General features: G+C 43.0%; 1 protein-coding gene and 1 pseudogene across 1 annotated transcript; both read right to left on the reverse strand.

The window, feature by feature from the left end:
* Window positions 1-707: 707 nt before the first annotated feature.
* GPC4 (glypican 4) lies at window positions 708-101,479 on the reverse strand. The gene is made up of 9 exons (XM_074358839.1): window positions 100,771-101,479; window positions 33,644-33,802; window positions 20,487-20,878; window positions 9,807-9,972; window positions 4,920-5,050; window positions 4,690-4,836; window positions 3,977-4,113; window positions 3,235-3,410; window positions 708-3,142 (listed from the first exon to the last, which is right to left on the reverse strand). Exons 1-9 carry the CDS (start codon window positions 100,928-100,930, stop codon window positions 2,940-2,942), a joined length of 1,671 nt encoding a protein of 556 aa, XP_074214940.1. The 5' UTR covers window positions 100,931-101,479; the 3' UTR covers window positions 708-2,939.
* A 19,555-nt stretch (window positions 101,480-121,034) lies between these two features.
* On the reverse strand, window positions 121,035-126,577 carry LOC123612322 (small ribosomal subunit protein eS12-like; annotated as a pseudogene).
* Between the last annotated feature and the right edge of the window lie 17,602 nt (window positions 126,578-144,179).

Consider the following 144,179-nt stretch of genomic DNA (forward strand, 5'->3'; position numbering starts at 1 on the left):
TACATTTTAGCCCTGAAAATAGATATATTTTGTCAACTCAAAAGGGGAAGAATTTTGTGTAGCACCATCTATATCTATTTTTATAGTGGTTCTGTAATCACATGTGATAAATTTTACTTAAAATTGTTAAGTGTTAATTTTTGTTAAAAAAAAATTAAATCTAAACTGTTAGGTTTCTAACACTCAGGAACCAAAGTTCAAAAATGTTAAGTCAATTCTTTGTACTTTTTCTTTTATCAAAATAGCAGGTGCCAATTACTGACTCTTTTTGAAATAAAATATAAATCTAAGAGTCGTAAAATGTTGTCCCTTAAGGTACAGAGTGGGTGAAGTGTTTGAAAGAAAAATAATTCATGAATGACTCTGTAAAGCCTAAACCCTTCACATGCAATTAATTGAGACTTTGGAAAAGTCAGGTTTCCTCACCCAGCTTTTCTTCTACCTCCCTCATATTCTGAACTCTTAAGGTTTTAAAATATTCAACTTGCCTTTATTCTTATTTGAGGGAGGATGGAGCGGGGGTGGGGGATGGGGTGAGCCTGCCAGCTGGTCAGAAGCCAAGAGTTATCCAGTCAGACCTGAATGGAAAAATCTATGATTTGTTTATTTCTTAGTTCGAGTTCAAAAGCAAGAGACAATTTAAATAATAAAAGGGTAACAGGGAAAAAAATGCAAAGAAAGAAAACAAATCAGTTAGACTCCAGAAGAACCTTCAAGAATATTTAATTCGGAAAATATTATTGGTTTCAAGAACTTGACTGAAAGAAAACAGCTGGGCAGAGTTCAAGGTTTTAAATTAAAAACAATCTAACAAGGTCTATGGGGATAACTCTTTGAGCCACATTTTGGAGACCAGATTCATTTCTACCAAGTAAAAGTAATAGCAGTCTAAGCTAAAAAGGAAATTCCTCACAACTGAGGTAGTTACTAAGTATCAGCACATTTTCCAAGTTTTCACAAGGCAGTTTAGCTATTTACAATCAATTTTTCCTCATACATAAATGGAGCGCCTTTTCAATTTTATGCCTTCTGTGATTTGTTTAAAAAAACAAAACAAAACACTTACACACACCAGCCAGAATATGCCTATTTTATTAACATCATGCTTTAATAAATAACTGGCTACTTCTAATAAAATTAAGCCTCTGTTTACAACAGCCCCCAATATTCAATTTTGACCATTCTGCAGAATTTGGTGTAAAAAGTTGAATGAAATGTAGACCCTGAGCTATCAAGTAATTATGTTTCAATATAAAAATAGAGAATTACTTTTACAACTGAAGATCGAACAATAACACAAACAACCTCTCCCGTGGGTTTCAGCTTCTGTAGCGTTGGTTGGGATGGTAATGGCTGTCTAAAGCAAGAAGAGACTTGCAGAAATTTTCTTCTTTCTGAAGACTTCTGGGAACTCCATTTAAAGTGATTTGTTACATTCTCATGGTTTTATGAGCCGTCATTTGGAAAGGATACAAGGAAAGGGCTCCTACGGGACCAAGGCAGTGGTTCGTCTTTGGCCTGGGGCAAGAGATGCCTACGCTAGTTCACCGACATGGCTGAGGGCCACCACTAAGATGGAGGCTTCTCAGTGTTATCCTACTCCCACTCCTCCCCCCCACAAAGAAACCCCAACAACACATTAAAAAAACCTGGACACTCAGCTCTCCCCAGGTGGGCTGCTTGACTGCTGGGTAGCACACAGCTGTGAGCCACGCATGGCAGGTCCTTTGCCTTCCTTATCAGAGGGGGCTGGGCAAGAAAAAGACTCAAATAAGACATCTTAGCATCCTTTTAAAAACCTGGGATCCAAAACCAAATGCAAATACACACACAGACAAAACCTTTGCTATTTTTGACAGCTATTTTCTGAGCCCAGGCTGTACTCTAATTCTGGCTAGGCCACGGACAGCCAGCATGACCGGGTTTGAAATCTGGAACAAGAGGGACCAAAGGAGATTGCTGGTCACTTATTTCTGTCGTGGGGATATTAATCCAAAGAGGGTCAAGTGTGGACGCGAAGACCAGCACACAGCGGCTTGCTAATGTGCCTGGATTGAAAAAAACCAAACCCAACCCACCCAACCCACCTCAAACTAACCGGGATATGCTGAATGCCTTATGTCTTTCTAGGGAGAATGCATTAAGAATCTTCTAGATGGGTTACACTTTAAGTATAAGTGGCTTTAAGAAATGGACCTATCGCTATGTGATCTTAGTTTATGCAATTCGACTCAACCAAGATGAGTAGTCTGCAGTCTCAGTCTCTTCCAGTCACCAGCTATAAATGAAGTATAACCTTCTTCTGTACTGATGCTCAAATACAACCTGACAAAGGGCTCAGAAGTCCCCCTGTGCCTTCACATTCTGTTCTAACAGTAAAAATAAAAAAACACAAAATCAGCTCCTCTTCTCTCCAGATAAGGCAACTAAAACAACAGGGATCAATGGCAATTTTACTGCTTGTTGGGCTTTCTTTTAATAAGATAACGTGATAAATAAAGCCTGCTTCTGTACAGCTATTTAATATTTCAGAAATACGTACATGTTACATGCCAAGAAAGGACCCTGGTTTGCTTGTAAGAAACAAGGTGAGATCATATGGAAGGAAAAAAACCCACAAACAAAAAGAAAAAAAAAACAAACAGAGTGATAAAAATCACAAATGCACAACTAACTACAGTTTCTGTACCTACACTGTTAGCCACAGTTAACATGATTCTGGGGGAGGAGGAACTGACTTTATGTGCAAGTCCCTTCCCCCACCGCAAAACTGAATGAAAAAAACAAAGTCAGCATCTTTTAAACCAGTGGCCACATAGTAAAAACTGTACATTGTTGTCCATTCATTTAAAAAGCAAAGTCACTAGGATGGTATAAAAGTGATAATCGGTGCCTTTTTAACTTTTTGATGATGAACACTTTTTCTCTAAGGTTGAGAATTATCTCCACTCTCTCTGCATTACCAGGAACAAGATGCAGAAGACAGTGAGGAGGTAGGGCTGTGCCCCAGGGGGGGCACCAGCGCTGCTGGCTTTATCGTTGGCATTCTTCCCAGAGTGGTCAGTTGCGTTGTACTCAAACTCCGAAGGGCACTGCTGATACTCACATCCACTACCACTTCCTTCTCCACTGCTTTCATCACCTATTTTGGAAAAAGAGTGAAACAGATTTCATTCTCGTTCTCATCACAAGTTGTACAAGAACAATTCGTACTTTCGAAGCACAGATGCTTACTGATGTCAAAGAAGTCCACATCATTCCCATTGTAAGCATTCTTCATTTTACTGGTCATAACTCGAAGAGCCATGATTTGACGAAGGATCAGGATGTCTGGTTTGCTGGTGTCAACCTGGACCTCTGGATTATTGCCCTGGTTGGCTAATCCGTTTCCTGTCACCGCAAACAGGTACCTGAAATGTGAGAAAGGGCCCCATTAAGATGATCAGGAAAACGGAAAGTTACAGAAGCTCAAAGATCTCTGCCTAGATTCTAGAATCTCCACTGAGCACAATTAATGGCAAGTGCTTCCATTTCGAAGAATCCGAATTTCTCCTCTTCCCGGGTACACATTTTGTGTCTCTAATCTAATTGTGACCTTTTTGAAAGCTATCCATTTTGCAGAGGTTGGTGGGTCAGAGTACTGATCTAAGGTACTAGGAGGGGAGGGCCACAGAGCATCATCAAGTCAGAGAATGAGACAGCTTTGAGAACTGGTACTTGATGAGGCCAAGCCATCAGGCAAAAGACCACAGGTATTAAACCATAAAACTAAGGACACTATTAGAACAAACTTCTGCCCCAGTACTCTTTGCAAATAGCTGGATGTCTTCCCAATACTTCTCTGGCCAACCCTTCCATGTTGTTGCTACTGTGAAATGCTTCATGACACCTCAACTGAGAATTGAGAAAACCCTGTCTGAAAGGTCCCCAGGCATTTAAAAGGGAGAGAATGCTAATCCTTTCAATGGAGTCTAACCTGCTTTTGCCTTTTCCATTCCAGCAGTCATCCTCATTGCCATTTCCTGCAGCCATCCTCTCGTCATTGCATACGTTGCTAGGAAGAGAGGACCAGAACTTCTTGGCCTGTTTCAGTTTCTCCTTGACATCAGTAACCTGATTAAGAGAGAAAGAGGAAAAAAAAGAGACCTCTATAAAAACACAAAACTACCTACAGATGTGCCCTTTGATCATTTCTGAAGCATCCCCAGAGTACCTCTTTAGTCACAAGAGAAAAATGCAGATCAAATTTATCCACAAATGTATCAAATCACCCAAGTGAATTAGTAGTTGAAATGCAAGCTCTGAAGAAGTTGCCTAGATCCACTCTGCCTCCTCATTAGAACCACCATCTGAGGCCCATGAGGTCCCAGGCCCCAGGGATACAATGATAAGATGCAGTCTCTCCTCTCAGGGCTTTTATAACTCAGGGTCTAATTTACAGGTTACCCAGCCTGTGAAACAAAAGGCAGGCGTCCTGATAAGCCTCAGTGCACCTCATTTCCTCGACTACGGATGGACTTTCTGAGCCAGGAAATCAGAGAGGCAAACTCACTGACATTCCCGTGCAATTTGCTGGAAAAACTTCACCTGAAAGACCCACCCTGAGAAGCCTTCCAAATAAAAACGCATTCGAGCAAATGTTTTCAGTTCTTTGTCATGAAACACGGTCATTCCTGCCAAAGGGCTCACCAGTCGGTCCAAACTAGTGCCAGCGGCTGTGGTCGGGCGCTCCTCGGGGTGATAGGGTCTGAAGCGAGCGCTGAAGGCACTTTCAGAGATGGAACGGGAAATCCGTCCGGCTGGGAGGGGCTTTGGGGGTCCACATCCCTGGAACACCTGCATCGGAACGAGTGTGGTCACATGAGATAACCAGCTGGAGGGGGCCCCCGCCTCGCCTTCCCAGTCCCGGACTTCGTTACCTTCTGAGACACCTGCACGCTATTATCCTGCATGTTCATAATGGCATCAGAAATCTTCACATCGATGGGATCCATGACCGACTCGATGTTGAAAGGACCCTCTAGCCTCTCGGCCACCATCAGCATAGCATCTAACATGAGGTTTGCGGAAGAACAACACAGCATGAAAAATAAATTGTTAGTTTGGCCTTGGGTAATCAGTCTGGTTATTTTACTCTTTGTTTCCCGTGGAGGGCACTCGGGGGAAGGCATGATCGTCATTAACTCATGCTTTTATATCTATTTCTATTACACAAAACCGCATCCAGTCAGTATATACCACTAGCTCTCTGGTGTGCAGTGGCCAGATGAAGGCTTTAATCCACAGCAAGGAAACCCAATCAGGAATCTCGGAACACACTGATCACCCATCCCCCCGTGTGTCAGTGGCTGTCACTATCTGGCTCGGAGCTAGCTCCCAGCTGACAAACCCAAGGCTGGAAATGAAAGAAGTCTCCAGAGACTTCCACGGACCTTTCATTTCATGTTCCATTTACAAGAGTCAAAAACATAAATCAGTGAGAAATCCTGGCATACCAATTCTTTTCCTTCATTTTTTAATGAAATCCTTTCAGATCCTTGAGTGCACAGTTAGAAAATACAAATGAAAGTGTTCCAAGGAATTAAATGACTCCAAATAATGAAAATTTGCAGAAATTTTTGTATTAAGATAAAGTTCCCATTTCAGATACAAGGGCCTTGAGTTATTTTAAAGTAAAATATGTCCCTCTTTTTGTTCAAGTGAAGACAGCCCAAGACAGTATGCAAAAACCATGTGCTCACAGTGTGTGTCTTCACTAATTACTCTGCAAATGACTTTCACATTTTGGAGGAGTCTAGAGGTTTCTGGTAGACACTGAATCTCTCAAACAGGATGCACCGTACTGGTTTCCTTGCCATCCATGGTTGTTGGGATTATTTTTAATTATTTCATTAAAATATTATTTAATTATTTTAAAGTATTTTTTGCTTGATACCTATGGTGAAAGATTAGAAGAAATCATCAGTGTCATGTCCAAATGAGAAAAAGGATGCTTCATTCCCGACAAACAAGAAACTTTCACCTTGTTCTCCGCCCTTCAAGGATAGTTAGGCCCACATTATCCCCAGCCTTCAGGTCGTGTCCAAGGACAGCTGCCAGAAAGAAGGGCTAGTTTCTAGAAGACTGTGTGTCCTTCTCAAAGACCAGTGCGGGCCACACCTAAGCTCTCTTGTGGAAAGGGGTTCCATCATCTGCGTATCAATGAACCCAAATTACATCATCAAACTTTCACCTTCAACCTAGAGCCAATGCAACCCACCATTTTAAAGCATGGGGTCATTTTTCTCAACTATCATTCCTGATGTCACAAACTACAAATAGATTTCTGTGAAATGCAATTTTTGAAAAAAAAAAGTAATAACAAATGAAGTTTCACATGGCATTGTGAGAAGGGCCAATAAAGTGATGCTTCCAATCTCTAAGGGAAGGCTGCCAGCATGAATATACACCATTGTGCTAGAGGAGAGAAAAAACGCTTTTGATGTGCTAGCAAAAGGAGGCTGGTAAACAAGGGAGCATAACTCAAACGTGTTCATCATTGTCAAAGCATCAGGGCTGCTGCGGACAGAAAGCACATTCCTTCGGAGCCGAGAAGAAGTCGCTGGCTCCAAGTAAACATATTACGAAGAGACAGATCATAAACAGCCCGAACGCTGAAGTTTAAGCCAGAAAAAACCCTGCACATTTTGTCACTACTTATTCCCCTAGTGGCAAGAAAGGCCGGATCACTAACATGTTTGTGAAAGACTGAAAGGGAACATAAACCCCCATTCTTTTGGCTGCTTGGTGTCTTTGTAAACTCAGAGCTGGCCGGCCGTACACAAGGGCCTGGGAATGGAGAGGGAAGCCGGGCCTTTGTCGGGGCGGGTGCCATGGCGTTGCGTGTGGCACGGCTGAAGAATGCGAATCAGGGTGTGTTCTGCCGGGAGCCTGCAGCCAGGGAGAGGGGCCGCAGCTCAGCCCTGATTAGAAGCCCCAAGAGAAATCCAGCGATGGCTGGTTTGGTGTTTTTCCTTCAGATGGATCTAGGCTGCAGGTCTCTCTTCAAGGGATAGCTGACTGGCTCCTACCTCCTGCCAGGAACTGGCTGGCGTCCTGGCCAGCAATCCCCATCCCCTAATACTGAATTCCTGCTGGCAGCGCCACGTGACATTAACAAGGTTGGCTGGGAGTCAAACAAACACAACTCCAGCATGCGATGGAGAATCAGTTGCACCTACGCATAATTTATTATTCTCCAGAAACTGAGTTTTGGGGTGGTGGTGGTAGAAGGGAGTGTTTGGTTTATCGTTTCAAACTCAAGCATTCATATATATATTATATATACAAAAAACCCAACCTTACAAAACCAGGTCCAGAGTGTTTTTGGCTATTTGGATCCACCTTGATAAAGGTTGGTAAAAATTTAATAGGTGCAGTTAAACACAGGGCATGGCATCAAGAAGGCAGATTTGGAAAACTGATCCTTAGTCTCCTAAAGGGTATGTTCTGACTTCAGGATTTTAGTGCTTAGGATACACCCGCCCCCCACCCGGAACCTCAACAACAAAGCAGCCTCTTCTCACTAGGGAAAGTGATTCCTTTTGCACTGTGCCGCCGATAATCAGAAACCCACATTTTCAGCCTCAAGACCCAACTGGAAGAACAAAAGGCAGTTTCCCGACTTAACCCCAAGATCTGATTTAAAGAAGTGGGGAAAAAAAGCCCTTGACCATTCATTAACTGCAGTCATTTAAGGGTCAGAGAAAAATTCCTTGCAAAGGAAAAAAAAAAAAAAAAAAGAACTTACAGCAGAGGCATGTAAATTGGAACTGAATTCTACAACCACAGAGCAAATTAATTAAACCCTTGTGAAAATCCATGACACAGCACTGGAGATTAACAATGTCTATTACTCTTGGCCTTTTATATCAGCTTATTAGAAATAAAGAATAAAATACCCATTAAAAATCAGGTTTAGATATAATTATATTCCTCTTCCCTCCAAAAAGTATCACTTAAAATAACTGAGGAAAATTGATTCAGAAATCCTACCAATTTCCACTCGGTTTTAATTTTGTTTCTTGAGTGATAACAAATGTAATTTGTAAAACACAGCAAGAACAGCAGCAACAACAGAAGTCCTCCTGGTTTAAGAGCACCTGGTTGAAGACATTAATTAAGCAAGCCAGAGGACAGGTTTGATATGAACCGGCAAACTCTCAGAAAAAAATACATAGAAGATTTGTATTTTAAGATGAGGATATGAATTATAGTTTCTGCCAGAGACATTAGAATAGAAAAGTGCACTTTATTCCTGATGTGCCTGGAGAAAACTTAGCAAAACTAGATCACTGTCACCAGACATCTTGGGTACTGAATGGCAAAGGCTACTGGTCTGCACAGAGAACTCGTACAAGGAAAGTGAAAAGGCAAACCAACTTGTTGTTTAAATATGAATTTAGCAAAAATGGATTGCAAGCTTGACATTTGGGTGTGGGGGTGAGAGTGGGATTAAAAAAGAGAAAGAAAAAACATTAACTTGAGATCTGGAAATGCCATGGGATTTGTTTTCATGGGAAGTGAGCTTCAAGCAACAATTTCTCCCATGGCTCCTTTCTGGGCATGATGTGCTGTTTGTGTGCGTGTGTCTTTGCTGCTCTCATGCCTTCCCTTTCATGGGATTCTGCTTTTCTGTGTGTAAAAGATTTTTTCAGGTCTTCTAGCTTTGAGCTATTTAGCCTACAATTGTGCTGAAGTGCTTAATATTCACATCTTTTTTCTCCCCCTTGTGTCAGTGTTCGCAAGAATCTGTTGGAGCCAATTTAGTGATGCACTTTCAAACAGAGTTAATATGGTAATTAGCTCTCATGCAGACTAAAAAGCATTCCCCAACTCCACCCCCCCGCCCTCCCCCTTCCAAACCCTTAGCAAATTGCATACATGTTCCCATGATGTGGACAAATAAGGGAAAAATAGGTGCTTACAAAGACACTCAATTTCTGCAATTATGCAAATGTGACTTGGGTCGGGGTGGAGGAAAATCCGAGAGTCTGTTTTGGGGAGCTGTTACGTCTGTGCGCATGGCCCCGCTAGCACTCAGCACCAAGAGCTTCAACACCGGCCACTGATGCTTCAGGACTAACATATGCATTAAGCAGGCATTGAGGGAGTTGATGACTGGATATTTAAATTAGCCCTAATGTGTCCTTTCCCACAAATCATAATTAACCCTCTAGGGACCTGGCCACTTCACTTACACTGCTGTCTGGGTTCCAGTAATGGTTTTCACGGTCTTAGGTGTATGTGAGAACATTTACCTCTAAAATTATTAGGGCAGAAAAAGTCCTTCCATTCTCACCAGAGTAATCTGTTAGTGTTAAATCCTCTATAGAAACATCACCCCAAAATTTCCCCAGATTTCACCTGATCCAAATATCCAAGGGGGTATCTGGCTAGGGTGCAGAAGATTCGGTTACAGAGGAACAGATATGACACTTTAAAAGCTGCTCTCACAACTCAGTGGTGGCTGTATTTCAGCATTTATGTGGATACAAGTCTATGATGTGTAACTAAAACTTACCTTTAGGGGGAAAATGTCAAAAAGTCACTTTCTGGTTATTAGAACTTGGTATTCACTGGACCTAATGTCTTCAGAAATGCCACCATTAGTTCAAGGTAACATTTCCTTGGAGAGTGGCATGAACTATGAACTTTGGCAAACACTCCATAAGGAACAGAAGTTTCACAGCTGACAATTAAAATACTCCTTGTGGCTGGAAGCTGAGCTATTGCTAGTGACAGAAATACATTCATCGTCTGCTCACCTATGAAATTGTTCCACTCAAAATCAAGGTCCCCTTGGTTGGCCAAACAGCCTCTCATGATGTTCGAGCAGTAGTTGTAACACGGTTTCACGGTCACGAGACCCTGGCAGTGGGAGCAGTAGATCATCTTCAACAGGGCATGGGTACACTGGGCCGTGGGATTGACCTAATTTGGGAGAAGAAAAAAGACAACAGTGGGGCACAGATAGACACAGAGATCACAAGTCTATCAAGCTGAAGGCTTGGCCAGGAATTTAAGAATGAGTTGTGATGGATCACATTTAGCAGGCCTGGCTTGCTTCCTGGAGAGGTGAAGGAGAGCAAGATTAGATAAAGGGGTATGCTGGGAAGAGGGGCGGGGAGGCAGGGATGAACACTCCACTTCCTTAAATAAGCAAGTTGCATATCACATGTACACATACTACTCTCACTCACTTTAGGTTTTACTTTTCTTATTATTTAAAACATTTTGTTTGTTTTACCTTTTGTTTTGGGGGGGTAATTTGGTTTTCTTTATCTATTTATTTTATCGGAAGTCCTGGGGCTTGAACCCATACTCTATCACCGAGCCATACCCTCCCCCCAGAATTGTGATAGTGTTTTACTCTCACTCATTTCAAACAGCTCAATTATTTCAAAGTCCTTTTACCAACAAATTTCCAGGATCAGCCATAAGAGGCAGCAGAGGTGACCCTGACCTGCCGCCACGTGTGGCCAGCTATGGGTCTCCCATCACTGTGTTTGCCTCGCTGTACTGAACACAAGCGCATTTTCTTTTCCAGCACAATGACTGCAAGACTGCCTTTTCCAAAGTAAGCCCCCAGTGATGGTTTAGAAGGGCGCCTAGTGTGGATGCCCTTCTGTGGCAACAGCTGTACAGAAGGCAAAAATGAATGCATTGTACAGGGAAGAACAAGAATACATTTGAACTCGGGATTTTGTGAAGACCTTCCAAGGCTTGGGAGCAGTAAAGCAGAGGGCTCAGGGGACACTGGTTGGAAGAAGTGGGAAGTAAATTCTGAAAGAGGAGTTAGATTTAAATGATCAATGAAAGGAGAAGACCCCAAGTCAGGGAAAATAAAATGAACAAAAGCTTCAAGGGAATGTGGCGAGCATGCCGGGGCATCTTAGAATGGGGTGGAGGAATGATAGGAAATGAGGTTGGCTGTGCAGAGGAAGGACTGTGGATGTGGTCAAAATGTACAGGGGCCTGAACACCTGGCAGAAACCAAGACCCCAAATGGCAGGACAAAGGAGGCCACTAACAGCCCATGGGGAAGGCGAACAGCCAGAAGAAGGCCAGCCATCCTCTGCAGAGCCACAAGGCACAGGTTCATCTTTCTGCTTCTACCAGGTGAAACTGTCTTGGGTATAAAAGAGCTGATTCCATTCTGTCACTCATTTCCATCAATGCTTAGAAAGGATCATGGCCAGGATCACAGGCTGGCAGCTAACCAAGAGTTCCTGTCTTCTCACTCTCTCTGCCCCACCCTTCTCCTCTGGAGTCAGTGTCAGAGGATTAGTGCATTCCTCTCCAGCAGTATCCACCGGCTCTGCACATACAGACTTTTGAAAGCAGATAGCACTGCAGGGAACAGATGCAGGGATGCTGGGCAGCCCAGCAGTGCACTTCACCTGCTCTGGAGGGTAACTTTGGATACCACGTATCAACAGTAGCCTTAGGAACAGGAATGCGGGATTAGCACCGTCAGGAGAAAAACTTAACACTGTTAGGCTCCTATCTGATATACACACACACCCTCTTATCTCAAACAGAACTCTAGCCTAAAAGGGGGAGGAACAGCCACCAAGACGGTAATTGTGGCCACTGAAGCCAACATTCCCCATAAAGGAGGAGGGCTTTTGCACAGTTTTAACCCGTCCCAAATATCTTCCTAGGCATTAAATTAGTCCTTTTAACTATGTATTAATGTACAGTAAAATCTTGGTGAACCAACACCCTGGAGGAATAGCCATTCAGGACAGGTTTCCTGGACAGCTCAAAGAACACGCCTTTAAAGTCACAGAGAGTTAGGACTTTGATACTTTCCACCTCCTCATTTCACAGATGAGCAAACAAGCCTGCAGAGGGGAGGTGGCCAGAAAAGGGGCCCTAGAGATCACTCTCACATTTAAGACCTAAACCAAAGCCAAAGGGATTAATTGACTTGGAGGCAGTCACCTTGCTGCATCCGATTTGAAGGTCCACATTGGTGAGACTGCTAAAATGGTTAGATTTTTAGAGAGGTGAAGAGTTACTGAAAGCCAGGCTAGCACATGGCATTTTTTGATTACTATGCCTATTAGAAACATGCAGAAAGCTCAAATGTCAACAAATAGTTATGGAGCACCTACTACGTGCCAGGGATTACTCTGGCCATGTATTTGTAATTATGTAGCTAGGCAAGAAGGAATTGCTAGGTTAGAATATGAACCCGTTCTAGAAAAAAAAGAGGTTTCAAAATGGTATAGACCTTAAGGAAACAAGCCAACATTTTAAACCCCACAATTCTATTTGAGAAACATTTTCTCCCCAAATTAGTCCTTTCTCCTTCTTTCTCCTTTTTAACTCTAGGATGGGGTTCACTGTATTCTTGGTTTGACTATAAGTCAAATCATTTATGCAGTAGACCTGGTAATAGCACCTTCTCCTAAAATAGGTTGATGGAGATTCAAGTTTTACAAACAGAGACCAAATCAAATGACACAAGAGGGTTTTATTAAAGGAAGATTAGGAAGCTGGGTTTGGCAGAGATTTTCCCATTTCATTCTTTGGCTAAGTACTGGCTCATGTTCTGCACATGATTGGCTGTGTAACTACCAAAAATAATCATAAAGAACTCAGCTATAACACGCTATAGAAACACTAAATAATACCAGAACTGAGGAGGGAGACGGGGAAGTTATAAGAAAACTGGGATGAGAAAGGACACACGAAATACCAAAGTTAGAGAAAAATCTGTCTTTCGTCTCAACCACGAATCAGACCACCACGCAGTATTTTATATGAAGGGAATTCCGAACCTGGGAAATAAACCCCTTGTGTGGGATGAGGCCCTGGTATTAAGAGGAGGGTTTTAAAAACAGTCATGAGAACTAAAGATATAGGGGTTCCCTGTGTTGCTCATTCCCCAGAAAAAATGCCAATAATGAGACTGCTCCCCAAGCCTTGGGTGACCACTCTCAGGGGACAGCGGTCAGGATGGGGAACCCAGAGTGCCAAGGACCAGCTCTACCTGCTGACTCTGGACGCCCCAGTGGACAAACAAAATGGCTGCCTCTCTTTTGGCATCTTCCAGGGCTTCTCCACAAGAAGCAAGGTAGGTTGGTAAAAGAGCCAAAGGAATACCACTGCCACAGGGAAGAAAAAGAACAACAGTATACAGGACTTTGATTCAAATTCTCTTGTGGAGTTTCTGGTGAAATCTAGCATCTCCTCAATCCAGTGGTGGATCTTGCTGTCACATCGTGATATACCAGGCCCTGTGGGAGCTCCGTTCCATGCTCTCAGTGGTCTTTCTACCTTACCAGGGGCAAACCTTTCACCCATCAACGAATGTTACAGTGGCCTAAGTCATATGTTGTTCTGGAGACTTACTAATTTTGAATATAAATTCAAGTTTATTCATATTCTACTCTCTTGTAACACTCAAAATCAATTCCTTCTCTCGAGTCCCGAAATAACTTTATCTACTGAAGTGATTTACTCCAGAAGACCCAAGACTGAGTGGTAGATCATGCCACATGGGGATCAATGAAAGGGGTAACCATACTCTAAAGTCTTCCTTTAATCCGCAGTTACGTATTGATTCTCAGTGGCATGGCATGACACTTAAAAGGATCAATCTGATTATTCCTTTGGGTCACAGCTGTTGACCAATGTTTGATATGTTTTCCTTTTATTTAGAAGGGTCTCTGTTGAGCCCAGATGCCAGTAACTTCCAGAAACCTTGGGGCTGGGCTACGAGTCAGGGTGGGGGTTAGTTATGATGGCTTTTACAAAATTCAGAATTTCCAGACTTCTCTTAGAGATTAAATCATTATTTCTCAAAATGATATTTAGAAAGAACAGGGGAAGGACAGCTGTATACTCCTCCCTTCCTCCTTTGAACCACTAACATAAAGAATAGATTAATGGCCTCAGAGAGAAAATGCTTATTTAGTTTCTATGGTTTCATGATCATGAAGGTCTTGAATGTCAACTCAACATTCAAGAGAAAAGCATTCTGCCCACATCAGAATTAACTTTCTACTGAGAGCTTTTACTGGATTTTATTGATTTATATGATATAGAGTACTTACTATGTGCCAGGCTCTGTTCTAAGTACTTTACATGTATTAACTCATTAAGCTTCAAACTAATTATTGGAGAGGAATGTCCTTTCATTTCACAGATGAGGAAGCAGAGGCCCAAAGAAATTAACGGACTCACACCAGATCTTACAATAAATGGCCAAGACTTGAACTCAGGCAGTTTGGTCCTAGAGCAGATAGATTCAATTTCCTTAACATGTACCCGGTTTCCTTTGAGTAACAGTCTGCCAAGAACCTTGAGGGCAGCACATGGGGCTGGTCCCTCTTCATAGCTCCGAGACCTAGCGCTGGGTGTCCTCACACAGTGAACCCTCAGCTATGAGGCTGAGTATTTTCTAGTGAGAATTTGCAGTTTTCAAATTTGTGGACCACATGAACGAGTTTTTATGCTGGAGGGCAAGTCAGGATGCAACTATTCTACATGGAACAATATTTGCCTGGACAGCTTGGATGAGATGACATATTGTTTAGTAAACAACAACTTCAGTAACTTAGGCAGTCAATGCTATGTCCTTAGAATGGCTCAAGATGCTATAGGGGTGAGAAAAAAATACATAAATCACTATCACTCACCAGCCCTAGTCACAAAGAATTCAAAAGCTCAACTAAACACTAGACCTGGAGAGAAGAGTTTACTTGAATGAAGCAGAAAATGATACATATTTTACAGAAGTTTTCACATTTTGAAAAAAAAAATGCAGGCCCTAAGTGTAGGAGAGATTATCTATTTCTACTAGAAAGTGGGATATTATTTATATAAGAAAACGGTTTTGACATTATTTATGAAGGACTAGAGATGGCTTGATTTGTTTACTTTGGGGGGCCAGTATGATAGAAAGGGAAGATCATGTGGACTCAATATTTCTGCAAAGTCCTTTTTCTGCAAAGACTCTCTTAATATAGATCGAGACTTTCTACCAAATAACCTGCATTTTCCAAACACCACATTAAAAACTACCGCACACAGCCTGAAAAAAAGGGCAACGCTGGAGAACTCTTCACGCAGCCTGGGTTTCATTTCAGTAATTCAGAACGAGCCTTAAGCCACATCACACAGTGATGGCAGGCAACAGGCGGCACTGAAGTTAAAAACACATTTCCTTTTAGTTTATTCCAGTTCCTAACATACATTCGCTGCAACCCTTTTTTCCCCCTTGCGCTGCCAATAGGACCTAACAAACAGAAAACGTCTAGATTTTATCTGTTGCTTGGTAACATAAGCACCCAATAAAAATAACAGGAAATCGTTCCCAAAATTATGGTAAAAGAGAGAGATAGGGCACTCAAACATCCCGGGGGATGTGAAGCATTTATTCAACAACTTCTGAACTAGGGCTGACTTTATCATGCACGCGCACAAGGAAAGAAGGCGGAGATTCCCTAATTCCCCAATAATAGAATTTTAAAGATATAAGGGAATATATAAAACAAGCTAGGATTTATTCAGGAATATTTGGAGCTACGTTGTAGATAAAACTGAAGCTGCATAAATGCTTGAAAATGTCTTGTTTTGTTTTAAATTAGACTCAGGTATGACCTAGAAGTCAAAGTATCACTGTATTGACCCCCTTGTAGAGGGCTCTATTATTGTTTTGAGAGTATGTAGTCTCCAGTTATTATGTCTTTGACACTTCCCACATTCCTTCCATCCCCATCTCCACCCTCACAACACATATATATGCATACGTACATATACATACATACACCCCACACCTCCCACCTTCCTGTTTGCAATTCTAGTCCTTAAGGTTCTGAGTCAAAAAGAATATTAAGGGTAGAATAGATATCTACACTTAAAAGCTTTTTGTATTGACCATTTAATAGACATTTACAATGATTTAGGGAAATGGCGAAATAATCTGTGTAGTACTCTTGTGGGTGTCAGGGCATTACGAATTAGACAGAAATGAAGGGGGAGCAATGGAAATCATTCTCAAGGCAGGACAGTCATTTAGACATCACAGTGCTAAGGCACCGATTTCTAATTATAGTCCCTGCAGTCTGGGGTGGGGTGTAGACATAGCCCCATTATGTCAGTGTTAATTGAAACCAAGAGAATGCAACTCTCTCTGGCAGAGGAGCTATTAATTTTCACGGTGCATGTAACCACTTGTGCATTTCTGAAAGACCACAACAGACTTCACCCTTCCAGGCAAAACTGCTGCCACACGCAGGTAAATAAGAAATGTATCATGAACCATGACAAGTAAAGATGGAATAAGTAATAGAAAGATGTGCAGCACCAGGGTATTCTGAAACCATCTGTTCCTAATTAAACGGACTTTTCTAAAGTTTGAACTGCAAGGCTCAGTGGGGTAAGCTGAAATCACTGGATGTCTGTGCCCAGAAAAACTGAAGCAAGGCAAGTATACTTCAACTAAGAAGTGACTTTCTCTTGAAGTTAAGCTTGCTGGTGCTAATGGCCTTTAAAAAGCTTAGTGATAATCAAACCATTACTCAACATATAACCGCAACCCTTTTGCTGCAAAAGTAAACTGGGAAAGCAGGGCATCCACTCACCAAGAGAAAGTGGGAACGTCTCTGAGTTAAGTAGGCAATAACTCACCCCAAGACCACAATGGTTTTCATATTTGACTTTAAAGACCTCTTTGTAGATGAAGAGGGTGAGGTGGTTCTCTTTAATTAGGAACTACAGTCTCCATCCTGAAAGGTCTTTTTCAGGCCCAGGGTAATTACTTAACCCTACTGGACACTGAAATAAGGAACATTTATTTCTTGTCCTGCTCTAGTTCCACCTGCAAACGACACGTGGACAACAGTTGGCAGGGGTGGGAATCCATATGAAAAAAAACACTGCTTGGGTCCCCAAACTGCTAGTTTATTTTATTAATCAAATGTAAATCTCTCAACAAGTTCAATTTGAAATATGTGATCCATAGTCAGGTCATTCATTGTCTTCCTCACACCACTGTCCCTTTTGTGCCCTAAATCAAAACCTCTGTTTAACTGGTAGTCATACTCCAACAACTACTGCAATGAGTATTTTTTCAAATGTGCAAGTATTCTTTTGCATGCTGCTAAAAAGAGACATTACGTAGATGACCGATTGTTACATAATTGGTGTTCTGGCACCTTTAGAAACTGATTTGATGTTTGAGTGTCTTATTATTATGTCATTTAGATATAACTCAACTTAGTCGAAGGGTTTGATTGCAAGTCAGTCCTGAAGTTGAGAAGAATCTCAGTAGTGAAGCAAAACATTATTTTTCGTAGTTTCCAATTACAAACACGACATTTAAAATACTCATACACTAACACTCTCCACTAAGCAACCACCAAGTAAAGGGAGCCCTATAGCTTGTATTCATTGTATTCTCATTTAATGATGCAAATATCTCTTAGGCGGATATGAGCATACAGGGAATATAGAATAGGGATCAACTGTCAAAAAATGTAGGGTCATATTTAGAGAGCAGCTTTCTCAAACAACTTGACAAAACTAAGGTACACAGAAATTTCTTGCTTGCTTTATAAAAATTCATACCAAAAGCAACATTGGAAATTGTGATGATTTCATTTTGGGTCACATACCCTTTACTGCATAGTAAGGAAGTACTGTCAATCTTCTTCATTTCTCGCAGTTGAATTCTGAGAACCATGTCAGGCAGAATGCAACATACAACTGCTTATTTCTCCCTATCTTGGGAGGGGGGTATTCTTGACATGGACTATGGCAAGCCTTCTATCCCTCTTAGACCCTGCAATGAATCTTCCAACCTGGAAGGAAGTCTCTAAAGGGCTTCCTTGTTTCAACCACCGCCTTCCCCCTCCCGTTAGGGGTTCTGGAATCTCAGTTCTCTAAAGGGGCCCCAACCTTGCCAAGTGAGGCTAACAGAAGGCAGGCTTGAGTCAGCCTGGTCTTTCTCAAAGGGAGGAGGGGATGCTTAAGTAAAGAAACTACCTTCAAACACTTGCAAAGAAAGGGATTTCGAGTCCTTGCCTTTCTTTTTGGCACCAGTGTGCATACATGTACACAAACACACAGATGTTCAAACCACACAGCAGAGCCTTTCTGCCTATTCAGCTAAGGATAAATGCGAGGAATTGTTGAAAGAGGGCAGATGTGTTAGGGGAACTATGTATGATGTAGTTAACTTTGATCTGGATTAACTGTGCACTGTTTAGGGACTCTGACATGAGCATCTCCAAGGTTAATCATGGTTGATGAGGCTGGCATCAGATTCAGGCATCAGATCCCTTAATTATTACTCCTTTAATTATAACCACCATCTCCCCACTTGCTCCCACCTGCCCCTCATACGCCAATAATTTTTTTTTTTTTTGCAGATTACAATGGAAATATCAGGAGGAAAAGGAGTGAACAAAACATGCTGTAAAGAATTGTTTCCTGATAGTTTATGGCCAGGAGCTGAATGAGAACAAACAAAACTGTAACAGTGAGTGCCACCAATCAGCTAATACTTCTATCAGCCAATTCTAACAGGAAACATCGAGAAGCACCTAATTTTCATAACACACACTTCTTTGGAATCTTTATCTTCATGCTGGTAAATATATGTTTCCTCTCTAACTAGGGTGACCATGAATCCTGGTCTGCCCAAGATAGTCCTGGTTGCTTATTAAAAAATAGTGGCACATATTGTGGGGATGATTGTTATTAAGCACTTCCTGGTTTGAGCAATAAATTACATGGTGACCCTAACTCTACATGAACTCTCTAACAGGCAATAAGATGGATACTTCAGTGTTGGCATCGCTGTCCAGATTTCCTCCAGGCCTGAAAACAACCTAAGCAGAAGGTGCTGTACTTATGTGTCTGGACTTTTTAGCAATGGACTCAAATTTGGCTTTTCCTTTGAGGACCTGATGGAACAGCACTAAGATCAGTCAGGCAAAGTTAACTTTGCTCCAGAATATTCTATTTCTTCACTGGTACTGAGTCACAGAAGGGTAGGCCTTTTCAAGAAGTTTACAAATTTCGTCTTTGGTGGGGTGGGGAGTGAAGGAGCCACAGAAACTTTTCCCCCTTGAAATCTTGCTCAAAACCCTACTAAAATACTGACTACTACATAAAAAATAAAGAAGTTTCTTCTATATAGCACAGGGAACTAACTATATTCAATATCTTGTAGTAACCTATAATGAAAAAGAATATGAAAATGAGTATATATTTGTATATATATGACTGAAACATTATGCTGCACACCAGAAATTGACACAACATTGTAAACTGACTATACTTCAATTAAAAAAATGGAAAAAAAGTAATAAAAAAATTCGGTAAACAAGGACCTACTGGGACCTCCTATAGCAGAGGGAACTATATTCAATTACTTATAATAAGCTATAATGGAAAAGAATCTGAAAATATATCTATATGTGTACAACTGAATTGCTTTGCTGTACACCTGAAACCAACACTGTAAATCAACTACACTTCAATAAAAAACAAAGTTAAAAAAAGCCCCTACTACATAAAAGTGAGAAAAGCCAAGCTTCTCCGGTGCAGCCAGGAGGTCAAGGCACAGATGAATGTCTCATCCACTAGAAGAACCTGTATCTCCCTTGCCCATCCTCAAGGAGGGCCCTGAAACACCTCCTTAGCTGGCTCAGAGAACTGAAGTCGGAAAACTACTGGTTTAGTCCAATTCCTTTCATTTACAAATGGGGAGAATGTGGTTCATTTCATCTGCTCTTTCCCACGTATTACAATTTGATTCTCTCTCCTGGTAATTCTGCAAGCAAAGCCCTTAGTCGAGAGCAGGTGGTCCACATTAATTGTCATAGAAAGCTCTGTCTTCTAAAGGGCCCTGAGCACACCTTATAACAAGGAAACAAATAGTTTTCTAGACTGTAACTAGCAGACTCAAACAGAGTCACTCAAAACAACCAAATGTGGAGCCTATCTGTATCTGTTTCTTTCTCCGGAGGAAAAGTAGAATAGGAGATGAAAAAAATATGGAGGTTTTTTTAAATTGAAGTATAGTCAGTTACAATGTGTCAATCTCTGGTGTACAGCATAATGTCCCAGTTGTGCATATACATATAATCATTGTCACATTAAAACATGGAGTTTTAAATCTATTTTTAAAATTCAGGTTCCAAAGTGAACATATATCCTGCTTCTAATAACTACCAAGGAAATCACTGAAAAGAATGATGGTGACATATGAAGATGTCCGTCACAGTTCTGTTTATAACCATATAATGTACACGCATCAAGACAAAGTGTAGGAGAGAAGAGAGGGGAAAGATAGAACAGAAAAGAAAGAGGACTGTTACTGAGGCAATGGAATTCTAATGATTTATCTCTCTCTGCCTCCCCGACTTTCTTTTAATATGAAACCAAACCAAACCAAAACACAGAATGCAAAGAGCGCTTACCACCGAGACTTTGCTCACTACATCTCTTGCCACTGCTAAGCCCTGAGCAAAAGTACGGGCTGCCACAAAAGCACGAGTAACCTGGAGCTTCAGCTTCCGAGGGACGTCTCCAAAGGGCTTCAGCTGCTCCGTGTACTTGCTCACGCATTCCAGATACTCATCTGTAAAGTGGTACTGGGAGTTCACCAGGCGGAACATCCGCTCCAGAAGGCGAGCCCAGAAGTCATTGAGCATTTCCTCCAGGTTCACATTTCCCACCACGTAGTAGCGCTTCAACTCTTCGAAGAGATCTTTAAATAGCTCAGAATTCTGCATGTATAAGCGGCCGTAAGTCTTCACAAACATGTCATTCAGGGATTTCTCCGCATTTTCAAGTAGTTCTTTGAAGAATTCTAAAAACAACCCCCCCAAAAAAGACAGAAAAAAGAAAGCGTTCTCAGTCATTAAATAATGGAGTGATTTTCACATACATTTGAAAACTGGGGAAAAAATCATGAAATTAAATTGGAAAACATGCTTGTTTCTGGGTAATTTGGCAGCTCTGATGGTTTGACAATGAAAGGAAACCTATGTCACAGAGTCACTTACATATGTGTCTATGTCTAAGAGAGGGGGGAAAAATGAAATTTTTAACCAGTGACTTCTCAGGAACCAATATAAAACTGTCTCCCCGTCCCTTCCCTGTTCCCTCTGTCCCTCTCTCCTTCAGTCACAAGGTAAAGAACTGGATAAAAACGAATGCCGAAAACACGAGGTTTCCCAGAACTTTTCACTACAAGAATCTGAACCGAAGTTATTAATGCCTTCTAATTGTAACCTGATCCCAGCACAGGTGTTCTCGGTGTTCTCCAAAGGTGCTGTTTTACTTAGACATGATTGTTTTTTCTTTTCTCCTCCTTACATCTACATGACATATCAGAAAACTGCTTGGGAAATGCTTGAGGCCAAGAAACGTGACGAAACACTCCCCACAATCAAGAAAATAAGTTCTCAGATGTTCCCTGTGACATTTGTACAAATTGGGGTGTCCAGAGTGACCTCGAGTTCCTAGAGGATTCATACGGTCACATCATGAGATTCTTTCCAGTCTCCCTTGAGAGAGAGAAATGAAATGAATAACAGATTCAACTATAGATTTGATGTATTTATCAGACAGCAAGGAAAAATAACTGGAAAAAAAAAAAAAAACAACACCTGTTTTTTCTTTCAGGTTTACTCTCCGGTCACCACATACTCACACAGACTAAATGTTTAAGACTTTAATCTCTTAAATACAAATGAGTTCGTCCTGAAGCTTTCCTCAGAAAGTTCAATGAAGAGAGGGGGGCTAACGGTATATCTGTAACATTAACCACTGTTCAAAAATCTATGTCTGATATAAAAATAAACACCTCAGGATACCGAGTTTGTAAGCAGGAAATGTAATAAATACCAAAGCAAAATATAAGGACCACAGCAGGAAAGCAACCACCTCGAAGTGAACAGGGAGCACAACAGAAACACGACCCCCCCCCCCCCGAAAGCCAGGACATCGGCCAGCCTGCTGAAATGCCGCAGCTCCACAGAACCATTCTCCTCTCACGCGGGGTGGGCAGATCAGAGGCTGGTAAGTCATTCCAAATAGTTTCTCAAAACCTGGACTGAATCCCCGAAGCTTGGGGCCGAAGTCCACGCGTAGTCCTCTGGGGTCCAGCTTTTGAAACGATGTGTTTTGTGTGCGTGTCTGTGTGTGTCTGAGGGAAGGCGCCCTCTCCTTTTCCTTTTGTTTACTTTTTCTTTTTCCTACCGTTTGCCTTTTATTTCCTGGCCTTTCTTCAGAGAAAGGGAAATTCCCATTACAACTGCACAGCCTGGCATTTGTACCCAAGTTCTCTCCCTGGAAGAAGACCAGAAAGTACACAAGGAGGCGAGGGGAACCACATGAAAAGAGTTGCGCAAATCAGGTACCTGGGAAGGCCTCGTAGTCTCTCCCAAATCCCAAGTGGTCCTAAGTGTGGTCCCACGTGACAGGCATGTACCAACATCAATCACCAGAACCCAAGCTCTTGGATCCCACCCTAAAATCTACTGGATCAGAAACCCTGGGGGTGGGGTCTAGCCATCTGGGACTCTGCTCTACCTGAAAGATTGAGAACCAAGACTCTAGCCAATGAAGCATCTCCCAGTTTACCTCTCACTAGCAACCAGCTAGTGAGATGGGCTGAATGTGAAGCATTCAGGGTAAGCGTTAATGTTTTAATTAAGGGAAAACAGATTTCCAACAAATCGGGTTTTTAAAAACCTGTGTTGCATTCTTTGGTGTCATTTCTTGAAGATATTTTGGGCATGAATTTCCTTGTGTAGAAGAGTGTCTGAACTAAGAGTCAAGATGCAGGTAGCACTTTTCTGGAATTCAAAGTTGGGGAGTCTCAGGGTGAGAAAAGACCTTAAATGTCACCTGGTCCACTTGCCACACCGCACTTGAATCACTGGCATCCTTGCCAGGCGGTGCTGGCTCCTCGAGGACATGAAAGAAGGAACACCAGGTTGTGTTATGACATGCCCAGTGTGTGGCCCAAATCGCTCACCCGTATTGGAAAAAGAAAGCCTGGTCACAGAGATGAACACGGAAGCCTTGCATCAATCCAGTGCTACTAATACTTTACCATCCAAAAGAGCAGATTCCGAAGGCAAACTTAGGTCCTTCCTATCTTGGATTTTTATTATATCACTCATAAAATTGGCACACATCATTGAGTATAGAAACGGGATGTTGAGAATTATTTGACTTGTGCTTTCATGACTCATTAAATAAGTAATTCTGAATACTCACTTGCATTTCTAATGAATGGCACCTACAGTTGTGCCGTTTTTAAGGATGGAGCCAGAGTGGCATGTCAAGCTTAGTTTTAATTGAAAATGTCTATGAAATGTCAGAGTTCATCCTTTAGGCTCGAAAGTCCTCCAGGTCAAAGAAACATAAAAAATTTTAAAAAAGAAAAGAAAAGAAAACATTCTTAGAGTTCTTCATTCAGGTCAAAAGCCTATGGGTTGGGTTTGGGTCTAGGTATATAAAATACAGCTACTTTGGAGTATAGGAGGAATGACCCAATGATCCAATGAAGAACAGGATGGATTTCAACTCCACATGCCCTCTATCCAATATTTCCATGGACCTTAGTTTATTTCCTGGGAATCAAGTTCTGTATAGGGAGGTTTTGTGTGTCTGTGTGTGTGTGTGATGTTAGCTTATATTTAAAGAGCTTAGCTTGGAGCTATATACGTACTAAATTCTAATTCATTTAATCATTCAGAAAATTAATTTCCTTTCCTTTATGTTTTAAAAGATTCTTTAACATGGCCATGTAAGTGGCAAATATAAAGATTCTTTGAGAGGATTATATATAGAAATTCTATAAAACTGATATAAGGAGTTTAAAATCTGATAATTCAATCTCTCCAAATGGCAATGCGATTTGACGAGTATGTACTGAGTGGGTGTTATGGGCTCAAATCAAAGCACACAGTTTTACCATATGTCTTACCTTTCTCCTATCCAATCCGAATGAAATGAAACTTTCTAGAAAGACCAATTTTCTCCATCTAATTCACCTTTACTATACCGCCACTTTCCACACACTTTGACAGTTTTATGAGTGAACCAGAGATTTTTAAAGCATCTATAAAACCCTTAATCCTTCATTTCCGAAAGCAAGTTTTTAAATATTCATCTATTTCACCTACAGAAGTCAACAGAACAAAAGTCAAGGGATCTAAAAAACTCCAACTCATTTCTCCTTAGACTTGTCCTTGCTGGCCCTGTTAAATGGGACTATTCTACCTCTGCTTCTTGCCTCAGAGGCCTTTTAAGGATGGCAGACATAATTTAAATTCTAAAATCCATATCACTGAGATACAGTATCAACCGAAGCATAGTAATTGGCTGTAAGGGAAAAAAAAAAAAAGGTTGGGGGGGGGGGAGGACCTTTTGCATCTGTTCCTCTTATCAAAGGCACAGCTCTGATATGTTTTTGTGTAATTCCTTCACATCCCCATGCCCCTTTTTCCTCCCATGACATTCCCCTCTACAATGGAGAACAGAACACAAATGAGACATTCAAGACCTGGTCTCCAGCCACCAATCGCAACTTCATTAATCAATGCTCATCTCCACTTTTTGCCCCATTATTCAGAACTCAGATTCAGACCATAACTGCTGAAGAAAAACTGTGTAGGCCTGACACATCTAGCAATCATCCCTAAATAAACATTACGCCTGAAGCCAATGATAAGACACTTGATGGCTAAGAGAGAAGCGGCCAGCTGCGGTGTAAACCAGAGCTCCCCAACGATCAGAAGCTGAGTTAATTGGAAATTAGATCTCCCTTGCAGCAACTGCCTGTATTCATGAAAACTGCTGCTCAGGGAGTCTGTTTTAAGTTGACGCTATTGGTGTCTTGAAAGAAGAGTCAGAGAGGAGACAGTTGATGAGCATTTGAAATATGGTGTCTGTGATCAGGATTTACTTCTTCAATTTTCAGTTTGGGGGCTTAAGGATTTATGTTTAATAGGATCGAGCAACCCGGTGCTACTGCTAGGGCTCATGAACAATCACTGAACATAGGAATGGAAATAGACACCGTAACACACCAGGATCTAAGTGACACAGCATGACACAGTGGGAAAAGCATGGGATGTCTCATTTATGAGCTGGGTGACCTTGACTGGCCAGAAGATGTGAGACTCTGTTGCTCCATCCATTAAATGGGGCTACTACTGCTCACCTCATATGAATAATGCCTGGCACTCAACAAATGCCCAATAAATGGACACTATTCATAATATGTGAGATGTTATTGCCACCTTCAGAGCTTCTTTAGGTCTACAGTCATTAAAAAAAAAAAATCTTCCAAGGCTGGTTTTTATCTTTCCTGGCAGAGTCATATATTATCCATCTGGGGGAACATAAATTAGGCCCAAGCTGCTGGAGATTGGGTAAGAAGACCCGAGACCCGAGGCCTTATAAACCTGGGAGCAGTTTATCCAAAGGAAATAGTCCATGGAGCTAACTTCCAAGGCCGTGAAATGTCCCAGACATCTACGAGGGTGGAGCGACCCCTGAGTGAAAACCATGAAATAGAGAAACCTCAAGCCAGGGAAGAGATTTTACATGATATTAAAGGAGAGTATCATACACAGCACATGTATTTAAAAAGATCAAGGCAAAGAATTAGGGAAAGGAAAATTAAGAATTAAGCCGCAGGGCACTGCCCTGCCCTCGCCCTGTGTTTCATGGACATACTACCTTCTTCGCCAGAAGTCAGCTCAGTGCAAGGTTTGAGCTAAGAGACAGGGAGACAGCGAGTATTTTCCAGCGCTAAAATGTGATCATTCTTAATGTCAGTAGTACCAATTTAACATGGGAAAAAACTAGAGTGAAAAGGCAAAACTTTTCCATATAAAAGTTTTCTATGTAAATATCCTGTCTTTTAAAAAAAGAACACCATGTACTTCTGGACCTTCTTTTCCCAGCCACTTGTCTTGCATCAAATAAACATTCAAAATTCTTGAAACAGGTCAAAAAGGCCCTCAGTTCTGCTATTAAATGCCATTAGTTACTGCTTTATAAACAATCGACCGGCTATTGATTAATGAGCTAGAATGCATTCTAGAATTGACCTGTGACCTGAAGAGATTGGGAGCCCTTTCTATTCAGTCCATTTGCTTGGTGCTATAAATTACCACCTTGTATTTATATTATTAGGAAGCTGCCTTTTACATATAAAGATTCATTTCCTCTTTACTGTAAAGGCTGTATTTCACAGCCCTGGGGTGGCGTGCAAATGTTCAATTACCACATCAACAAAATTCCTAACAAAGAAGCCTCCTTGCAAATGCTACAAATCATACTTCTCACACTGTTAAAACTCTGTTAAGAGTTATACCCATCCATTCTCTCACCCCAGATCAAGAATTTGATGAAGAACAGCTCACAGAAACATCTACAGATGTAAGGAGAAAAGGAAATTTAAGCAAGCCTCTAACTGACCGAAACCAAACCGCAACTTTGGTTTATGACTACCTCCTCCTCGGGTCTCAGATTTTGGGTAAAGTCTGTGTAAGTTTTGAACAGGCACTTTCCTCTAGCTTGGCAAAATCTCACTCCTCGGGAGTGCCTGCTGGGGCACCATGTTTTAAAAGGGCATGTACTTGACTGATGTTCGTCAAATGTAGCACAACAATAGACCTCTCCTAGGACGACAGGCGTGGCACTTACTAGGGGCTGTTAACATATGAAAAAGGGCTCGGGACCCGGCCAAAGTAGGAGCAGCCCTTTCTTCCCAAGGTTACTTTTATTAGTTAATTCATTTTCAATGCAAAAGCTCCTCATGTTTCTCCCTGCGAACATGGCCAGGGACACTGGCTCAGGACTGGAAGGTCCCTTCCACTGGACCTCATTCCATTTCTACTAACTCCCAACACCAGCTAGCTAAGTCACTTGAAGCACATCTGCACCCCTTCTCATTGGAAAGTGCCCAGACGGATGGGGGCTTGGGTGAGTAAGCAATGGGGGGTGGGGAGGGCCATCCCAAGTGTTCCACAAACTAACCCCTCAGTGGATCTATGATATAGCCTCATATACCAACCTTACAGTGCAGCCTCTCTGCTCATGATCTAATAGCAAGAGAAAAATCAGGACACAAAACAGCATCATCAGTTATGATTCCAATTTGTACGTATGGAGTATGTGTTATCTACCTGAACCAAAAAAAGGTGAGGTAAATACAATGGTGATGGTTGGGTGTTGGAGACCCGGCATGATTATTTTTTCAATATGCTTCTCAATTTTTGTTCATGCCAATTTTTCAGTGATATTTTATAATCAGAAAAATAATATACCTCATGTTTTCAAAATTGACTTATTTCCCTTTTATTCTATTCATTCAACTGAAATGCTGGAGGCTTTGATGCACTTTTCTACCTCTTCCAAATTGTCTGCAGTGAGCACTGTGATACTTACAAAAAATCAAAAAAACAAAAACACCAAACGTAAACCACCACCAAAGCAGTTCTTACATTTTTCATAAAGATACATTTTTTTCCTATTAAGTCTTCCTTTCAAATTGTAGTAACTTGAAAAATATGGAAAGGTATGAATCCAAACTACCCAGAATCCCATGATTAAGAGAGAACAACGAAGCTTTACTGAATTTCTTTCCAGTCTTTTTCTATTAAGATAGATATTGTCACATGGTTGAGATCATACTGTATTTATACTCTGTTTTCATGTACCACTGTACGGTTAGCTTTTCCTATATGACTAAGGTGTTTGGAAACATTTTTAACAATCGCCTACTATATCACCATATGGACCGATCATAAGGTAATCAATCATGAGGCATTTAGGCTGATTTCCTATTGTAGATTCTTATACATAATGCTGAGATGAACATCCCAGTACATAAATCTGTATGCAGATCTCTTTCCTTGAGAAAGAAAGGTACCTAGGACTAGAACTATTGAATCAAAGGGTATGAACCTATTCCAAACTTCAGATACATTGCCAAACGGACCTCCAGAAAAGGTGTGCTGAGGCAGCACCCTCCCCCTGCTGAAGTCATAGTTATTACAAGAGTTTTGACTGCTCTGCCAACCCTTTCAAGAGAGGGGGTGATGGAGATGGGCCAGGATGATGACCAAGGAAGGCCTGAACGGCTTGGGAATTCTCTCAGTCTATCAGTTGGAGTCCCGGCTAGATCAAGTAAGCCCTTTTGTTTGCCTGGACAGGCAGGAGCACGGAAAAGGGTGAGCAGAAGTGATGAACAAGGCTCTAAACCGCCAGGCTCAAAGCGCAACACGCCAACACAGTAGATAAAGGCAGTTCAGCTGAAGCTCTTCCATGTGTTTACTCGCCTCCAAGCAGATCGCCTGCTTCCTGCTGACACCTGGCCTTCTTCTGAAGTCCAAGTGAAGAGCAGGGGCCAACAGTGAACGTGCTCCGGGCTCCCTGGGGCCCTCACAAGCATCTTCAGTCCGATGAGCTAGCCCGCGCCAGAGCCACAACCGGTCACACTTGAGGTAACAACTTAAACGGCAGAAAACCATCAATACAGCCATGCATGTGTGTAGTCTGAGCTCTCGATTTGATTCCAGTAAGCTGGCGGGGGCTCACTCTCATCGTTTCATAGAGAGATTATCAAAGAATTACCCAAAATATCCAGCATTTTCATCTCCTTTTCATGGAAAAAAAAAGCAGGAAATGAAACTGTAAAACACAGACTAGCCACACTTTCCAACCAAATCGAAGACCCGTGGTATGATCTGGAAGGAACACTGCATTTGCGGGAAGGCCAGAGGCCTCGTGGCTTTCTCTGTACTGTCGTGGCTACTCATTCTGCCTACTTGCTGAGCTATAGAAGGTTTTTTTTTTTTAAAAGCAACAAATTTTACAAAGATGTCTTAATGAATGAAATCTGAGGTAAGGGTCAAAATCAATCCTCTGTTATATGTATTTTATACATTTCTATGACACATTTATTTTGAGGATGTTTAAGACTTTTTTTTTTAATGTTAAAAAACCTCCCAGGAGTTCATTAGTAAGTCAGTCTAGCCATGCAAAGGACAATAATAAAAGCATGTAGTTGAAAAATACTTACGGGCAGGGGTCAGGAAAATTCCAGAAATTTCAGCTTAGCTAATGGCCATGAAGCTTAGTTGGCTCTATTTGTCTTTCATAGGCACGTGAATTCTAATGCTTTCAATTCACTGAGCATCCACACTGGTTTCCCTACTGGCCTAATAAAGTAATGGTCAGGATGAACCGTGGAAAAGTTTTAGTCAGTGATTAAAACACAGATTTGGCTACATCTGAAGAGTGGCCACCCTTCCCTTAAGCTCTCAAACCCCCTTGTTTTCTATCATTTCACAAAGGCAGGGCATGAAGCACTCTTCAGAAAGATGGGACAGACAATTATTTCTTTTATGTGCGTTTTAAGCTAATTCAGAACATTTCTACTATTATTCGAGTTAACAAGCTTCGGGCTCATGGGAGGGTTTTCAAAGACCTGGGGAAAGTAGCGGAGAGTTAAGAAATGATAGAAGGGAAATAGAGGGTACCATGCAGACGGCTAATTAACATCTTGTAAGACCTTTCACTGAAGCAGCTGGTCTAGTCACATGTTTAGAAGATTCACAGAATTTGTAGAATTGAAAGGGTCTTTACAGAGCATCAAGCTCAACCCCTTCATTTTATGGATGGGAAAACTGAGACCAGTTAATTGCCCCAGGTCACACTGGGTTCACAGCAGAACCAGGCTGACAATTCCGTGGACTCTGCCTCCTGCCCAAAGTTGCTACATTTGCTCCCTAAACCGCAAATTAAAAGTTTTCCCAACGGACAGGCATCAGACAACATCTTTATCCTTAAATTTTCTTTTAAAATGCAAAATATCTGGCAAATAATTTGATTCGGGGAGTCTGTAGGCAATAATACACCTTTGTAGTTGTTAACATCATTTTCACTGTGTAATTCAGAACTATAACTCGGCACCTCTAATCTTCTTAATCTATTTGCGTTGTTTGATTTAGCTATGCTTCTTTCAAAAACAACTAGCCTCTCACAAAATGCGACATTTTGGGGTGGGTCTTTATGTTGTGGTCCCCAAACACGGATTATGCCCCACTTCCATTATTTCTATTCCCTTTGCCAAGCAAGTCTTTCAAAGCCCCCTGAAGTAAGTATCTGATTAGCACATTCATGAGACAACGGATTCAGCTATGTTAATTAGCAGCTCTACTTCAAAAAAAAAAAAAAAAAAAAAAAAAAAGAAAAAAGAAAAAGAAAAAGAAAAGAAAAGAAAGAAAAGAAAAAAGAAAAATTCCCAAAACTGGCCAAGAGGGGGAGCAGCTAGCACTGTCACTACCATTTTCTGGCTGTCTGTCTCTAGCCTAGAATGGGAGATTTCTGGTATTGAATATTCTAAGGTAAAGAGTAGATAAAGATTATAGTGTAGGAAAATAAAGAGGTGAGTCCTTAAACTCAGGGGTACAGGTTTAAAATATGGGACTTCTGAGATTGGGGGAGCAGGGGAGGGACGTGCTGCTTAAAGTTCTTCTGTAGGTCAGCCAGGTCTGAAAACATACGCACGCATGCAGCTTACAACTTAAAAACCGCCTTATACACTGTATATTCTCTTTGTATGTGCAAGCAGTAAAAAGTCAAACATGCAGAACAAAAATGGACTTAGAAACAAGGGGACTACGGAGCAGAGCTGGTGTTCAAACTCTGACCACAGCTCAGTGCGGCCGCATAATAGGATGATTTCTACTTAAAGGAAAGCTAATCCCCTAAAAGCCTCTAAACCTTACTTTTATCTGCAAGTTTATAAAAAAAAAAAAGTGTTCCTGCCTTAGAAAGAAGGGGTATCTCATAAACATGACTGAAGTTTTGATGACCGAGGAAGTTGCTTGAGGTCAGCAGCACCACTTCACGTGTATACGGTTAAGCCTGGGGACAGCCGAAGATGTTCCTCTGAGGTTGTCTGATCGCCTATGTCCCCACGTGTCCCTTGCTATCTCCTCAGTCCTCATCCCCAGCCTTCTTTGGGCCACCTTGCTGCCCCTATTTTGGGTCTTCAGGTGCCATCTTGGTACTCTGCCAACCAACTTCCTCTCTTCCATTCACATCAGTAACCCAGGGTTTGGCTTTTACAAAGGCTTGGACAATTCTTCGATCAAAGCATCCCCACTCTGGATTTCTGAGAACCACCACAGCCCCTATACCATTTCACTTAACATCCTCTCTAGGCCTTGTGCAGTATTGGCAGGTCATAGTTGCCAACCTTAAAAAAAAAAAAATCAATAAATTCAGCACCCACTGGAGAACTATGGTTTGTTGGACACCAGTCAACTTAAGTTTTACCATATAAAGCAGTTCATTGTCTCTGAAAACCTGACTTGGAGGAAATACACAAAGTATCCCAGTTCTGTTCTGAGCTCCAGACCAAAGACATCTCAGCTACTACTCCTTCAAAAAAAATTTCAGTCTATGCTCACTACCTGTCTTGTCAATGCCATATTTTAATTTGAAGTCAGAAGAAACAAACTGGAGTTTCGTAACCCTTTTTCATGACCAGTTTTCAAACTGATAAAGAAACAGTGTTAAACAGATTTATTGAATGTGAAGCCTGGTAGGGGAGGGCAAAGGAAATTTTTTCAGTCCTTTTCAAAAAAAACATATGTTAACACTTACTGATAAACTTTCTCTGTATGGTTTTTTAAAAACTACACATTGCAGTCATACAAGAAGGACTATAAAACCATGGGGAAAGAGAAGGAGAAAGAACAGAAAGTCACTCACGTCTATGGACTCCACACCAGGAGGAGACACGTCTAACAAGAAATGGGGTGGCTTGGAGGTGGTGACCTTGGAACTAGCCTTATCTTCACTCCATCATGCTACCAATAGGCTAGCCATTTCCAAAGAGCTGCAGCAAATTTTTCCTTCTAAATGCCATTACCAAACCCCCAAGTGGTAATTTTTCAGTACCTGCTTCTGAAGTTTTCAAAGATGACCATCTGATTATCTTTCTAAGTTTTCTCCTCAAAGAAAAGAAACTGCTTCAGCTACCATCTTGGATGAGAAAGGCCATAGTCCAAAGAACAATACCATTCTTTCCAGTAATCATCCTGATAATTTAGTGGCCACGAGACAGAGGTGGTCTGATGGTGTCTTTTGCCAATAACACTCATCTTCACGTGGTGTTAACATATTGTTAAATATTCTTCACTGTTACAGCCTGTGCGTTGGGGAAGTATGGGATAATAAACAGGACTTCTAGATACATAAGTTACTTCCATCCATCCAGGGAAAGGAGATAAAATTAAGACTAACACAACTTTGCATACACAGTGTTGGGGGAAAATAGCACAATAAATGGCACAGGACACAAACATTTTAGTTTGACTACATTACAAATGAAATTATGCTTTCGTCGTCTGGCCTAGGAACCTACCCATGCTTATTAAATCAGTTATAAGTTTCAAATAACAAATCTCAAAGCTAACATTGGAAATACAACCTGTTCTTTAGCTAGGGACTGCCTTATCAGCTCTATCAAATCTAATTTAGTCCAACTTTTCACCATGGTAATGAGCCCTTTGCAGAAAGACTCAAAGACATTTCACATCTCGCGAATTTGCCTTGTACGTCTTCCCCACACAGAATGTCAAGAAAAGCACGCTTCAAAGGTACTATGTAATTAGAATGGCCTTTAAGACAGGCACAAAGGAAATCATTCCTATTAAAATTAAATCTACTTCATAACAATCTTCAAACTGAGTGAACAGCACCAGGAAAAAAAAAAAAAAGACTCAGAGGTGTTTTGGACCACAGATTCCAGTTTTTAAAGTCTGTTATCTGTTACTTGGCTTCAGGGATGCCTGAAGTGCCTCTCACTTGGCTCACGCTGGCTATGTCATCACTCTGAAAAGAGAGTGTGCGTGAAAAGAGAGAATCCGTGTTTGGCACCGGGGATTGAATTGGATTTGGTCGTGGCCTTCCAAGGATGGACTCAAATGAGGCTGGGGCTGGGGCCCAGCTTCAGGAAGACTCCACAGGGTAGGTGCTACTTCTGGGTCCATGCTGCATGGAAACTCAAGAACTGAGCTTTAATCCTGCCTGTGTTCTACAGAGCTTCAAGAAATTTGGATTGTCTTTGGGGGATCCATTTTGAAACTGCATTTGAAGTCCAGCATGTGCCGAATCTCTATGATGAGTCTAAGTTTTTAGAGGCCTGCTTTTTATTAGGGAGATTTTTTCTTAAGTGACTTGCGTCAACAACACTATTCTGTGTTCACCCAAGAAAATAAATGAAAGCATTTAAATTAAACTTCTTTAATCTATTTTTTGGCTCCTGGTGACCATATTTCCATAATGGCTACCATACCATACAGATCCTCGTGGATCTGGAAGGATTCTAGCAATAAAGCTGGAAGGCTAACTTGCCCCTGGGATCCAACAAGGAGAAGATCTTGGGAGAAAACTTAAGCGCAGAGAGAAGAAAGGAGCGATCATCAGTGACTTCACTGTCAGCTAATAAATGTGACTTGACTCAAAGGTATAAAACAAATTCAAGAGCAAAGCAAATATGTAAGCTGACCAGGGTTCCAATACATACCATCAAACTTCTTATAACGGGAAGCAAAGACAGCTTGCAAATGATTGCACTGTTCGCTGACCACACTTTTGAAATCATCTTTACTTTGCAGGCTGTACTTCTCCTCCATCTCTTGAGAGCAGCAGGTATAATCCTGGGGACAGATCTTCAGATGATCACCTGGAAGATAAAATGTAGGCCAATCAGTCTCCATCATCACTCATCAAGTCCAAGAGGGATGAGTTTGATTTAGGTGCACATGCTTGGCTTTATTTCTGTCCATGAGATTCCTGCGAAGGCCCAGGCCTCGTGTGTACCAGAATAGTTTCATTAAGCTAAAACTATTGAGGCCCTTCTTGGAAAAATAAAATAAAGCCACCTCCATGAGATAAAAGAACCTTCCAATGAGGAAGATTACAGCAGAGGAAAATCCGTGTGGCCAGTAAAGGGAGTATCATTCAATATCAACCCAAGACTCTCATAAATTCTTTGACAGTGGATGCTAACTGCTATGCATGTCGCGTAAATGAGGCATTGTTCGGCTAGCGTGGGGGGCTCACACTCAGAGGGGGCATCCTTAATGAAGAAGAGTTTATAAAATATGTGGCAACAACCAAAAACTGAGCAAATACATGAGGAGCAGATGTGGGAAAGCAAAGGGATACGTGCATTTTAAGGGGTTGTCAGCCAAGAGGAAACAATGACGTTCACACTGGGTCACAAAGGGTGATGTTCAATGATTCTCAGTTTTAAGATTTTTCTCAGGGGTGGGGTACATATAGCACAGAAGCAGAGTGCGAGCTTAGCATGCGCACGAGATTATGGGTTCAATCCCCAGTACCTCCATTAAAAATACAAACAAACCTAATTACCTCTCCTCCACCAAAATTTTTCTAATTAAATTAAAAACAAAAAGACTCTCTTGTCCAGTGTCTTATGTACAGATGTTAGACACTATAGTATTGACCCTATGATTGTGTGTGGCGTCGCCACTCATCCCAGTATAGACTAATGGCTTCCAGTAGATGTAATCTTTATGTAGTGATGGAGCCTTAAGGGTCAAGACAAATGTCAAAGACACATTCACCCCGCAGCAGTTCAAAGCACAAACTATTTCCCTCCCCTACACCAACTATATACAGTCTGGATGTGTGAGTTTGGACAGCTTCTTTTTATAAATCCTGAACTTCACCCATGCCCTGTTCCTCCCGTCACAGAACAAAAATTGTGCTTGGAACAGACCATATCTCTCCCTTACAGTGACCAAGAGACATGATGCCCTCAAAAAATCAGCCCCACTGGGTAACATCACTTCAGCCACTCCAACAGTGATAGGTGCAGTACAGGTGCCCTTGGATAATTTTGTACAGATGTTCACAAGGATTCAGCTTCACTGTTCCTTCTGCTATTGCTGTGCATGCTCCATGTGAGACAAAGGGGGTCTACAAAGAACCAAGACCTCAGGAACTCAGGATGGAGTATACTGAAGACATAGGAGCCTCAGTGGTAAACGTGTACAGTAGGTCAAGGGAAGAAGAACGAAGAGCAAATCCTTTTTAACAACACTAGTCATGGGAATGAAATGGGTCGTGAGCTGGCCACTGCTGTTTCTTGGCTGTGTGTGCTTATAGGAAATAAGTCTCCCCCTCAGCTAGATACCAAAGTAGCTTTGGGGAGGGGGCATATTTCAGATGACATTGTATTGACGCTGTATTTGACTAACACTAGGGTTGTCAACAGCACATATGCGAATAATTATATAACATATATATTCCTGATCACTCTTCCTTCTTGGCCTATTAAAAAGTAGGGAAGAGTGTTACTGCCAGACAAAAACCGGGTATGCAGCATTAAAGGACTATTTCAAGAAGAGAAGGGAAACAATCTTCAAATAACTTCCTCACCCAGAAACCGCTAAAAGCTTCTTTTGGCATTTCTGAAACCCTTGGTCAACAGATAATTCTAACAAAAAAAGGTGGGGGGGGGGGGGCGCAGCACGCCTTGTATGAAAAAGTTTAGAGCTGTGAGCTTGCAGACTATCTTAGATCTCATTAGTGAAAGAAGAAGGTTTGCTTGCTAAGGCTCCGTTTTCTGGAAACACCTTTGTTACAACCAAAAACAAAACCGCCTCTTCACTGGCTTAACAAGTTCACAGCAGCTGCTGGTATTGGGACAGATAATTAATGGAGACATAGCCAGTCGTCGGCTGGTTTCAGGGCTGAGTGTCTCCCCCAACACAATCTTACTTAACACAAAATCATACAAAGGACCCCACTAGTACAGTCTTTGCTGTCGCTGTATAAATCGTCCGTATCACACACACCCCCCACACAGAAAATTAACTGAAATGCTCCAAATGACAACTTAGGACATACAGAACCATGTAAGTGAATTACAGAAAAGCTGCAGCTGCTTTTTAAAACTGTCACAGGCTAAAATTCATCACAGGCCGGTGAATTCCAAGTCCCTCCAAAGACCTAGCTGCAGTATGTATTGAATTCCCATGGCAGAACAGTTCACGAATCTGGGGGGAAAAATCTATGTTCACCTGGTCTTAACAAGATTTACACATATAATAAACTAAAGGGTCACTTATTGGATCCTATCAAAATAGGCTTCTAGGACCAAGGAAAAGCACCCCTTTTTCCCACCTCTAATGTACACACACACACACATCCACAGCCTAAAGCCAGAAAATTCAAAGACAGCAGGAGAGGATAATTTTCTACATTTAAGAAGACGCCACAAGGGGCCCTCTGCACAACCTTAAGGGGATCTGCTTATATCTGAACATTGGAGTACATTTTTGTTTTGGCAATACCTAATAAAAAAGAGTCTACTTTCATTTTAGAGAGATCTTTCCAGGAAGACTTTGTCTAATGACAAAAGGCTTGCCTGTGTAAAAGATGACAAGAGGGTAGCTCCTTGGCTAATGTTTCTGCTGGCAGAGCCATCCTCCCCTCAGGACAGACAAGCCCACTTCAGTGGGCCACTTTTACCCATATAGGCCTTGAATGTACCACAAAATTTCTGCATTTCTAAAAAGCGTTACTTGCAAACGTAATATGACATTCTTGCCAAAAGCCCTACCTGACACACATGTCCAAGACACATTTGTGAATTCAATCCCCAGCCACACTTAGGCTACTGGGGATTCAGTGCCATAACCAGTTTCTGCAGATGAGAAGGACAAAAAGGGAAAGGGGGACAGGTCTCGGAACATTTGAAAATGAAACTAGAGCTCTGCACTCTGGGAAGAACTCAAGCTACTCAAATTCACTTGATTTTAAAACCTTTAATATTTCTACTTTAACCCCAGAAGCCGTTTCTATTAGGAGCCAGGGCTACGTAGCTATGGAAAGACATTCTGTCTTGTCTGTTGGAGACTGCTTCTAAAATGCTACGTGTCAATGGGAAGTGCTTTTTCTTTCTGGAGATCTCCGTTCTGTACCTGGTGTTCCCATATACTTCTCATCTAAGAAGGATATCTCAAGTTTTTCTTTAGGCTGAAAGAACTGAGCTCAGGGACAACAGAATCCAATGTGGGACAGGTAGACGAAAGCCACTGCGGGGGGTGGAGAGCAGGGGGCACATTTTTTTTAAGGGTCCTAGGTGATTCCAATACACACCATTCCTGAAGATTTATAACATGAAAGGCTTAAGCATTAGAGCCACAGAAGAGCTGAGAATCATAGTTAATCCGACAGCTCAAGTCAACAGTAGCTTATGATCTAGGACTATCATCTGTCTCCTCTCCTTCCTTAAGTCAACCTCCTGCTTCCATGACCCTTGCTCTGGAATGCCTCCTCTCCATGTACCTCTTCTAGTCCCTGAGCTCTCCCATCTGCTTTCCACTCTCTTTACTCTACTCATACCGTCCTCTCTCACCCCACTCCACCTCTTTTAACTGCACATAACATGAAACCAAAGGACTCTTTATTTGTTACACTGGTTGAGAGCTCCCTGTTCTTAATTTTAAAAGCAGGTGAATTGACGGCTTTATGGATTTCTAAGGAAGCACCTAAATTAAGTTGCTTTTTGTACATGGCCCTTGATTAGGTTTTTGCTTTGTGGGTCAGTGGCCCTCAAAAGAATAAAGGTCCTTTAGCCTTGTCCTCGGAGGCTTGGAGGAGACTCAACGAAGCGTGCTTTTAAAGCTTAACTCTATGGCATTAAAAACAAACAACAACAACAAAAAAATCACTCGAAAGAGCCAAACTTTGTTCAATCACACCAGCTCTATGTAATTTCTTTAGTCTTAATATCAATGCCTTACTTTTCAAAGTGAACAAAGACAATCACAATAAATTACTGCTCAATCCTGCCGGGTGTGTACTGGCCTTTTTTTTTTCTCTTAAGCACTTCAAATTAATGGTTAAAGCAGCAAGCATTGAATATGAGGAAACTCTTCCATCCTTTAACAGGGCTCTGAGAACTGGGCGTTCTCATTTTATTTCATTTACTCCTCTCACCAAAGGCTGGCTCTGATGTACAAACACTGTGCAGCCAATGCCCATTTATTTTCAGCTACTCAGAACCTACCTTCCCATAGAAAAGGTTCTAAATGGTGATTAGGTTCTCAGGTCAGATCTCAGCTTATTTACTATCCACTTGACTACTTCTAACTGTATTTTACACCATTTGCTAACGTCTCTTTCAGACAATTTATTTTGAAGTCCATCTAGAAGCCAAGATGTCCCCTGGATTCTCGCAAGTTTTGGGGGAGATGGTGATGCAGGAATACTTGTAGTTACCACTAGGGGGTTAGCTCCCTACCTGTAGGAGATAAAGTAAATCTCTAGAGATTACTCCACCAGCGTCCTAAAGGGAGGAAACAACACCCAGAAACTTTATGGGACACAGAGCAGGGAACCCAGCTTGCTGGCACCAGCATGATTTGTAAGACAGACATTCTCTGTACCCCACCTCATTTTACCAATAAAGCAACCAAATGCCTTTGGTAAATAACAGGGACACAAATGGCACCCTAAGGGTGAGGGCTGCAGTGAGGGACATTTAAGAAGAGACTGGAAAGCACTAAGGAAAACTGCCAGTGTAGGAGGCTATGATTTTGCAATGGCCTTTCACGCAGAAACTGAGTACCTCACTTGGGTTTTAGACAAAACTTAGTTCTTTAGGACAGGTTTTTAAGAAGTGAATTTAAAAGCTTCCAAATACTTGACAACCATTTGAGTCTTTCGCTCTGCACGGCTAATGGCAGTCTAGGGGTAAGACTGATCTGGGGAGTCAGGAGTCCAAGTCTGAGTCCCAGCTCTACCTGATGCACTGGAGGCTCTTGGGCAAGTCACTTACCCACTGGAGCCTAGAGAAGCCCTCTGTAAAGAAGGAAGCATTATGAATAGAGTGCAATTACAAAACCAAGACCAGAACGAAGGGCATCTGTTATACTCGGATAAGCTACTGAAGTTCTCCATAAAGAGACTTTTGTGATGACTTGTAGTAAGTGAGGGAGAGGAGCCAGAAGAGCACACCCTTTTTTCTCCTAGCTAAGTCAGGAAAATTTCTCATTGGCAATGGAATTTAGGGGAGTAAAGATTGCCAGAAGGGAGAGCTTTATCAATTAGGAGTTGAGTGGCACGCACAAGTGATAGGGAATTCTTGACAAGTAAGCACAGACTTTATCTAAAGCACCTTCAAAAGCAAAGCCTTGGGAGCCTAAGGAGACATGATGATGAGATATTATAATGTGGTACCCTAGCTGGGATCCTGGAACTGAAAAAGACATTAGGGGAAAACAAAGGAAATCACACAAAAACGTATACGTAAATATTCACAGCAGCCTTATTCCTATAACGAAGTCCATCAATGGATGGATAAACAAAATGCAGTGTGTCCGTACAATGAAATATCAGTCAGCCATAGGAAGGGAGTTCTGAAATGTGTTCCAATATGGCTAAATCTTGAAAATCTATGTTAAGTGAAAGTCACTCACAGAAGTCCACATATGGTATGATGCCATTGATACGAAACATCCAGCATAGGTCAATTTAGAGACAGAAAGTGGATTTGTAGTTGCCCAGGGCTGAGAGGGGAGGGTGGGGGGATGAGAAGTAAGGGAGGGGTTACAGCTAAAGGATATTCTTTCTGTGATGATGAAAATGTTCTAAAATTGTATTGGTGATAAATGCACACATCTGTGAGTATATTAAAAGCCTCTGTACACTTTAAATGGGTGAATTGTTTGGGATATGAATCATATCTCAATGAAACTGTTAGTTTAAAAAAACACTAAGGAAATCAGAGTAAGATACGGTCCTTATAACAGCAGTGCACCAGTATTGGTTTATCAATTGTGACATTGCACCACACAAATGAATGATGTTAATAATAGGGATAGATAAAGTTTTTTTTAAAGCAAGCTTCAATTTTCAAAGTAAAAAAGGGTAAATATGTGGGGGGGGGCTGTCATCAACATTACATCAAATACTTAATGTAATTCAAATATTGGGGAGCTACATTAAGCTATTATTTGCTGGGGTAATTTTCCTAATCCCTCAATTGCTACTTTACTCTTTTCCTAATTTTTATTTGTTCTGAAAGTAAAACAATTCCTTGCCATTGGTCTAAAGAGTTACTGAAATAGTTTCTGTTCACTTTTTAGATCTAAATTCAGGCAGCCACAAAGTGAGTGAAAACGCAGGTTGCTGAGTAACTCCAGCCCCTCCAAGCTACCTAAGAACCCCAGGAGGAATACACAATGCTCTGCTTCATGGGAACAAAGAAAGCAAATCTCTAAAGGTTTTTAATAATCCCAGGGGGATGGGGGAATGTATACATTAATCCACCCTCCCCTCCCCTTGCGAAAAGGAGTGAAATTACTGCCTGTAATGTGCTATGCACATCCAAAGCCTGAAGTCATTTGACCTAAAGCTTAATAATAAAGCACATAAATTAAGTCATTATGCAGATGTATGATTTGAGATCACCTACCAATCAGTGGGAGAAATGCAGCTAGTTAGCATTTTGCAAAACCTTGCCAAAATACAGCTCTAGAGGGCTTAACTGCCAATTATTTTTAGGTCCACTAATCCTGCAAGGTAGGAGAGAAGACCAATCAGAAACACATACATTTTGAAAATCAGTTTTATTATATTTTCCTAAGAATACTTTGTGTAGCTGGAAGAGTTAGGGTTGCTACTTTAAAACTCTATACTTCATTTCAGTGAGCTTGCAACAGCTTTAAAATCCACTGCAGATTGAAATCAAGCAGGGCTTTTTATTGCTTTATAATGATAAGCAAATTATGAACCAAAGTTTTTATCTTACAATCTTAGAATCCCAGTTTAACTGTACCAAAGGTTTCCTAAAGTAAGGTCCGTCAACCTACTGAGTAGATGGCCTAAAATGCAAACTGTGATCATATGTTACCATCACTTTAGAGCAGCTAGAGCAACTGCATCTATTTTGCACATTCACAACCACTCAAAGGTCCAGGACTCAACAGGAATAATAATACTGGCAATTAACCCAAATCTCTTCAAGAATTCTGAGGCTCCAATAAGTACTACCTAAGCAGTCAGTGCTAATAAAAGGCTCACAGAAATGTGTTGGGGACCTTGGTGCAGGGGGGGAGGGGTAGCATAGCTAGGGGCAGGCAGGAAAAGATGGAGCTCTCTTACTCTCTTTATAACTAACAAAGATCTTTCCTGTCACACGCACACCTCAAGTAGCATCATTTGAGAGTTTCTGTCAAATACCAATTGTGATTTTCACTAGTCTCATAACTTAATAGAATGCCTGAGTCCAAATGCCTGCTACATATTCAGTCACAAATAAAATTAGCCTAGAGAGGAAACACCATTGGCTAGGACATTTTTTTTTCCCTTTGGTGCCCAACAGTACTTCTGGAACCAATGTATCCAAGCCACGTGTTCTAATTCCTGGTAGATCAAGGCTTTGGGAGGGTCATATCTAAGATAGCAAATAGACCAGGCTCAGAGGGAAACAGGGATTCCCGGGATGGGGTGGGGGTGGGGATGCTGGCCATTGGCACTGTGTCCTTTCTCTGCATCCCTAGTGTGCAGAAGTCTCATGATGGCCCCTGTGAGCAGTCTCCTGCAGGCAATCACATCAGACCTCAGGAAAGCAGAGGAGGGCATCCTCAGAAAGATACTGGAGACACTCCTTTCCTCCTCCTCCCAGGGGGCTGACCCAACACCAGACTTCTGACAGGGAGCGATTTTCCTTATTCTTTCCTAATAATCTCTAAAGAAACCCCCAGGGACTCCATTCTCAGATAACCTGCCCCACTTAAGCTTCACAGCAAGATGGGAAAGGGTCAACAGCTGGGTACCAAGTTTACTCCAAGTGTAGAAGAAAATACAGCTGGTGGGTCGGGAGGCTGCCAGACACCAGACACTTGCTCTAATACAAATATTAACACCTTTCATTTTACACACATTTCACGGGTCATGTGGGACATGAACATTTTCAACATTATTTTCTCCTTTTTCATACTTCTTTTCAGCTTGAGTAGCAAGAAAAAGACTAGCCCTCCTGACTTTCACTTTACTCTCCCTTTCATGACGTACGTAAAATTCCTCCCTCCATACAGTGTGAGAATAGGTTTTCCGAAAACATACTTTCTAGGAAAAGTATACCGAAGAACAACAGCCAGTCATTCATCAGGAATTCACCCAAAGACGTTTCTCCAAATGGCTATGCAGACAGCTTTTTTCACATGAAGTGATAGCAAAGCCTCACATAAAGAAAAATGATTCTCTAACATCAGATTTCAAGCGACACGAACCATTATTTTAAAACTCTACCCAGGCATCAATGAGACGCCGAGGGGGAAAGAAACATTTACATTTTTAATATTTGCACTTAATTACATCCCTTAAAATCCACTTCCACAAAATTCTTGTTAAAGATCACAGTTTAAGTTACAGCTTACTACAGATCTAAAACAGATCTGCATTTGAGGACTCTGAATTAAGCTCCATTCCTATGGACACACACCCGGGCCACAGTTGAACAGGGGTTAATTTTTATAACATGAAAGAAAAATTCTCAACCTCAGCACAGGCGGATGGAGAAAGGGCAGAGTCCTCGCTTCACAAGGCTGAGTCTCTCCAACCTTCAAAAAAGCTCCTCCTCACCACTATCTAGTACCCTAATGCCTGGGCCTGCCACCCTGCAGGCATGGACCCTAGAATTGATTCCCCTTTAGGAAACCTTTTATTGATAAGAGTCAAGTTTTCAATGTACATTTCCTCTTCTAGGTCATTTACTGTAGTTTTTAAGTAAAATTTGTCTCCAGCCTAATTTTGGAGAGAATACCACTGTTGATGTCGCTCTCTAGAGACTTGACTTCATCCCTATCCTTTGCTTCGCATCTCGAAGTCAATCATTATATCTGATGGAATAGTCCCACAATTCTGGGGCGATGCCAGTTATTGTATTTTTCCTTGGCTTGCTGTGAAATCCCATGAAGAGCTTTTTGAAAGCCTAAGTAGGTCACATTCACTGGATTCCATTTGTCTACATCTGCTTTAGTCCCTTGAAAACCACAAGCTCATTAGCCAAGTACAGATTCTCCTTATAGAAATGATGCTGCCCTTCCTAGAAGGGTCTGCTTAAGTTTTCAGTGTTCCCACTCTTCACTGTAGATTCTACCAGTTTGCCTTTTTAAGTGAGGCATCCCAGGTCTGATCAGGATTTATTCCAAATGGCCACTGACTAGCTCCTTGGCACCATTCAATTCCCCAATCTCACTTTTCAGAATCTTTCCTTTAGGAGCAGACCTGGTGATTAATTGCATTTGATTTGTCCATTAGGATTCAAAAAGCCAGTGTATTTACTACTTCAACCAGTCAACTTCAACAGGTTACTTCAACCAGTTACTTTAGCCAGTCTACTGCAAGAGATTATCTGGGAATGTAACCCTACCCTAAAACTTTCCCCAAGTCTAAATCAAAGAATTGATTCACTTCCAAACTAACCTTTGACCCAATTTGGCAACACAAAAAATTGCTGGTGCTCAATGCAGTATATATCCAGTGCCTATTACATGCTAGATGTCATCCATCAGTGCAGAAAATGAAAACGTCTTGGTCACAACCCTCTTGAAAGTTACAAAATGAACAGGCGTGGATTTTATTGTTCTCTATAGGCTGTTCCCTCTCCCTCTTACTGTATATTCTGAATTTCTCCAATCCCCAACCTTCTGCCCTAAGATCTCTGAGGCCCTCTGATCTTGAAACAACTCAAGTTCAAAAGACAGGAGAGGTGACACTATCCCAGGCAGACCCACCCAACCCATGCTTCTTACATTGGGACTTCAACAGATGTGCCTTAGGAGGTACCTTCGCATGAACTGGGAGAGTTTCACATAAATATAATCTAGCGGTGGCCATTTTTTGAGTCATTCCAAACTAAAGGTATCAGCCTGGGCTCAAAGCAGAATCCCGCAATGAGCAAAGTCCTTGGGGATCTAGTTCTGCTGCCTTTCTTGGTCAATAAAGCACAATCCTCAAAGCAGAAACATGTCACATAAATGCTTTAGCTATTTGGCTTAACAAATCAGCAAAACAAAAAGACAACCTATGGAATGGGAGGAAATATTTGCAAAAGATGAGACTGACAAGGGCTTAATTTCCAGAATATATAAACAGCTCATGCAACTTAATGATAAAAAAAACAAACAACCCAATCCAAAAATGGGCAAAAGACCCAAACAAGCAATTCTCCAATGAAGATATACAAATGGCCAATGGGCACATGAAAAAATTGCTCACTATCGCTAATTATCAGAGAAATGCCAATCAAAACTACAATGAGGGATCACCTCACACCAGTCAGAATGGTCATCATTAAAAAGTCCACAAATGATAAATGCTGGAGAGGCTGTGGAGAAAAGGGAACCCTCCTACACTGCTGGTGGGAATGCAGTTTGGTGCAGCCATTGTGGAAAACAGTATGGAGATTCCTCAAAAGACTGGGAAGAGATTTACCATATGACCCAGGAATCCCGCTCCTGGGCATATATCCAGAAGGAACCCTACTTCAAAAAGACACCTCCACCCCAATGTTCATAGCAGCAGTATTTACAATAGCCAAGACATGGAAACAACCTAAATGTTCATAAATAGATGACCAGATAAAGAAGCTATGGTATACTTATACAATAGAATACTACTCGGCCATAAAAATAATAAAATAATGCCATTTGCAGCAACATGGATGGACCTGGAGATTGTCATTCTAAGTGAAGTAAGCCAGAAGGAGAAAGAAAAATACCATATGATATCACTTAGATGTGGAATCTTCAAAAAAAAAAAAACTTATTTACAAAACTGAAACAGACTCACAGACACAGAAAACGAACTTATGTTTACCAGATGGGGAATGGGGTGGGAAGGGATAAATTGGAAGTATGAGATTTGCAGATACTAACTAATATATATAAAACTTATAAACAAGTTCATACTGTATAGCACAGAGAACTATATTCAATATCTTGTAGTGGCTTATGGTGAAAAAGAATATGAAAATGAATATATGTATATTCATGTATGACTGAAACATTGTGCTGTACACTCAGAAATTGACACAACACTGTAAACTGACTATACTTCAATAATATATATATATATATAAAATATGTAAAACAAATCAGGTCACTAAACACTTGAATTAATGAAAAAACCCATCTCTCAGGCAATCTTCATGCTTTGATTTTTTAAAGTCTCTAAATCTAACTCTGATCGCTTGATGATGAGTTTCCCTTGATTTTTTAAAGTCTCTAAATCTAACTCTGATCGCATGATGATGAGTTTCCCTAACCTTATATTCCAATAGTCAATAAATCACTGGCATTGCCCCCTTCAATTTTTTGCAGCTGAGCTCTCAGGAGGAGTTTCTATGCCCTCAACTGACTGACACACGAAACAGCAAAGGAGTTGAGATACTACACAATTCCTCTCCACCATGCTAGACATAATCCCTGTTTCGTTCTGGGCTCTGAAACTCCGATTAAAAGGGACTTAAAGTTAAATGTAAGTATTAATTAGGAAATTCTTCAGCTAGGCGGTCCTGCCAGCCATCTACCATTTTCCTCTGGTTTCTTACAAGTATCACAGAGAGGAGAAAAATAAGGGCAGATCTTGGTCACTAAATTAATGGATTAATGTGATTACTTATTTATGACACACAAAAAATTTACTTTCTTACAGAAGAAGATGGAAAAGTGATTGCTCTTGCCAGCGAGTGACAAGGAAAAGAGAAACCAGTCATTTGTTCCGCATTCAAGTCCCTACAGGCCTATTCAATTCTTGACTATCCTCAGATACAGGCCTGCCAGATCAGAGTCCTCTTAGTCACCCCAGGGCCACAGAGATGGAGAGGAATGTTTCATAAAGTAACTAGTGCATTGGAGGCAGCCTGACTCTTTACTGCAGAACTGTCAGATAACCAAGAATAAAGGGGTTGTCTGTTACCATTTTTGCTTTGGGTAGGGATGAAAGGAGAGAGGCCATTCTCATTTGAGCCTCTAAGAAGACAGATAGGGAGGATGTTGGAGTCACTAAAGAATGGTGCTGTCTGTCACGAGACCTAAGAGAGGTACCAGAGCATCAGAATCTGGCCAAGAGATAAGCTGGAGACCTGATGTCCACAAATTAAATGAATCAGACAGTTTTCCCTGACCTGGAGCAACAGGGAAGTAGGTACCTGTTTCATTATTTCAGTATTCAACTTGCCTTTCATAAATCTTTTGGGTCATGGGCCAACTACTCATAAAGCACCGATTTGGTCAAATATCTGAACCCAAGAAAGTTCCGATTACTTCTCCAGTCCCAGAATGTGACCCATCATCAAGAGCCATCCGTTACTTTACAATGAGCATCAACCAAGGGGGCTGGGGAAGTTCAGGACTGCAGCCACTAAGGGATAGCGGGGAGAGAGAGAGAGAACTGAAGAGAAACGGGCCCAGGGAAAGAGAAAGAAAAGGAAGATGGTATATGACCCAGGGCTGAGCAGTAGGAGGGCCACCCAAAGCCGATGCTAGTGGCAACCTGGCACCAGGGCCTCAAGTTCACAGTAACTCCCGTCAAGCAGAGGGACCTGTTTTTCTCTCTAGTTTCCATTACACAAAGCCTGCAGATGGCACACAGCATTACTACTGCAATTATTGACTATAATTATTGTGAAAAGTCTTTGATGTGATAGCAAAAATTACTAAAATGGCCCTTCTTAGAAAAGACGGGCAATAAATACAGCCTCCTTTGGAAGACTCAAGGACCCTATTTCATACCAGGACCTTCTGCCAGAAAAGAATAAGTCACTTTAATATACTTGTTTTCAGCTCCTCTCCTTGAAGCTGTTTTCTCCTATGTGGAAAACGAATAATGGTATGTGGTTCAGAATATATTTTAAGAATATACTTAAAGGTACTTCAAAGGAAAATAAAAATTAAAGGAACCTTCTCCTTGCAGACACACGTATCTGTGCACAAGCTCCTAGTTTTTGCAGATGCCACAGGGACCCACAAGAGGCAATTTTTTAAACTGTTCAGGATGAGAACAAACGGCAATTGACATTACACGTCCATCTTGTTTTAAAGATAACACGTGGCAGTGCTGTGCTCATCTGTCTGAATTAGTAAACATTTTAGTGTACTTAAGTGGGTACTGGTGACTAGACGTATGAAAGAAAGAACAGAATAGCTCACTTTGTTCTTTTTGTCTTTCCTAGGATCATAAACCATGCAAGGTCACATTTAAGAAAAAAGTCTACCTAATCTTGTGTTTTAACACTGGGTCAAGGTGGCATAATCCCAAATTATATCCAACGTTAAAGGAGCACGTGCATTACCACGGTGCAAGATTTTAAATCACACTGTGGAATCAGTTTCAGTGCAGGAGGGGGAAAGCCATTTCAAAAGCTGAAGCAAAATTCAATGTCCAGTCTTATAAGCCCTGGGTTTTGCAAAGGAACTGCTTAAGTTAGAATGAGTTCAACCAGGAGACCGGGGCGGGGGGAGAGGGGGGTACTTGTTTTTGCCCATGGGTGTTTCTATATTTAACATATTACAATGAACACGGCCCAACACGAAAAGACCAATTAATCTAATCCAAGTTTAACTCTACTATGTATAAGTTCAATCATATAGAGCGATGATACTGTAATTAAGTAAGCTTGGAAGAGAATTGTAGCTCAATCTCAAGTTTCATAAACACACACTCTGAGAGGTGCTCAGTGACACAAGTCTGAGTCTCCATTTGGCCTAATGACTGGGTGGGTGTACTCATAAAAAGGCACCATTCCATTATCGTGAGATGAACTGCCCTGCTGCTGTGAATTGTGGCTACAAACATAAACAGAAATTATGTCAGGAATTATTACAAAATGAGCCTATGTTAAGAAAAAAATCGTGATGCATTGAGGTTACTGGTTAAAACCCTTACGTTAACAACTTTGGTGGCCCTGGAATAGCATACAGAACTCAAGCTTCTTTTTATCTCACCAGTAGCTTAGAACAGGAAGGCTCGGGCTCTTTAAAAACCAAGAGCTTTGGCTTATTCAGCATCACCAAGGTTCCTCAGTCAGACCCGTTCAGTATAAAACAAAGGAATAAAGTCACAACAAGCAGGAAAATCAATAAATAAAGAAGACCCAAAAGCTTCCTACACATAGTACCTGTTCTGAGTCTTCGAGCTAAGGAAGTAGGTTATACAGAAAGCATAAAAGCTTTGGAGTTCAGCAGGCCTGAATTTGAGCTGAATTCTGTTGCTAGCCAGCTGTGCAACTTCCGGTCAGTCTCTTTACTTCTGAGTCAAATAAAGACAGAAACAGAATCTGCTTCATAGATTTGTTGCAAACATTAAATGTATATAGTGCCTCACTCAATAGTAGCTATTATTATAACTACTGACATCAGAAGATGCTATTCAGTCAACCCTCCGGATCCACAGGTTCCACATTCGTGGACTTGACCAACTGTGGACAGAAAAAAAATTTTTTTAATTCCAGAAAGGCCCAAAAAGCAAACCTTGAATTTGTTGCATACCAGGCAACGATTCACATGACACTGACATTGTATTAGGTATTATAAGTAATCTAGAGATGATTTAAAGTACACGGGAGGATGTGCTAGGTTCTATAAGGAACTACAACACCTATGGATTTGGGGATCCCAGGGTGGGGGTGGGGGCGGGTGTCTTGGAACCAAACCCTCCCATCCCAAGGGATCACTATATATTCCTCAGAAGGGGGGTCCTTTCTAAGACTCAGGGTTCAGCTATATTTAATCAAAGGAAGAGTGTGCTTTTCCTGTTGTGATTACTACTACCACTACTATCACTATTACTGCTACTACTACTTACTGCTACTACTAGTAGTCATCTTAGGAAGCATCATTTCTAAAAATTACAGAAGTCACCGGCAATTTAGCTTTATTTAGCCAAAACACAAACTGTCCCTTGGTAACAATTCAGGCTATAGCAATATCACTCCAGGATTACAGGCTAGAGAATCTTTTCTTTAGTTTTGAAATGGCTCTGTTATGTGTTGGAGATTAATGAAAAACAAAATAATAAAGGCTGATTCATATGAAGTTGCCGTTATTTCAGGCCAAAAATATGAAACATCATCAATTTCACATAGTCCAGCCTAACATTTTGAGGGATCAATTTTGCATCAACGCCCCCAAATTTCCACATATAAACTACAAAATCATTTGCATTCTAGAACTCCTGCACTCATGAATACCATTCAAAAGATTGAAATAAGACACTCCTGTTTACTTACTTAAATATACATCTTCTTTAAAAATGTGTGCTGAGAGTAGGTACTATGTTCACTGCACTATCCTGGCAAATGATCAGTTCTTTCCTAATAGCCAATCCTTTTGTTCAAAGAACATTCTATAAAATAAAGGTGGATGATTCAGAAATTTAGAATATCTAAGGATAAATGTGTGTCAAAACCAGGGGGGAAAAAAACACACCCTGAGATGAAGGGAGTTTGTTCCCTATCACATCAAAGGAAGGGAGAACAAAGATGGAAATGACAGCTCCCTGCACAATTGTGATGCATTTAAGTGCTGATGTTTTGATGTTGCTGATGAGAGTCTATCGACCTCAGAGCGTCTGTCAGTTTATCACCTGATCGCCTCCTTATACTCTCTTTATTTCTCTAATATTTCTGTCAAATAGGTCTTCCTCTACTAGGTTTTAGACTGGTGCCACAGATTTCCCTCCATTGCCTCCTTACAATTTTGTGTAAGATTTACGGACATGAATGAGAAAAGGAAAATACATCAACATAATACTTACCTGTCAAGATGGAGAGATAACGAATGCTTCCTGAACAAATGTTTCTATGGGGGTGGGGGGTGGTGCAGGGAGGGAGGGGAGAAGAGGGGCCTCGGATGCCCTGGCCTTGGTCCTGAGTAGTATATAGAACTTAGGACCGAGGTACCGGATAAACAAGTCTGTAATGGGGATCAAAGCACTATGAAATTCAGCAACGCGATGGGAGAGGAAAAGAGAACTCAGAACACATTACACGTGCTTTTCCCATTTTAGAGTAAGAAGCTATGACAAAACCAGACATTATTGAGGAAGAAAAAGTTCAAAAAGTAAACAACCTGCAAGATGTCTGGAGACTGGTTTGAAAATAGAGGGCGGGGACCTTTACCTACTGTTACTTCAGATTAAGTGCTCCCAAGTGCTTAGATTTTGAGCAGAGGGCTGGGGAGAGAGGAAAGAACCTTCAGCATGGCTAAAAGGCCAGAGTAAAAAGAAGTGCAAGTAACTTTGATGAGTCACAGACTGGGCAGAGAGAAAAGCCCCCAGAGGCACAGTAGATTAGACAACAAATAAAAATTAGGCAGGAGCAACTTGCAAGAGATTGCAAAGCCAACAGAGTAAGAGGCTCTTTCTATCAAAGGGAGGAAGCCATTGAGAGCATCCGAGGACCCACTTAATCACAGTCACAGAGCTAAAAAGGAGAAGGTGGATAGACTGAATGAATTCTTTGTTTTGTAAGGAGATTCACATTCCCAAATCAGAACACTGAACTCACCAGGTCAGAGGTACTAGATCAAATAGTGGTAAACACGATGCTCTGCATCTAATCACAAACCAGGAGTAGATAAATCACTGGGACCAGATGGTATCCACCAGCCAGTTTTGAAGTAAGTCAAGGGTGAAATTGTTTTGGCCAACATGTGTAGGCCGTCTTTACAGACAGCCACAGTGCTTGTTCATGTGATTCCTATTCATAAAAAGGGTTCCAGAAGGGACCCTGGGAAGTAGAGACCAGTGAGACTCATTTCCATATCAAGTAGGCTGGCCAACTTCACAATAAAGGTGAAACCACTGCATATTTACAAAAAATAAAGCCTTTGGAGCAGTCATAAAACCAAATGTTTTCGCAAAGGAGAAAAATCCTGTTCATCTAATAAACCAGAGCCTGCCGGGTCAGGGAGGCAAGGAGAATATGCATTTGAAAAAAAAGGGAACCCTGACTATACAATTTAAGGAGGGTGCTAAAAACAGCGGGGAGGTATAGCTCAGTGGTAGAACGTGTGCTTAGCATGCACGAGGTCCCGGGTTCAATCCCCAGTACCTCCATATAAATAAATAAACAAATGAGTAAATAACCTAATTACTTCCTCCCCCCACAAAATTTAAAAAAATAGCAGAAAGCATTATCATGTATCAATACTACTGTATACTGGGCCCTGAATCTTAAGATACAAAAGAGCTAAGCAAAATTTCAAAGTTAGAGAAAAAGTTAGATTTAAAAAAAAAAAGTTAGGGGAGGTGGAGGAGACAAAGGAAAATAAATTAAGGTTCAGTGTGGACAGATGGGAATATTATTTCTTTTAATCATACATAAGGATAGACTTTGAATGTATTCTCTTTATAGATCTCTGCTATACTGAACTTATTCCATAAATAACCCTAGAAGCAATGGTTCACTTACACAGTGCTTCAACTTTTGAGGCAACCCAGTAAGAAAGGGAAGACTAGGTTTAACAAAAAAAGGGGGGAAAAAAGGAACATTCAAAGTCTGTGAAATTTACTGTAGAATATTGGAGCCACCCCCTGGGACCTAGCCTTTATTTTGCACACAAATACTCTGGTCGCATATTTAACTGACTCTGATGTCTGATTTCTAGACGTTCAGTCCTGCCCTGGGTTAAAAAGGACAAAGAGTGAACCCAAATCAATGACAGCACAAGTGACAGCTGAAAAGGGAGGCAGAAGCAACAGAGGCAAAACAGTCTGGGGCCATTTAGCTCAGGGGCAAATAGTTCTTCTTACTTCAAGTTCTTCTTACTTCAAAGAGCCCTAAGGACATTACTGCATTAGAGCATCATTTATTGAGTGATTTTTGTGATGACCCTGAGTCTTCTTTAACTAATTAATTATGGTTTTTATTCTTCTGTTCAATTAGGCAGGGGAATAAATATTACAGAAATACTTTCAGTGAAATGTTTAGAGCACTTTTAAAAGTTTGCTTGCTATGTAAAAGAACAATTATCTGAAAAAGTCTGTTACCCAAAATATTTCCTTTTCAGATGAAACCAAACAACTAAGACACATTTTAAGGCCACAAGTGTTAAGGTTAACAGTTGTTAGAGGTTGCAACTCAAGAGCTTCACAGAAGTTCTAGATGTATTCAGAGAGAGCAGATCAATGGGGTGATTTATTAAGGAAAACTGGCTTGTTTTGTATACACTGAGATCCTTAGATCTTGTGTTCAAAAAAAAAAAAAAAGTTCACACCTGAGTGTGGTGTCCTTGGCCAGAGACACAACTGATCAGAGTGGACCCACGCAGTAAGTAATGCTGTTTTTCCTTTCAAAGGATAACAGCTGATTCTTATTACCAAAAATATTAATCCCAGAAGATTTAGAAGAAAAGAGTTAAGTAAACACAAAAAAAAGGTTTATTCCTTAAAATGGGCTTGTTTATTTCTTCAAACACATAAACTTTCCCATTTGGGAAGAGAGACTGAGCTAACTGCACTTCATTCTTCATTCCTCTCAAGACAACTTGGGCTTGGCGAAGGAAATAGATCTGAAACGGCCAAGAAGAAAGCAAACATGAGATGCTTAAGTAGAGCCAATTCGCAAACCACATGCCTTAGAAGAAACCACTGCACACACACCAGAAAAGCACCACTGCTGGTCTTAAGTGCTCCAGGGAAGTGAAATGGATCAAAGCCCAAGCAACCAAGTTTTCTGGAAAACAAAATTGTATACATTCTAGCATTCATTCTCCTGTATTTTAGAGTACCCCACCGCAAAAGTTACTCGGCTCTCACCAAAGAGAGAACAAGTGACAAGGCAGGACAAGACCCCCAAGCAAACAAAATACAATAATGGAAACAGAAACCTTGAAGAAAACCGACAGGTAAGGAAGGCAGCAGGAAAAAACAGCAGCTCACTTATTTGTCATTCTAAAAGTGCCAGTGTACCTAATGTCACACGCCGTCCCTGCACTCTAACACACACAATACAAATGTTCTGTCTGTAAGAACCAATTAAGAACGGTTTTACAATTTTAAATGGCCTTGATTTAGAGACTGAACTTTGATATAAACCCATCTCTGCTCCCAGTCTTGTAGGGCATTTTATTACTGGACATGTATGTGGTCATAGATGACACTTAGCACGGATACTCGGAGATCAGTCCTTTAGAACAATGCCCTCTTAACATCTCCTACTTCTTAGCGGGATCAGACACTAGAAGTGCCAGAGTAATGCCTGGCTAAAGAAGGGATGAAAAGCTTATATGCTGCCAGCATTTCTGAGAGGAACAAACATCCTCTGTGAGGGACGTCCTGAAAACAGCCCTCTGTGATGGCTCACATAATCTTTATTTCATGAAAACCTACACAATGATGACTTTTCAGGGAAAGCTTGTAAACTCCTTGTTCCCTCTCAGAGCGATGAATGGGTGCCGCTGTGAGTCCGGACCTCCCCCACCAAGCTCCTGTCCACTGCACAGCTGTCTCCCACTACAAAGAACAGGTAAGTCAAGTCAGGCTAGCCAGGGTCTGGGGAGAAGGGGAGGCGGGCAGAGACAGTGTTCCTTTTGGTAAAAGCAATGGTGGTGATGGCTTGCTGTTCTGACACAAAGTTGAGGCACGGCCAAGAGCTGGAAATGCCATGGCAAAGGGGCCAAGGGGGAGCTGAGTAAACCATTGTCAATATCCGGGCTGGACTGGTAAGAGGAATTAATCACACGTGCATGCCCTTGTGCAATGGTCTGAGAAATAACGTTTGTGTTTTTACACATATAGCTCTGCTGTAGACTGTATGTCCTTCCCCCCTCCTCCCTCCTCATCTGTTGAAACCTAATCCCCAATGTGATGGTATTTGGAGGTAGGGCCTTGGAAAGATGATTAGGTCATGAGGGTGGTGCCCTGGTGAATGGGATTAGAGTCTCCTTATAAAAGACACTCCAGAGACTCTAGCCAGATATTGAACCTGCTGGCACCTTGATCTTGGACTTCACAGCCTCCAGAGCTGTGAGAAATCAATTTCTGTTAAGTCACCAGCCTATGGTATTTTGCTTAGAGCAGCCTAAGCTAAGACAAACTCCTTTTTCTTCCACCCTTCCCCAGATACCCCACTCCTTTTATTATGAAAAGGATATGCTATTTTTTCCCACTCCTTGCCTCCCAACATCACCCTTCACTCTCTGGGGATGGGAAACAGTGAAATAAGGTTGCGTGTAAATAAAATGCTATCAAAGTTTCCAACCATGAAGAACTGGAACTTTCAATCTTGGGTCTCATTTCCTCAGTCTATCGAAGAGGAAATGAAGTTCCCTGCAAATGTGGATGGACTTGTTCAAGGTGGCACAGTATTAACTTACTTGGTTAGGACTAGAATTTTGGTCTCCTGCTTGGAATTCTTCCATCCCATCAGTCGGGTGAACCCTGACAACCATTTGAAAACTGGACATCGGAAATTATGCTAACATGCTGCTTTCCATTCCCACCCCTCACTCCTAAAGATCTGAATACAATTCACATACCATACACTTCACCCATTTAAAGTGTACAATTCACTGGGTTTTGGTATGTTCATGGAGTTGTTCAACCATCATCACTACTTAATTCCAAAACATTTCCCTCACCCCCTCAAAAAAACTTTTATACCTGTTAGTATGAAATTAATCACCATCACCCCCTCCTCTCCAGCTGCACACACACATCAGCCCCAGGCAACCAGTAATCCATTCTCTGTCTCTATGGATTTGTCCATTCTGGACATTTCACATAAGAAGAATCATACAACATATAGTCTTTCTGTACTGGCTTTTCTCACAAAGCATAACGTTCTCAAGGTTCTTCTATGTTGTAATATGTATCAGTGCCTAATTCCTCTTTATGACTGTATATTTCATCGTACGGATATACCAGAGAGGCATGCCTCAGAGATGTCACAAGTTAGGTTCCAGACCACTGCAATAAAGTGAGTAGCACAAGAAAGCAAGTCACACAAATCTTTTGGTTTCCCAGTGCATACCAAAGTTATGTTTACACTATTCTGTAGTCTCTTAAGTGTGTAGTAGCATTATGCCTTTTAAAAAGTGTGTACACCTTAATTTTAAAATACTTTATTGCTAAAAAATGCCAAAAGCAATTACAATAAATAGAAGCAAACATCACTGATCACAGACCACCATAACAAATATAATGAAAGTTTGAAATACTGTGAGAATTACCAAAACATGACATAGATACACGAAGTGAGTAAATGCTGTTGGGAAAATGGTGCTGACAGATTTGCTCCACATGCAGGATTGCCACAAACCTTCAATTTGTAAAACAAACAAACAAAAACCCCACAATATCTGCAAGTAAAGAAAATCACAATAAAACAAGGTTGGCCTATATTTTGTTTATCCATCCATCAGTTGATGAATGTTTCTACCTTTTGGCAACTATGAATAATGTTGTCAGAAACATACTTAAATTATTTATTACACTATCAGATCTTTATTTTGATACTGGATACAAACATTAATAGGAAACCATCTTTATAACACTAAAATCTCAGTAATCTCCAAATTTACAGTTTTTTCTTCCTTTTTTTTTTTTCTTTGCCCAAAGGGTTTCAATTCTCTTAGGTATATACCTAGGAGTGGAATTACTGGGTCATACAGGCCAAGAAGTATGTTGAACCTTTTGAGACTGCCACCCATAGACATTTTGGAGCTAAGAATTCCATCTGAACTGTCCTCAGATACAAGTTATTGGTCTCCAGAAGCTGTTCCAGCAACCAGAAACAACAATGACATTTAAATTGGGAGTGATGACCAAAAAAAACCAAACTCCAAAACATGGGTTTTAATCCCTCAAATAAGAAAACACTTAAATATAGTCACTGCTTCCTGTTTTCATCCTAAAATTTAGCCAAGGCGTTCTGAACTTCAATATACACACATAGTTGTAAAAGTGGAATGAAATAGTAAATAAGAATCAGATACTCCTCCCCCCCTTTCTTTAATAACTCTCATGTGAATTACATCTTTCAAAAATGGTTAAAAAAAAGTATAATCAAATTTCTGGATCAAAACACAACAAATTATCCCAAAGATATCCAGATATGAATGCTGCCAAAAACCTAAGAATATCCACTGTTCCCAATACAGCTTAAAAAAATGTGCTTTCTAGAGTAACTAAGAAATTTAAGATGGTCTCACTCTCTAACAAGAGCTCCTACTAATGCAAACATTATCGAGTCATTTCAGGAGAATGGCTTGGGTGGGTAAAATGTCATTCTTGTCAAAGGTGCTGGGAGGGAGCAATTGGCCTTCAGTCACAGAGCCTGTTGATTTATTTTCATTCTGAAAATTCTTATTGTTCATTACTCAGAGTGCTGGGCAGAGCATTTTCCCTGATCACAGCTGCAGATCTGTAACCCAAAAGCCAAATAAGTAATTTTTTTTACAATCTCTCCAATTTATTTTTTTCTTAATGTTTTATTCTATTTCAACAGTAGTTTCGGCCTGTATACACACCTGGTGGTTTCCACCTAATTTTTAAAACTTCACCTTTTGATCCCAATTTTATTAGCCTTTCACCACTACCAGGCTTGCTCTACCTGTCTTGTCTTTTTCTAGTCACTCAGTGAACATTTACTGGGTACCTATACATGTCAGGCATGGGGCCAGATGCTGAGGATAAAAAAAGAGCACACTCTGCCCGAAAGGAACTGAGAGTCTAGTATGGATTATTTCACCCACCCACCCCTTCCCATTTCCATCCTACTTATGACAGTATCTTACCAAGCTTCCATGTCAAAACTATCTATTTGAGAGCCTGTTGAATTTAAGATCTGGCACCCTGACCTTCCCTGTTCCCAGGAGACCCTCTGACTTATTGTTCTATCATCAAATGATTCCGTTTTTATTCTGATGCTGAAAATTAACCTTGATAGGGAAATCTCTTCAAAACATGAGTCTTCCGAATTTCCATCCTCACCTAATAAACCAAAGCTAGAATGAGTTTGTTTTTCAAAGGTCTTCCAAATCTATAGGCTGTAATTTTTCCTTTTTTATTTTTGTTAGACAAGGAAATAAGCCTGTTAAAACCTGCAAAAATGCACTATTTTCTGCATTACTCATCTTCCCTAAATAGTTGCAGCTGTTTCGCATGCTTTTTCTCTGCAAAAAGATGCAGCAACATCCCGTACTGAATGTTACGTTAGAGGGCACACTTTTTAGACAGTAAGATCAGTAATGGCAAATGAGTGGATGATGAAATGTTAATAAACAATCCCTCAAGAGCTGGACAAGAAGGATATAATACTACAGCAGGACATTCATCCACCCTCCAAGGGTTTATATGCTATCAGAGCAGCCTTCCCAAGTCCTTATCGGCTTCATGCATTTCAGGTCAAAAGTATGTAATGAAGGCACGAATCAGGTATGCACTGAGATGATTCAAGGCTAAAAGCATTTCAGATCATAATACTGAGTTCCAAGACCAAAGCTCCAAATGTTATCATTACATTAAAGCACACACATGTTTTCAATGGTTCAGTTCAGTGGTTCCCAGCCTCTGGGTCTTAGAGCTATCTCCAAATATCTACAGATTTCTAGGTCTGCCAAGTACTTTCTGCACACTGAAACCTGTCCCACACTTACAGAACACACTACAGTTTTCTCAGACTACAAAAGGTGACCCCTTGCAGCCTACCCTAAGCAGTAGGGCACATGAATCATCAGGGAACAGAACCTAGCCAGTTCATGAGGCTGTGTGGGCAGGAAAAGTGGCAGGTAAACCTCAGTGAGCTGGTGCACTTAAGACAAATGATCCAAGTGACTTTTGAAAGGATAGTGAACCATTCTCACCACGTACTCAGCAAACAGCCACCATGGATGACACCAAACCAATATTCTGTTCTGGCCAAAAAAAAAAGAGTACAGTGTTGCACAGTATCATTTAAAGAGCAATGATGAAGATGATCAGAAGCCTTGGTCCTCAAACTGACTCTGCCACAAGATAGTGTGGTGATTTGGGGCCAAGTATCACCCCGTCTGGATCTCAATGACCTCACCTGTCAAGTGACTTCTGACTTCCCCTCTGGCCCCAAAATTCATGAGTGCTCTAAGATCTTATGTTCCCATGATTCTGTTTCTCAGGGGCACCCAGAGACCTCCTGTGGACCTGAGCATCCTCAGAGCCACGGTACCTGGTTGGGTTGTTCTCCATAAATACTCAGAGGAACATGAGGGCTGGAAGTGCCTTCAGAGCAACAGATGAAGACCAAAACTCCGATTTCATAGTCAACAGAGGAGGTCCTTAGAGGTTCAGAGGAAGATCTCCTGATCATTTTGGATTCCTTCTGCAGTGTACTTTCTGTTCCCTAACTCTGCCTCTCTGAGTTCAATGGGAATTTCTACATTCTGCATTTAGTAGCAGGCCAAATAGAGTAGCTGTATTTTTATGAGGCTGAAGTTATGTCTACCTCTGTGGGGTGGTTCAGTTTGTACATTCCAATCTATGAATGCCAAAAGCTGGGAACCAGCAGACTTTTCAGTCTATTACGTCTGCAAGGCTGGAGGCCTGCCAAGCCTAATGGGGGGACATTTCTAGAGATAATAAACGGGGACCCTCTGCAGACTCTGGCTTTGGAAGCCAATTTTAAACTTATACCACTGACAAATAGAATACGAGTCCCATTCTATCAAAGGGGAAAGGACTGAAAAGCAGTAATGAATTAAACAGTAATAAACTAAAGCAAAACATTCTTCCCATGGCCACTGCCAGACTAACCTACCCTCCGTGCCAGCCTAGCAGGACACAGCTAAGTCCATGGGCCCAACTTCACAGATCATATCCAAGCAAAGCACTTAACCTTTTGGAATCGCGATTTCCCCTAGTCCTGATGTACTGTGGTCTTTCTCTATTTAATTTTTCATTTAAAAGAATCCAAGGGAGGGAGTTTGAGATTTGCAGACACTAATATATATAAAACAGATAAACAACAAGTTCATACTGTATAGCACAAAGAACAATATTCAATATCTTGTAGTAATTTATGGTGAAAATATGAAAACGAATATATGTATGTTCATGTATGACTGAAGCATTATGCTGTATATCGGAAATTGACACATTGTAAACTGACTATACGTCCATAAAAAATACATATACAATAAATAAAAATTAAAAAATAAAAGAATCCAGGGAAAATCACTTGCAATTGATTAAGGTAATAAAGTCCTAAGAAATAAGTGTTTTAGTATACATCTATTATAATATATATTTATATAATATATAAAATAAAGGTCCACACAAGTTCTCTGACCATGAACCACAAGGGCAGAGTGCTCCATGGAAAGCATGCTGAGATGGCCCAAGTCTGGACTTTAGAAGCTGAGGTACTTTCAAAACACGGGGACCTGCGGGTCTATCCCTGCTACTTGCCTCTCTGTCGTGGTCTCTCTGAACCAGACTGCTGAAGAAGCACTTAGAAAGTGCTACAAGGTAATTCAGTTTTCTCAACTGAGACATTCTGCCTGTCAGTAACTGAACTGTCCTACCGACTACTGCCCAAATAACTTAAGTGTTACTATCATCAGTCAGGGCTGGACTGGGACCCCATCCTGGCCCAACTTAAAGCTTCCCCAGAGGTACATACCACTCAAGGCTCCAGCTGAAAACACTGCCCTGGAAAGGGAGCTGACCCACCCTAGTGCCCCAGAACTAAAAATAGTCCTGCTGGCCTGCGGGCTGGCCAGTCCCAGGCCATTTTGCCTCCCACTACACTTAGGTTGCACATTCTTATCCAGGAACTCTCCACATTCTGAATCTCATTCTGCTCGGGGCAACAGTGGAGCAGAAGGCACTTATAAAGCCCTCGGTGACCTCTCCTGTTTTAGCAAGTGAGACACAAGGCTGAGTGAGTGAACACATCTCCCGGAAGCAAGCAATTCACTCCTTTAACCCCAGAAGAGGATTTACATAGCCTTGTTAAGCCTCAGAAGGTAGAAAAGGGACCTCAAGCACAGAAGGATTAAGTGATTTATCCAAGGTCATCCAATATAGCCCAGGAATCAGTCTCCTAGGTCCAAGACCACTAAACCACATGTCATAATAATCAACACATAAATCTGAATTTGAAAACACCTATTCTGCACTATGTGGACGTTTCTGTACAAGTTGGGTATTATGGTATTCCCTAGGCTGACGAGATTCGATCACTGGGCACAAAACCATAATTCATACTTTCGCCCTATAGCCCTGTAACCATTTTTTTAAAAATGCGCACGCACGCGCGCACACACACACTCACACACAACACACAAACCAACAGCAAAGAGCGCTTCTTTGCTGCTCTTTGTTGTTCCCTGGAAAGAGGTTCACAAAGAATAAAAGATTCGCTTTATCGGTCATTTCAAAAACAAAAACACTGGCGGGCCCTGGAGGAATGCAGCTGTGTATTCTGCATTCACCTCTCAGGCAGAGGCTATATGGAGGGATGCAGATACTTAAGAGTCTGTCCACAAAGCTCCTCCCAGGGTGTGAACCCTTACTGTGCGTGTGTCAATTCTCTTCTGAGTGATTCTTCTTAGGAACTGTATATATGGCTTTCTTGCCTATTTGAAAAGTGCTCTTCCAGGGGGAAGCGTATAGCTCAGTGGTAGAGTGCGCATTTAGCATGCACAAGGTCCTGGCTTCAATCCCCAGTACCTCCAGTAAAAATAATAAATAATAAATAAATAAACCAAATTACCTCCTCCTCCCACCCCCACCAAAAAAATAGTGCCCTTCAAACGTTCACAGAACCTGCTTAGCCAGGACGTCCACCTGCTGCTGCTTCATTCCTCAGCCTTAGGCGAAGTCATATTGAGCAAATAATTTAAAGTTCGCTTACTCATTTTTTTTGGAGCAAAGCTATTTCAAATCATTTTAAATTATTGAGCTCTATTCGTGAATACACCGTTTCCTATCCTTAGGGTGACCATAAATTACAGTCCACACCAGGACACGTTTGAGAGTGAAAGGAGGTGCTATTAACAATTATGCTGGGACGACAGGTGTGAACCTGGGCTGCGCTGGGCAAACTGGAACAATGAGCCCCTCCCTTCCCTATAATATTTCAAGTAAAGTATCTATTTGCTGAGATTCTTTCAGATAAAAGGGTAAAAAAAAATGCATAGCTGTTAAACTCTATGACATCTATCTTCCAACTGTGAATCATCTTGAAACAGTACTGGAGATGAATTGGATGTGCTTTTTTTTTTTTTAAATTTAATCTCAGTTACCCGAAAGGCCAATTTAGGTCCTTCGATAAGGATGCAGGCCTCCCTGAACAAGACACCCTGGAGTCGGCAATGCAGGGTATTTTACAGTACTGCCAACATCCAAGCTGACCACACCTCATTGTTTCCATCCTCCACACCAAAGTCGAACGGGAGGTTTTCCATTCACAAAAGCACTGTTAATAAAATTAACCATCTTTCAGTGTGTTTGGTACCCCCACGACTTATCATCTAAAAGATTTTGTTGATTCATCCAGAGCTTCACTCTCAAGATTTTTAAGAGCATGGTAATTGTATCATTTATGAAAGTTTCGAGAACATTATGTCAATATAAAGTAATATAATATTGGGTGACACATTTTTATACTTTGACATGACTTGATTTTGTTCAAATATCCAAGTGTAAATCCTACTTATTCACAGATGTATACATGAAAGATGTCCTAAAATACAGTACAGACGGTCCCTGACTTACAATGGTTCAACTTGTGATTTTTTTTGACTTTAGGATGGTGTGAAAGTGATTCACATTCAATAGACCCTGCCCTTTGAATTTTGATCTTTTCCTGGGCTAGTGGTATGTGGGAAGGTGCCACTGCAACTCACAGTCAGCTACGCGATCACGAGGGTCAACCACCGATAGCACTCACAACCATCTGTCCCCACACAACCAGTCTGTTTTCCACTTCCAGTACGGTATTCAATAAATTACCTGAGCTAGTCAATACTTTATCATAAAATAGGCTTTGTGTTAGATGATCTTGTCCACCTGTAGGTTACTGTAAGTGTTCTGAGCACATTTCAGGTAGGCTAGGCTAAGCTGTGATGTTGGGTAGGTGAGGCGTATTAAATGCATTTTTGACTTAGTGTAAGTTGAGGAAGATCTGGACCGTTTGATACGCAAAACCAGGAAATTTTTATCCTACTTACAATTAAATAATTTTGTATCAAACCACATCCTTTCATCCACCCCCCGAAAAGCAGGACACACAATTAATTTAATCTTTATTAGTGCCAAATGTCTGCTTTCAGTCCTGTTACTACATTCTGTCACGTCATCAAGTGCTCTTTAAAAACTAGTCTATCAGTTAAGTTTGCCTCCGCTGAGAAAGGTTATGACCCTTTTATACCCTGTGGGGCTTTTGACCCTAGTTCCTGTTTTTCCTATGTCCTTAAGTTATAGTTCTCACAGAACCATTGTCACTTACATTAGGTAACTAGTGTCTGTCTTAAATGATATTAAACGTGTACCATTAGGCAGTGTGAGCTAAGCAAAGAAACCTAATACTATTATGATGCATTTGATAAAGAATGACACGAACCCTAGTCAAGAATGTCAAAATATTTTTCAAATGCTTCGTTTTTGCATGCTGAATTATAATGCACTCAATCCATGGTACTACTCTCTTCAAAATGAATTTAAATTGAATTAAACACCCCAGTGTTTACAAAGGATTAATCTTTCTGCATACGATATGAACATTGAAATGAGGATTCTTGAACAGCAAGTAACTAGCTAGAGGTACAGTACTGAGCATTTAATTATCCTAAGGCACTGGGGGAAGACAGAGGTCGAGAATCAGGGTTTAAACAAATCATTTTCGTCAGAAAATTGTTTAGTGACCTATGAAGCATCCAACTAAGGAATCTGGAGTCGAGCACTCCCAGCCCAGCTGTGACTAATATTACTATTAACAACCCACCATTCAGGAGGCAGATCAAAATAATTAACACTCAACTTGATAAAAAAAAAAGGCCAAATTACTCCCATATGATTGCTTTTTAAAATAAGCAAGTTATGTCAACTAGTTGATTACTGAGTTAAAAATGAAGGCTGACAAGGTGGACTGAGTGGAGGTGGGAGGTCAGGGCTCTCAAGCCAGTACATAGGAAAATAAAATTTCAAAGTCAAGTGTCTTCTTACCAAATGCTTTAAAACAAAAACAGAAGAGCTCCTCAAAACCCACCCACATCGCTCCAAAAATAAGTTGGGTTTTTTGGTTGTTTTTTTTTTTTTTTTTTTTTTTGCCCTGAGAATACAGGATACACAATCTGAGGTTTCTGTTCACCTCAGCAGCCAAATCTGTCCCCCAAATTTTCTGGTAAAGTCAACAGTCTGGTCTTTTACTGTTAACCCCCAAACAAAACATGGTTGGAAGGGAGGGAGGGAGGGAGGCGCTATTTTGCAAGAGCTGGTTAAGAGTTCCGGGTTGGTTTATTTGACGGAGAAAAGCAATTTACTAGAGAACCACTTGAAATAAAGAAGCAAACAAGTAGACGTGGGACACTGGGAAATCTCCTTATTTTGACTAATCTGCATCAATTGATGGTTCCTCCACCTATAAAGTTCCGCAGGGTTTTTTTGTAGATTGGAGTTTCTTTCTTCACACTTTCATTGTTCCAGGGGACAGTTCCATCTTCTCTACTTTTCAACCTGGATCACATCTCCAGGCTTACCCTAGAGATGCTTTAAATGCTCCATGTTGTAACAAGCCCTTTTTTTCTCCTTGGATGTTCTTCAGGCTTCAGAAGCCACTTAACAGATTTAACTAATTTCCCTCCCAAGGACTGAATGACCATTAGCTCAATAACTATTTGAGGACCCAGTCCTACATTCAGAAAAATTCCACAGAACTGCTAACCGAAAGAGATGTTCTTTTAAGACTTGTAGCTCTTGGAGGGGAGGAGGGGAGAAAGCTGGAAGCAAAAAGGAAGTTTCAATTACTTTGTGAAGTGAAGCAGAAAAATTAAGTGAGATCCAAGCAAACTTTATTAGCTATGACAAGCAATCCTTAATGCTTTTGTTTCATGAGTGCTCTGAAACCTTTGCTAAAATATTTGAAAAATTCATCAAACTGTGGCATCCCAATTTAGTTGCTGTATGTCTGGATGTGTCTTGTGTGTGCACGCGTGCACGTGTGTGTACACACATATGAAATTAGTCTTTAAGCAAGTTCCCCTTCAGTGTGTTCTATGAGCATCATTAGGAAATTAAAAGGCCTAAGCCTTCTTCCTGTTCAAATAGAAATGTAATTGGAAACTATGGCAAATTTTAAAACTCTTCATTCAAAGCCTACTTTATTCTTGACTTCTAGGCCTAAACTAGCCTCAATTATCTCTTCTCTCAGGGTCTGTCATTACCCCTGGAACCAACGAGACAGAGCGTAACTGGAAATTGCTAAGAAGCCGCTCAGTTTAAGTTATATTAAGGCAAATACGCAGTCCTTTGAATCATGGCGCTCGTTATTTTAAATTACTTTCAGTTTCAGGACAAAAAACTCACACACACATTTCTTCAAACTCTTTTGCTTTAACTTAAATCACTACTGTCTTTTGGGGGAAGTCAGCAGCCTCCCTGCCCCCAGTGCTGAAACAAGCTCAGGTCTTGTAATCTAAACAAAGTCATCAAAGAAAAGCCTGCAGCCATCATTTCTAAATACAAATAAAACCATCTTTATACCCGAAGCTTGTCCTTAACGGGCACACCATTTCTTTGGCAGAAAAAAAATCTGCTTGAGCTGATTTCTCTTTTTCCAAATTGGTTAATATAAGAAACCTTAGGCTACTATGCGAGGTACAAGGTTTCTCACAGGGAGAGGCAATCCAACTTACCCAACAGACACTGAGGCCCCCAAGATAAGTAACTTACTTTCCAGAACATTCTAGAAATCATTCTAAAACTGAGCCAAGGGCATTCATTCCTTCAACACCAAGCGGCTCCACCAGGGCTCTGGCTTAACAGCTCCAAGGAGGTTACATATAACCCAAATTCTGGTTTTAAATTTCAGAAAGTCTCTTTGTTTTGTAAGGTGGCCCCAAGGGTATAAATTAAGGGTAATCATAACATGCTGGTGTTCATTTTCTAGAAAGAAATCTCCTGACCCACTCTAAAGCTTAACACTTACAGCCCTCTCTCCAGAGTCATCTACACCTACCTGTGACTGAGGACTCCCCTCCCCGGCCAATCAGCTTCAGGATTCCTCCTGGCAACTACAGCCCTGGGATGTTCACACAGAAAACCCCAGCAAATGCAGTTTCTGGTTCAACAAGAACATCTACTTACTGGTTCCTTCCGATTTCTTCCCATTTCTTACATTTTCAGGAAATGATTAAAAATCGAGACACATGATATAATAAAGAGGAATGTGTTCACATACCTCCAAAAAAAAGCAAATTATAACATTTTCCTAAATGCCAAAAGATAGTAAAAGATTTTTTCCTCCACTGCCACATGTCAAAGAAAAACAACTGCGGTCTTCATTTACTGACAAACATCATCTTTCCAGAGGAAGATCGCATTATTTCAAAATTCTGGTTGCTGACAACTTTATTTACAAAGTTAGATACTTTGCATCTCTGAAATTATTCCTCTGATCCACTCTTTTACAATCTACTTAAAAGCTTTTTCTCAAGAACCACAAATCCTAATTCTAGGAAAACGAGTCATTACTTCAAGGTCACAGATACCCAGATATGCATCACTTATTTTCTTAACACGGAATTTGTTTCCTGGACTGTTACGAATTCTTTAACCAAGAATTAACAATGAAAGCAATTTCTTTAGAAAGGCTGCATTCCTAGTTGTATCACAGTGAAATGGGGCCCGAGGGTGGGAGCAGCAAAGTTGAACAAAGTTGAACAGTAAGCCACGTTCTCACTGATGGGGTCCCCATTTTTATGATGCACTCCCAGGTCTACGGTGCACGGTAGGGAAAGTTGTGCCAGCTCGGAAAAGAGGATCCTCTCGAATTCCCTCCCCTTTTCTTATCAATTCCTTTCCCACCAGTCCACTGTCCGTTTGGAGGGTCCACCACCTGCCTTCATAACAAGAAAGTAGAATGAAACGATCATGCCCCCACTCCCCACCCCTCGACTGGGAGGTTAATCTCAAGTAATACTCATAATTGCCAAACTGGAAGTTTTGCCAAGGCCTTTGATAAGGTCTCTGGTACAAATTAGGAGCATTTGAGGCGTTTGCTTAAGAGCAAGCACATGTCTTTCGAACTGCTGCACTTCCTGCTTATCACGTTTTGAAAGTTGCCGGGATAGTTTAGATAGCAAGCTTTGAAAGTTCAAAGCAATTTTCAATATTCAGCTCCTTAGTGTGTGGCTTTTAATATCCTATTGCTGGGCAACATTAAAACCAAATGACCCTCCGGGTTTCACTCTGGAATCTTCACTGATACCAGAGGGATGTGAACATGTGCTGAGCTTCAAAATGCCCTGAACTCCTTGAGTCTCTCCATGAACGTTTTATTGACACTTTCTCAACTTCTACCCCAGGCCTGCTGTCACAGCAAATCAGGGGAACTGGAGATAGAATCTCTTCACTCCCACTTATTTTCTGAGTACATGCACAACAGCCATGTCCTCGACTGCAAGTAAAAGCATTCCTTACCAGATGCTTATCCTCAGATAAAGAAGAAAAGTGCTAAAAAGAACCAAAGCAGCTACCTGGAGTACCGATTCCTACAGCATTAGTCCTTACACTATGTCCTCTAAATCCTTCCTTTTCTTCCCTTAAAACAGAGCATCGTGTTGTTTGCTCCTCCACGGGAACCAGATTCACAAGACAAGAAGCAAAAGGTAGAGAGAAAAGCATACATGTCTCATTAGTACACAAAGTGGGAAACATCCAGAATTTACTGACATCAGTTTTATATGCTATTTTTAAAATGATTCCATAGTTGGGTTATTAAAATACACTCTCTCACACACACACACACACACACACACCAGCATAAATGACCTCAATTAGTTACAGTGGCAGGTATGTGTCTAAATACAAGGGTAATTTAGTCTTCATTAATATCAGTGCGAAGTTCACTCATTCAATAAGCACTGAGCATCTCCTATGCGGAAGGCAGGCATTGGGCTCAGAGCTGGGGTTACAGAGTCTCTGCCTTGAGGAAGCTTCCAGTCTTGGGATTTCCCATCACCAGGGCTCAGGGAGAAGGATATGCCATCACTGGACAAAAACGAGATGGCAGGAAGTCAGACATCAGAAAGGGAGTTCAACATAGAGGCTCTCCCAGGTCCCATTCTGGAGCCTGTGGAATGGGAATTGGAGTGGTGAGCACATATCTCCAAGTGTACTGGACTCAAAAGTAGTTAGTGACTGGTCAAGCCAATGAGGAGAAATAGGCAAAAATCAGGAGGGCCACACTGTCAAGGTGGGCAAGTGAGCAGCTACATGACTCCTCTTATCACAAGGAAATGACTTGTAGCCTGGGCCCTCCAGACGTCAATCTGTACACAGAAAGCAGATGCTTCAAGGTTGCCTAGGGTTGAGGCTGGGAGTTGGGGGACAGGAGCTTAAGGGGAGACTGATTGCGAAAAATGTTTCTTTTGGGGGAAGTCACAAAAATGTTCTAAAATAGACCATTAGTTTTATGGTTGCACAACCCTGTGAATATACTAAAAACCATGAGATAGCACACTTTAATAGGGTAAATGTCATAGTATGACTTACATCACAATAGAGCTGGGGAAAAAATACCCCAAAATCCATGATACTGCTGTGACTGGAGAAGGGTTTAAAAATCAAAACAAATACTCCCCCTATAGCCACCAAAGGGGAGAAAAATAGTCTTACACTGTATGCAAACAAAAGGGGAATTCACTTGTACCTAGAGTATTATATGCTCTTCCAAAACTGATGAACACTACCAAGAGACTTTCTGGAAAGGGGCAACAACCACAACAAAATGGAAGGAACAGGAAGGGAGAAGACCAGTGGAGAAAAAAACAGACAAAGCGGAAGGAGGGTGGGGGAAAGAAAAGGGAAATGTACAAAAGTCACAAAAAGCACCGGCCAGGGTGAACCAGGAACTTCTTTGATTATGGAAACCTTTAAAAGCGTAAAGGTATCCAATCGGGAGAGTGGGGCAAAGTGCAAAAGCAACCTACATACAGTCTGTTACACATGTGGAGAGGAAGCAAGACTGAGTGAGTCAATCTGACTCTATGACCTTGAGAACAAATCAGTGACCCTTCTTGGGCTTCCCCTTCCAGTCTTCAAACGCAACGTGATTCCTAATTATGCTTAAATCCTCTCTCATTAATCAAGTGGAGCCCTTAGAGAACCAGGAGCTCCTTGTAGCAGGGCTATCGTATTCCGTCTGAGCTCACAATACAGAAATTTACTAAGAAAGCCATTCAACAGGTAGGTAGGTGACGTATAAACGGACTAACACTTCACAGGAGATAGTAAAAACCCGTCCACAGGGTTTTAAGACCTTGGCAAAACCTTTGACAAAACTTTGTTGGTTTAGGCTGTAAAACCTCCCCAGGAACCTTCAGGTTTGTTATGAAATTGTTGCAGCCTATTAGGAGGCTATGTATTTTTTGCTGCCTGGTTGGCCAATATAGTCTAAAACAAGTAATATAAACACTTTCACTTCCACATACTGCCTAATAAAGCATCTTCAAGGCCTCTGACAATTTCAGACCTCAATTTGTAAATACCGGCTAGCATGCATGACAAAGTAGGTCACAGGATTAATACAATCATTGAAATTCTGCCAACATTCGTGTATTGTGGGATTATAGAAACCAAACTACACACCCCTGGTATGTGTATATGTACTAGTCTACTGCTTTTTGATTTGTTAATGTGTCCTCAAGGAAATAATTCTAATGGAAGCAGTTCACAGTTAAGTTCTCCCCAAGATACCAAAAGAAACATGCTAACAAGATGGATAGAGGCATTTTTTGTACATTTACACAAAAGGGTAGTTTATGGAAAATGTAAAAATCTGTCCATCAATTTTAATAATCAGATTCTCAAAAAGCAATTTATTCATAGTGATGGAATAAATAGTATTTTTAAGGTAAAAGCCATTGACACTAATAAAAGAAAGCTTAATACGAAACCACTTTACAACTGGGGCAATTTCCATTTCTTAAGAATATTAAACTGGAGAAAGTACAAGTAGTTACACATTCTTGAAAATGGCCCACTTGTACTTGGAAATACCATAGCCTTTGGCCGTTTAGCTATCCAATTCTCAAGCTCTGTTCAGGAGAGCAAAGCCTCCCTTCTTTTTCTTTCCAAGGCACTGAAAAGCAGGCTTTTTTTTTTTTTTTTTTTTTAAGAATGAGAAATGCTAACCCAGGAAAGCGAGCAGCGGCTCTGACTGGTGCAACTGTTAAAAACAAGCGCTTAGATTTGAACGTTCCTTCATATTGTCCATTTCAACGGTCCTTACCATATTTTATTGGTCCAGATACTGCTTTAATCCTCTCCATAGCTGCGGAATCACAAAAGTACACGAGGGGATTATGCTGTAGGGTTTGCAACAGTAAAAACTCGTTTAGGAAGGGAGAGAAGAATGTCACTTGAAATAAGACAGAGAGAAATGGCCCCTCTTCAAATTTCCCAGCACAGCTTTGAGAGCTGTCCTATAGCCAAGTCTCCCCGGGGTTCTCCTAATCCTCGGCAGCCACTGAAGAGAGCCAGGATGAAACTTTTTTCTGAACAAAGAGAACTGAAAAGGGCCAAGTCTCAAAGTCACAGGCTCCCAGCTCGCCACTGGCTTGAAGCCAAGGAGCAGCCCGCGTGCTCGGTCCCGCAGCTGATGGACAGGCAGCAGGCTGGGGGGCGGGGAGCGGGGAGAAGCCGCACATCCGACCCATGGCTCTCTCCTGCTGCCCAGAGAGACCTCCCGGGTACCAAGGGCTGCCCACTCCGGCCCCCAGTCCTTGCCAGTGGCATTTCACAATCGCCAGCCTCCTGGCAAGGAAATCCCCGCATCTGCCACGATGGCCCGGGCACGTGCTTGGGCACAGCGTGCTGCCAGCGTGCAGCTTCCGCTGGCAGAGGCACTCCTACCTCCGCGATAGGATCCAACACAAATACCCTCGCGGAAGGGGACATCAACGCGGAACGTCCTCTGCGAGACAAATTACTTAGCGGGTGGGTAGCCCACGTTCCCAGCTGTAAAACACAAATCGGTCCACACATGACACCGGCTTGTGGAAAGGAGGCTCAGATAGGGCAGAAACCATTAACCCTGCTGCCTTGCTCGGGGCTTTACAGCCTGTCCATTGCACTCGTGAGCTCGTTCCCTGAAAGTTGTCTTCAGTCCCTTCTTGTGTTTGCTTGGGGTCTGTCCCTTCAAGTACTAGGGGGAGGGAAGCTATCTTTGCTCTCGTCTGCCCTGACACCTGGTAGTGTGAACACAGACAAGGTGGGGAGGGCTCTTTCTAGAGGGCTCCAGCCTGAGAGCCACTGGACCAGCCGAGCAGCTAGTGTTCTGTTCCGCTTTCTTTTCACTCACAGATCCCTGTCTTTTTTAGACTCCTGCCTTCCGTCCCATCCCAGATTCTTCCTCCATTGCCCTTGAAAAGCTGCTGGTTTCTTGACTGGTGTAAGCACCTACCTCCAGGTTCCTCGAGCCCCTGGGGATGGGAGGCATTAGGCAAAGAGAGAGTATATAAGGAAGCTAATCTACACCAGGACTCCTTTGACTGTGGGATCATGACCTCCAAAGGAACTGGAGAGAATTTCAAGGGGGTCAGAGGCCCTGGAGCCCAGAGCCCAAGACCTCCCAACATCTGTTGTCAGTGAGGGCAGAGCAGCCTTTTTAATACAATTTCCTCTCCCACATCAGCACCACTATTCTTTTTCTAGCCCTTAGGTCTACCCAACACCCCGACCACATGACCTCACCTCCCCTTACTACCCGACTATTGCCTCATTACACTGTCCTGTATCACTTGTTTCCCTGGCAGCAGGGCTGAACTAAGAAGTGAAATTTTAAGAGGAATTCTACCTACTTCCTGTCTTCACTGTCCCATCACAAACACTGTCTATCAGTTGGATCTTCAAAAACTATTTTATGATGCTAATATTAATAGTTACCAACATGCACTGAGCACTTATTTCGTGTCAGGCACAGTGCCAAGCAGTATATTATCCATATGAGCTCCTTTGATCTTCGCAACTCTATGAGGTAGGTACAGCCTATGATTTTACCCCTTTTTACACATATGAACCCTGGAGCAGAGTCACTAAGGAACCTGTCCAAGGTCAGTGCTAGTAAGTGGCAGTAAGGTCTCAGGGCCAACACTGGTTTTTAATGTTTTGGTGGGATATAATTCACAGAGCATACAATTCAGCCCTTCGAAATAGACCACACAGTGGTTTTTAGGCTAGAGATGTGTAACCATTGCCACAGCCAATATTAGAATATTTTCATTACCCCTAAAAAGAAACCCCATACCTTAGTTATCACTCCCTAAGTACTAGGCAGCCACTGATCCTACTCTCTAGGGATGTGCCCATTCTAGACAATACTTGGAATCATCCATTATGTGGTTCTAAAGCCTCATTCTTACCTATTACCCGACACTGAGGAAGAGGAGGATGTCCACTGATAAATCACAAACACCTGTTCTCTCCCCAGGCCAAATTCATATTACCAACAACTTCCCCTCCCAACATGAGACACCCTGAAACGTGCTTCTGTTGTTGGCTGGAAGTGAGCCTTGGCACAGGGGCTGCTGGAGCCTTTGGGGAGTTATTAGGAGACAATATGGCCTCAGAAAATGAGCACAGCCTCTGGTGTCAGAAAGACCTGTGCTCACCTCACACCTGCCGATGGGAATGGGAAATGGGAAATAGTGCAGCCACCATGGGAAACAGTCTGGCAGCACTTCAAAAAGTTAAGCGTAGAATTACCATATGACCCGGCAACTCCACTTCTAGGTATATACTCTGGAAAATTGAAAACAGATGTTCAAATAAAACACTTGTACACGAATGTTCACAGCAGCACTGTTTAAATAGCCAAAAGGTAGCAACAACACATATTGTCCATTAAATGAAGAATGGATAAAGACTGTGGTGTGTCCATACAATGGAATATTATTCAGCCATAAAAAAGGATAAAATGTCAACAGATGCAACCATGGGAATAAACCTTGAAAACATTATGCTGAGTGAAAGAAGCCAGACATGAGGTTCAATATTGTATGATTCCATGTATATGCAATATCCAGAATATAAAATGCACACAGACAGAAAGCAGATTCATGATGAGGTGTAGATGAATGGTGGCTTAATGAGTAAAAGAGTTTACTTTTGAGGTGAGAAAAATATTCTAGAATGAAAGTGTCAACTGTTGCACAATATTGTGGAATGTACTCAATGCCACTGAACTGTACACTTTTAAGTGGTTGAAATGGTAGTCTCACTTACGTGAAATTTACTGCAATAAAAAAAAATAAAAGTTAAAAAAGAAAGTCTTGGGTTCAAATCATATGCTGCTTGATCATGTGCAAGTAACTTAGAGAAGTCTCAGTTCCCTGGGTGGGGCGGGGAGGGTATAACTCAGTGATAGAGTGAGTACTTAGCATGCATGAGGTCCTGGGTTCAATCCCCAGTATCTCCATTTAAAAAAAAAAATAGTCTCAGTTCCCTTAAGTGGAAAATGGGGGAGGGGGGAGTAATTTTACAATGTTTTGCAAGGATTAAAGGAGATAACACTTGAAAATTGGTGCTGAAACAGGAGGACTTTCTGTAGATCCTAAATAGCAAATGAAACAGAGAAAGAAATATGGTGCTTCAGGGATGGGAGAGTCCTCGATTTTCTTCACAATACCTTTTTGAAAATGTCAAATTCTAATTCCAAGCACCCATTCCCAATCAAGCACAGTAGCCCCAAAAATCTGATGCAGCTCCCAGATCATGAGAAGTGTTAAGGCTAAGGATCTATCTCAGCCAACCTACAGAAAAACCCAAAGCTTTCCAAGAACAATAGAGCCACTCTGAGTCCAGAGCATCTTTAGTGAGGGGGATTATAGAAAATACACATAGAGCAGAGCATTTGTATTTTGCAAAGAATCCCTCCCTCCAAACTGAAAACAATGTATTTATTCCCCAGAACAGAAGGGCAGCATTTTGTTGTTGGAAGAGCATTTGTCTATATATTTATATGCCATGCGAATGTCTATTTTTGAAAATAAATTCCTCTCTAAAGAGTTGTTTTCCCTTTGAAAACGAGTTTCTTTGACATGATAGAAAGCTTCCCTAGCAAGAGACAGTTTCTGTAACCCACAAGGGGGAAAGTGCACAGAAAAGAGATGCAGACACGATGGCATACAGTTCTGTTACAATATATGCCAGAGACTGGAAAGAAGACCTGCTTTCAATATGCTCTTAATTACTCTAGGAAGACAGTCCATTTGAGGGCTCAAATATGCAGCCAGCCTTAGTTAGACCGGCTCTAGGGAAAAGCCTTTCTGCCACTTGGCGCTGGCCAATGCTTCATCCACAGCAATTTTGAGTAAGCCATAGGTCTTAAACAAGCCAGCACTCTCCCATCAATATGAAACCAGAAGTCAAATGTTCGCATGCTAACTGGCCCTCCCCAGCAGGACAAGAGGCCCCTTGTGGAGGGCCAGACTAGTGATAAGAGCCCGGGTCAGTGGGGGGCCCGCTGGAGCAGCACTTCTGGGCAGCACATACAAAGGAGGTCACATGTGAGCAGCTACTATGCGGGTGCAAGGAGCCCCCACTCAAGAATGCAACAAAGGATGCTAACTATAGTCCACTATGCTCTAATGCTTATTTTGAAAATATGAATTTCTTCCAGTGCAATTGATATTTTAGGAAACAATTTGGTCATAATACAAATTTCACAGCTCACACACTGCTCACTCGTGACTTCATCCTCAAGAAACACTAGGTAAAAGCAGAAAACGGCAACCCACTGAAACACACCATGTAGGAAAATCCACAAAATGTGCGCACATGCGCACACGTGCATGGACACACCCCCCCCCCCGCAACAGCTCCCTGGGTTCACTGTGTTGAGCCACACCCATTCACATTTAGTATTAATTTTCCATCTGATTTCAGATAACCTTCCTTCTACCACTTCACAGTGACTCACAGGCTGTAACCCTTCTGACCCCTGTGTCCACAAGCAAACTTCAGGTGTTCTTTAAGGTAAAGTGTCGTATTTATTGTAGTTTTCATATATTTCTTAATCATTTAGCATGTATAAAACTATGCTATTGTTTTTATTAAGTTTCTCGCTTTTTAAATGTGCCACTGGTGCAGTTTTTTAATGCTGTACCCTAATCCCAATATTCCCATGAGAGCTGTGGTTTTACCCCATTGATTCTGCCACAGCACAGGGATTTTTATGAGTATGTTGTGTTACAGCAGAACTGACTGGACTTTCCTACAAAGTTTGTACATTCAGTAGGTTAACTGTAGCTGCACACACTTAGTTTATTACTAACTCTTTGCTTTCCCTTTCACCAGCATCACATTAACAAAAGTGCATCAGCAAGCCCAGGGGAGCATACACCAGGCATGATCTGCCTTAAATCCTACATATCTTAGGTATGATACATAACCAAAATCAAAATTTCCAGCTGCCATTTATGAGAACAAATGATCATCTGTTGCAGGATGAAAAAAATATTAATAAGAAAATGAACAACCTGAGCAAAGACCTGAGTAGACATCTCACTAAGGAAGATACACAGGTGGCAAAAAAGCATTTGAAAAAATGTTCCACGTCATCATTGGAGAATGGCAAATTAAAACAGTGAGGTACCACCACACACTGATTAGAATGGCTAAAATCCAAGACCCTGACAACAGCAAATGCCGATGAGGTTGTGGGAAAAAAAACTCTCCTTCATTGCTGGTGGGAATGCAAGATGGTGCAGCCGCTCTGGAAGACAGTTTGGAAGTTTCTTACAAAACTGAACGTACTCATGCTCCTTGGTATTTATCCAAAGGAGCTAGAAACTTATGTCCACACAAACACCTGCACACAGATGTTTACAGCAGCTTTATTCATAATTACCAAATTCTGGAAGCAGCCATGTGTCCCTTGGTAGATGAATGGATAAATAAACTATGGTACATCCAGACAATGGACTATTATTCAGTGCTAAAAAGAAATGAGAATTCTCAAGTCATGAAAAGACATGGAGGAAGCTTAAATGCAAATTACTAAGTGAAAGAAGCCAATCTGAAAAGGCTACATACTGTATGATTCCAACTATATGACATCCTGGAAAATGCACAACTCTAGAGATAGTAAAAAGATCAGTGGTTGCCAGGGGTTGGGGGAGGACGGTGGGTACGAGGGAAGGCTAAATAGGCAGAGCACAGAGGATTTTTAGGGCAATGACACTATTCTGTGTGATACTTTAACAGTAGATCCATGTCATCACACATTTGTCAAAACCCACAGAACGTACCACACCAAGAAAGACCCCTAATGTAAAGGATGGACTTCAGGTACAAATGATATATATCAATGTAGGCTCATTGACTGTAACAGATGGACCACTCTGCAGGATGTTGACCATGGGTGTGCACGTGAGGAGGCAGGAGGTATATGGGAACTCTGTACTTTCTGCTCAAATTTCCTGTGAACCTAAAATTGCTCTAAAAAATAAAGTCCATTAAAAAATATTAAGAGTTGCTCTTAAACAGAAGTTAAAAGGCTCTTTCAAAAACATTTATGCTTATTATTGTGACAATGCAGCGTGAGAATTTTCTTCAGAGAACTAAAAATGCACAAAGAATTGCGCTTTAATGCGTCCATAGGACCCGACTACCCACAGCAAATGGCCGTGCACAAAATAAAAAAGGCCTAATTGTGACAATTTTGAACTCCTTTATGAAAAGGACCCATACAATCTTTCTTTTTTCTTTTTGCCTGGAAGGAATCGTGCTATCAATTTTTTTTAAGTGAATACGTCTCTAGGATCTCTGTCAAATAAAGCCATGTCCTTCAGCTGAAGCCAGGAGGAGGGCCATACCCTGTTGTTAAATCTGCAGTGAATTAAAGTCATTTCTTAAAAAAAAAAGGGGGGGGGGATTCCCCCCTGAGGATCTCAAAGTTCAAACTTTGAAAGAGGAAAGAAAGAGAGAAGAGATGAGAGGAACTTTAGGGTTGCTATAAATGTCTCAGTCTTCAGTTTAAAGGTTACATAAGGGTGCACAATTACCTGAGGAGGAGTGAGCTCCAGCCAAAAGCAGACTCTGGGCCTTGTCTCTGGCACATGTAGAGCGTTTCCAGAAGGCTTCAGAGGGCTTCAGACCTTGGGCTATTGAACTACATGTACAAGCAGGAACCCTGAAAGGTCCCAGGTCAGACATCACTCCCCAAAAGGGTGTCATCAAAGATCTTAACTATTACATATAAAAGAGATAAACAAGGTCCCACTGCAGAGCACAGGGAGCTATATTCAGTATCTTGTAATAACCTTTAATGAAAAAGAATATGAAAAGGAATATATATATATATGTAAAACTGAAACATTACACTCTACACCAGAAATTAACACACTGTAAACTGACTATACTTCAATTAAAAAAAATTTTTTTTTAAATTTAGAAAAAAGATCTTAAGAGTAATCAGGGGCCCTAAGCTACCAGGACAGATGTCATATCTCAGGCACAGCCATACAACAACCCTACCCACCCCTCCACCCCTAGCAAATCTCTTGCTAGCCAGCATTCTCCATTCCGCTCACTCCCCATGAAACAGGAAGAATACTGGGACCCAGCTTGAAACGTAAGGCCGTCTCACTATAGTCTAATTCTGCCGGAAGCACCACCCTTCAAGATCCCCTCAGAAGCCCTTCTGAACTCACAGGAACCTCAGATCAGGGCCAGAGAACCCAGAGCCAGGACTCCTAGTGAATGCACATCTGTTTACCTAAAAATGTAACATGTATCTTAACACAGGTCAATGATGCCTCCCCAAGAGCCTAGCATTACTTCCTTACCAATTCCCTGCACCCTTCCAACTTGCGAGTGAATAAAGAAAATGCATTTGGGGTAACACAGCCTCTGCCTCTGAGGAACATGTCCTTTTTGATTTTATAGTAGAGCATTTAGTTTAAGGACTCAGTATTGCTTACAAACGGAGTGACCTGCAGTGACATTTACAAATCAGTTTTTATGGGGTGGCAGGTCAGGGGTAAAGGAGTATAAAAATGTAATCGATCTGCTCTTAGGAGAAATGTTAGCAACACTAACGAAGTCCATTGTTAAACACCAGGAACAGTCAAAAGATCGGGCTGAAATGGTTTGGATTTTTACTCGAAAGGATATGTGTATAACAGAAGTAGCTGTCTTGATTTATCACCTCACATTCATATGACACTTAAAGCTTCTTCACATGAATTATTTTATTTTGTCCTCACCAAAAGCCCTGAATGTAGTATCCTATTTTACAGTTAGAAAAACAGGCTCCATTTCTGATCAGAAAAATGAAGAAAAAAATTCTCTTCCAAGATGCTTGTGAAGTTGACATAAGATTCATTGAACCAGGGGTGGGTAGAGCTCAGCAGTAGAGCGTGTGCTTAACACGCACAAGGTCCTGGGTTCAATCCTTCAGTACCTTCATGAAAAAAAAAAAAGATTCACCGAAGCTTATCCCAAAATGGGCCCTCAGTACTAGTTAAAATGCAGGTCACCTAACAGCTGAGCTCCTCCTGCTGTCCCACGTTCTACATCCCAAAAAGCAAGGGGGACCAAAACTAATGTTTGATTTGTGGGTGGATTATCTACGTGTACGTATTATTAAGCTAATGCTAAAATTAAAGGACATTCCTAAAATAATACCGGTTTGGCAGAGGGGCAGGACTGGGAGCTCAGCTTTGCTGAGCGCACCGATGCTTGTTCTTTGTGTAGCAGCCCGTTTTATGTGGGGGCTGTGTGGGGAGGGGGTGGGCTGTTCAATAGCAGGAAGGACACTGGGGTCCATTTTACTTGGTTTTGGGGAGTTTTGGGGGGGCTTTTTGTTGTTTTTAATCTAAGCAGTTCTTTCAGAGGATTCTACCAGGGACACAAATGGAATTGGAAAATGCTTAAACAAAGAATACATATTTGCTTGTTTAAATTGAAATTACTTCTAGGCACATTATCAAGAAACTTTATCTGGAAAGTAATTGGGCAAAGCACAAGGGCTCTTAATTTTAACACGCAATATTTCAGGGCGAATGAAAGGGACATGATTTTATTCTCTTTCAAAGAACAGCAATAAAGACCCTGATAGTCCTGTATTCTACAGGATCTGCAGCTCTTAATGACGTTAATGGAAATGGGAGGCAGGTGCATATACTCAGAGACTAAAGAACAACCTGAGAAGTGGCTATTAAGTCAGAGATCTGTCTATTCAGATCCCCCCTCGCCTCCCTTGTTTTAAGGACCAGCTCAATAACCAGCAGAGTTGTTAAAGCATTAATAGTCCTAATTCGTGCTGACACACTTGAAGTAAAAGTACCTATTCTCTGAGTACAAAGGACTCCCCCCACCCGCCTCCAGTTTCTAGTCCGTTTAGTTTACGTTTTTGAGACTAGAGCTCATTTTATGCAGAATTAGATTTTAGGGGGAAAAAACTCAAATGCATTCATCCACCCAGTGCTTCTGGACCCCAAGCTAATTCTCATGGCCATTAGAGACCAGATTTTGTCTTTGGACTTGAGGGGGACAGCAGCCAGAAGGCCCCAGTCTCTCCCTCTGAGAGTTCAATCAAGAAACTTCATGCAACCCAGCCTGTCAGTGGCTGCAGGAGCTGCAATCTGCAGCACATAAAGGAGGGGTACCTACCCCGCTGGCCAACAGGTGGCTCAGACCTGCCCTATGACTGCTGATCAGCTGTGTCCCGACAGGCGCCTGCTTTCTAGTGTGTCCACTAAATCTTACTTGGCCGTGACACATCAGCCTCAGTTCACAAGGCTACAGTCATCCTTGGGGTGGGCTGAACGCCTCTCCTTGGTCTCCCAGCATTTCCTGTTATTGTAGTAATGCGGCATGAAAACAGCAGTGGGTTTCAATTATATGCTGCAAATAATTGTCCTGAAGCGTTCTGTAGTGATATTAATTCCCTGTTATTTACGGTTGTCTGCCAGAGTGGAAGCAGCAGAGAACTGCAAGCAATTCTGGTGAGTCAAGGTGAAATTTTTGAACATTAAATAAATAAATAAGCACGCCAGCCAGCAAGCACAGAAGACTAAATGAGATTTCCACCTTGTTAGTGAATTATAGCTTATGGGTTTAAAATATTATTTCTCAAATTCTTTCCTGAAAGGTTTAGGAATAATTATATAGCACTTAAAGGACAGGCATTGCCTGATAAACCTAATAAGTCTATAATTTGTACTAGAGAGAGGCAGGGTTTCCTGTAAATGAGAGCTGGGTTTAATTTCATCAGCATACTTTGAAATGTTTGGTGATTAGTCACGTGATACAGAGGACCTGGGAGGCTGCAGCCCTTCATTTTCCTAACACGATGCAGCACTGATGCGAAGGGCTCAAATGCTGGAACCGAATTCCCCTTCTGTTCCTAACTTTGAACATCCATTTACACTCAGTGTAAATGATCCCTAGCTGTGTTATTTTCACGCCAGACTTAAGCTCAAGAAGTAGATGACTGGAAGCTGTTTCCTCCGACACCGCTGTGTGGTCTAAGAGCCTCATTCTTCCTGGGACAATCCTACTGCTGGACTCTCCTAGAGCTGAGGAGATGGCATCAAATCTTTTCAACAGGTGCACCGGCTTGCAGCTAAAGCACTTTAGCGACTCTGGGCATAACAAGACAAGTGACTGGCTGGAATGTGCACTTATCTGGGAGTCCAAATGGGCAGCAGTCCTCACTATGGAGGCTTTATAGTAAAAAGAAAACCCTTCCTGAACCTGGCAGTGACTGGCCTTAACCCTCTGTGTCTTTAGTCCACTTGATGTCCAGAGAAGTATGTGCTTCAAAGTCTAACATGCCTGCTGTTGTTAGATCAAAGCACCACACCAAAGATGACACTTTAGAAAGGACTTCCGAGAATGTAGGCCCCTCTTTTTTTTCCAATGGAGAAAAAAATTAGGTGTTTTTCAAATCAAGCTAAGGAACATTTGTTGGGCCCTGGGACTGTGTGCAAGGCGTGATGGGAGATTACAGAGCTGAGCAAGACAGGATGCCTGACTGCAGGGAGCTTCCAAATCTGGAGAGGTAATAAAACCAATAGTCAATTTTAATAGAAGGTGAGGATTATTTCTTTGAGTACTAAGACTATATCTGTCTTATTCATTTTTATATCCCTAGTAACTGCCACTTAGCTGAGCAGAACAGATGATGTTTAATAAATGCTTACAGGATAAATGAATGAATAATTCACTATTCTAATGTCAATTCCTTTGTCCACTTATTCTTTCCTAGCAAAACGCTATGAGGAAGGAGAGATGTCCAACCACGGGTATTAGAGAAAACGGATGCAAAGAGCTGAGAGAGAAGCAGACTCCTCAGTGGGTAGAAATAGGGAGGGGCAAATTTAGGCAGAAGAAAGAACACAAATACAAAGGTTGGTGAGGAGGAGATGTGACTGTCCCAGCTGTTCTTGGGGAATGAGCAGTCTACGCTCCATGTAGACAAGAGTACAGGGTGTGGGAAGAGGGGGTCATAAAACGGGGAAGGTAGAAAGATTGGGAGTGGGGGGGTAGAGGGCATCGACCCCAGACGACTGTATTGTGACACACAATATGGCCAGTGTCCTGAATCACAGGTTACGTACTGCTATTGGTCTGATGGCCAGAGACTATTCTGAATGTAGTGATTGATCATTTGACTTATATCTCATGCAGGAGCAACTGAAAGAAAATTTGGAATAAGGAAGCTAAGCTGGATGTGAAGGCCTTGCCATTGAACTTTCTGAAGGAAGAATAGCTTGGTTCAAATTCCCACTCTGGGACTATGCACTGAGTCACAGCGAGCAGCCTGTCGGCCTTTCAGAAGCTCATGTGCAACATTCCAGACACCAGCCAGACAAGCCAACCAGAAACATACCCACACTGGCAGAGGCAGCTTGAACTCGCCAGCATCCTACTTCAAGCAGAGGGGCACACCCGGGCCAGGTTTCTCTTTAGAATCCAAGCTACGAGTGTGACCCCAACTTTCTCCACCAGCTCCTTTGCAAGCTCTTCACCCCAAACCACTTTTTTGATCTTTTACCAAATGACACATCTTCTGAGACACACCTAGCCAGCTGGCTCGACCCTGGGATACCTATGGGTCCCTGGCCCCCTCCCCAATCTAACTGCCTCTCTCCTCCACCTACTCTTACAACTTACTGTAGAAAAGAAACGTGCTTATTATCTAATGTCTAGTCTGAGACAAGAGGGGATAGATTGGCACATCGCCTACCTGGAACCTAAAAAATAAGCCCCAAAGGCTCTAATCAGCCAAAGTCCACAGGCTGGGGTCACAGGAGAGGGCCCCCCCCCCACAGCTGATGTACGCTGACTTGGCATAGAATTCGGATGAGAGTTGTGCTTTGGTTTCTCAGGCCACAGGGACCAGCCAAGAAGGAGGGACAGGAGCTGCTAAAAGCGGGCGTGCTGACAGCAGTCCAGAATGACAGCTGACAGCAAGGAGGGAGACAAAAAGCATTCAGAAAGCTCAGTTACCCAGAACTGCTCATTTCAAGGTTGTATTGTAGTCAAGAATACATATGCAATGAGGAGAGGGCTTTCCTTGTATTCCTCTTATCTTTCCAGATCATCTCATCAATTCTCAACGCCTTGGAAGTGAAACGCAGACTAGCGGAGCTGGAGAGGATCTTCGTGATAATCTAGTTCAACGCCCTCCTTTTATGAACACCAGGAACAAGGCCGATATGGTGACTTATTGAATGCCCATCACCCTGCTGGTCGGGGGCTGAGCAGGGAGCAGCGCCCAGGCTTCCTGACTCCCAGTCCGAGGAAGGCTCCCTCCCCCCTGGCAGTGCTATGTTTACGTGCTCATGTTATAGCTTGTGTCCACTTAGGGGAAAAACAAAACAAGTCGGTTTCAAGTCTAATGTAAATATTGAAATCTAGTAACATACTCAGTAGCTGAGAACTTCTGCAAAAGTCAGCAAAAGGAATTAAAAGCTATGTACATTGTCTTTCTCAAAACCCCTCCCCGATCAAATTGTAATTGTCATTATTGCTGTTACTGCCAGCATCTGCCTTCATTTAGAAGACTGAGCCATCTTCTTTGAGATCAAGGCTCTGTAATTTACAGTGAATTCCTTAAACACCATGCAACAAGCATCCCCCTTCACGGCAGAAAGCTTTCTCTGCCTCAGCAGATGGCCCTCTTTCCAAGCAGCCTTTGTTACAACAGCGTTCTAGGACAAAAAGGCAACGTGGACCACTTTCTGCTCCCTGCTTTCACCCTTACTGATCACCACCATTTCCTCCCAAGAGGCCACCTGAAAACCAGGATTGGGCTAGAGCAAGAAAAGGGGGTCTGGGGCGGAGGTATAGTTCAGTGACAGAGTGCATGACTAGCATGCATGAGGTCCTGGGTTCAATCCCCAGCACCTCCATTAAAAAAAAATTAACAGGTAAGTAAGTAAACCTAATTACCCTCCCCCACAGAAAAAAAGAAAAAAGAAAAGGAGGTCTGGAAAAGAGCCTCCTGGATCCCAAATCCTTTCAGTTATGTACTACCGTAGCTTTGGATGTTTTACTGGTTAATTCTTTAAATGGGTTTATACTGTACATTTTGTTCTTAATCATTAACAGGCTGTAATCCGTTAAATATACTGTAGTTGACAGTACCCCCCAAAAATTGTTCACCTACCTAGGGAGGGCCTGGGAATCAGAAAAGTCTACTTTTTTTCAAACCACCTGGAATATGAGTGTCTAATTCTGGGTTGTGCAAATGAGACAAGCTATAAAACTGAACTGAAGGCTCAGAAGAGAGAAGCTGAAATGATGAAGAGTTGGGGGTAGAGTGCGATGAGGAGTGAGGGTAGCCGGGGACAGATGATTGAAAGGGATACAGATACAGCTCTAACTCTTTAAGACATCACAAAGGCCCATGGACCCTAGAAGTGACCATCTCAGGAAGCTGTTAATAATCAAAGGTTAAAAGACAATGGGAGTTGCTTCAGTTATTAACAAAGAAGCGCTCACTTATCCAGTAGGCAGTCCACAGTCAATGTGCTATCCCCTAAAGAAAGCCCGGCTAAAGCCAATCAGGACTACCCGGAGCTCTCCCTGAACACCAGGGTGGCCAGGACCCTCTGAAACACCACGCTGCCCTGGTCTCTGGGGCTGATCCAAAGGTACAGCTCCTCCGCATAAGGACACCTAGCTTTTGAATGATGTATCACTCCTGTTCATCATCACAGGAGATTCGTCTACCTAGCTGCATCTTCTCTTGATCCTAATTCTGGCCCCATAGAAGGGGCCCTAGTAAAATGCAAAGACCCAGCAATGGTCCTAAGGATACAGCTCTCTTCCAACTGGAGGTCTTGTTGGCAAAGTCCTCTTTCAAGGACTAGTTGAGGAAAAAGAGCATAATGCTCACTCACCATGTGTCAGAAAGCCCCCAAAGAAGCAGCTAACCTCTCTCCTCTCCCTGCCGTTAGATGCCCCTCCTCCTCTACCCCGCCCCGTAAGCACCTCTTTCACCAGCCACCTGTCAAAATAAAGCCAGCCTTTGGATCTTTCAAAAACTGACACTGGAAAGAAGCCTTTGGATGATTTCTTTCCAGGACCTGTTGAAAGATAAAAGATGAAGCAGACAATTTAAAAGGCGAGACTGTACCCTCCAGATCACAAAGCTGAAAGCAGACAAACCGTGGAAGCCAATGACACAGGAAACGCCCTTTAACCAGAGACGGACATCAGGCATAGCCAAGTTATTTTCCATAAAGAATTAGAAGCTGAATTAAGCCATTTCACAACTAATAGTCATAAAATCTTTGCATTGTAAAAAAAACTGGGAGAGGAGGGAGAATGAGGGTTCTTACAAGCCACTCCTCTGAGAAACAATGACACTACTTTTGAGTAAGTTCTGTTTAAATGACAAATGTTTTAGGAAGGGTTTTGTTTGGGTTTTTCTCCCCCTTTGTTTTGTTTTTTTAAAGTGAGACACACAGACATGTGGGGAAGGAACCCCGCCTCCAATCAAAGAGCAGAAGAACCACAGAAAAAGGCACTGCCTTTCAACTAACTTCTTCGCTTTTGGGTTTAATCCCCTGCCCACCAGCCAACAGTTTGGCTGTTTCTGGGAATATTGCTGAACTCGGTTTTTAGGAACCAAAGTACATGCAGGTTCCTGGCAGGAGCTGAGAGAGGGTGCATCTGGGAAATGCTGGGAAAAAAAAAATACTGAATTCTTCCTGCTGACCAACTAACTCCCTGGGCTAAAAGTCAGATTTCCTCTCCTTTCCTTTCCCTGCGTACCTGGAACACAGAAGTCTGGTGTATGCCGCCGCCAGGCACAAGGGGATTGTTCCCCTTTTTTTAAACCTTCAAAAGTTTTGTTTAAAACCCAGAAACTTACATAAAATTTAACTTAAGGAAGATATTCAACAGAAATCCAACATATAGGGATGAAAATGATCACTGTTGTCCTCAGTACAAAACCAAATACATAAATCGTTTATGCTTTAATTAAAAATTATTTAAAAGGCAAGAAAAATAAAATAAAATGAAGTACACACAAGCACGCACATTTACAAACCACCAGAAATAACTAAACGTCCATATGGGGTATATAAAATAGATTATAGTATATCAACTTCAGGGAATATTACACAGCCATTTGAAAATCTGAACTGTATAGAACCAGAGAAGCATATACCAATATCTGCCATTTTTAATATAACATGATATGAAAAAGATATAGAACTTACTCTTAGGGGGAGGGTATAGCTCAAAGAGGGGCGGTCTAGCTCAAGTGGCAGAGTGCATGCTTAGCATGTACGAGGTCCTGGGTTCAATCCCCAGTATCTCCTCTAAAAATAAATAAACTAATTACCTCTCCCCCACAGCCAAAATAAAGTAATACAATAATAAATAAACTTAAAAATATTTTTTAAAGTTACTCTTTATTGTTATTGTTATATCATCTTTTCAACTGGAAAAAATTTAACCTACCATAAACAGTAATCTCTGGAAGCCAAACGTCACTGACAATTCTGAGTGCCAGGTACAAAGTCCTGAGGGCCGAGTTAGGACAGGAAGGAAGGAAAATGGCTAAAGAATCAAAGATGCTGTCCCACTCCCCAAAACGGTTTCAATTCCTAGATTGAAAGCGGTTTCAGACCACAGGCCCTCACTTCTCCCTGTGTTAGCTCTCTCTGCGTTTCTGAACACTGTAGGTGGCTGGACTTGTGCTGTTATCATGGTGGTGTTAGCTACTTCCCAGGAGAGCTCTGACTCAGAGACCCAGAGATATGAATTCATACACAGAAAGGAAGCAGTTACCGATAAAGATAGGAAGGGTTGAATTCTTTAGGCTGAAGATAACACCAGGGACCTGAACGCCGGGCTGAATTTCTTGAATGTTGTTTCTTGGGCTTTTATGGGAGATCAGTACCAGAAATGAAATCATGTTGACGGCACTGCTTATTACACTGTTTATAATGTCTTTTCTGTAAGAATCTCTATAATAAATCCTAGATTTAGTAACAACAAGAAAACGTCTCGCCTGAAGAACTGTCAGGTTCCTTTTCATCAGATAAACGCTCCCTAGAAAGCCTACCGGTCAAGTGTCCATGGCCCATTCACCGTCACAGCCTCGCTTTTGGAATTCCTTATTCCATTTCTCCTTTCACCATGTGTCTTTTTATTTCCTGTTTATATCAAATGGGTTAATCTAAAGGTGAAAGTATAGGTCAGTGGTAGAGTGCATGCTTAGCATGCACAAGGTCCTGGGTTCAATCCCCAATACTTCCATTAAAAATAAATAAATAAACCTAATTACCTCCCTGCCCCAAAAATAAAATGAAATAAAATAAAATGGGTTAATCTACATAACGCTTTCCAAAAAGACCCATCATGAGCTCTCCGTAAATGCTACTATTGTAATTAAAATAATTATCACTATGTTTTTAGGAATCTTATTGAATATGGCTTAAATAATCTGAAAGAGGTAGGGTTTATATTACAATTAAATTTTTAAAACCTTGGAAGAAAATGACGTGACTTCTCAAAGTTTCAGGCCCTGCCAGATTTTTAAAAATTAAAGACATATGGTTGAAGAATCGGTCACTAGCTCCTTTTAAAACTGCACCCTTGATGTTGAAAGGACCAACAGATTTCCATTAGTAAAGCAATTAGAGGGCTGATGAAATCATGTTAGCTTCTTGGATGGTTTTTTTTTTAAGTGGAAAAAAATTTATCAATATTGACTGATTAAACAAAATAAATACTAGGAGAGGAAGGGAGGAGAAAGGAGATGAGAAAGGCCTAGTCAAGGTTATAATAAATTGTTTAAAAAGGAACAAGAGCACAAAGTCAACTGCTTCGGTGGACAGAATTCAATACAACTAAGAAACATAACGGCAGTTATGTGGTATCTGCAGAAATCAACATTTTACATTTACATGGAGTAAAAATGCCCTGCTAGTCTTTCTTTTTTAAATTAATGATCAAAATTTGCCTTCATTTCAAGGATGGCTATCACAAGTGAAATACTTTAAGGCCATGTTAATGGTCCCTTGCAAGCTGTCTGCAGTTGAGGCTAAGGTTTCTTCCACAAGAGTGTCCACTACTGAATGAATACACACTATTATGAAAATACTAGGTTTGATCACACATCAAGTAACTTGAAAATGGTGAAAAATTCCTTTACAACCCATTTTTGTTAAGAAAAATACTTAATACTAGAGGCAATTTATATTTGGCAAAATACACTAGTTAAAGTTCACAGTTTTTAAATGTCACCCCAGGAAGCCACAAAGCACTGGCATAACACTCAAGCATATAGCACAGATTCAAAGACATTTCTGAAATTAATAACTGCGCCAAATGCAATCATTTCCCTTTATTCTTAGTGATCAGCCTGCATTCCTCTCACATGAAAAACACGTCTCAATTTTTTTGGTTGTTTTTCCTTTTCTGCAAAATATGAGGCTACAACAGCTGCTGGGACTTCAAGAAGGAAAACAAATAGCCTGCCCTAACAGCAGAGCTGCCATTAGTCTCTCATGTTGATATGGTCAATTATAGAAATGCCTTCTATAAATTTGACTAATTGGATGGAATATGGGTTGAATTACACAATATTTTAAAGAAACGCGGACTTAACACTTTTAAACACAAAGTGACACCCCTCCCCTGCTGGAAGTTTTAAAACAACTTAGAGACCCTTACTTCAATAAACAGAGATATATTTGTACTTAACACAATGGTTCCAATTAAAATGGCTGTTTCTGAGGTGTATGGAAACACTCACTTCCCCTATGCAGGTGTTAAACATCTCCTGATAGCATATTTACACCATTCACTTGCTTAGCAAACCCGTTTATTACAGACCCAGCAGAGATAAACAAGCTTAGCCTCAGCCTCCATTATCCCAGAATCTCAGTGTCTTTTACTTCATTCTTGAGCTCAAAAGCAACCAAGAAAATCCCAGGGCTCCCAAAGACACGCTAAGAGGTTATTAGTGAAAATGGTACATGCTGTGTCTGTTTTAAAAATAAAAGCAAAGACAATTAATCATTTTTCCCTAAACTTAAAGCTATGTTTAGATAGCTAAGGATTGGTCTGCCCTGGCATGAACTCACACATCTTTGTCCACACCATGAGTACGTCATCGCGTATGGACCATTTGCTTGATTGGACGAGAAACAAATTACTTATTTCTATGTTTAATCAGGCAACTTATCCTTATATAATGATAGCGCAAGCCTATATTATTTAAAATACGGTATATGCCAAAATCTTCATATTTAAATTCACATATAAAATAAAGCACACTGTAATCTGCATATCTAAGCAAGACTTGGCCCTTGCATACAAATACATGCATCCATTTACTACAGATGCAGTCAGTTCACCGTATTAAAAGAGGGGCTAGGGGCTTCAGCCTTTATCACCACAATATAGTCTGCCCTTGGTGTAACAGGAGAGGTCTGGGTTAGAAGATGGTGAAAGCCACTGGTTAGTAACCAGGAGACACTGGGAATACTGGGGTCTCATGACTACTCATGTACCTTCAGGTAAAACTGCCAAGCATGCAAGGTGGCACCCATACTTAACTCAGCCTCAGGGTTCCTCATTAGAGCTTGGAATGTCTGAACATATGAACAAAAATAAGGCCCTATTTTTATCCACAGTATTCATCTAAAATTCTGAAAACCATCAGTCCTATTTCCATTTTAAAAAATTAAATAAAATTCTAAAAAACCCTCTTTCTCGAAATGGGGACAACCTGGTCCTCCAGGGCTCAGTGTAACGGCAGGGAATGCTCCTTCCCATCCTGTTAGGATGATAACTGCCAGAACACTTATCACTTGGGCTGCATCTGCTTCCAATCCTATCTCCCTGGCCAGCCTTTGCCCTCGCCTCTCACAGCCAGGGTCTCCTCCTCTTGTCCCAGAGGCCTGCACACTTGGTTGCCCTTAGTAAAGGCTGAGAGAGGAAGGAATCCTGCTAGCAACTGGCAGGGGCAGGAGCATCTGGTCCATTTCTGCGGAACCAGAATGCCACTGTAACAGTCAACTACAGAGGGCTTTGTTTTGAGCCGCTCACTATTCAGAAAAACCAGTATTCCTGTGGTCTCTATGAGACTAAAAGTGAACACTGACCTTTCACAGAAACCCAGAGGCTTTGGTACAACAGTCCTGGGTGGTTCCTCTGCAGAACACTCCGAAAACAAAAAATTGCAGTGCAGAGTGACACAAGAGTTCACTGTACATCTTCTGGTGCCCATGTAATAAGCCCAACCCCTAAAATGATGACCAAGGTACATAACCAGACAAGATGCTCCATGGAAGCCTTGCTAACTTACGCCCATCTCCCCTGCACTGCTCCACCAGTCCTCCCAAATTCGTCCCAGGACCCACTGACAGGAACAGACCCTGTGATCCAAGTACCTGCACTGGGGTGGGGAGGGTGAGATGGTGTAAAAAGCACATCTCCTGGGAAATGAGACGAGCCCCATGGCCAAAATGAGGAGTCTAAATGTTCTAGAACACTAGGCTTCACTTGAATCGTCATTCACCCAAGACCGAGGGCTTCTCCTTGGGGTTGTCACAATTCTAACTAAATACTGACTTGTAGAATTACTGAGTCAGTCTCTGCCTCACCTTTTAGACTGGGAGCTCCCTGCACGCAAGGCTGGGCCTATGTCCTCTTTGGTCGCTACCTTATCCCCAGGGCCAAGCACCATGCCTGTCAATTCAGAGGCACTCAGTAAACAGCTGCTGAGTGAGTCTTCAGCCTAGGCACCCCTTTCTGCAGATGGAAGTTCCAATGGGTAGCCTTACACTCACAGGTAGGATGCTCTTAGTTAGGAAACCGCTTTCAGAGGGTAAAGAGCACCCTACTTACAAGGACTCGGTCGTGCATTCATTCAACAAACATCTGTGAGCTCCAGGCAGTTGTGCTAGACGCCGGGTATAGGGCAGGGAATAAAAGAGGCAAAGTCCCTGTCCTCAGGTCAGACTGTGAGAATGGAGCGAATGGGCGGGGGGTCTATTTTACACAGCAGTCCCGAGAGGCTTCTCCATGAAGATGAAGGGCAAGCAAAGCCCAGACACCTGTAAGGGAGCCAGCCATGCTGCTGTCTGGGAGCGGTGTCCCAAGCACTGAGAATAAGCCCAAAGGCCCCAACGTGCCTGCTGTGCTTGAGGAAAGACAGAGTCCTTCCTGAGGGGCAGAGCAGGGGGAGAGCGATAAAAGAGAAGTCGTTGTGGGCTAGCATGGGAGGGGGCAACAGACAGATCCTGCAAGGCCTCAAGCTTTGGCTTTCGGTGTGGGTGGCAAGGGGACTCACTGGAGCATTCGGAGCAGAGAAGTGATACGATCTGAGGGAGGTTTAACAGAAGAGAGTCACACTGGCTCATGTGCTGGGAGCAGACTGGTGGGGGGGGTGGGGAGGGAGCAAGAGCTAGAGCAGAGACTAGTTAGAGGCAACTGCGATAATCCAGGTAAGAGGTGATGGGGGATGAGATCAAGACAGTAGTTATCGAGGTGGTTTAAGAGGACAGATTCTTGGATGCATCTTGAAAGCAGAGCCCAAAGAGAGATTATGAAAGAGCATCTACACAGAAACATTTCCCACCCAGTCACCTAAATCTTCGGTCAGATCACAAGAAAACTGACACAATCTGTCATTTTGGAAGGTCCCGATTTCTTCATTTGCCCTCCAACCTGAAAGATACAAGGCCATCTGAAAGATACAAGACAGCCACATGGCTTAATGATCAATCCACCTCCCACCTCCCAGTAAAGCCTTCTTCCCAGAATGTATTCAGGCCCATTGGACCTGAAGGGGCAGGGAAAAATAGTTCCAAATTGGGGATAAATAAGGCAGAGTATTAACCAACCAGCCAGCTAGGGGCCTTTAGTTCAAATTCAGTTGAAATCAAACCCACTGCACCCTTTAGAAAAAAATTCTTCCCATAAACATGAAAAACCATTCCTTATCATGGCCTCCAACATCCTAGTCAGACAGTGATGTTTAAGGAGTATTTCTGAAGTACACCAGTGAAAAGCTGTCTTATTTTTGCTTTTTAAAATCTTAGCATGGGGAAATATTCTATAATTAAGGCAATTTTAACAATAGTAGATAATAATTTGACTATAAATTGTAAGGAATGTAATGACTGCTTATTCTGGCACCAAAGAAACAGGACTTTCTGTGAAGTGACTGCCAAGAAAAATGATACTCCCACTCAGACTGGACCATTGCAAGTAGTAACTGTTAACCACACGCTTCACACTGCAGTTTGCAAGGACACACTGCTTTGTTTTCATCTCTAACCAAACATCAGACTGAAAACTCAATGGAGACAAACCATGTGGTGGAACCGAAAAAAAAAAACTGAAGGGAAAAATTTTTTCTCTGGTTTAATGCTTGCTGGGATGCCAACGTCAAGGGTTTGGAGAACTAAAGAAACCTCTGCAGTCCAAAAGAAACCACTTCCCAGTCTGCTCCTGTAGACAGAAGCCCAACATCAAGAAAGAAGTCATGCTCAGAGGCTTGTGACAGCCAATGGACAAAGTAGCTGCCAGAAGAAAGGACGGGCATGAAAAGAATGGCTGGGATAAGGGGGGGGATCAGGTGACCTTCAGCTAGACTAGACAGAGACAGCAACCCTGCCTGGAGCCCAGCCTGAGCTTCCTGGAGAGGAGGGCCGTAAGCACCCGGTGGAGAGGTTAAAGCAAGGAACAGGAGCAAAGGCTCTTTCTTCTAGAAGCACATCTGCAGGTAGAGCTGAGTTCCTGTTAATGTCTGGAATAGACAATGGCAGAAGCAGTAACCATTTGTCTACCAGGATTAAAATAAACCACATGAAACACTTAGCTCCCACCTCCAAGCAAGCTAGGAAGGAACACTACAGTCTAGGATTAAAAAATAAAGAAAGGGGAAAAAAATCACTTTCTTTTTTCCTTTCTTAGGCATCTGAGACTGAAATGTATTAGAAATTTTAAAATAAATTAAATAGCTGAAAAGAAATTAATTGACTTAAAAAGGGAGGGATGAATAGAAATACTCATTCTTAGAACGAGTACAAAAGTCACAAATCATGCCAGAACTTATTTTGGAACCACAAACATGTCTCAGACACCTAGCGTGTGCCTCGCAGTGTGATAGAAACTCGAGCTGCACTGTCTGGATCAGGTGTGATCAGGTGAGAAGGGCTTTTTTTTTTTTAAAGCTTCAAATAGCCACATGTTCAGAGATGAGGACCATCAAATGTGTCCTCATTCTGAATACAGCACTCCTGTCCTTAACTTCTAGTGTTTCTTTAAATATGATTATACATTTACTGAGTTTGGTAAATGTTTAAAAGAGAAACCAATATTCAAATATTTAAACCTGTCACCTCTAACTAAAAACCAACACTTGCATTTTGTGACTTCAGGTCAGAATGACAGTTTCCCAAGCTGAGCACAGCAGGCAGTAACAACAGTAGGAACAAAATCTACCTGGGATGTTCTAGAGGACTTAGAAGGTGCAGATGAACAAAATTACCACCCAAAAGCTCTGACATGAATAAGCCACTGAAGGAATAATATACAGCCTTTAACCTATTTTTTTAAGAAAAGGACAAAGTGACACATAGAATTGACTCCTTATTGGCCCAGCACTGGTGGGAAAGTAGATGCTCTAAAAAGGTAATTTGCTTTTAAGAGCAATTTTTGTATTTCACATAACATCCACTCTTTCCAAAATATACTTTCTGAACTTTGAAATCAGAATATACCAAATGCAATTATTTAATACTGCTCTGAAATATACTAGGGCCCTTTAGGGTTACAGAGGTGCCAACCCATCCTAAAAGGTCTCAAACTGCCAAGGATCAGCAAGTTCTGGGTCTCCTGATCAGCTTCTGGCCCCCAGCCTGTTTCACGCTGTCATCCCTCACTTCTCCCAGGTGTCAAGTCTTGTCTGCCTCAAAAATCATCCCTTTTTCTGACCCCTCCACTCTCCTGCCAGTACTACCTGCTGCTTCTAATCAGCCCTGGATGGCAAAGGTAGATAACCTAAGCTTTTTATCACCTCACATTTAAATCCTACCTATCTCATTTTTTTATTTATAACATATTTATTCATAATTAACAAAATGTAAAAACAACCATGGCGTCCTTCAGTGGGTGAACTGCTACAATATATTCTTGTACATTCTGGGAATGGAATATTATTCAGCACTATAAAAGGAATCTATCAGGGCATGAAAATATATGGAAGCTTCTTAAATGCACATTACTATACGAAAAAAGCTGATCTGAAAAGGGGTATATAAGATTTAAACAATATATTTCCTAAAGGCATATGTTATCTACCTAATTTGAATCTAAGTGCCTCAAAAGCTTGATTCTGTTACTTGATTTAAAGTAACTCCTTGAATCCCCAGCACCTAGCATTCTGCTCTTGATAGAAGAGCTATTCAATCAATGATTGCGGATGATAACATTTCTGAAGGCCTTTTCTCCAAGCAGAATGCATTTATGACAGCTGCTTCTATCATTTAGTTTATCTGCTTACTTCCACATTCCCAGCTGTGTTCTGGATGGTTGTGCCGGCCAGAAGCCTAGGGATTTACTGTACTTCTATTTCTTGATAAGATACTTGAAGAGAATAAACACATGGCAAAGAGGACATTAAAGTAAGGGATAAAGAGATTTTTTTTATTTTACCAATAAAGAGAAAGAGAAGAGATATCACCTAGCACACTGACACTTAATCAATAAACAACAGCAAGACTGGATTCCTTTCTAATTCTCTCCAAAGTACACTCAAGGTCCTAGTCTTATTTCTCTACCCTCAGCAAATCATTGCTGGTGATGGCATATACTTGCATCTTGATTAAAAAATATTTTTTTCCAAGTTTAACAGACCTTCCTCTTCATCCCACGTTGGCCAAAATTAAAACATGAATGCATCGAGTCTAAATTAAAGCTCTTCTGAGATTACACTTTGTGGATTTCACTGGGAAATTTAGAATCACAGAATCTCAAGAGATGGAAGGGACCTCAGAGATCATCTAGGGCAATGGTTCTCAACCATGGCTGCTCATTAGCACCACTTTTTAGGACCTTTTAAAAAAATTACCATGACCTAGCCCCACTGCCAGAAAGTATGATTTAATTGGTCTGGGGTGGTGCCTGGGCATTAGTAGATTTTAAAAGCTCTCCAGGTGGTTGTAACATGTAGCTAGAGGTGAGAATCCCTGATGTAATCCAGTCTTCTAGCCACCCCCCTCCCCCATTTTTTCCAACACAGGAGAAAGAACCTCACTCACCAAAGGTAGCAGACAACTCTCACCTGTCACAGAGCTAGGCTAGAAGGGCTCCTTCCAAGAAACCATGGCCTCTCCGTGTAAACTACTCCATTGAGGACAGGGGGGTTTCTTCCCTCTCCCCCATCCCTCTCTCCCACTATTATTTTCTCTTTTCAAATAAACCAACATCCCCACCCATCTCAAAGTAAATGCATTTTCGGAACAGACTTTGCCTTGGAATCCCATTGCCTAATTCCTGAAAGTCTAAACGAGGTTATGTCTGTTTCCCTGTATCCACTTGCTTCTTTTCCCTCCACTCTGGGAGGTTCATCAGCCATGGTTTCCCCTTCAAGAAGCCCTATTGCTTTTCTTCAGAGAGGTTGGACTCAGCCCACCCTTTTCACCGTTATCATCTCATGGGCCCTCCTCTTTCCAATCTCTGGCAAGGTTCACCTCCAATTCTCTCTCAGCTCACTTAATTTCCAGTTAGTACCTGCCCTGCCATACCTCGAGGACTTCCCTCATCTCCTGCCTTAGACTCTTTCCGTTTTGTGAAAGATGCCTTTTTCCCTGAAGCAGCCTCTTTTACTCTGCCAGTTCGTCATGCCGGGTTCTTTTTTTCTTCCCCCAAGCAGCTGGTCTTTTTGATGTCTGGCACACATTTATCTGGGCTTCCAATAAGATGTTTTTACATAGTTTCCAGGCTTCCTGGAGGTTACTGACTTTTTTAACTCTTCCATTCAATTTTTTTCCCCTAATTTCTAACATTTGTTAGAGTTTCTTTTTCAAAAGTTGAATACCTGGCTGATGGATCTCTTTGATTTCTCGCTCCCACCAGATTGCTGATTTAAATGCATCAGAACTTAAATATAATATTTCAAATTACCTCCAGGATGGAATCGCTTCATGAATTTTCTGCACTTTCATGTTCTCTATAGTAAGCAACAGATGTTTAACCAAGCGGAATTGAAAATGCCAGTTTTTACCTGTTCACATTTTAGCGTGTCTGCTTATATAAAATATTCTGATATCCTTAAGCCTGTGTTCTTTAGCTTGGTAAAAAAAAACTTGAGATTTTATTTTTAAAAAGGTAACTGGTGTGCACTGAAGAGCTCTACGTGCTGAATCCAATGTGTTAAATTACTCTTCTACATTTGCGCTAAAATGCCTAATCACAAAAGCCTCAATTGTTTGTTTCTTTAAGAAGTATACCTCAAGGCAGGAAGAAAAACAGAATTCAGAATCCTTCTGAAGAATCCCAATAGCACTCGGTTATTAATGAAGTGGTGAAGGCAAGTACTCCCCCCAAAGAATAAAAACATTCTCCAAGTTATACCAACATTTCTAGGAGATTTACTTGAAATTTATTTCACTTCAGAATGTTTAGACCCAAAGGCTGCCCAGGAGACCAAGAGACCATGAGATGACAATCTATCATCAAGGCAGCATAATCTCATTATAGCATCGGTGTCCTGTCAAAGAATGCGGTAAAATTGTCTAGGGCATCCTCCTCACTTCCTTAACAAATACTGCACCACGCTATCGCACTTGGTACTATGACTACAGGGCACACAAAATACCAGGAGCTGCCATCTGTCCTCAGATTGCTTACAGTTGAGGCAAGAAGACATACACACACACGTGCCTGCACACACCACTATGAAATAAGTCAGCTGTGTGCAAAGACCACGGATCTGACTCAAGCAAGGAATTCAGGAGAAGAGGGCGTATAACCCTGGGAAGTTCAGAAGTGACTCAATGAAACTATCACTTGATACTTGGAACCATGGAAGTTCAAAGCAGAGGGATGAAGATTCCATGCAAAGCACCACTGTAAGGAAAGGAGGCCGATGGAATGAGGCGGGGGGGGGGGTGAAATAGACCAAAGGCAAGTAAAACTACTGAAAACAGCCTCCTGACCAACAGCTCTCCTTTGCCTCACCAACCCTTAATTTGCAGTGCCACTAGTTATCTTCCAAACAGCTTGACTAATGACCTTCCCCTCCTCAGAAACTATTATCGGCTCCCTATGGCCCAAGAAATACAATTTATATTTCTTCTACTGCTAACATGAGACTGTCTGGGTACAACCCTCTGCTGGCAAAGGACATGATTGGATCTTTCTACCACAGCATCAGAATGGTGCTGTGATGATGGTCTTTTTCTAGTTAGATGCCAGTCTTCTCATAGCTTATACTCCTAAACCAGGCCTCTAAGGGAGTTGGGAAGATACCTTTTTATTCTCTGTACAACATAGCACAGACTATGCTCTGGGTCAGAGAAGACCTGCGTTCAAATTTCACCTCTAACAGCCACTAGCAGTGAGACTATGAATATACTTCTAAATCCCTTTAACTGTTTCCTTGCCAATAAAATGGGGATGATCATGATGAAAATAGTAATTATTCTGACTTCACATGGTTGTTGGGGACTTTAAATGAGATGATCCATTTAGGACCAGGCCCAGGGCAGGCACTTAACAGCTACACGCTCTTCTCATGAGGCCAAAATGCACTTTTGCTGAACATATATGGGAACCAGCTCAGTGCTAAAACAGTTAATGTTATTGGGGAGCCAGAGACTCGCTTCCAACTGATTTAGATTAACACTGATGTTGTTTCCCTTGTTGAGACAACAAAAAAACTTCCTTTTTCATTCTTCTAGTCTCCAGCTAATCCGGAAATTGCATGCAACCCAATGTGAGTCAAATAAAAAAGGAAAATAGTAATTATGCTGAATCAAACATTTTCTATTTGTATGTTCTAACTAGAGATTGAGCTGCATAAGCCAGAACTTTTACTAAGCTCTTTGTTGAGCATAGTTCCTATACCACATGGGACGATTTCTATACCGACAGGCCCTGTGGCTCAGTGAGAGCCTCTTCTCAAGTTAAACACGGGGAGCCAAACTGATGATTTCAACAGAAAAGAAAAATTACCAGTTCTCTGCAAAATCCACCCCATCTACTGAAAGTAGGTTAAGAGGGAATACAGTTCTTGAAGCCATACGTTGTGTCGTACACGCAATCATTAACTCAGTATCAGAAAGGATTCCTACCTCTCCAAAACACAGGTTTTCCCGTGTAGCCCTAACAGAGTTTCCGTGATTCCCAGAATCCTTTGAGGTATGCATGTGCCTGCGTGCATGCTCACACGTGCACTGCTCAGGAACAAAAATGGGAACAGGAGAATAAAAACTCCAAAATCGCAACTATGATGCCAAGTTCTCCTTGGTATCATTCCATGTCACTGTGGAAGGGTCCTCTGACAAGCTTAAGAAGCTTTCTTACCAATTGCCTCACCCTGCAAGACAATTTCAAACAAAGATTAGAGTAGCAATAAAAGGCCAATTGTTGTATATCCTTTATCCTGGCCTTATGGAGGGAGGCACAATGAGAACGGTAAGATTTTACAATTTCTTATTATCATTAATATTATTTATTTTTACTACTGAACTACCATTAGGGAGTGAATACCCTAGTCCCAAATCCCTTCTCCCTGGGAACTCTCCAGGCACCTCCCTCTCCTCATCTGTACCACTCACATAGTACTTATCACACACCATGTTGAATTCCAATCATGTGTGTGCACAGATTATCTCCCTACTACCTGGAAAGGTCCCGGTGGCAGAGGCTCTTCTGTCCTTCTTGCTGCCTCCAAGATGCTGGGCACAGAATACTGTACCTAGTAGGTGCTCCAAAAATTATGCCCATTGAAAGCTGAACAAAACCCTATCCTTTGTGTTAAAGATCCCTTTTGATCATGGCCTCTGGGCTACCCATTATTTGGTAAGTACAGAGGTCAAGCGGACAGGCAATGTAGGACCTCGGTTGGAGGCCCTGTCAGCATGATGTACTCCCTGACACCCTTGAGAGCACATCAAATTATCTTAATTATGATCTAAACAGACTGAGAGCCCTTAAGAGCGTGAAGTATTCTTAACGCCTGTTCAAACCTCTAGAAGGCAAGTGCAAGGCCGTCGGAAGTCAAACCTTAAACTTGGGCTAAGCCTGGGGCGAGGCACCCAGACCCTGTGACCCTTTGCCTGGAACACAGTCCTGGAGTTTCTGCACTTAAGAAAACATCCTCCCCTTCCCCCGCCACCCAGGAAAGTACCTGGCAATTAACTCATTCAAGTCACCACATTGACTATGCTCTCCAAAATGACCAAAGTTATCTGACTGTAGCCCAGGGAAGACAAGGATAATGTATGCATCTGGAGAGGCCAGGGCGATGGTAAAGATTACCCGTTTCTATACTGGCCGTCTAAAGGTATTTACTTGGGTCTGTCTGTGTTGTGACAGTGTCCTAGACTCAAATGAATGCCTCTAACACTCCACATTTTTGAGCCATTCAGTCATGCATTTTTGTTATTGTTGAAAGTGGTGCGAAATTGCACTGCATGAGCTAAAGTCCTTGGTGGTCTTCCAAGGATTCCAGCTAAAAAGGCACTTCCTTTGTTCCTCAGGAGAATGCAGTCCAGTAGGTCATTCAAAAGGGGAAATAAAAGCAGCAGCCCTGGGAGGGAGATGAAGGACAAGACAAAAAGAATAAAATGTTTTGGGTGTGAGCACATTAGCTTCCATTTCCTGCTGCTGGTCACTAATAATTCTCCTATCTTTGGGAGGAAGATGACCAGAGAGACATTGATGCAAAATATTCCTCAGGTGTTTTCTGGGGACCATGACAATCAAAGGGGACACCTAGCACTGTCCTTGAGCACCCTTCAAACTTCCTTTTTCCTGAGATGCTGGCTGGGGACGATGTCCTGCCATCGGAAGACAGGAGACTGCACAGAGCCAGGCTGGAAAGTGAGGAGGGCAATATCACAACCCACTCCATGAATGCCTCCAGTCCACCTCAAAAGCACATATTGTTTGCAGAAGTAGAAGATGAAAACTTGTCACACCCCCATTAAGTGCAGCGCTGCATCTACCCCTTCAAAATGTGGGAATGACAACTGTAACCTTCACGCCAATCATCTCTGCTGGCCCTGGCCCAAACCGTGCAGGGCACAAAGACCCCAAGTCTGACCTGCGGAGCCCCCAAGCTTCAGTGGCTGCTGGTTCACTTCACTTTTTCTGGCGGGCCCGGAGGGAGAGAGGAAAGAAAGAGGGCTTTTTAAAGGCTCTATAACCAATAAAATCGTGCCGCTCTTAAGACCTACTGGAGCTCCCCAAAAAACAGACAGCCCAAGGGCAAACAGTTTCTGATCAGGAACGTGCAAGTTAGCCGATAATTGCCAAGGTGCCGTGGGCTCCGAGGCTGCTCCAATGATTTCTTAGGTTCTATTTCTAGAAAGATGCCGGTCACACTCGGAAAGTGCTCGGGAACTTCCCTCAATTACCTTTGTAATTTATGTGTAATTGATGACTGCACTTAATCTCCAAGGTTATTAATAGCCCTTCCAAAAAATGACCCCCAAGTCTTCCTAAGCCTTTGGAAGTGCCTGGTTGAAATTACACTATTTCCTTTGCTGGCTGCCGGCCCCCTGCCCGCCCCACCCGGGTGACCAACACCACGAGGCAAAGGCGCGCTCTGCTCACTTCCATGAAAGGTTCGGAATGGAGGCTTGGCCCCCGGGGTTCGAATCGCTCATTTCTCTGTTAGGTTATGCTGGCCACCAGCCAGTTAGATTCGTGGTTCTTTCTGAACCCTCGGGGCGAACAGGCTACCTGCGCCGCCGCTGGCCCCAGCGCGGCCCGCGGGGCTGCGCGCAACAGTTGGCCTTGGCGAATGAGTGAGTGCAACCCAGAGGGGACCCGCCCCGCCACCACCGCCCGCCGGGCGAAGAGGGGCGAAGGGCACCCGCCGCAAAGCTGCCTCCTCAGCGCTCCAAGAAGGGCTTTCACAAACACCCCACGCACCCCCAGCGCCGAAATCCGGTAAACTTTTTCACAGGCTAAGTCGTCTCCATTTGCATAACCATCTCCAAACTGAGATTCGGGTTTCCTGTAATCAGTCCTTTCAAAGGTTTGTAATTTAAAGTGCAATTAACCCTTACAGTGAGGTGAGAAGAAAAAGGGGGGGAAATACCCTCCTCGTCCAACACCTTCCGGGAAGCAGGAGAGTTCCCAAAAGTCACGATCTGGAGGAGTGGAGAGTCGTTTGCTTTTTAAAGGCGACTTCTAAAGCCGCTGGACCCACTCAAACTCCTAATCCATGTCAGCGGTGGGAGAGTGACGGGGAATGGGTTTTTAAAGATCAATGAAACATTAATTCAAGGTCTGCGTTTTGCGCTGCCCGGAATCTGGCAAGCTCTAGAAGGCACCCCTACTGGCGACCCCCACACCCCCCACCCGGCCGCTCGCCACCCACACAACAAAGCGGGGAGCCCAGTAAGGAGTATAACCCGGAAAAGGCGAGGGAGCCGGTGACACGCACTTTGCGGGCCAGAGTCCTTCCTGGGACTGGAGAGACCGCGGGAGGGGGTGGGGGATGGAAGCGGAGCGCGGGAGTGGCACTTGGCAACTCGCGGGCGCCCCTCCGCCAGCGGCGCACTGGCGGCAGCCGCGGCCGTGGTAAACGCTCTGCGCCTGGGCTCCCTCTGGCGCGCCTGCCCATTTCTCCCTCTCGGCTACCTGCGTCCCGCGCGGGAGACGCGAGGGGTTCCGAGGTCCCTTCTCCGGAGTGCCGGTCCCGGCGCTCGCCTCCCAGGGGCTCCCACCTACCGTTGATCTCGTGCGTGGGGGCATCATTCTTGTCGAAGCCTTTGGACACGTAGAGACGTCGCACTTCCGAGCAACTTTTCGACTTGAGCTCTGCAGCCAGCAGTGCGGCGCTGAGCGCGGCCAAGGCGCAGAGAAGCGCGGGCAAGCCGAGCCGTGCCATGGTGCGGGCCAGGGCGGACGCGCTCCCACCTTTGGGACCGGACGGAAAGTGGCGGGCGGGCGCGGTGTCGGGGGCTCGCGAGCGGAGTCAGAGGGCGAGGGAGTTGGAGGAGTTGGAGGAGAGCAGCAGCAGGAGACACGGGGCGAAAAGTGGAGCTGGGCCTCGCGCGTCAGGCAACGGTTCCCGGTGCCAGGCGCCCGGCCGGGGGAGAAGGAGGAGGAGGGCGTGGAGGCGGTGCGCGGCCCAGGGGAGCGGAGGCGCGGGCCGGTGACCTCGGAGCTCCGCGGGGGCAGCGATCGGGGCGAACTGGCCGGCGGCGGGACAGGGGCGAGGGGAAGGTGGCAGGCAACGCAGGGGCCGAGGAGGGCGTGGGCGGCGGCGGCGGCGGGCGCTCGCGGCGCGCGGCTCGGGCTGCCCGGCGCTGGTCCGCTCCGCTGGCTCGACTCGGCTCGGCTCGCTCTGCCCTCGGCCCGCTCTGCCCTCGGCCGCACGGCTATGCCCTCTTCAGCTCCGCCGCTGATTGACTGGCCGGCGTGCGCGGCGACGCTCGACAAACTTGGCCCAGCGGGCGGCACTCTGGGGGAGGGGGCGGGCGGCGGGGGGGCTGGAGACGGGCGGGAGCACGCAGGGCCGGGACGGGAGAAAACCTGGAAGCGGGGTTGGATCCGGAGCGGCCAAATCCACTTCCTAGGGGGCCGCACCGGGCGCGCGGCGCTCCCTCGCGCAACACGCCCCTCCGGGCTCCTCCCTCCTTCCCTCCTTCCCTCCTTCCCTCCTCCCGGGCGGCGGTGAGCCTGCCCGCCGCCCCCAACCCGGAGAGGAAAGGCTAACTTCTCCGGGGTGAGAGGCCCGAGTCCCGGGGGACCGAGCGGCTGGGGACTTGTTCCGAAGCCCATGTCCGAGTCACAGGCCTTCTGCTCGCGGCCACCTGACCCGCTGCCCGCGGGCCAAAGCCGGACTGAGCCCTCCTGCCTCGATACCTCCGCTTCCCCGCCCCCCCCCTCCCCGCCGCTGCCGCCCCGCAGCCTGGAGGACCCTCCTAACCGCCCAGCTCCGGGGCTCGGAGGAGGGAAACACTGGCATTACTCTCATTGTTTCGCTGCGGGCACCAGAGGGACTTGGGACTCCAAGCTGGCCCTAGAGCGTCACCTGGCCTTCTCAGACCTGCTTTCCATCATACGGTGTTTGTGGCACATCGCCCTGTTTGGAACCCTGGCAGGCGTTCTCCCCTTCCCCCGCCCCCGCCGCCGCCGCCTGGCTGTGCTACTAGTCTGACCAAACCTTGAAGCGGGAGAAACAATTCCCCCCCTCCCGCCCTCCACCGCCAGGCGATGGTTCAAAGTCAGGGTTGACCTTGGAAACATTCTGGCTCAAGCCCTGCTGCACGGAAGGAAACTGAGGCCCAGAGAAGGGAAGTGACTTGCTAATAGCATGCAGTTTTGGGGGCGAGGGGTGGTTCCAGAACCCAGGACCTGACTCCCAGGTCGCAAGGAACAAAGGTAGCCCAGGACCCCTAGTTCCCCTCCCTCTTCAAGTCTCTTGAGAGACACACCTCTCTGGGACCCGGTCTCCCCTTAGCCCCCAAAAAACTGGGAATGGGTGAGTCTTCCCACCTTCTAAGCTTTGTCAGATTCCATTAATGAGTGTTTTTGAAGCTCCCTGGGCTCCTTTAATGAAGGGAACTGTGCAGATTGGGAACTTGTCATTACCGTTGTTATTGTTACAATCTGCTGTAACAGGTTAGGGTGAGAAGTGCCTCAGACACCTCGGGAGTGTGCTGGGAACTAGGCAGATAAAAAGGGCTGGAACTTATTATTTGGCTAGACTCTCAATTCCCATAAAATTACATAGGGTGAAGATATGAACCATCATTACAATTATCGCCCTCATAGGGTTTGCTGAGACTTCCTCCACTGTTGTTTGTAAACCCCGTTGACTTGGTTGGCTGTGAGGAGCTGTAGAAACTAGCTAACTGTTGTTTTGAAAGCCCACTGCAGACTCTTCTACATTTTATTAACTCTTGGAGATCATCAGTATAAACAGACAGATTGTGACCTGTCTCTAAGTGGGACTTACAGTTTCCCATTTCTGTGGCTTGGCAGAACATTTAACTCTGCAACTAGGAGAGGAGTCTTTCTAAATATGCAAACTCAACTGCAAATGAATTTCCTGCCATTTCGAGGGACTTTCAAATAGTCCAGGTTTTCCTCAAACTGATAACCATCAGATCCTCAAGGCATTGCTAGGGCTTAGTCCAGCACTTTTAACTTTAATGGACTGATGCATTTTACTTGAAGATGTTCTTTACCAAAGAGAATAGATGCAACTGACATTAATAACAAAATGAAACCCAGCCACCATAAGTGAGAAAAAGGTACTTCCAAACTCTGAAGCCCAAAATCAGGGAAAGCTTCCTTTCACACCAAGTTCAGGGGGGACTCATTCTTGGCCCCCCAGTTAACTCCGGCTCTTCCTGTTCATGGATGATTAACCAAAACTTGAGCCTTTTCCACCAGAAACAGTAACCTCTGGCTAGAAACAGATCAGGACAAGTCTGAACTTTACCACACAAGGCAGGAACCCCAAGCCCTGCTTTGAGGCGGCTCTCACTTCAAAGCCTCCTTTCATTTAAATACAAACAGGGTGAACAACTGGCAATCGACAAAACAAAAACCATCCAGCTTCCCTTTTCAGATGGCCCGAAGCTCCTCCTTCCCTCCCTCTGCGCTGGAAACACACCTACTCTGTAAGTTCTCTGAATGCCAAAAAATGGAGTGAGGGACCACGTGTAGAATGCAAGACTCAACAACTTCTCAGGATGATTAACCCTTATCTGGCCCTTTGGGGGGGACTTTTTTAACATTGTGATAAAATACATACATGGAAGTTTCCATTTAAACCATTTTAAAGTGTACAATTAAGTGGCATTTGGTACATTCACCATGGTGTACAACCACCGTCACTATCTAGTTCCAAAATATTTTCATCATCTCAAAAGGAAACGCATTAAGCAATCAAAGTCCATCGCCTTTTCCCCCAGCCCCTAGCAGCAGCCAATCGCCTTTCTGTCTCTACAGATTTGCCAATTCTAGCCATTTCATATAAAAAGAATCATGTCATATGTGGCCTTTTGCGTCTGGCTTCTTTCACTTAGCATCATGTTCTTAAGATCCCTCCAGGTGGTAGCACGTATCAGCACTTCCTTCCTTTCTGTGGCTAAATAGTATTCATTTTACCCATGGACTGCTTTTGGGCATATAGTACTTTAAGCGTTTGCAAAGGGCTTCCAGGTCCACTCTCATACTTTTAGAAAATTTTAGTGATTTTTAAAATAGATAAGCAAACTGAGGCTCACCGAAGTTATATGGCTGGGCTACAGCCACGGAGCTCTTGAAGTGGCTGAACCAAGACTGAAAAATATCAGGCCTCAGACTAAATCCCACGTGAGTGTCCCTATTTCAGATTGATAAATGTTCATCAAACACCTACTAGGTGTCAGATACTGCTCAGCCCTAGAGGAAGGGGGGATAGACAAGCCAGAAAGAGTTTAGGGTTTAGCGTACTGGGTAAGGCCCATGTGCAAAGGCTTGCTGAGATAGAATGTATTCACGGTATGCTTGGTTTTCCCAGGGGAAGCATTTCTCTTGATCCGGCCCTGGGGTACATTCGCTGGTGGGCAGAGGGAACAGAGGATGTACTTAGTGTCTTCCAAGCCAAGAACTAGTCGAGTCAGGTTCACTCTCTCAGCTTTGAGGGCCCTTCTCTCGGCCTCATGGGGAGCTACCTTGGTTGCCAAATGTGCCAATGAGGCTTCCTCCCTTAGCGTGGGTGGTTGTCTTGCAGCCCTCTAGTCTCTCCCCCTACCCAGCCCAGCCCTCCCGCAGCCATCAGAGTGAGCCTTTGACATCACCTGAACAATGTCCCTCCTCTGCTTGCTTAACCCTGCCCCTCTCCCCCTTGGTACCCCATTGCTTTCCAGATCAATTCCCAAGTCATCCCCCAGATCTGAATCTTGGCTCTTGGGCCAGAGTCTACATTACCAGCTTTCTTCCTGGCCCTTTCCAGCCCTGTATCTTGTGCTCTGCCCCACAAGAACATGTCATCATTCTCCATCATGCCCACACCCTTACCCTGCCCCTGCTAGGAACACCTTTTCAGTCCCCTCCATTCTTTGGACAGATCCTTCATACTCATCCATCAAGACTCAGCTGAGATATCACCTCTTCTGGAAAACCTTCATAGATTCCCCCAAGCAGAGCTAATGGCTCCTGCTTCTAGGCCTCCAGGGCAATATCTACGAAAGTGACTACTACACTTTCCCTTCAGCAGAAGTCATGCTTTCTCTGAGGAGTCATTGACCCCCAGCCTCCAAAAGGTCTTTTAGGCTTTACCTTTGTTTGAATGCTTATTGCCTGCAAGACTACAGATTCACCTGATGGGCAGTCTCCCAGGGGGGGAAAAAAGGCCTAGAATTATATCTGAAATCTCCTGATTTTTAAATGTTAGTGACTGCTTCCAAACTCTTAAAAGTTTGCTGGACAAACTCAGCCTGTCTTTCAGCCTAGACCTCACCGAGTAACTTTCCTTTCTTGCCCCGAGCCTCTCCTTTTAGAGCAATGGAGCAAGCAGTATCTTCTGACCACTTGCTAGGTGCAGAGATTGGTTCTGAGAAGACTCTAGAAACTTGTAAGACCAGACGCCTTTGAGGGGCTGGCACCCTGCTTGGGCAGGCAGGATCCATATCTACATGGAAAAAGACACTGGTGAAGATAACACCAAGTTGTGCACGTCCCTCCAGGCCCTCATCCCAATTTGCTCTTTGTTTCATGGTTGCCACTCTCCTCTTGGTCCCTCTGGAAATTTACAGAAGTACCAGTAATTGAAGGATCAGCCACTTTGAAGAAGTTGTATGTAGTCTGTTCCTGTCTCCTTATTCCATACCTCCCTTCAGTATTCTTTCTAGAATGCCTAAAGTTAGCCTTATTGTTCCTTCTCTCTCAAAGAGTTCATCTGTGTTTACAGCTTTCATCACCAGCTCCAGGTACCTAGCCACCATACTTTCCTGTTTGTGCCAGTGTTGTCCACTGTTTTCCCAGGACCATTGTCATCATACTCCCTCTCTCTTCATTAATAACCTGGACTGGGTTTTCCTTTCCACTTGACAGCCCTCAACCCTCGTCCAAGTTCCATTACCTCTTGTCTGGACTATAGAGCCAACGACTTTAAATCTTCTGGCCTCCAACCTCTCTCCATCCATCCACCCATGGACTGTCAAAAAATCAATCTTCCTATGGCATGGTGTCCAAGTGTCACACTCTTTGGTAAAAAAATCTGCCATGGGAAGACAGTCTCACAATAATAACATATTTGTTTAGTGCTGCTGAGTTTAGGAATTGCTTCCACATGTATTATCTGTGAAGTATGTATTATTTTTCATAATTTATGGGTGAGGAAACTGGTTCAGAGCCTTAAATTGAGGCCCTCTGAGTCCAAGTTCAATGACACAGTCACTTCTCACTATGCCCCAAGCCCTAAGTATGCCCAGGAAGACTTCGGAGACAGTGCAAGTTTGATGAGTAAAGGCGTGGAGAAGGTAGGACTGCCTGTGGGCCATGAAGGATGGAGAAGACTCACTAGGCAGAGAGGACTGGGGATGTATAAGGCCAGCAGAGGCCAGTGAAGACACACTTGACCAAGTACAGGTTCATCTGGGAGACTATCATGAAAAAAGGTGCAGGATAATGGGGGCACGTTACAGGGGAGGGCAGTGCCATCTTGATCCTATCAACACTGAAGATTTATAAGCAGAGAGTGAAAAGATGAAAGTAGCGCGTTAGAATGATGTAAGGAAGTGAGGAGGCATAACATGGACTGAAAAGAGGCAAAGTAGGCCACTGCAGTCTTCTCAACCAAGTGATGAAGTCCCAACATTTCTGCATCCACGGATTCTCTATGGAGAGCAGAAAAGAAATAAAAGACAGACAGACAGAAGAAAGGCAGTGTTTCCCAGTAAAAGACACGAGGCTCTAGGGAGTTGACTCCTGGTTCTGCTGTTTACAGTCTGTGTGCCCCTAGACAAATAACTTACCCTCTCTGAGCCTCATTTTTCTCATGCGTTATGTCTACACTGTGAAAATGTCCAGAGAAAATACATGACAAGCATTCCTCTTGGTCTGGAGCATGTCCAATTCCTTTTTTGTGCCCTCAGCACCAGGCATGGAGGAGAAAACACATATACATCGAAATAATCGGAAAGCACTTACCATACTGCCTGGTACAAATTTATTTATCCATCCACTCATTTCTTCATTCAATGAGTATTTTTTAAAGATCAACACTCTTTTAGGTTTAGGGAATAGATTTAGGAATAAAACAATGTCCCTTTCTTCATGGAGCCTAAAAGTTCGGTCTCAACATATATTAGCTAATACTTGTGTTATTATGGTTATTATAAATTCCATCTACTTCACAATTTGCTCAGACCCAGCCCTGCCAGCACTGCATGCTATTTAGCGTGATGGTAAATTGGTCTAATTATTGTGTATTGGGATACATGAATCACATTTGCATTGGTCCAGAATTAGCGTGGAATTAAACAAGTTGTAGAACAGAGAGGAATCTGTTACTTTCATACAGTATTGGCTCTCTCACTACAGAGACGGTGTTTGTGATTATCCCCACTTTCCTGATGTGATAACTGAGGCCCAAAGAGGAACATGGACATTTTTATGCAATAATTACATAGCTACTGGTGTTGATATTTTCTCATACTTTACAACATCAAAACTTTCATGAAGTCTGTAGCTTTTATGGGGGAGGGTATGGTTCATTGGTAGAGCATGTGCTTAGCATGCATGAGGTCCTGGGTTCAATCCCCAGTACCTCCAGTAAACAAATAAATAAATGTCTGTAGCTTTTGTAAAAATTACAACTCATGTCTCATGCTTTTAGGAGAACAAAAACCGAAGGTGGTATGGGAAGAGGGCTGGTTAGTCTTCTGTACACCTAAGCTCTTATTTATAGTCTGACTTAAAAGGGCATCTCTAATTACTGAAAGAAAAAAAAAACTTGACTTTTCAGCGAATACATTTCCATGTAATGGCAAAACGGTTGCCATAGATATTCATTACTCCAGCTTGTTGCACATGATTTGACCTACAGCTTTAGATATAAGATGTGTATTTCAATATAATTAGGAGAGAATTCCTTCTCTAATTTACTTACTGGACACGCATGGTTCATTCATGGAAAGAAAAGTGTTTCTTTATATCCTTTTGATTCAATAAAAACACTAATACTTTGTGTTGGGCACTTAGATTGCGAAGGCACTCCCGGAACGTACATTTTTCAAAATTGTTTATATGACTGTTCCATATCTTGCCTAGCTGATGAGAAAATCGCAGAGGCAAAGAGGCAGCATGGAGGCAGGAAACCCAGCATTGTCAGAGCAGAGGCTACTAGAATGTGAGATCTGGAAGGGACCTTGGCATTTGTCTAGTCAATCCACCTCAAACTTGACCTTTCGTTTTTTTGTTTGAAATTTCAAGCCGGTGAAAGACTGTCAGAGGCAAAACATAGGTTCCGACTGGAACAGTAGCCGTAGTGATGGCTGTTTTTCCAACCTTCCTGCTTATACTCAGGATTTCACCTGAGAACACAGGCTCCTGGTGTCAGGCATACTGTGACTCAAGATGGTGAAGGACACCTAGGGACATGGGGTACTGCCTAGTGCATTTCATATCCATTCTCTACCTTGTTTGGAAAAACAGACAAGCTATCTGGTGGCAGTTTCACTTTCGCAGGGCTCCAAGGAGCTGAAGGGCATCCTCCCCACTGCTGGCCCTGAGCATTATGAAACCTGCCCCTCCTCTATAAGGATCAGGGAAACTAAGCTACAAAACCAGGGCCCAGTTAGAAAGAGATAGAACCTTTCAAAGGGACATAAGGAAATTCTTTATGAAGTGCCAATTGAGCCCAACAGGTTTTTGGACTTGCACTTCAAACCTGAGAAGTCCGAATGAATTCCTTTTCTTCCTTTCTTCCTTTTTTTTTTTCTTTTTCCTGTCTCCTCTTCTTTTTCTTCTTTTTTTTCCCTAGCACCATCCTCCCTGCTTTCATGTGAAGAAACAATGTGCATTTTTAAGGAGACTCAGCAGGGAGTAGGCATTTTTATTCCGAAGAGATACCACAGATAAAAAGAGCTGAAGAGAGTCAGGGTCAGACATAGTTTGACATTTGTCACTTTCTAACCAGTGATGGGTAATGTCTACAGAACGGCTGCTGTTACTGCTGCTGCAACAATAACGCATTCAAATGAGCCAAGAAACGATTAAACCTGCACAGAGTCAGAGTATGCAGCTGAATTCAGGCTGCACACACAACACGTCCCTCACTGAAGTATACTTGCTTTCCTTACCCAGATTTTTGAGAATTCTAACGCCGTTTTCTTTCTTTTTTTCTTTCTTTTTTTTTTAAGTTCGTTTTTTTTTTTTTTTGAGGGGTGGGGAAGGAAGATAATTAAGTTTAATTTTTTTTTAATTTATTTTAAATGGAGGTACAGGGGATTGAACCCAGGACCTCGTGCATGCTGAGCATGCGCTCAACCGCTGAGTTCTACCCTCCCCTCTTAACCACCGTTTTCTTAATTCTCCGACCACGCAGTGCGGTATTCCGGCAGGCACGTGGTTTGCCGGGAAGGAGGACTATGCAGACACATTGGCAGGAATGAGAAAGGGGCTCTTCCCTGCTCCTCCATTTCCACCACCTCCAAGAACTTCTCAGGGTCAAGGTAAGGAGGCAGCTAAAAAAATGTATCAAAAAATACTTGTTTTCACAAGTCAAATCTCCGACTTTAAGTATTCTAGTTGGTGTGACTCCTCACTTTATTTCCTTTAAAGTATAGATTTGTGTCAGGTTGTCTGCCTTTAATAAATATGTACAAATAGTATGATTTCTTAAATTTGCTGGTGTTAGGCAATGGTTTAGTTTGTGTGAATAAAGGAATTTGAGAAAACCTCCTGGAGGTGCTAGAATGTTCTAGATCTGGATCCACATGGTGGTTCCATAAGTGTGTACATATGTAAAAATTCATCAAGCTATATATTTCAGATTTATGCACTTACTGTATGTATGTTATACAAAAAGGGGGATACAACAAACCTCAACTATAATTTTTTTCAGTGGAAGGGTTAGGGGTGTGTGTGTGTATATATATGTGTGTGTGTGTGTGTACACTTTGGAGATTTTTTTGTACTTTATGGTAAATACGTGTGGCTTTTACAGTCTCAAAAATAATAAACATATATTTTTAAAATGAGCATCACTGTCCTGGTGAAGAGAAGCTCTCATTTTTCTTTCTTGCTTTGTTATTTCCTCCCTAATGTTTCCTGCCTGTTACTTACATTATATCTCACCCCACTTAAACTAACATCTTCTTTCTTCTTGCATTATTCGCAAGCATTTACAAAGCAGCTACTTCTGAAATCTAGCACCTCAGGGCTCTCAGCTGGGTATGGCTGTGGGTGATGATTAGAACTCGGTGCTGAGTTATCCAGGCAAGGCCTGCCCAGGATGCTCAGAAGCTGGACAAGCTGGAAGAGTGAATGAACCAAGTCCTGGAGGGAGATGCGAGGATGAAGGATGAGAAATGACTGTATAGACACAAGCATCCCAGGGCCAAACTGGTGGCATTAACAACTACAGAGCTGAAAGTGGAAAACCAGGAAGAAACTACATAAGCTCAGAGCTTGGTTGTAAACTTTGGAGGAAAGTCAAGAATACAAGCTACAAATTCTGTTGAGGGGCTTGGCTCTGCTTTAACAGTCAGGAGAACCTGGATGCCTGACTGCCAAACTGCTTAAAGGTGATAGGATGTGACGGTCACCTCCTTTAAGTCAAGTACTGTAAGATGTTGCACTTTTAAGACTCAATATTCATTTGGCTCCTTTGTTGTTTCTTTCAGGCTGGTGGAAGAGGTTGTTACCTATCTCTAGATAACAGCTATTATCTATTGAGTTATTCTCATCTATACACCTTCCCTGAAAATATTATTTCCCACCTTTTGCGCACTCGCTATGTGTTACTTAATCTTTGTGGCAACCCCCAGGAGGTAGGTTCTGAATCCCCATTTCACAGATGAGGAAACTGAGGCCCAGGGTAATTAAATCACTTGCCCGATTTTTTATTTTTTATTTTTTACTGCAACAGCTGCTGCCGCTGCCAGTAATTTAGATATTTTGGGCACTGCTTGCTAAGTTGGGATATTACCCATAGGGACCAAGGGCGGCTGTGGAAACAGAAATGTTATAAAGGTTGAAGTGCTGAGCTGTCAGCTATGCCCAATTCTGGCTTCACGAAGCTAGTCCTTTACTAGAAATGAGGAGGACCAGCTGGTCACAGTCCTCCCCCAACCTGGGGAAGGCTGCTTCCCTGATCGGAAGGAAAAGCAGCAAAAACTCCAACTCTACCCCCGACCCCCGAGGAAACACTGCATTGCAGCCTCTCCACCCATTCCATGAAGGAACACAGCTCCAGCCTGCACCACGGCCTCTCCATTCATCGCTGTGTCCCTTCTTTGAATTCCGTTTTAAATGTTACTTGACAATTGGATAAAATCATATTTCAAAGAATGCACTGGACAACGTGTAGCAGGGACCCATTAAAACACCGCTTTGGTATATACAAAAATATACTCCTTTTCACAGATTTAAATACTTCTCAGCTCTCTCCAAAGGACTGCGTGACAGATGGTTTCAAAGAGAGTCACATTTACAAACAGCAGACAAAAATATTATTTAGCAGATTCTCCAAGAGTTCTGAGCCTTCCAGAACCAACCTTTTCCCATGGGTGCTTTTATTTCTAATTTGTGGAGGCGCAAGGAAAGAATCTCTCCACTTCCTAGCAACCTCCGTGTGTGTATTTCCTGGGCTTGCAGAATATAAGAGCTGAAAGAAATTCTAGAGCTCTGAAGCTGACTCTTGTGTTATTTTCAAAAATACTACCTCGGCCTGAAAAATATGAATTCTTTGCCCATGGCAAACATTAAGCCAAAAGCCAGGGTTGGGGGATGGGAGGGTCTACGTGAATAAGAGCAGAATGAACTGATAAAAGGAATTGTCACCAGAGTTATGAATCATATACACAGCCATTTGGTAAAGTAAATTATGCTTCGATTAAAGCCATCAAACAGGGACCACCTCCTGGACAACTGCTCTGCTTCTCAAGTTGTGAAAAAAGTCACGTATCAAGCACATATTATGGGATGGGGGGAATAGCTCAGCGGTAGCGTGCATTCTTAGCATGCACAAAGTCCTGGGTTCAATTTCCCAGTACCTCTTAAAATATAGATAGTTTTTTCAAAAGCACAAATTATGAAAAGGAAATAAGCCACAGCCCTGACCTGTCCCCCAGGAGCATCTACCCTTGGTGGGGACCGAAAAGTTAAGTCACAAAGTAGGCAGCCGGTATTAAATGTGTGTTATAGCCAGTGGTCCTCATCAGGGGAGGGGGGATGTGGCTTGGCTTTCTGGGGGTGGGTCCAGGCAAGGGGAGATATCCACACCAAAGAGACCTCAAAGGGATAGGAGGAGGGTGGAGGGCATGTCAGATAAACAGAATGCCTTGAATAAATGGCTTAGAGGATGAGCATCTGGGGATGCCCAAACTGGCTGGGAGGAAAGGCTGCTTGGCCATGTCAGTGTGACCCATTAGAGTCTGTTCTCTTCCTGTACCAGTGAAGACTGCCGTCTTTCTCTCACTGTCAGCTTTGCCCTGAAAACCAACAGTATTTACACCATCTTTAACGGGTACCCACCAGAAGAAGAAGAAAAAATCTGAGCAAGGCAACAATATAGACCTCGCTTGCTTTCTGATGAACAGCACAATTGTGGGCTGTGGGAGCAAAGCCATCCTACAGAGAGTTGGTGCATTTTCATCTCTTACAGTGAAATTTTCGTGTTTATTCCTCCCACTCATGTTCTAGAATTTTATTTATAACACTTTCTGGCCTGCTCTTTAAAGTGTGCGTGCGTGCCTCTGTGTGTGAGAGACTGACTGGGAAGCTAAAGTACTCTATTGGGCTTTGAGCGTCTGGAAAGCAGGCCCCACATCCATTCCAAGTATAATTATGATCCATTATGCAGGAGGAGCAGCGGTATAGACGGTGCCCCTCTGTTCTGGCTGCACCATCTTGCATAGCTGCCTCCTGGGCTCATAGCCATCCATTCCATCCCAGGAAGGCTGCCTTATTCCCCAGGGCCTGCTGCCAGGCAGGTCCTGGACCAGACCACCCAGACAGGTGGCTACAGGTGTCAAGAGAGAGGCCACCAGCCCAGCTGGGCACCTGGCATGGAGCTGACTCAGCCTGACAGGCAGGAAGTGCTTCCCAGATCCAATGGGGAGGAGTGGGCCTCCTTGCCCTGGTGTGTGGCTTAGAGGTAGTGGCTGCAGGCTGCAGAGGGACTGGATGGGGGCGGGGGGAGGGGGTGGTGCCTGGCCCACACTGAGGCCACAGTGAGCCCTGGTATCTTTCCTGGGACAGGGCTGCCTTTTCAGCCCCACCCAAGGCTGGACAACCAGTCACTTGCCTTTCACTGAGGTGAGGCTCAGAGATGGGCAATCCCTCCTGCTGCAGGTCAGGGCTGGGGGCTCCTCCTCAGGACGGACCCACAGGGAGAGAGAGCAGCTCGGCACTGCTGGGGGCTGAATTGATTCAACAGAGTTTTTCCTCTGCTGTCTTATGTCTGTGTTAACTCATTCATTGATTGGGGGCAACATAATGTAGAGTGGAGAATCCTAGATTTGGAATTAGATCAACTTGTGTTCGAATCCTTGCTCTGCCATTTCATTCCTATGCGATCTCAGGAAAGTTATTTAATCTTTCCAGGCTTCAGTTTCCTCATCTGGAAAATGGGAATAAAAATAGGGCATTCCATGAAGGGTGGTTGTGAAGCTGGAAAGTATCTTGAACATAATATACAGATACCAAATATTAGCTTTGTTTTTTGCCTCAATGTGCCATACTGATTTTTAAAAAATCCATTTCAAAAACCATGAAGAGGGGGGAGGGTATAGCTGAGTGGTAGAGCGCGTGCTAGCATGCACAAGGTTCTGGGTTCAATACTCAGTACCTTAAAAAGAAAAAAAAACCAGATAAATAAATAAAAACCTAATTACCCCCCCAAAAAAGAAAACCCATGAAGAATCTATGTCAATTTCTGTTGATCTAAATATTGCTTTAAATACATGGATCACTGCCTAGAATTTTAGCCAGCATCTTGCTATGGAGAGATGTGGCTGTGATGGTTTGTTTTATAGCAGGGTTTCATCTGGATATTCAAAACTTTTTATTCTTTGGTGTTTATTCTTGCTGTGTTGTCTTCAGATTTATTTTTCACCCTCCTGCAGAAGCCCTCCAGGTTGGACCCAGGTCTTCTTGTTTTTGCAGATTAATGTTTCTGAACAAATAAATACATTACATCAAAGGCCTATTCAGCCATCTCAGCAAGATATTGAAACACCCCCATCTGAAGTCAAGGAAGTCCCCAGAGTTGTCAGCTTGATCACTGAGCCTGAGACCAGAGAGAAAGGGGAAGCTGGCCAGCCTCAAGGTCTTTTTAATTGCTCCAAACAAAAGGTTAATGAGGAAGTGGAGAGGCCCTTCCTGGGGGGACACAAAGGCAGAGCCCTTCCCTCAAGGAACTTAGAATCTCCCCTTGGCTCACTGCCTTCCCGATTATACCCTCTTGACTGTTGTTTTGTAAGTGTCCTTAAGTCTTTTCTCAAGAGAGTCCCTTGAAGATGGCTAATTAGGCCTGTAAACCCATCGGAGACAAGGGCCTTGGCTTTTCTTTCTTTTGTTTCCCTCTCCCTCTCAAGGCGACTGGAACAGTCCTCGGCACATGGCCGAGCCTCAATAGAAGCTGCTGACTGTCTGACCTTGGGGACTTGGTCAACAGGCTAGTTAGAAGCCCCAGCTTAAGTTGTGTGAAGTGGCGTTCACGAGTGACTGTGGCTTGCAGGCTGGCTGGCTGGCTTGCTGGTTCAGACGGTGCAAAAGCCATCACAAAGTGCAGGCCTGCCAAGGGCAGTTCAGTCCAGAAAGCCAGCCTGGGAGCAGATGGGGGTGGGCGAGGTGGCAAAGGGGGGTGGCTCAGTCGTCTCCTTCAGTAGCTTGGATGTAATTACCTCTACAACGTGTGCCCAGGTTACCTACTATGGAATTGAGTCTTTGACAGCAAACTGTCTATTAAAAGTGATAAAAGCCAAAGGGAGTAGGGAAGGGGAAGTGGTGCGGGGGGTAGGGTTGGGGAGGCAGGACGGGAGTGTCTGTTTTGAAAAGCTTGACCTTTTAAGATATGTTTAATACTGTCAACATCGAGTATCTTTTAGTTGCTCCTATTACCCCCACAGTAAAGGGTTTTGTGTGATATTTGCTTCTGTTAGCTAAGGAGTCATTGAGCATATTAGCCAAAGCACAACATTCTGGGTGATAATGGAAATTCAGGGAAGCCTTTTTGTCCTGGGGGTGGGGGGTAGAGAAGAGCATACCTGGAGCCAGGAAGGATTCCTAGTGGAACCATTGAGAATTAGGGACTGTCATGTCTCCTATTAGGATCAATTTCCTTCCCTTGTAGAAGCATAATGATGGAAAGGCATCCATCTAACCAACTGAATATCACTATAGCCAATGACCAGTCAAATCTGAGAGTCAAGGAACAATGTTCCTAAGGCCTCTTGGGGGAAGAGAGCAGATTTAATCCATGTGGTTTCTGAAGGAGAAACTGGGAACAAAGGGTGGAAGTTACAAGGATGCAGATTTCAAAGCTATATAAGGAAGAGCTTTCTAAACCACTAGAGCTGTTAAAATCTAAATGGGTTGCCTGCTAAGGTAATGAGTTCTCCATGTGGGTAAGTGTTTAAGTTTCTGATTTAGTCCTCCTAACCACATATCCTGCTTCTCTGCCCAAATTTGCAAAACCAAAGGCCTAACCGCCCATGATTCAAAGTGACTAAATGTGAGATCCTGGCATCCTAGTCTCGGGGGCTGTTGGGTCCAGGGGCTGTTGGGTCCAGGGCCAGTTCCAGCTGGTATAATGGGGATTTCTTCCTGTAGAAATCAAAGTAGGGTCCTCCAGGCCTGGCTCCCTGGGGGGGGGGGCGTGGCTCCAGACCAAGTACTTCCTGGAGTGAGTTGAGATGCTCCTGCTTTGCCCCTCGGGGAGTTGGACACTCCAGGTGTTGGACCTTCCTTCTGTTATTGGGCTTTCTGGGTTCCAGGCGGGCCATCCGGCTGTAGCATCCCACCTGTTCAGTCACTCTCTAAGGCAGGTCCATTCTTCTGCCCCAAGGAAGAGCTGCCACCAAGCAAGCTTGGCAAGTAAATACAAGACGTTTACAAACTCCAAACCATTTTTCACTAGTTTGCCAGTCCCCTAAAGGTACTCTAAAAGACATGAAATTAGCATTCTTGACCTTTGACCCTACACAAATCATCATTCTCTGAAAGAGTGGCTATTTGCAAAGCAGAATTCAGCCATTCAGGTCTGATAGACTCCACCTGGAGATGTGCACTTGGAGAGGCAGGTTTAGAGCCTCTACCTTCAGTTTCATCTCAGTTTTAAGTGTATTCAGCCCTTAAATGAATATTCATTTTAAAGAAAGCATTCAAGACTTTTGAGTGCTACTTTCAATGATAATATTTAACATGGGGTTGGGGAAATTTATCCATTTATAATTTATAAAGTGTTTTCAAGAACCTGGACTTAAAGGAGCAAAGACTCAGCACCCCTTCCCCGGAACATATATACTCAATAAATATTAAGATCTCAAATGAAAACTCGGATGCCACTGTCCCATTGGGGTGAAGGCAGATTTGGTATTGTCACCCACTCTCAGTTTACAGATGAGGAAATTGAGGCTTATAGATGTTCAGTGACTTGTCCCTCACCTCATCTGCCAATCTGGAGCTAAACAGGGAAAGCAGAAGCCATGAAAATGGATGGGCCCCTGTGCTGTTCTGGGGCAGGAAAATCTGCTGCAGGGCAAGTGAGTCTTTGCTGCAATCTCTTTGTATTGCTTTGTGCCCTGCCTCCTATCTAAGCTGCAGAGTTGTGGCTGTCCAGCAGGTTTGGGGTCTGAAATGTCTTCTACCACCTTCAAATCTCACCGGAGAGAAAAAAGAAAAGCTTTTCATTATTCTAGTAATTCAACCACCCAGCTATTTTCCTGAGTTTCTTTGCTGTTTTTGTTAGATTTGAGGAAGACTTTATTATTGTCAGATTCTCTTTGATTTTTAAAAGTTTTTAAGGTTAAAAAATTTTTTTCCCTTTTTTTTTTTCTTTTTTAAGAGGGAAGAGTCTAAAACTGGTAATGTCCCAGCTTCTCTCACTCTCTTTTAAATAACTTGTAAAAAAATAAATAAACTTAAAAAAATTAGGCACCTTGATTGTTAACATCCTCTCTTGATGGCTCAGAGCCCACTTCAGTGCACTTTCATGAGTGGGTACAAAGACCCTGTGGGTCCCCTTTCCATCCACCATCACCTCCCTTATGGCCCTTGAGGACATCAGGAGCTTGCTTTCCATGAGCTCCTGTGAAGAGTAGTAAGGCTGAGCTGATCAGCAACTTGTACCATACTTGGGCCTGGAACTTGAGCTTCTGGAACATACCAAGACTGTGCCCTTTGGAGGAGAGCTGGGGGAGATGGAGCCAGGAAGGACTGTTACAACCACCTCTGCTCCGCCCCCACATTCTAATGGGCAAGGAGAGGGGAGGGTAGTGGGACAGAGGTCTCTGGGCATAGCTGGAAACAAAGACAAGAATCAGTGGGGAACCTGCTGAGGAAATTCTTGACAACGTGGGTGGCAGAGGCTGTCTGAGAGGAAGGCCTTACTATGTGTCAAGGGCCTGCTAGGTATTACTTATTCATTTCTAGGTGCTTTCTTATGTTATCTCATTTAATCTTCCTAACAACCTCAAGAAATGAATGCTAAGATCCCAGATTGTACGGATGAAGATACAGAGAGGCGCTGGCACCTGCCCAGGGTCACACCGCTGGCTGTCCTGTGAGGCTGGCTTCAGTGCTCCTGTTTCCTGCTTGGCTGCAGCAGGCCAGCAGCCCCAACACCATCTGACCGGGAAGAAGAAAGAGGAGATGGCAGGAGATGCTTTGCCTTCCTGGGTTTCTGCAGTTTCCAGGCCCGACACTGAACGGGGAGGGTCTGGAGCTGCTCTGCTCCTCTGCTTGGTGCCCACCGGCCTCCTCCTGTGTCGACCCTCCAGGTACCCCGGGAACACACAGTCTTTAGTGTGCTGCCCTCCCCCCTCCCTTCCCTCCACCCCCCCTACAAACTGGAGCTCTTATCCTCAAATTCAACCCTCCCCGGAAGCAGGAATCTATGTGCTAATGTGTTAATCCTCCTATTCAAAAGGTCGCTACTTCCCTACTGTGGGGACCAGCCACAGCCTATAACCTGCCCCATACAGTATTTCTGTCCTGGGGTGAGCCTTGTTCCAGCCTAATTATAGCACAAAGGGGAGTTTAGACCCACTCAGGCAGTTGCTTAAATTTACTGGGAGCAAATGGGGCTAGGGGATTTGGAAGGTAGCAATAGGGTCCCGACTTCCAAGTTACTGGAGATCACGTGATGGCCAGGGCTCTGAGAGGAACTGAGAGGGCTATAGAGGAGAGTCCTGAGTGTGTACCTGAGCTAGAGGGATTCCCCTCAAGAGGCAGGAGACTGACCTCTTGGAGGAATGCAGCCCTCCCTCCGGGGGCCATCAGGAGCCTGTAAAAAGGTGGCCTCCCCTGTAGGAACCTTTCCTTCCTGTGTGGGAGAGAACTGGGCTCAGGTTGCAACCAGACCATTCTGAGAAGGTCTGGAGAGAAGGGAATGGTGGGAACAGGCCCCCGGAGCCTTTCATAATGGTGGCAGGGAAGAGAGGCAATGGTGGCCTCACTGTCTGGCTGGGGCTTCCCAAAGGACAGAGGCCTGGGGGAGTTATGGGCACCTGCTCCTACTTTGCTGAGCAAATGAAACAGCAGGGAAGATATTCTGCCCCTCTCCTGCCTCTCCTTGGCCACTGTGGTATGGCAGTACCTGGAGGAGGAGGAGGAAGAGAATGAGGAAGATGAGGGCCTGGTCACTGGACATAGGAAGCTGCTGAAAGGACTGGTGTTTAAAGGGAAGGAGCACTGGACTGGGATTCAAGAGTCAGGGATCCAATCTTTTTCAGTCTCTGACCCTGTATCTTTCTTCATCTTCTCGCTAAGTAGGTTGGGCTAGCTCACTGATAGCGACCTTTCCAACTCCAGTATTCCAGAACTGACCTCCTGAGGAGAGTTTCTGGAAGTTAAAAGGTGGGACAGAACATGAGGCTGGAAGACACAGAAGACCTTTCCCCCTGGTGAGTCAAAACTGGGATGCCATGATGGGTGCCACTGCCACAGTCAACAGCCTCGGCCCCACCGCTCGCCCCTCCTGAAGCCCTCATGTGAGGCTACAGATAACCAGCCATGGCCGCCCCCTCTGGTCCCTGGGATTCACTGAAGAGCACAAGTCTGTATTTGCCCTGTAAAGACCTGACTGACAGAAGGCCCAAGATCCCAATGGGCAAACAGGGCAAAGTGTGAAAAAACATATTACAATCTCTTCTAACAATCTTGTGATTAGGGATAATGAATTTTCTCCCTTTTGCATGTTTTCCAACTTTTCGGGAAGGTGTTTATATTAATTTTTCTAAAATTCGTTTTCCTAAAAGGAAGTTTGCCAGGGACAAACTGATTTTGATGGCAAGGTCAGATTGATCAGCCCTTCGCTGGGCTGAGATTTAATTTGGAATTATACTGTCTAATATGCTAACCACTAGCTATGCATAGCTATTCAAATATAAATTAATTAGGATTAAGAACAATTTTAAATTCACTTCATCCATTGCACTGGACACATTTCAAGTGCCTAGCCGCCACGTGTGCTAACGGCTACCATATTGGACAGTGCACATATAGAATATTTCCATCATCTCAGAAAGTTCTACTGGATAGTGCTGCTTTGGAACACATATGCAAATAGGTCTGAAAGTCAAAGTCATATCAAATGTGTGCTAATGGTACATTGGCCCTACTAAAGAGACCAAATATCTTTAAAGCACCTACTTGGAATCCTTTGCCCATAGTAATGTGATTGTTCCACTTTATTTCCTTACAGTCATTCAAAGAGGTGAACCCAACCTCCTTGGGCAACACTCTGTTACAGTTATTACATGATTGAAAGTAATAAAACCTTATTTCCTGAAAGTATGATCTTACCACTTTTAAAGTAGTAACTGACCTTTGGCTCATCTTTCTGGATCCCAGCTTCCTGCATCATTCTAGAAGACAGCCAGTCCATCTGAGAGGCTGCTGTTTTGCAAGATGGGTGAGGTCTGCCGGTAGATCCTGAGATGTCTGATAGAATTTTAAAGCCAGTTGTTACCCTGACACCTTATTCACAGAAGATCAGGCCTTATAGTGGGGAGTGGGGGTGTGGGGTAGAGTGGCAATAGAGTCGAGGGGTGGGGGGTGGGGCGAAGTCCAAGCAACAGGGACATTTGACTGTTACCCTGACGCTTCCTTCCAGGAAATGGGAAAAAAATCCTCCTTATAAGGAGGTTGTGAGACCCCAGAAATGCTAGTCTTTCCCTCTGATCCCTCCCCCAACTAAGAGAGCATACCCTTACCACACTTTTGCTGTGGTCTCACCCATTAACACTCCTCAGGGCAGTTTAGACATCGTTAAATGGGCCAATCTGCTCTGACCAGGCCCTATACTAGGCATCGTGAACTCAGAAACGAGCAAGATCCCATCCCTGCCCTCGAAAAGGATTATACTTTTGCAGGGGACACAGGCATCTAAGCAATGTATTTCAACTCAGTGTGGTAGGTGCTACGTACAGACGTGTGCTGTGCTGTGAGGGCACAGCAAAGGGAAAATGCTGTACTCTGAATGCAGACATAAGGGGAGATTCCTGGAGGAAATGACAGGAGAACTAAATAAAGGGTAAGTAGAAGTTCACTCACCAAGACTAGGTGAGAATTGGGTGTTCAAGGAAGAAGCATGGAGGCATCTAACAGCCTGGCCTTGGCTGGTGGGCGGTGGAGGAGCAAAGACTAAAAACAGTTTGCTGTGGCACCAGCACAGGGCAGAGGTGTGTAGGAGTTGGGGACACCTGGGTAATGGAGTTGGCATGGTAGGCCACACAGGACCCTATGAAGAGTTTGGACTTGATCTTGATGACAATGAGGACACCCTGGAAGGCATGCTGGTGAGAATGGACTATAGGGGAATTTGTCTGCATGGAAAAAATCAGCAGAGCATCAGAGATCCTGCTCCTATTCCCAACATATGTACTGGAATCACTCAATCAAGGTCACTGAGCTTCCAACCAAGTTCTATGTCTATAGTACATTCCATTGTCTCTGAGAATGCACCACAGGAAGAGCCTAGGAATGGGCCAATAGGCGCATTTCCATTCATTGAAACTGGTCGATATGAATGACGCAAGGTACAGTGCTAAGCACTCTGGGAAATGAAAAGAAAATTAAGGCATGGCCACTGCCCTCAACCCTCCTGCTTTTTGAAAAATCTAAAAATATATCAGAGGCTTGGCTGTAATTTAAATGGTAGCACATGTAATACTACTCTGGGACGTGTAACGATGTTTAGAATGATAACGACTTCTAATAATAACTTTGGTGATATAAAAGTTTTTTCTCAGGAAATGACAGGCGTTTAGGCAGAAATTTTTGCTACCAAGACTAAAATATGATATTGAGCTTTTCTGATTGACCCAGAGAAGTGAAAATGTGACCAGAATTCAAAGTTAGCTATTTCTTTCTATGGCTTTGGGTATATTCCTCCTCTGGACATCAGTTTGTTCTTCTAGAAAATGGACTATCCAGTCCCAAGAACTAATTCAATATATGCTTATATATGTGAGACATTTCCTTTTATGCTCTTTTGCTTTCTTTTTAAATTCCCGTTACTCTATTTCTCAGGAGGATTTGGTTCTCTTTCCCCCTATGATTTCCACGACGTTTCAAAGCTCTTCAAATGAAAATATGCGAGTCATGACTTGTGGGTAGCAAGTTAGGACTTGTGGGGACAGTTCGGGGGAGGGCAGACTCTGAGATCTTGCCAGCAACTGTTTTCCCCCTTGATTCGAACGAAGGAAAAGATCATGTTATTTATACAGCATAAGGTTCCAGATTTTCAGGAATGAAATCTGAGCCCAGCATGTCAACATATTGGTCTGGTCTGTCTTGGAATCTACAGTAGATGGATTTCTTTGTGCTGGGAAACATTAGGAAGGTCAATATTCTTTTCTGATTTTTTTTTCTTTTAAGAAAAGGGTTCATTCTCACACTCTAAAGTGGTGGTATTAGATATCATCCAGATAATACACTCAATGGTCCTGCTGACTTCGGTTTCAAACATAAAGCCCCAGGGCAAACAGCTTTTATGTATTCAGTTACATGTTCTTTCCTTCACAGATAATGTTTTTCCACACATACTCCCAGCCCTGGAGGAAATAAAGAAGTGAACAATCAAATGAAATAAAAATAATGGTGATACTAATGAAAGTAAGCCCCAAATTGCAAGGAACCCAGAGAGACATCAGCCTGGGCTTCTCAATCCATCAGGAGTTGCTCCAGAAAGGGGAACTTGATAGAAGCAGCAGGTTGGGCAGAAGCCTCCTGGCAGAGGTGAGCGGCAGCCCTGGTGGGTAGTGGAAAGAGTTCCGGGCTGGGGATCAGAGTCCTGCCCTCTTTTTGATGAGCTCTGCAGCAAGGTGGACTCACTTCCCCTCACTGGCTTTCAGGTTCCTCATCTTCAAAAGAAAGGGGTTGGCTTAGACCTACAGGAAAGGACACAGCGCTGGAGTCAGGCAGCTGGAGGTCTGCCTCCTGGCTCTGCCGCTGGCCGGTGTGTAACCTTGGACAGTTATTCTCTGAGCCTCAGTTCCCTCCCCTGTAAAATCAAGGACAATAATACCTTCCTGACCGAGCTATCCTGAGGATTAAAGGGATAATGTTTTTTAAAGTGTCAGGCACATCGGAGCCAGCACTCAGGAAACTTGAGTTCCTTTTCGACTTCCTCTTTAAGTCTCTCCCAGCCCTAAAACACTCTGTCTCCAATCCAGTTCCTTTGTCTCCACAATCCAGTCCGGGGCTTGGAAAAGTCCCTCGTTCCCAATCACTGCGGGAGCACACACACCTGAATTGTTTCTTTCAGTTTTCCAAATGGCCACTCAAACTTTCTTCCTGGGAAGTTTTGGCCCCAATTCACGGTCTCTTAAGAGTGTATAGTCCCAGTTTTTTCTTCCCTGACTCTACTTGGAATTCCCTTCCCCCAGGCGGTGGCGGGGAGGGTGGGGGGAAGGGACGGCCCGAGGGCCCAGCTCCCCTCCTCCTCGCATTCCCATCCTCCAGGTGTTTCGTACAAGCCCAAGATTTAGCAAGTGTTCCCATGCGGGAAGGGCCCAGACCCGGCTCATCTTCCAGGCTCTGGCTTTGGGATTAGTGGATCCCAAAATAGGGTCCCTTAGGGGGTTGGTTTCTTGGTGGTTGAACTAACATGGCTGTGTGTGGTGGTCATTCTTTGGGGAGGGAACTTCTTGTTCTGATCTCCTTAATTCCAGGGAGGCTGCAGATATATATTTATAAAAGTAACATATATAATTTATATATATTTATAACAGTAAAAGAACCACATTACAGAACCTTTGAAAAGTAGAGAAAAAGAAAACTCCCTCCCTATTCATAATTACAACTCCTCAGCGCAGACACTGGTAGTATTTTAATTTTAAGTCTTTCCTTATTTATTCCTATATACAAACACACACTTTGTTTTACCTTGCTTTCTACACAGTCAACTCTTTTAGGTAGATACTTCATAGTTACTATTTTATAAGTAACTAATAAGTTACTAATAACTTCGGACTACACCTAGGGGGTTCAGTGTCACTCATTTTACAATTTTCTTGTTGGCTCTTTAGGTGGTTTCCAATATTTATTGTAACTAACATTACAATGAATATATATTAGCATAATGCTTTTCACCCAAATTTCTTACTATTTCCTTAAAGTCAGCTCCTAGAAATTGAAATATGGGGTTAATGAGCAGGAACATGTTTATGGCTCCATAAATCTTGCCCAAATGCTTTCCAAAGGGTTGAACCAATAGACGCTGACCTAAAGCAGGTGAGAGTGTTCCTTCATCAAACCCTTCCCAGCACAGGTTCTCATCTTTCCTTTTTTTTTAAAATGGAGGTACAGGGGATTGAACCCAGGACCTCGTGCATGCTACACGTGGGCTCTACCATTGAGCAATACCCTCCTCACAATCATCTTTCTTAGAAAGTTGATTGTGTTTTTCAGGGTAACTATGCTTTGATTTCCAGTGAGAGGAACAAACACTCCCCTCTACCCCCTTGAGTTTGATTACTTGTCTTTTCTGGGTTTGTTTTTTAAGCAAGCCTTTTGAAGTGAGTGTGATTCGAATGAAGAAAGATGACTTAGTGAATCAAAACTGGAAGGTTGGCCCAATAATGCTGTCAAAGGAGACAAGTGAAATGGAAGAAGTGAATGAATGTTCTCCAAGGAAAGGAAAGGCCAGGGGCAGTGGGGGATGAGCTGGGGAGGGGCTAAAAGGTGGAGCCAAGCCCCTTGCTGGGGTCCTAGTCACAGGTATGAGAAAGATGTACAATATTTTGAAGAAGCAGCGGTTTGGACCAATTGAAAGCAAAAGAGGCTGGACTCCAGACAGGAAATCAGCATCAAGGATTTGGCGAAGAGATGAAAGAGAAGTGAATTTTGGATTAAAGAAATGACAGTCTATCAGGTACGGGGCGGCGGAGGAGGGAACCCCCTACTCTGACTCTCATTGACTGAACATGTTCCCTGAGCCCAGACACTTTTTGGAGGCCATCTCGATGAGCCCTCACAATAACCCAAGGAGGGAAGTAACATCACTAGCCTTATTTGACACATCTTGAAACTGAGGACCCAAGGAGCTCAGTGCAGCAGCCAAAGCCTCATTCACATATGACAGAAATGAGAACTTGAGTCCATGACTTTCTATTTCAAAACTAACACCTTCAGGATCAAGAATAAGATGTAGACAAGGGAGGCTAGAGAAACAGCATTTCTCCAGCATATGAAAGCCAGGGTGTCAGGCCCAGGCAGAAAAAGACCCCAGAGACCAGTGGCCCACAGCCCCAAATTCTTTTGGGAGTAGGGGCTCAGGCCTGCCAGCATCCCAGCCTGAATCTGAATAGGCTGTCCCTGGAGGCTGCTGAGCAGGGTCCAACAAGGATTCTGATTTCTAAATCCTCACCTATTTGGATGCCAGGTGCCTTAGAGCTTCGCCACTCGTTCAGGATGCCAGCGCCTCTTAGGACCAGCACAGTGAATGTGAGAACGCAAGGCTTTTTGTTTGCCTAACAGGCTTTCCTCTCCCCTAGATCAATGAAGGAATGTGTCTCCTGCTCAATTTCAAGTACCTCCTCTCTCTCTCCCAATTAAAGTGGAAACTCTGCTGGGCTTAGCGGGTTTGTGGTAGACAAAGCCAGAGCTAAATTTTCAAAGGCACTTGTCTCCTAGCCCCTTATTTCAACTCCTCGTTATTTCACTAAAAAAAATGGCTTTGGGTTTGAAACACAGATTGTTTGACTGGTCACCAATACAAATGCATTCTCATTTCATGACTTTCTATTCTGCACAGAGTCTTGGGAAGTATGGCTGGGCAGCGCACATCATTTGGAGATCTGAGTAACAGGGAAGCCATGGTTCTAGGGAACTGTCTTAGTTGGGCTGGTTTCAAGGTCTGGGTTTCCAGAATCCCCACACTCAGCGCTCAGCAAGGAAGGAAATCCCGCTGGCTCATTGTCTTCAGAGACCAACAAACCTTTGTGTGAAACAACAGTAATAACAGATCATTATCATGACCTTCGTATTCATTCTATCTCTATCTCTGTATCCGAAAGGAAATACTCCAAAATGTTAGCACCAACATGTTATGTTGCTGGGTGGTCTTATTATAGCAAAATTTTCAGTTTTTTTTTTTTTTTTTTTAGAAACAGAGGCGGGAGGGTATAGCTCAGTGGTAGAGCTTGTGCTTAGCATGTACAAGGTCCTGGGTTCAATCCCCAGTACTTCCGTTAAATAAATAAATAAACCTAATCCTCCCCCCTCCCCCCAAAAAGACACAGAAGCCAAGTGTTTTATTTGTTTCTTGACTTTGAAGCACTCCCCCTCGACGACATCCTTGGCCTGAGACCCTTTACCGTAGTCCTAAACTACCACACAACTGCAACCAACCGCTTCAGGGGGCTTGCCTCTGTGTCAGTTTGACAGAGGCCGATGCATTCCCCTAGTTTCTTGTGGTCACCAACCTTAATTAGGTTGCTTTGGGTTTCAGCACAAAGGGCCTCCACCAACTCCACAGACACAAGCTCATCCCTGTTGGATGCAAGCTCACAAAGACAGGCTTTGGCAGTTTCAGGAATTCCACATGCTAGGCCCTCCCGAATGGGATGGTCCTCAGCACCTCTTGTATCGCAATATTAACGTCCCCTACACCCCCAGTAGCAATGCCGTCCTGGGCCATGGCGGTGGGTTACCAGTGGAGCCAAATCTTGAACTCACCTGATCCCCAGCTTCCACGAGATTGGGGGCGGCAAGGAAGGAGCTAGACTTTTCATTAAGACTTTCCTGTGTTTTTCCCAGATTTCCATAACAAGGATGGCTTGCTTTGATATTTGGCAAAACATTTAAGAAAACAGCAAGAGTTATTTAAAATGCATTTTATTCAGGACCATCCAGGTGATGCATCGCCTAGCATATTTTTATTTAGCATTTAAAACCTGCTGGCACTGGTGAGATTCAAAGCGAAAGGTGTGACTGTTTCAGGGAGGTTATTTATCAGGTACATTTTTGATGTTTACTCATTTCATTCTCCGGGTAGTTTTTCCACTAGTATTCATAGTGCAGGTGAGGAAACTGCGTCACGGAAAGTCACTGAAAGCCTCCGAAAGACCTCCAGCCCTGAACTGCAGGAAAGGGATTGCGCCCTGGCTAAAACCACACTGTAAATTAGTGGAGATTCTCAGCCCACAAGGCAGGTTTGCCTACTTTAGAGCTTGTGGTCATTAATTATATACCATTTTCTTCTATAATATATACACTCATACATATATGATTCTTGACATTTTAAACCTCGTAGTCTAGTTGAGAAAATATGATAAATACAAATAAATACAAAAACAGGCAGTCCCTAGTTTGTGGACCCTCCTCACAGACGAAGTCCCTGATGTATCTCAGCTGGAAACTCCCTCTCTGGCGCTTCGGAAGCCTGGGCTGGGCTACAGGGAATTGGACTCTTATCCACACCAGCCTTGTTGCAGAAGTTTTTCTGCTTTGGCCGTGGCTGGGATCCACCATTGCAGTCCCAAATCATCAAATTGCAAATCTTAGGTTTCATTCCATTCTGCCTTTAACAATTAAGGCAGTGCTTCTCAAACTTTCATGCGCATACGAATCACCAGGGGATCTTATTAAAATGCAGATTTTGAATGAGTACATGTAGGGGTGGGGGCTGAGAGTCTGCATTTCTAATAAGCTACCAGGTGATGTTGATAATGCTAGTTTCAGGACTGGGTAGAAGGCAGTAAGGAGTTAAATGAGCTAACCCAGACCCAAACGTTAGTCTCGCCCATCCGGCCCCCAGCAGGGTGCTGAGCTGCGCTCTCGGCCTCTCTGTGGGTCCGTTCAGAGGAGGAGCCCCCAGCCCTGACCTGCAGCAGGAGGGATTGCCCATCTCTGAGCCTCACCTCAGTGAAAGGCAAGTGACTGGTTGTCCAGCCTTGGGTGGGGCTGAAAAGGCAGCCCTGTCCCAGGAAAGATACCAGGGCTCACTGTGGCCTCAGTGTGGGCCAGGCACCACCCCCTCCCCCCGCCCCCATCCAGTCCCTCTGCAGCCTGCAGCCACTACCTTTAAGCCACACACCAGGGCAAGGAGGCCCACTCCTCCCCATTGGATCTGGGAAGCACTTCCTGCCTGTCAGGCTGAGTCAGCTCCATGCCAGGTGCCCAGCTGGGCTGGTGGCCTCTCTCTTGACACCTGTAGCCACCTGTCTGGGTGGTCTGGTCCAGGACCTGCCTGACAGCAGGCCCTGGGGAATAAGGCAGCCTTCCTGGGATGGAATGGATGGCTATGAGCCCAGGAGGCAGCTATGCAAGATGGTGCAGCCAGAACAGAGGGGCAGCGTCTATACCGCTGCTCCTCCTGCATAATGGATCATAATTATACTTGGAATGGATGTGGGGCCTGCTTTCCAGATGCTCAAAGCCCAATAGAGTATAGAGCAAACTTTTTGCTAGTCTGACTACTATCCATAACGGTGTTTCTATGGGAAATGTTTTCCAGTTCCCAAACAGTGCCTGATGGCAGGCTGGGACTGGCTGCTCCGAGAGGAAGGGGAGCCGAGTAAGGTCCTCACTAAGAGTCAGAGGATCTGTTCCGAAAACGCATGTTGTAGGAGTTCTGAGGATGGAGGGAGGACCATGGGCTCCGTATTGACGGAGAAAACTTGCTGGTGGAGGGGAGCATCTGTGCCTTTCAGGAGGAAGAGGACTTTGGTAGGTGGGGCAAAAGGGTGCAAAGAACTGAGGCAGGAACTGGTTGCTCACTACACGTGCTGGGAAAATTGGATTAAGGCTTTCTGGTTGGAGTCGAGGGATGTCAGGCTGGCTGGAATTGGAAGAAGCATTGTCTGCAGATCTTTCATACTAGAGGAGAAGGAGGGAAGCGGGTGGGGAGGAAAAGAAAAACAATGTATTATTACTACTGTGGACCAGGCCCTTTACCTATGTTACCTTTATTCTTCATCGGACCCCAGAAAGATAGGAAGTATCCTCATTGCCTAGATGAGCAAATAGCTTCATAAAAATTGAGGTTCTTGAGTCCATTCAGGTGGTAAGTGCTAGAACCCTAGAACCAGGACTTGAATCACCGTCTACGTGGCTGTTTCTATGACACTGTGCTTTCTTCTGCATATGCCCCTGACTCGTACATGCTGGGCTTAAAAATACCCGGGGAAGTGAGGGGAGGGCATAGCTCAGCGGTAAAGTGCATGCCTAGCAGGCACGAGGTCCTGGGTTCATTCCCCAGTACCTCCATTAAAAAACAAACAAACCCATCTCCCCCCTCCCCCCATAAAAATAAAAAAATAAAAATCCTCAGGGAAGTCCATGTTTCTCAAAATGTTCCATAGGTCACCTGGCCCAGGTCCTCAAAAAGTCAGGGGCCATGGTGTCTGTCTTAGTTTCCTAGGGCTGCCATAAAAATTTCCCACAAGCACGATGGCTTAAAACACTGGAAATGTATTTTCTCACAGTTCCGGAGGCCAGAAGCCTGAAATCAAGGTGCCATCAAGGCCGTGCTCCTTCTGAAGCCTCTAGGGGAAGATCCGTATGTTTTAGTCAGGGTTCTCCAGAGAAACAGAACCAATAGGATCTATCAATCAATCAATCTATTGATCAATTAATTATAAGGAATATGGAGGCTGGCACGTTCAAAATCTGCAGCGTGGGCCAGCAAGCTGAAGCTGCATGAGAGCAAATGTTCCAGTCTGAGTCCTAAGACAATCTGCTATAGAGACAGGAAGAGCCAGGGTCTCAGATGAAGTCTGAAGGCCATCTTCTAGAGAATTCTCTCTTGCTCAGGAAAACCTGTTGTTTTTTTTTTTTGTCGTTGTTGTTGTTCTGTATTCAGGCCTTCAATTGATTGGATGAAGCCCACCTAGATTATGGAGGGCAATCTGCTTTACTTGAAGTCCACTGATATAAATGTTAATCTCATCCAAAACACCCTCACAGAAACACCCAGAATGGTATTTGACCAAATATCTGAGTATCCTGTGGCCCAGCTAGGTTGACACAGGAAATTAACTATCACAACTTCCTTGCCTCTTCCAGCTTCTGGTGGCTTCAGGCATTCCTTATCTTGAGGCTGCATGGTTTCAATCTCTGCTTCCATCTTCACATGGCTATTTCCCTTAAGTGTCCCAAATCTCCCTCTGTCTTTCTCTTACAAGGCCACCTGTCATTGGCTTTAGGGCTTATCCTAAATATAGGATGAACTCATCTCAAGATCCTTAGCATCTTACTAAGCATCTTACATCTGCAAAGACCCTTTTTCCAAATAAAGTCACAGTCACAGTTTCTGGACGGTAGGGCATGGACATATATTTTGTGGGGGTGGCGGGCACCAGTCAGCCCACTAGCATGGAATTTGGCCATGGGGATTTGAGGAGTTCTAGTATGGCCACTTCCCAACTTCAGGTTAAAAAAAACAACAAACAAAATACCCTATAAAGACTTCAGACTATTAATAATAATCTCAGTGCAAAGAGGTAAGTCAGCGACCATCTGGGGTGGATATTTTAAGTGTGCTGTCATGGCAGCCAGGAGATGCTGTAGCCCACTCAGGAGAGCTGCCTGGCCCGTCCCTAAGGGAAGTAAGAAGGCGGTGGGGAGGGGGAGAGAATGTCCTGAGAGCCTTTTTTTATTTCCTTTAAAAATGTATTTTCTTTATTTTTACAACATATTTGTAGTTTGTTTCACATAAACCTTTCCCACAGTGGCTGAATATAGAAAATTGCATTTTCACATCTTCAGTTTTTTAAATTATAAAAACGTTTAAACATTTAACATTATAAGAAATTTGGAAGTACAAAGTTTGATGACCGCCAATCTCTCTGCCCTAATACAACAGATTTCTTTTTTTCATATTCCTCTCCGTTATTGTCTACATATGTCTTAGCCCCTTTGTGAAGTATTGCCTTACTTCTTCAGCAGGCTTACCGTTCCTTCCCCCTCCCAAAAGCGTTTTGTGAATTACAACATCTTTCAGTTTGTTTGTAAAATTTCCACTTAGACTGAACCTTAGGACTGAAAGCAGGGGACCGTGTCTTCTCACCTTCGTGTTTCCTAGACACAGCACTATACCTGGTACATAGTATGTGTTCAGTAAATTTTCTCAAATGGATTAATATGTGTACGTGCCTAGTTATGATCATGACAAATCCGTTATTTTATAATTTGCTTTTCTTACTGAGCATCAGAATGCACATTTTTACTTTATTATTCATTTTTCACCTAATATACTTCAATAGATTCCTAATATTCTATGCCATTAATGGATAGTCATTTGCTAATCATTCCCCTCTTAATGGGCATGATTGCTTTCAGCCTCACACTATTCACAATTAGACTGAATTGAATCCCTTCATACACAGGGCTTCTTGTTAGTTTTTGCAATGAATGAAATTTCTAAAAATGAGATGAACATAAATGGCCCTGAACAGAGAAGTTACCATCCCAGTACAGATCAGACATCACAGGAAGTGATCCATTCTGGACCAGCTCTGAGATAAAATCATCTTCACTGGTTAAACCTCCACTTATTTACAGTGAGGAAGAAGGGAGACTAACCATGTCTTCAACAGTAGGAAACTTCTTATGGCCTTACTGATATTGTGTGAGCCTCATATTTTCAATACATTCTTTTGATACCCTTTTTAAGCCCTTAAACCACTTTCAGTATTTTATATCTAGATATTTGAATAAATAAATACTTTTTGACTAGTGAGCTTATATTTGGATGCTATTGCTAATGTTCTTCACTCTTTCCTGAGTATCTGAGTTTCCCTCTGATGTTATTTCCTTTCTGTCTAAAGAACTTCTTTCTTAAGAGTACAGGTCTACTGACAATGAGTTCTCTTAGTTTTCTTTTATCTGCAAATGTCTTTGTTTCATCTTCACTCTTGAAGGATCCTTTCACTGGTTATAGAATTCTGGGTTGACAGTGTTTCTTTTAGCACTAAATTTAAGGATGTTGTTCCACTGTCTCCTGGCCATTGTGGTTTCTGACGAGTAGACCATGGTTATTTGAATCATCATTCCCCCATGTATAATATTTTGTTTCTCTCTGGCTACAGGCAAGATTTACTTTTTATCCTTGGCTTTCATCCACTTGATTATGCTGTATTAGGCATGCTTTTCTTCATGCTTATCCTGTTTTGGGTTCACCAAACTTTGGAAGCTTTTGGCTGTTATCAAAAAATGTTTCTTTTCTCTTCTCTCTTGGGACAATTATCTGTATGTTAGATCTTTTCATATTTTCCCCACAGCTCCCTGAGGCTCTGCTCATTCTGATCTTTGTTCTTTCTCTCCTTTAGATTGGAGAATTTGTACTGATTTATCTTCCCATTCACTGACCCTTCTCTGTTTTTTCCATTCTGCTGTTGAGTCCATTGAGGGTTTTTCTAGTTACTGTATCTTTCAATTTTAGAATTTCATTGATTTAAAAGAATAGTTTCTATTTCCTTTCTTGATTTCCTTCTTTTTCCCATTCATTACAAGCATATTTTCTTTAATGTCATTGACTATAGTTGTAATAGCTCCTTTAAAGTCCTTGGCTAATAATTTAAACATCTGGGTCATTTCTGTGTTGGACTCCACTGATTGCCTTTTCTCTTGAGAATGAGTGGGTCAGTTTCCTGGGTTTTTTTGTTTGTTTTTGTTTTTGTCTCTGTGTGTGTGTGTGTGTTGGATAATTTCAGATTAAATGCTGAACATTGTAATTGGGAGGTTGTGGAGACTCTGGATTGTAGTATATTCCCCCAAAAAGTGTTGATGATTTTTGTTTTAGTGAGCAGTTAACTTGGTTAGCCTCAAACTGCAAACTCTGTCTCACCTTAGAAGATGTCAGTTCAATTATCAGTTCAAATCTTTTAGCCTCGCTGTAGTATGATTTGAGTCTGTCCCAGGCATGCATGCTTCAAGGGCCCAGGGGTCAGCCAGAGACCTTGGCTGAGTTTTGGCAGAGAATATGGGGCTTTCCTGTTCTCCTTCTCTCATTTCCAGGATTCTTCTGGCATTTGCAAGTGAACATAGTTACCCTGGGTTCTGACATCTGGTTCTTCAGGCCAGAGAGATAGCAGGTCTTCTGTTGGGGTTTCAGCTGTCTGGTGCCATGCCGTGTCAGTGCTCTGTGTGCAGGTCAAGTTCTAAAAATGGAGACATCCCATGCTCTACTCCTTTCTTCCCAGCTTCAGTTCCTATCCCAAATATGCTTTTTTTCCCTCTCCAGAATCTCTAAACTTGTCTTTTTTTCTTTATAGTTGCTAACTTCAGGAAGGTTGTTCTCTGAACAACTTACTCCACCATAGTGGAAGTGGAAATTCTTTTCAATTTTTGAATAAAAAAGGACATTAGTTGGGCGGGAGGATATAGCTCAATGGTAGAGTGCATGCTTAGTATGCACAAGGTCCTGGGTTCGATCCTCAGTACCTCCATTAAAATAAATAAACCTAATTACCTCCCCCTCCAAAAAAAGTTTTTTTTTAAAAGGAACATTGGAGGATTTACCCCTAGTTAAAAAATTAATATATATATGCATTTTAAAATGATGTGACATAGAAAAACACAAGAAAATAAAAGTACACATAATCTCATTTCTAAAATATACTTACTGTTCACATTTTGGTCTATTTCCTTCCAGTTTTTTTCATGTGTATATACATCCAAATGTGCTTATATAAGCATAGAAATTTCTTATAACTAAAACAGGAACATACTATAGATATATTATAACCTACTTCTCCCCCCAACCCAATTTAGCAATATATAATAAACACTGAAAAAGAAGTATTCTGGGTCTAAGACTAAAGGGTTGGCAAGCTTACTGAAGACAGATTGAAAAATGAGAACTTTGATCTAAAAGGGAATGGTGCAGAGAGGTGGGACCTTGGAGGGTGAGGTCCGGGGAAGGGCCTCAAGACCCTGCCCTTGTTGGCATAATAGAGTAGAGGAAACAGTGTCTTTTTCTCAGCCCTAAATACCTGGGGAGGAGCTGAGGATTTGGGATTGGGCTGTGGTTTCTTCTGCTGACTCCTGGCTGTTAGAGACTCTGATGGGAGGAAGTCCCAGCCCTGGAGTTTGCGGTGGATTAGGAAGGCCACACAGATAGATCTACAGGACATTGGGAGTCACCACAGCTCCTGGGTGGCCCCTCCAGCTGCAGGTCCTGACCAGTGCTAGCTGCCCATGGAGGAGGTGAGGAGTGGGGCACTGACTTAGTGGAGCATAGCTAATATTTGCTGCATTGATTTGAGTTTTCAGGTGTTATCAACTATAGCTGTGGCTAACTTCCTTCAGGGTCAAATTATCTGATAAGAATTTATTCTTTGTTCTTGAAAATCAGTCCCCTTTTGTATAGGTTTGACCTGAGCTATTCACTATTCTTCACTACTTATCTATTCCCTCCCCAACTCCCCCCACTACTATGTTTAATCTTTGATTAGATCATTACAGCTCCGATCCATTTTGTTAGCCACTGACTTCAAACTCAGGTGAGAAGCTTGGGGGCCATCTTGGATGGTAGGTTCTAAACTGAGCTCATCATCCCCTTCCAGGGGTCACTCATCTTCTTGCCTTTCATATTTTTTTGTCCTGGACACCGCCCCTAGGTCACCTAGTTGCAAAGAATCTTCGCTGACAACTCTTTCTCTCAGACCTCCATCTTCCAATCAATTGCTACATCTTAAATGACTTTTCTTCCACCAAGTGGAGCCACTGAAGGATTTTGAGTAGAGAAGAGGATGAGATCAACTGTGGGCTTTAGAGAATGAACTGCATGTGGAGGGAAAGAAACAAGAGGAGGGGCAGAGAGTTCAGTTTGGAGAATAGCAATAGTCCTTGCAAGAGATGAGGACAGAAACTGTGAAATGGAGGAGAGAATTTCAAGAGGGAACTCAAAAATAGAATACAGAAAAATTTTCAAAAACAGAGGAACTCTTAAGTGTTGAAAAGATGGTTAATGTTCCTTGAGATATACTTTTTTTTTTTCCTTTTTGTAGAGGGAGGTAATTAGGTTTACTTATTTGTTTATTTTTTGATGGAGGTACTGGGGATTGAACCCAGGACCTCGTGCATGCTAGGCATGCACTCTACCACTGAGCTATACCCTCCCCCTGAGATATACTTTTTTAAAGTAAACTTTTGAAGGAATTATACATAAAAAGTGCACTAATCACAAATGTCAGCTTGATGAACTTTCCCAATATGAACACTCAGATCAAGAAACAGGGCATTACCAGTATCCTAGAAGCCCCCTTAATGCCCCCTCCCAGTCCTTTATTCCCCTCCAAGATTAGTTATAAACCTGGTAACTAATGCCATAGATTAATTTTGCCTGTCTTTTAACTTAATATGAATGGAATTCTATAGTCGATATTCTTTTGTCTGGCTTCTTTCACTCAGCATTATTTTTTTGAGATTTATCTATTTTTTTTTAAATAGAAATAGTTTCCTTCTCAGTGCTGTATAGTATCCATTTTATTGTTTATAGTTATTTGTGTTGTTTCCAGTTGGAACTATTATGAATAGTGCCGTATAAATGTTTTTGTGTATGTCTTTTTGGTACACATGTGTATACATTTATTTTGGGAGTGTATCTAGGAGGAAATTCTGCTGTTTTCATAGGACATCTATCTACTGCCATATAGTTACCCAATGTGTTTGTATCAGTTTATACCCTGCCTAGCAATGTAAGAGAATTCCAGTTGTTCCAACGCTTGGTATTAATCTGCCTTTTTAAATTTGAGCCATTCTGGTAGTTACAGCCACAGTGTCTTTTGCTGTCCTATTAGGTACAACCCAACAGTATCACATGCATTCATTTACTCTGAATTAAAGGTGAATCAAATTAAAGAGTGTGCCTTCAAGCAGCTGTAAATCCAGTGGGAGACTCACTGACATGTAAACAGATGATTATGACATATAATACGTGCTATTATAAGTATTGGCTTATATCCATCCACGGATGACTAGACAAAGAAGATGTTGTGTATATATATGTACACACACAATGGAATATTACTCAGCCATAAAAAGAAATAATGCCATTTGTAGCAACATGGATGGACCTAGAGATGATCATACTAAGTGAAGTATGTCAGACAGAGAAAGACAAATATCATATGATATGTGTTATATGTGGAATCTAAAAAAAATGATACAAAGGAACTTATTTACAAAACAGAAACAGACTCACAGTCATAGAAAACAAACTTATGGTTGCCAAAGGGGAAATGGGGAGAGGGATAAATTAGGAGTTTGGGATTAGCAGATACAAACTACTATATATAAAATAGATGAACAACAAGGTCCTACTGTACAGCACAGGGAACTATATTCAATACCTTGTAATAACCTATAATGAAAAAAATTTGAAAAAAAAGAATAGATTTATATATATGTATGTATAATTGAATCACTTTGCTGTACACCTGAAACATTGTAAATCAACTATACTTCAATTAAAAAAAAGTATTGACTTCTAGTAGAGGGAAGATAATGTTCTTGGTTAGTCTAGAAGAAGGAGCAGTCGGCTCTGTTCACAGTATGGGGCACAGGCTGGAGGGGCCTAGAGGAAGTGAGGAGACCAGTCAGGTGACTATTAAAATAGCACAATTGGGAAGTGAATAAATAACAAAGCCACTAGAATTGTTAAGCAGGTAGGACTTCATGACATGACTAAATGATTACTGAAATGTCGAGAGAGGGAATGCAGTTAGCAGACAGTGATATTAAGGAAGTAGGATGGACAGGGAGACATCCATGTAAAGTAGAAAATCAGAGTTATCAGTGGTGACTCCTAGGTGTTGGATTCGGGTATCTGGGTGGATGCTGTTGTTATCCATTAAGAGAGGGAAAGCAGGTGAAGTGGGAGGTGGGAAAGATGTCTTCAATTTGGACATACCAACATTGAAAGGCCTGTGAGCTGTCTAGGTGGAACAATCATCAGTAGACACTTGGAAATATGAGCCTGGAACTCATAAGAAAATGAGGGCAGAGAGCTGTGGATTTTATTTGAGGGGTATTTGGTGTTTTGGAGGGATCTGGACATTGGGAGTATATGAAGTCAATAGGGAGATTGTGATCAAGTTTAGGACAGAACCTGGTGGACTCCCACATGTAAAGGACAAGCAGAAGGAGTTGACCTGCAAACTGAGACTTAAACATTCTTATAGGTTGGGGGGTGGGAAGCGTGCAGAGAGGGAAAGGCTGATGACATAGGAGGTAGACATGATGAGCCAGGTAGCAAGGACTCAGAAGTGGGGAGGGACTGAAATCCAGACACTGGCGATGAGGAGGGACACCACTTGCTGACACAGGGTGGAAATGAAGAAAGGATGAAATACCTATACATAGATGAGTTTGAAGACAGGGGAAGGAATAAAAAGTTCATACTTGATGGCACGGATCTCTGTGAGGACATCGGCAGGGCTTCCTGCTAAGAGTGAAGGGGGCAGAGCTGGGGCTGGGGCTGTGAAGGTGGTGAGGCTTGGGTTAGTCATTGTGGTGAGTGGGAGGCAACAGTAAGGTTGCTGAGTAGCCTTGAAGGTTTTACAAGATCAGCTCCCAAGGAAGTCAAGATTCCCCAAGGGAGGGAGAGCGATGGTAAAAACAAACCAGCAAATCCAGCAAGTCCCCTGGGGCTAACACCCTAGGAATCCACTTCCTGCTGAGCCTGGCCTTTTTGCTGAAGGGATGTCAGGGAGTGCGGCTTTAGGTGGGGGGTAAGGCGGACCGGGGGAATTCTCAATGTGTTATTGAGTGATGGAAGAGGAAATGAGGCCATGTCAGATGTGATGGCCTTCAGCTAGGTTTCTTATCTGTCCCCGCTCTGGTCAATTCTTTCTTCTTAAACCTGTGGCTGGTTCCCCTTACTTGGCTTTAGGTCTTGGGCTCTTGCTGTGTCTGATTTTGCCCAGGCTGCTGGCAGCAGGGGTGTAGTAGAACTCGCAATTTTCTTAGTTGACATCTGGGGAATTTTTGGCAGTCAAGTCCGAATGAATTCAGTCAGCCTTTCCCTCCACCTTCTGTTTGCTTTCTGTGCTGGCTGGAATCCTCATCCAGCCATGGGCACATTCTGTTCTTGCATTTTCAACCAGCTAGTGCAGAAGTGAAGGCAACTTACAGACCATAGATTACGCTTAAGAAACAGGCCTAAAAGCATCATCTTTCCAATTAGATGGGGGGAAAAAAAGGCAGGTCTTGATCCAATGGGACCTCCAATGAAAATCTCATTACTGTGTTCACTCCGTTTTGGATGTTAACCAAAAACTGTCCATCAACGTGCAACTCCAGCAATTATGACTTCCGCATGGGACTTTTTCTCTAGATGGGACTGCGTTTCACCCAGGGAGGGCTATCTGGGTGGCTCTTATTCAGGATGCAGGTGTGCTGGGTGACTTAAATAGTTAACAGTTGTGAAACACTTTGCGCTCTCTCAGTGAAAGGTGTTTTGGGAAGAGTCTGTTATTGTTAACATCTCCTTTTTGAGACACTCCAGAAGTCAAAGTGCCAGTTTTCACACTGGTTTCAGGAAAGAGAGATATGGACTGTACCAAGCTCATCCATTTCTACAAAATGCCCAAGGAGCCAGCGTGCATTGGGAAGTGAGTGACGAAAGGAACCATGTGAAGATTCAAAGACCTCTCAGCACCAATTATGCCAAGAAATGCTAAGCAAATTAGCACTTGGCTAATTAAAAAATAAATACTCAAAGTAGTCAGTGAAAATGGCCCATCACCTTGATAAATAGTCAATCTGTTTGAGTGGCATTTCCAATGTTAATTGAGGTCTGTGTGACTCAGTGCCCTGATGGCCAAAAATCAGTCCTGAAAAAAAAAAAAAAATAAAGAGAAAGTACGCAGAGGCCAGGCCACAGGGCCAATGGTTTCTCACATCTGCATGTAGCCCCCAGGCCAGCCCTTTAGAACGCCAGATGTGAGTGCTCCATCCACTTCCTGACCTCCCTTCCAAATGGCAGTTCTTGGAGTCCCACTGAAGGGCTTTGCAGGCTGTTTGTTATTTGTGTGGAGTGCTGTGGATTTGATTTTTGCCCGGAATGACTTCCTGACAGACTTGTTTCCCAAAATGACAATATTTCACCAGGAAACGTTTTGAAAACAAGGGCCACGATGTAGACGTGGACTCCAGTGTTCTCCGCAGGCCTGAGTGGCCTGGGGTAGGGAGAGAGGTTTCAATGAATCAAAGAAGAGCTTGAGTTTAAGGCGAGGTATTTTTTTTACGAGTCCCAAGGGAGATGTGAGCCTGGGAGAACTCTGCCTTCCCCAGTGTGGAAACCATGCCAGGGGTTACAAGAGAAGTAAACGAAAATGTTGAGCCTGGCAGCATGAAAGACTGAGTAAATCCATAATTCAGTCATTTGCAAAGTGGCTGGAGAAATCACCCTCATGTTGGCAGAGCAGTCCCCATGTAGGCGATGACATGTCAGTAATAAAGTGCCTGTCACTCCCATTTGCATCAGCCCTTTGGTTCTGGATGCCACAGGGAAGAAGAGACTGCTTAGCTTAAGGACACAAACAGACCAAATCATTGAGGGAAAGGCCTGATCCAATGCTTTCAGCTCTCTGAATAGCCAGCTCTGAACTATTGTTGAGATGCCGGCATTGCTGTAGACAAAGTAGGGTTGGTTTCATGTTAGTCACATCCCTTCCTTTAAGCCCTCCTTGTTGGGGGAAACCTCATCAGCATGATACTTAACAGACTCAAGTCAGAACAGGCCAGAAACTACTGGCCACTTACTCTGGACCCTATATGGTGCCAGGCACCAGGGGAGAGGGGTACATTAGTTTGTGGTGGAGGGAAGAGAGACACACAGCACAACCAGAAAATGTTATGACAGGCGTGGACTCAAGCAATGGATTTTATGGTGGAAGAGGGTTCACATCTTTGTGGAGTTATCAGTGAAGGTTTGGGAAGGAGACGAAGAGGGTGGAAGGTGGTCCAGGTGGTGCAGGCGGAGGATTACAGCGTGAACAAAGGTGCTGAGGCAGGAATGAACATGGCCAGTGACGGGTCGATGAGGATGAAGTGAGGGAGGGTAACAGTTGGAGAAAAGTTGGAGATAAAGTTGGGCACAGGGAGAGTTCAATGCCACCATGAGGACTTTGGAATGTGATTCCCAGGCAGTACAGGGGCCCTAGAAAGACACGGGCTTTCTAAAGAGAGAAGCGTGTGTGGAGATGCCTGTGGCTCTGTGTGCAGGAGTTGGAGTTATAGGGCAGAGGGTGGTAGAGCAATGCAGACGTACAGTGGTTGACGCTTGGGCTGGGGGCTGGGAAGATGGAGAGACAGCTGATGGCACAGGCAAGGGCTTTGGAGCCACACACCTGGGTTCAAATCCCCCTACTCACCACTCACAAACTGTGTAATCTTGAGCAAGAAACCTCGCCTCTTTGAGCCTCAGTTTTCTTCTCTGGGGCGAACCCTCTTCCTTGCCTCATAGAGAGGTGGTATAGACGCCAGGAAATGTGTCTAGCACATGGGCGGCCCCACTAAGCAGTGGCTTCTCATGTTCATACTCACTGAGAGAGACTTTGAGAAAGAATCGACAGCATTTGGTGACAGGTAGGACTAGACTTGCGGGAGATGGCGGGTCACCGGTGATTTCCACAGTTCAGGTTGGGAAGACCAGTGAACCTGAGGCCTGAGCCTGGGGAATGAGCTGGTCCTGGGTTGGGGGCTGCGACAAGCCAGGCTCTATTTTGGACAGTGATCGTGAGGGCCAGCAGAGCTGCCTCCTAGTCGTTTGTTTCATGTGTATATTCGTCTTCCTCTGTGCTCCAGGCTCCAAGAGGGGCCTTGTTTAGAGAAACACTGCAGCAGAGCAGGAGAAGGTATATTTTAAAGTGACAGGTCTAAAAATACTGCTGTCTCCTTGCCCTTTCACAGCTGCAGATTCCCAATCCTGATCCTCACTGGGAGAAATAATAAAATGCATATGTTTATAATAAAAATCATATTTCCCTCTTCCTGTGATGTCTCCCAGTTGTAGGTTCCCATCCGTTCGCTGTTTTACCTATCATTTAACAAATGTATTTTAAGAAAAGTAATCTTTTCCACTGACATGTCCTATAAACGTCATATCCTCAGCTTTGGGTCTCATTGAGGAACAGAGATGCATGTTTTGAATATTTCCAAAAATGCTTTTCACTCCATTCCCAGGCAAGGGATTTTTGAATCTTTGGTTGGAGACCAAATATACGGAGAATGCACTCCACAGTGATGTGGGTCCCTGGGGCTGGATTGTCAGAGGGCAAAATGAGAGTTTGGGTTCTGGGAAAATTAGCTACAATTGGTGGCTGAAGTCCAGGTCTCAAGTTCTTCTGTGGGTCCCCCCTGAGGGGTCCTCAGTGCAAGTCATCCTGGGAAATCGGAACCGGGGCCTTCCAATCAGTGGAGGGAGTTGGAAGCCGGGAGGTTCCTCATGAAGGCACTCGTGTGGGACTGGGGAAGGCAAGGCCAAGGTAGGACAGGGGCCAGCTCAACATTCAGTGTGCGAAGGGCAGAAAAACACCCCTTCCCTCGGTCTGAGGGAGGAGGCTCGAACTGAGGGCAGGAGGACGGTAGCTGGTTGGTTTGGAGACAGCTATCCATGTGTTGTCCTAGGGACTGAGTAGAGTGTGTATAATGCACTTCATATGGTGCACACGTATAATGCATGTAGTAGGCACTCAGGCAAGCAGGATATGAGGGCTGTTGTCAAGGCCCCTGCCAACTGTGCTGGAAGGCCAGGCAGGACTTGGATTGGGGACTGGGAATGGGGAGGAGATGTGGAAGAGTTGTGGCATGAGGCAGAACATAGACAGAAGGGCCTTGAGGGAGCCAAGCTAGGGACAACCAACAGGATGGGGGAGAAAAGTGTAGAAAGGGTTGTGATTAGGCAGGCAGGCAGGAAGCAAGTTCCTCCTGGTGTACTTGGTCATTTCACTGGTCCATTCATTCATTTTTTCATTTAGCTAACAAATATTTATTGAGCATCTACTATGTACTAAGCACTGATCTAGGTGCTACTGATGTAGCAGCAAACAAAACAGAAAGACCCTACGGCAATAGGCAACAAGGGGAATTCGGAGGTGGGCTGAGAGCTGGCCTCCACAAACTGTGGAAACCTCCCAGATGGAAGCCCAGAAGTTGTTCAGCTCAGTCCTCCCCAGCTGTGGTTTGCCCTGAATAGTGGGGCCAACCCCCATTCCGCCTCAAACTCCTTGACAGGGCTAGCTTTGCAAGGAGGCAGTCAGCACCTGACACTGAGGGCTATTTCTAGGGGGGAAAGGCAGTTTTCCCCATCCCTAGTTCCTATTTACTGTGAACAGAAATGCCTTCAGTAGAGAAGGAAGCCTACATTTTCCCATCTCAAGGGCCAAATACACTAGAGGAAATAAAAGTTAAACTAACTTGATGGTAAGTGATAATCACCATAGAGAAAAATCAAGCAGGGAAAAGGGAAAGGGAGTGTTGGGGAAAAGGCCCTAAATTTACATCAGGGAGTCAGGGAGTCACTTCAGTAGGTACCGTTCTGGTGGAGAACTGAAGGAGGAGAGGGGGCAAGCCATGTGGAGCTGGGGTCGGGGAGAGAACTCCAGAAAGAGGGAACATTCTGAGCGAAGGCTCTAAAGTAAGAGCATGCCTGGCATTTTCAAGGAACAATATTTTGTGGCTAGAGGAGAATGTATGAGGGGGAAGCAGTATACGGTGGCCTGCTGGGAGGCCAGATCACATGGGGCTTCGTGGACCATGGTCAGGACTTCGGCTTTGGCTCAGAATGAAATGGAGCCATGGCCATGGCAGGGCGCTGAGCAGGAGTGACACGATCTGAGCTGCAACTGAAATGGATCAGTCTGGCTGCTGTGTTTCTTTTCTTTTTTAATTGAAGTATAGTGGATTTATAACATTGTTAGTTTCAGGTGAACAGCAAACTGATTCAATTTTATATATATATATATATACACACACACACACATATATATATTTCAAAATATTTTCCATTATAGGTTATTACAAGATATTGAATATAGCTCCCTGTGCTATAGGTAGATCCTTGTTGTTTATCTATTTTATGTATAGTAGTTTGTATCTTTTAATCCCAAACTCCTAATTTATCCTTCCCCCATCCCCTTTCCCCTTTGGTAACCATAAGTTTATTTTCTATGTGAGTCCATTTCTGTTTTGTAAATAAGTTCATTTGTATCATATTTTAGATTCCACATATAAGTGATATCATATGTGTTTGCCTTTCTCTGTCTGACTTACTTTGCTAAGAATGATAATCTCTAGGTCCATCCATGTTGCTGCAAATGGCAATACTTCATTCTTTTTAATGGCTGAGCAATATTCCACTCTGTGTGTGTGTGTGTGTGTGTGTGTGTGTGTGTGTGTGTGTGTGTGTGTGTGTGTGTATCTCACATCTTCTTAAACCAATCATCTGTTGATGGGCACTTAGGTTGCTTGCATGTTTAGCTATTGTAAATAGTGCTGCTATGAACACTGGGGTGCATGTATCTCTTCATATTACAGTTTCCATCTTCTCTAAATATATGCCTAGGAGTAGGGTGGCTGGATAATACGATAGCTCTATTTTCAGTTTTTAAAGAGACTCCATACTATTCTCCACAGTGGCTGCACTAATTTATATCCCCAGCAACAGTATGGGACGGTTCCCTTTTCTCCACAACCTCTCCAGCATTTATTATTTGTAGACTTGATGATTGGCTGCTGTGTTTAGAACAGAGTATGGGAGAATAAAGGTAGAAGTATGGAGGGGGCTATTGACATAATCCTAATTAGAGATGACAGTGGCTCAGGCCAGGATAGTAGAGGTGGAGGAGATGAGAAGTGGTCAGATTCTGGACACAGTCTGAAGGTGGAGCCAACAGAATTTGCTGATGGGTTGGATTTGGGATTGAAGAGGAAATGAGGAGTCAAAAATGAGGCCCCCGTCTTTGATCTATGCAACTGGAGGAATAGAGTTGCATTAAGAGAGATTGAGAAGGTTGTGGGTGGGTTTGGGGAAGGAGGTAGACAAAGATCAAGAATTGGGGGTTGGGCATATTAAATTTGAGGAACTTATCTGACATTGAGGTGGAAAAATAAAGTAGACAGTTGGATATATGAACTTAGAATTTATAGGAGAGGCCTGAGTTGACCTTTGATTGACCAGGGTAGGGGCCCAGGCAGGTCTCTGGAGGCAGGGCCCCAGCTTGGATCTCTCCTCCTTCACTCTGTTCTCAGGGCTGGAGCTGGCCCTGGGTACAGGATCCATCTTTAGTGGA

This window comes from Camelus bactrianus, chromosome X (assembly GCF_048773025.1).
Source record: "Camelus bactrianus isolate YW-2024 breed Bactrian camel chromosome X, ASM4877302v1, whole genome shotgun sequence".
Taxonomy (NCBI): Eukaryota; Metazoa; Chordata; class Mammalia; order Artiodactyla; family Camelidae; genus Camelus; species Camelus bactrianus.

What these genes read in the sequence shown, in the direction of transcription:
- GPC4 (XM_074358839.1), bottom strand. Translation starts at nt 100,930, where the DNA reads ATGGCACGGCTCGGCTTGCCCGCGCTTCTCTGCGCCTTGGCCGCGCTC. An exon ending in AATGGAAAAGGCAAAAGCAG is followed by an intron (nt 3,411 to 3,976) that starts GTTAGACTCCAT and finishes CTCACATTTCAG; the next exon opens with GTACCTGTTTGCGGTGACAG. An exon ending in TGTGGACTTCTTTGACATCA is followed by an intron (nt 3,143 to 3,234) that starts GTAAGCATCTGT and finishes TTTCCAAAATAG; the next exon opens with GTGATGAAAGCAGTGGAGAA.